Source organism: Falco cherrug, chromosome 9 (assembly GCF_023634085.1).
Source record: "Falco cherrug isolate bFalChe1 chromosome 9, bFalChe1.pri, whole genome shotgun sequence".
NCBI lineage: Eukaryota > Metazoa > Chordata > Aves > Falconiformes > Falconidae > Falco > Falco cherrug.
Genome location: NC_073705.1, coordinates 8,043,834 through 8,184,802, shown reverse-complemented (window position 1 = coordinate 8,184,802; position 140,969 = coordinate 8,043,834). Strand labels below are relative to the sequence as shown.

Here is a 140,969-nt window from a genome sequence, read left to right as displayed (position 1 = left end):
TTAAATCCATGCACTTGTGAGGCTATAAAGCAGGTGTGGTAATCCCATGACTCTCAGGAGCACAAGTTCACCAGAAAATGAATTTTCTGGACTTGCTAAGATCCTTTGAGAGTCTTGAAAACCCCACCAGGCTCCTTCCCTGTGTGAAGCTACAGACCCTTTGTTGCAAACAGACCTTTTTGAAAGCAATTGACTGAGCTACCTAATACAACATTTGCAGAACATGGCTGCATTCCCCCAGCTGCCTCTTGTGAACCTCTAGCAGAGGAAAAGACTGTCCCTTGCAGATGTGTCCAGCACCAAGCACAATGGGAGTGAGTGGGCTTTTAGTGCTACTGCAACCGAAATATCACATGGCAGTGCTAAACCATATGTGCACGCTGTGTGTGAGTTAGGGAGCTCGCGCAAAGCGTATAAACCAGTGCCAGGGATGATAAAGTGGCTTTCATTGCTGATCTATTTCTCCTGTATTTACAGGCATTTGTACACTAGCTATTTTTAGACTAGTTGTTGCTGAAATACAAGGGAAATGGTGTAACGTTCCCCAGATGCATGAGAAAAGGCTTTTTCCAGGGATCCTGTTCTGATACTGGATCAGCTAAGTGAGGTCAGAAATCTGCTGTGACGGCAAAGGTGTGGCGGATGGGAGGAAATTGCTGAGAAACTGCAGGGAAGGAGAGGTTTGTAATCTGTGGCAAAGCTGCTTCCAGACCGCTGAATGCAGAACTCTGTAGAGTGGAAGAAATTGCAGGATTTAAAGATTGCCTTTTGTAGAGCACCTGAAGTTAACATAGTTGGGTGTTTACTTCATCACAAAATGAATGCACACTGTTTCCTTTTATGATGGGATGGCATTTTACAGTCACTTTGCACTGAATAAATAAAGCTGAAGGTGCTGGGTAATTAATTAAAAAAAAAAAAAATCTGGTCCAATATGTTGAACATGGAGAGAACCTGTGCCTGAAGAAAAATCAAAGGACTCAGAGGACTCTGGTTGCCTGCCAACATCTTTTACCCACGAAAGCAAAGAATGGGAAGGAGGTAGCAGGAATGAATCTTGCTCAGTGTAATCCAAGATTACGGCTTTTCTCATTCATAAATTAGCGAAATGCTGTTGCACCCTCATGGGCTAGTTTCATTTGTTTGTCCTGGTGCGCTGTAGGTGTGCTCTGTCACAAAGCGGTGGGGATAGTGAGTCAAAGCTGATGCAGAAGGTCCTTTTTTCTTCCCCAGCTCCAGCACTGTTCCCTGTGTTCAGGTTTAGCCTGTCACAAAGCTGCTTGGCTGGAATACAGATCTGTCTGACAGCTGTGCCCATCAGCAGACAACTTCATTAAACCTCATTAAGATGTCATTTCTCTGCCTTATTTCCCACCTCTTGGCTCTAATTAAAACAGTCTCTCTCTGCATCCCAGGCGGTCCTAATTTTCTCTGGGTACCTTCTGCAAGTTTTCTCCCTTTACGGCCTCAGTGAGGAAAATCCAGCGTCTTAAATACTGTTTATCCAGCCTGTTCGGAGAAGACAACTCTAGACTTGTTCCTGAAGCATTCCCAGAGCATCCTAGGGAGATCATCACCTCCTCCCAGGCCTGCAGGAGACGTGTGTCAAGGCTTTGTTTGCTCTCTCAAACTGTCTCTAAGGACTCAGCTAATGCATTCTTTCCCTTTGGACACAATAATTTTCATGGTTGAACCAGGTGTGTCCAGTGTTTGGAGGGTGCCATGCTCAGACTGGCCGCAGTGATGGGGATGTTTGATCTGTGGGGATACCCTGGCTGGCTGAAAAACAAATGGTGTTGGGTGTATCAAGATCCCTCTGGCCTCTGCTGAGCAGCTTCTGATTTGTACAGCCCCAGATTTGAGCTCTGAATTTGTATTTGAGTGTGTAACAGTGCTGGAAAACCTTCACTGCGAAGGAAGAAGGAAGGCTTGGAAATGGGTCTGTCTGGAAGAGATGGGCACGTTGCAAAGGTGTAAGGAAGTAGAAAACCTTTAAGGATTCCAGGTTTTGTTGCAAGACTTTTTTTTGTGTTTCATCCCCTGGTATTTATGACCCGTTGACACACGTTGTATCAATTTTCTAAAGACGACTGAGACTGCCAGAGGGGTGGGAGACGTGTCTGTGCAGGGAGGTACGGTGAAAGATGGAGGCAGGGATATTTAATTCCTGCATCTGAGGCAGCCCTTCACTGGGAGGGGATGCTGGGCAAATCCATGAATCCTCTCTGCTCTATCTCAGCCGGGGCTGCCCTGTCCCCTCCTCGATGGCTCTGCCCTGTGGATGCCTGCAAACCCCATGCCGGTGCATTTTCAGCCTGCCAGGCCCTGCTTCCTTCCCTACCTTCTGTTCCCCTTTTCATTACACCCCCTTGTACAGTAAAGCCTCCCGTCACGCTGCCATTACTATTATTATTGCAGATTTACTGCACTTGCAGAGTGAAGTGATTGCGGTGACAAGGCCCAGCATTTTTCCCTCCTTCCCCCCGCGACAGCTTGAAATCAAGCCCTTCATTTGCATTTACATGATCTTGCTGTGCAGCTTATGAGATTGGGAGATTTATTTGCTACTTAGCTTGATGTTTGATTACACTCTAAGAAGGCAGTGAGCTACAAAGTGCAGGGATACATCAGAACTGAGCTACTGAAAGCCTCTGGGGGACAGTAACTCAACATCAGGTTTAGGTAGATGAGAAAGGGAATGTTCAGTGTTTTGAGAAAGGCAAATTTGATGAGATTTTTTTTTTAAAGGTGGAGGGAAAAACTTACTTTCCCTCTCACAAAAAAATGATTGGGAAAACAAGAATGTTATGAAAACACACCTGAAAATCTGGATTTGTTAGTGCAGAAGAAATCCTAGCAGGGGCTGGTGGCTGCTGGGCTGCCTGCCACTAACTGCTTGTAACTTCCACTCCCAGGAAGATTATTAATAATAAATTGGCAGTTACCTTTGAAGATTTTCATAAACATTAAAGGTCAAAGTCATGGGAAGTTTTGCTTGATGAAGGACCACAAAATCTGTCACCGATTTAAGCTTCAAGATACGCCACTGAGCATTAATCCTGCTGTAATAGTGGGGAAACTGAGGCAGGGAATCAGTGTGCCCGTGCAGGACAGCAGAGGGGATGGAGGCTGGATTGGGGAGAGAAGCGGACCTGTTCCCAGCACTGTGTGCAGTGTTCAGAGCGGGAGACCAAATTATTATAGTGTCCCACAGCGGTGTGAGAGTCCTCCAGAGAAAAGGGTGATGGCAGGGCAAAGTGCTGCCTTCAGAGTCAGGAACAGTAAAGTTTCAGGATCTTACTGTGAGTTTAACTCCCTTCATTTACAAATACTCCAGGTAGAGATGCTGCTAACCCAGAATATGTCTACACATGCAGTCTGTACTAACCCGTGCTCCTGACTGACATGCACTGGGAGCTTCTTAAATACAAACTTTTGAGTGTCAGGTCTAAACTGGAAAGATTTTTCCTTCTAGAAGCTGCATTTTGTGTGACGCCAGCAGCAGAGGGCTGTGAAGATGGGTGGGACGCTGGGTTTGATATGGCAGTGGGATAAGGCAGGTGGCACTTCCAGCCCAGGGTTCCACCTGCCCAGCCTGGGCACCAGCCTGCCCCTTCCCATCATCGCTGCCCCCAGCGGGGCTGTAGTGCCGACACCTGAGGGCCACGCATGAGGGTCGTTCCCCGCCCCCCCCCCCCCCCGAAACCCACACCTAAGGAAAGACACCCGCTATCTGATACAGTAACTTCGCGTGTGAACTGTTTGTACTTAGCTCTTAGTCTTGAAAATTGCCATGAGATATGCTATTACAATTAATCATTAAAGACTTAAGAAAGAGTATACCCCATTACATAAAAGACTCCAGTGATGATCTTTATCCAACTTGTAAAATGGGAAGACTTGATGCGACTGAATAATTTTCCTCTCATCTGCACAAAATCATGAATGCAAGTCATACTTTGAGCCTGAAGTGAATACTGCGAGACCAGCCTATAATTACCAAAACAGAAAAAAAGAACAGCGTTTTCTAATGAATGACAAGCCACTAGGTGGAAATCTAATTTGGTCTAATTAAGCAGCCTTTGTGAGGATTTGTCTTTAGATGAAAAGAGGGAGCCAAAGAGATCTAAATGCAAATGAACTCTATCATTTTGGTTTTAAAGGGCCAGACAGATATGAAAGTATTTGCGTACACAATACTTTCATTTGTCTTCATGGGTGTATTCGCCTTCTAGTTTTCCATTGAAAAATCCTGTTTGCCCCAAAATTCTGCAACTCTGAATACCAGCCACTCCTTATTGAGTTGGCAGACAATGTGCTGTTAGAGGGACAATTTTAGTAGTAGGGTATGACAACTGTTAAAACTGCCTTTTTCCGTAACAGGACTGCTTCTTTCTGCTGTTGGAAAATGGTTTTGCAAAAAAAAAAACAAAACCAAAAGGAGGCTCTTTGCTAGGGACTTTGATCCCAAGCCTGCTGCTGTCGTTGTGTGGCACCGTATAACTCTTAGGTCTTTAGGGGCACCTGCTGGACCCTGAGCCGCTCCTCAGTGCCTCTGTGTCAGTATGAATTACTTCAGCATTGATAAATCACCAACACCTTGCCCAGTTGTGCTATTTCTGCTGATTCTGCCGACAGTCTCAATGCTGGGAGCAGGCAGCCCAGGTACAACCCCAAAGGCTGAGACTCACGGAGGTGTTTGACTATAATTGAGATGGAAATATTGAAAACTACCTTCTCCTGCTCTATTAGATCTTCTCCTGACTTTAAGATAAATTTGTGTCTGTGTAAGGTTTCATGCCAGCAGTGAAGGTCAAGGAAGCGTATGTGTTTCTGTAGCAGATGTCACAGCTTGTGAAACTCACACAGCCTCCGCTTGCTTGCAAGCCCTGAAGAGGCACCGTGGTCTGTAGTCTTAAGATAAAGCCGCTGGCAGAAGGGTGGGCTCTTCAGAAGACGGGTGCAGTTTAGAGCTATTGCTAGGCTGAGGTCTTACCTGTACCTGATCTTTCTTGAGCTACAACCACCATTAACCATTCCCAGGCAGAATGAGCCTGGGAGAGATTTGAGGACATGTAGGGACAATGGCAGGGAGGTTTGGTACAGTGTGGGGTGGCCTGGAGCAGCTGAATGGAGAGAGGCATCTGAGTCCTTGCTCTCCCCATAGGCAACATCGGGGGAAAATGGAGGTGTGTACGGACAATCAGAGTGGGAAAATCCATGGAATAATTCTGTCTTTGACATGGCGGCAGCTCTGGGAGCTTTGGGGAGAATACGGGCAGAACAGTGTGAAGCACCTTGGCAAAAAAAAGCTATTTTACCATCTTTGCATTTGGCTCCCCAGAGAGATGTGGGGCCTCCAGAGAGTAGCTGGAAAGGGTGTAGTGGGGTTGTCATTTCCCAGAGAAACCACAGCCTTGGGGATACCTGCTGCGCTGCAAACCCTGAAGTCAAATTCTGCCAGGGAACACTTTTGCTCGGTGTGTGTTGGCTTCAGTGGGAGCACTGAGGTTTAGCTGAGAGCAGGGTGTGGGTTATCTGAAGATGAGAGAGAGAACGTTCTTTAAATGTTAGAGAGATGGGACAATTTAAAAAAAAAAAGTTTCCATCCCCTTCTAGCAGTTATGACCTTTTCCCTGTCTTTCATCCTTAGTAATATCTGTTCTATAAACCTCCCCATCTGCTACTTCAAGAAAAATCCCTTTATGTTCTCAAGGCCAGATGTTGTCCCAGATTATGCCCAGCAGAACTCAACTTAGTGAAGCTGCTGTTTACACCGTGTAACTTGCTGCCTTCAGCTCCATACAGGTGGTTTTAATTTCCTCCTCCTGCATTTCTTTGGGTGCTGTGGAATATATTAGACTAAACGTTGCCAGTGTAGCATACATATAAGCCACAATGACATTAAAGGAGTTGAATGCAAGTGAGAATTCAACTGTGGGCCTTTCTGAGCAGATTGAATATGGCAACATTCCCTATATAGCAAAAGAGTTCCCCAGTGGCACAGACCTCTGATTCTTAGGGCCAAATTCAATCCTTGGCTGCAAATGAGATACTGGCTGCCTTGAGAGCTACCTGTTATTTCACAGCAGAATTTGCTTCATGTCAATACTCCTGTGGTACCCCCTAGAACAAAATATTCAAATATTTCAGACTAACAGACAACTTGTTAAATTCAGGCAAACCTCTAGTTCAGGAATCTCTCAGCTTTCACTCAAGGAGAAACTCCAATCTCTGATCACAGATGCAGCAACTTACCAACTTCAGTCACCTCATGTACAGAATAATCTCCATTTTCATTAGAGAATAGATAAAGTTTTTGCTGTTAAAAAAGGATGCTGTTTCTTTAATGTAATAAAACCTCAGCAGGACAGAATGTCTTTACTAGACTATCCCCCACTATTCCCACAAGAAATCAAATATAATCCTATTTAAGAAGCTTTAAATAATTTTGAGCTTTCATATTGACTTATTAAAATGCAGCTTAAAAAACGCCTTCCTTGCAATCCCTTTACAAGGGTCAGGGATATAAAATTTGAAGAAATATGATTAGTAGATCAGTTGGAAAGATATATGCGGCAGCTTCCAATTTTATTATTTAAAATGCCCTTTTAGAAGAAAAGGTGATTCTGTAAAAAGTGGCACCATCTCCCTGAAGGAATCTAGTCCTGGGATTTCGAGTCCTGCCTCTTGCACTCAGCACCCAACACATCTGCAAGGTGTTAGACATGAAGAGCCCTTACAGCTGGGACAGAAGAGTTGGGTTCTGTGTCCTCATACTCCAGCAAGAGGCTTATCAGGCTCTAAGCACAGAAGCAGCCAGTGGCATTTGTGGCCATTCGTTGGGGACTGCAGAAGACAAAGTGATGGTAACAGAGATGCAAATACACCACAGAGGACAGGGCCATTGCATAGCTGTGAGCGTGGGTACCGTTTGGCCCACAGAACTTTTACTGCTTGAAAATTCTGAGGGATGAAGAGCTCCTGTAACCCTTCAGATATTGGTTGGGGTGGGACGAGTCCCTTTTTTACTTTCTAAACACTACATGTTGGAATAAAAAAAATACAGGATGAAACAGGGATCCTGCTGTGCTGACTTGAACTCTCTGCAGGGTGAACTGCATCTTCCCAAGGAATGGCTACAGGCTCCACCAGCGTGTCCTGAGAGGTCCAGGCAGAAATCTCCTCCCAATGGATTTCAGCCCAGTTGCCCATGTTCCATCCTATCAACTGGGGAAGAGCTGGGATTGTAACCAAGACCATTTTGGGGCACATTGCTTGAAAAAATAACTGGAAGGTGCTAAGCAGAGAAAACTGAGTCAGTTACAGGTTGTCCTGAGCTTCCACTCTGCAGTTCTCCCGGGATTAGCAGGGTTGTATGGATGTAAATGTTGAGACAATTTGACCCCTGCTCTTGAAGTATATTAAATACAATGAAGACCCAAATTGTGCTGTCAGTTAGACAGAACTCCCATCAAGCACAGAGGGTCTTGTGCTAATGCAAGAATCTGCCTGAATCATTTGCTCTGTCCTACAGCAAAATGTATTCAACATGCTGAAATTTAACTGCAAAACCTACTGAGCAAAATCACACCCTGCCCATTACACTTACAGCCAGCTACTGTGAAATCCTAATGTGTCAGACTTTCTCTGGGAAATAAGGTAACTAATAACTTTACTCCTGCCTAAGGCTGGACTTTGGTCAAGGCTGTCAAGGCTTCTATGATTTTCATGTGGTTTTGAAAAAATATCCATGATTTTGACACGTTGGGACTTCTGTCTGTGAGCAAGCAGTGAGCTGTAATAGATGAACTTCCCTGGGAGCTGCAGTGCTCAACCTTGGGCTCTCTGCAAGACAAACACCAAAGGGTCCTGAGCCCGCTAGTGCCTCTGTGTCTTCAGCTGCCCAAGAAGTCAGTGGCAGTCATGTGTGATTGACTGCTGGCAGGATCTTGCCCAGAGTTTTCTCCTATGGCAGAAAAAGAAGCGGTGATACCAAAGTAAAGACCAGCAAGCACTGGAGTGAAGCCTTAGTCCCCCAAGGAGTTTTTGGGAGGTTCTTCCCTACCCTGCCTTCCTAATTTTCTGCAGTAATTGTGAAACTGGGCTGAAATAGTGCTGGGAAGTTGCTGCCAATGGTTAAAAACAATTGTTGCCTATGGGTTGACCTTATTAACGGTGCTAAAAATGTGGCAAAACTTATCTGGCTTACAAATTAATGTTTGTTACCCTTGAAAGTTCTATATACTTCTAAAATTCCCCATAATCCTACCTCTGACTCTCTTGTTGCTTTCCCCATGAAATTTTCTCGATACAATTTCAGCTCCACTTTGTTCTATTGTTTTTCTCTCCAGTCCTATATTTTTTGAAAGGATAGAACATAATAGAACATAAGGGGTCAGATACTGCTCAGGTGACGTACATGAGTAGCCCAATTGCTTTCAAAGGGGCTACCTTGTGAGGCAACCAAGAGTTGGCTCAAAAAAGTCACTTCGTAATTGCATCATATTTGCTAAATCAGATGTTTTATGTGCTTAAGAATTCTCTGTGTTCCTTTCGTGCTCAGCCATTACGAAAGGCTCCTGCTCTGCTGGAGTTCTGACCCATATTTTCCCTGCTGCAGTCCAAATTTGGTTGCTAAAAGGCAAAGGGAAAAAATTCTCTGTCTCATCACATCTCTCCGAACCCCTGTTCAGTAGCTGTGGTATTTTCCTTCATTATGCTGCTGCCTCAGACTGTAAACCTCTCTAATTTCCTACATCGCAGCTATTTATTTAAATGCTAACTCGCATTATGAAGTGATAATCCACAAGCGCAGGAGATAATTTATGAAGCATTTAAATTAAGAGGAGCAGCTAATTGGGAGCATGTGTCTTATAAGCCTTGCTAACACCAGAAAACTACAAATTAGGGAGAAAATGGAAGATATTTTTATCTTGCTTTTTTCTTTTGTAATGCACTGAGGAAAAATATTACCATACATCATACAAACACTGCCGTTCACAGAAGTCTTCTGTTGTTCACTTCATAGTTAGTCTAACACACAACACTCTCGTTATTACAAATTCCTCATTATAACACACTGAATAATCTTTGCTCTCAGAGAAGGTGGAATGAGGTGGGGTTTTCTGTCTCCAAATACAGTGGAATAAATTTTCCAGGAAAGGTCCCTTTCTCAGCTATACGCATTAATTTAAAAGCGCAAAGACTCCCTTGTTATATAGGGATGTTAAAGTGCATTTAATTTAGGACTGCATCGTGCTGTAAGAGTTTTATAGGTTTTTGTTGAAATGAGAATGAGCATAAATGGCTGTGAATCAGGGAAAAGCAAGTGCTGTGGCCCCAGGGCTGGACGGAATGCATTTTGGATGCTCTGTTCGATTTTGGTATCAAAGTCACAAACTTTGATTTCAGTGCAGCTTTGTCATAAAGACTAATAGTGACCTGAATCTGAACAGCAATGTGCCCCATGGTGTGTCGTTCCTGGGACACAGCTGTATGACAGAGATGGCTTGCTAAATGTTGTTGGGGTGGGCTGATGGAGAAAGGAGGGGTTTGAAACCCAGCATGGGGGAAGGGGATAACCACCCCCAGCTTGAAGCTCACAATCATGCCCCAGATTACCTGGGTTTGTTCTTAGATGCTGTTGCCTCAACAGGGAAGGTGCAATGCTGGGTGTCCTTGCGAGGCAGCTGCTTTTGCCTGTTGCTTTTTTGCCCCAGTTGCTTTTTTGGATGTTGGTGCTTTGATGAGATGAAATGGCTGGGATGTTCTCCCGCAGGAGCAAGAGGGTTTCTCTGTGCTCCCCAGAGAGCATCCTGGGCATGCAGAGTATTGCATTAACACAGTTCAGAAGGAACTCCTGGGATGTGGAAGGTGAAGCTGACAGTAAGGACCACCTTAATATACAGCCCTCTCCCAGCCTTCAGCAACCACTTTAGAGTAGTTTTCAGTACAGTTGTGTGAGATTTTTAGTTAGGATCCTCCTTTACTAGGCAACCAATTCTTGTGGGTCCCTTGTGTGGTTACTCGAGACAGATTCGCTGTTAGAGTAAAATATTGTGCGCACAACCCTGCCTTGCAGGGTGCTTGAGAACTGCAGTGAGGTCCTTGCACGGAGGATGCTCTGGAAGCGTGTGTGTGAATTCAACACCGACACATGGCTGCATATGTGTGCACTGCGTGTCTTGAAAATACCTCGCTTTAATCTTAGCATTCCTGTTTCTGCTCTTACAAATCTCCCTTTACATATATCCTGTCAAAAGCAGTCAGCAAACAGGCTCTGGCATTATTGGAGTTGCTCCTTGATTCGAAGGAAACCATAAATCTGAAACTTCAATCATATCTTTATGATCATTCAGCAAACAGAGATGGAGGATTTATTCAACATGGGATAGCAAAGGGGAAACTGCAGGGGGTTATTGCAGGAGATATTGGTTTAGCTAAGGCAGAACTGCTCCCTCGGGCCTCTCTACGGCCGAGCCAATGAACAATGGCACCAATGACAATAACAAGGCAATTATGGGGAAGAGGGTGAGGAGGGGGTAATGCTTTGTTAAAGATAGAGGTAAGATTCCAGCATGGTGTCTCTTTTGTGTGCTTTCGAAACTAGAGGATGGTGTGTCTGCCCGGGGTGGTCTTATTAGGAGCTGGTGATCCTAAAAACACAGCATGTGCTTCAAAGAGCCGGTAGCTTGTGTGTGATTGTGCTGCTCTTAGGAGGTTATGAAGATTTCCTCCCTAATTAAATAGGCCTGGCAGTAGGTTCCCCTAATCCATGCTGCATTCCAGGGCAGGAGATAAATACCTAAACCTCTGCTGACAGAGGTTTGTTTCATTGGCCGTATGATGATGTTGGGCTTCCTGCACGTAGGACTTGTTCCCAGGAGGGGAGTTCAGGGGACCTCCCTTTGCTGGGGGGATGCTCAGACCTTCACCCCAGGCTGGCCACAGTGTTGTGCCACAGATGCTACAGCAGCCCTTCCACCAGCTTGACCTGGAGAGGTGGTTTTGGGATTGCTCACTGACCTGGTGCTCAGCTTTGCACTGCTCCCCGTTCATATTTTAGGTTATTTTTTGAATAGCTGTAGCCAACTTTCAAAAGCCTGACTAGAAAAAGAAGCCCAGTCCTTAAGTTTCAAATACAAAAATAATTTTGAATGCCATAAGCAGGTGTGTCTGCATCTGCTCTCATGGGGCGTTAAACTGGGGCAGTGCCAGAGGGGGGTCCTCCTACAGAACCCCCCCTTGGCTTCAACATCCAGTGACGCTGGGGTCAGCCTTGACCATGGGCCTCCAGCAACAGTTTCCTGAGTGCAAAATGGGAACAGAAAGGGGTGGAAATGGTCATGGGTGAGCTGGATCCTGCCACTGCTGCCAATAGATGGGACTTGCATGAAATTTGCATCTTTCCAGGGTGCATTAAGAGACAAATGTCTCTTTTTAAAAAGATGCGATTGTGCAAAAGCAGGAACTAAGTGATCCATCCCCACCTGTCCTGCCTCCCCTCCCCTTCTTCTAGCCATTTTTCCTCCCCCCTTTCCCTTGCGAGCCCCCAAGCAGTTTGTTTTTGCCTGCAGAAGGAAGCTTGAAATATTGCAAAGGGGGTACAGGCAGCGCTCCCTGTGGCCTTGCCCCTGATGGCACGAATGCAGACATAAAATAACCCAGCGCCATCAGTAACCTGTCGCCAAAGCCCCACTACGAGGTGAGAGTTTTCCTCCCTGCCGTGGCTGTTAGCTGCAATGTATTTCTCCCTGCACTAAGCACCGTCTTTCCCAGAGCTGCATTACAATGATTTATAAACCCCATTTCTGGGGAAAACTAATAGATCAAAGTGAGAAGAAGGAAAAGGAGACATGAGCAGCTGGAAGAAGATATTGAAGCATGAAACAAAAACAGAAATGAAAAAGTAGTTTGTGGCACTAGTGAGTTGTTCTGTGCTGTACTTCTATTATTGAAAAATAATAGGGGGAATCTGTATTTTTAATCCATTTCTTAAGAGACATTCAAGTAATCTGAAAAGCTCTTCCTAGAGCCAGCTTGCTTTTCTGTGTTTGTTCATCTCTTACAGAACCGAACATTTTGCTATTTAGCCCTTCCCTGTCTGTTCTCATGTCATTTTTAGACTTCCCATGTTTTAAGCAGCATCTAGATTTTCTAACAGGGTAACAGAAAGCATCGCATGGAGGACTGATGCTCAGCTGGACCTGAGCCTCAGAGGTGCTTGTTCCTGAGCTGACACTTGGTCAGCTTTTACACAGGGACATGGTAGGCTGAGATCAGGAGGGCCAGTGAGGTGCTCTGCCTTTGTTTCTGTTTCCTTTCCTGCACAGTGGGGATGAACAGACAGGTTTCATCATGTAATTCTCAGCATCAGTCAAGTTACCTTCCAACTGAACTAAGCCAGGAGTGCAGACCAATGCCCATCCCTTAGTTTTACAATGATTAATGCATTAGTGTTTGTAAGAGCTTTGCTGATAAGAAGCTAATTGGGCTTTTTGCGTGTGTTCTGCTTGTCTGGTTCAGCCATCAGACATCCCTGACTTCAAACATAGCCAGTGGTGGGGAATTATTATGAAAATCACCATAATCCTTGTGCAGCACTTCATAGATTCAGAGGGTTGCACAAACCTTCTATCTACAATTTCCCCATGTAGTGCATATGTAAGTGCAAACATTACACACAACAGATGAAATACATTGAATAGGACAAACAGCAGATTTGATGGAAAACAGACGTGTGTGACAAGACTGCAGGTGCTTTTCTAAGAGATTGTACACAGCCATGAGATGGAAGCTGATGAATTATCCCTAGGCATGTTCTAAACTTGTCTTGAGGTTTGGAGGTTTCCATTCAAAGTATTTTCTCTACATTCCTGTTGTTTGTCTTGTTTAAATTTTCACTCTCCCTGGCAATTTTCTGTTACCAGTTAATGCTGCAGCGTTGGGTTAACTTTAGGCCGTCTGGCTTACCTTGGCTCCTGATTTCTGTTGCATCCTTTGGTGTTGGTAAAAGCGTTCCTGGGGGAATGCAGGCACAAGGGTATGTTCATGGACATGTATAATTGATACTTTTCACAGATAACACAGGAAGCATGTTGAATGTACTTGTGTGCCTGCTCTGCACAAGCAACATTTGTGCTTTGTTCACACAGAGGAGCAGTGTGGGCAGTGAAGTAGTGTATTTGCCTTTTGGTGACGTGTAATAACATGGCCTAGAGAAGACACATCTAGGATGACATTCAGGAGCCAACAGCTACGACATGATCTGCCTTCAGTTACGTTTCATGACTACCAATAAGAGAGCTAAGCATTGCCATTTGCAAGATCAACACCTGCCTATTCAATCAGTCTGATTATAATCCCTATGGGTCTTTTCTACCTTGATATATTCTATGATCTATGATCCTCACAGCCAAGCCTGACTTTTGGCTCAGGGCTTTGATGAGTAAGAGCGGAGCAAGTTAAAATAAATACCACTTTTTTTTTTTTTTTTACTTTTTTTTTCTTCCCCGCTTGTGCCCTGTGTGACAGTCTCACAACCTGTTCAAAAGTACTTCAGACCACAGGGGTCATCTTGCTAAGATGTTCACCCGCTTCCTTCTTTTGGCTATATAGTCCCAAGCAAACACCACCCACTGAGCCATGAGCCTGGCGCTGGTGTCATAGCTGGTACCTGGCATGCTGGCCCACCAGGCTGCTGCAGAGGCCCTGTTATTTTCACTGCACGGATCACGCTTACTGCTGACCAGAGCCTAACGCAGCTGCCTCTTCCATAGACCTTGCACTGGCAGCTGCTGACTGCATCCCCTATTACAACAGGCAGAAAAAGCTGTCCATGCTCTAATAGCTATTGTAACCCTCCTAAAACTATGACAACATCTCTCTTCTGACTCCCTATGGCCCAACCAGTCTTTACTCTTCTGTTCCCTGTCTGCGGAGAGAGCTCGCAGGATGAAAGACAGCTAGGAAGGCAGGGCGACTGAATGTGGACTAAGAGCTGCAGAGGAATATGAGAGGAGAATTTTGCCCTATAAGCTTTAATAAGGTGGTGGGTTAAGAGAAATGCAGCTAGGGAGAAAAATGGGGAATATTCTCTCTCCAAATGGGCACTGCTTCAGTTTGTAAAAGCACCAGGGATTCCCCATGTGGCTTAATTTATTATTTTCCCACTCGTTAAATGCCAAAACAATAAAGCAAAATCTATTGTTAGCTTTAAAATGCAGGTGATTTGCATATGGCTGTGATAGTCCTACTGCTGCCTTCATTTAAACTCAGTAAGCCGAGGTACCTTTAAAAATTATGACTTGTTTTACATTTAATATACTGAACTATGTTAACATAATATTAAGGGGCTGACTTCACAGCTTAATTGCTGATCACGTAGAAGGCTGCTTTAGCAGAAGCATTAGTCTGGCAGTGCTGTACAGCCTGATATGGGAGCAGCTGGAATAGCAACCTGCACAAAGAGGCTGCGAGCTGCTCCTTCCCTGCCATGATGCTCCCCCTAAGAGCACCCTAGAAACCCAGAGTCATTTTTACTCTACTCTTGGTTTACTCCCTGGTGTTAGAAGGTATTTGGTGCCCTATTGCAGAGTAGTGCCTGCACAATGCAAGCAGGACATAATTGTACCTATACAAAGTAGTATTAGAAGATTAGGTGGGGTTTTTCCCCCATTCCATAAGATTTTGCAGAGGGGAGGGAATGCACCATTTCCTGGCAGAGCTGAGCGTGTGCTGTACTTCCCAGCTCTGGGTCTCCAAGGTTGCAGTAGAGAGACTGTGTAATTCTAGTGTTGTGCTATCTTCTCATTTTCTTCCTTCCTTTTTTGACCCTTACTCGTGTCAGGCTGAATGCGAAGAGGGCAAGTATCAGGAATGGGAACCAGGTCCAAAAAGCCTTTTAACCTCTTCTTAAATTCAGAGACCCTGTGACAGTATTTTAGTTGATACAGTTGGCTAAGCCTGCAAGCTGCTGCTTTGGAAGGGTGAGTTGTCACAGTTGCCTTTACACTTGCAGTATTTTCGGCACTTTGAACCATTGGGCCAGCACTCAATGGCAAGGTATCATCTTTAAGGAGGGAGCTTCTGCAAATGGCTGACTCATCCTTATCCCCAAACTTCCAACAGCAGAGGCGCACATGGTGCTACCCTTCTCGTCCACTGTGTCAAAAATATAATTAAGGTCCAAATACTGCCTCAAGATGTGTCCAAAATAAGAGGCACTCATAGGCTTTTCAGGAGCTGAAGAGGCATCCGAACATTACCAGCTACTCGCATCCATGTGTCTCTGACTTCCACACACAGCTCCAATTTGGGGAGTTCTGGACTCCTTAAAAAATTTGCTTTTCTCCTCAGTTAAAAAAGCATGTAGATTGACAGAGATGTACACCAAGTTCTAGCCTTCTATGATTTAAAAAAGCAAAGTTATAGGGCCCTGAAAATTGAGGTTTATAATAGAAGTGCTGGCAAACCCTTAACTACAGAGAAGCTACCAGGCGTTGCAACAATAATTGGGAAGGGAGGGAAAAAAATCACACTGTGTTTTTCAGTGCTTAGCTAAGAAATACAACAAGAGAGTTTATTGCTTGCAAAACACAGCTGCACTGCCTCAAATTGGATGGAAAAACGAACCCTGATAATTTATTACACCCCTAAAGTCACAAGAATGTACCCATAAATTACTTTTTTGGAGGGGGAGGGAAGTGGTACCACTGTAGTCCATTCTGCACAACCTACTTATTAGTATCATAATTTATTATTATTATGCCCTGCTGCAAATAGAGAGGCAGATAAAACTCAAATCTATTAAAACAACCGCTCCACTTTCTCTGAGCCACTGAGGGACACCATTCCAAAGGAAATGAGATAAATTACCAAGATGAATGTATGAGTCTTGCATTACAGCACACAGCTTGTATATATGCAAGAACAGGAGGATAATTCAAGCAAAAAAGAGTCGTGTTAAGTTTTACCATTCAGGATTCAACACAGAGGGACTGGAATAATACCAAGCGGTCAATTAAATATTTCTAATGTACAGATTTTTTTTTTTTCCCAAAGATCCTATGTGTTAACTCGGAATGAATGTGCCACGCTGAAATAGCTGCCCTGCTTCTATTGCAAATGTACTTAGATCAGTGTTTATTTAAAAATGCACTTTATACAGCTATTGTGAGGAAGTATACACTATACTGATGTCTGAAAATTATATTGATAGAACCTATCCATATATATCCAAGTGGTGCTGATTAATTGCAAAGCTGATGTGACTTTACGGTTGGTGAAAGACATTGCTTTGCAGTCCTAGAAGGACAAAGTGGCAGAGCCAAAGACACAGTTATAAAGTTCACCATGTGCCTCTGCTAATGGGTCTTAGATAAGTTGACAGGAATTTTGTAATATTTTTCCTTCTCTCCATTTCCTTCTGGGGTAGTCAGCTGGGCCAGCAGTTTTTAATGCTGTCTGTCCTCCCCTTCCCTGCCACATGGATGAATTAGCAGAAATGATAATTGTACTGGGAGGTTATTGCTCATTGCCCTTTTCTGGACACAGGTCAAATGCCTGTTGGGTTATTGCAAAGTCAGGACGAGTTTGGTGCTCTTGGCCATAGTCACTGGGGTCTAATGGAGCCCTGATTCTGGAGGCTGCTGGTCCAGAATGGGTTTGGGTACAATAACTGCCAGGTCTAAGGATAAATCTAGCAGCAGTCTTCTTTCTACCCAGCCATTTTTATGGTTTTCAGTTTTATTTAAAAAAAAAAAAAAAAAGACAAATGATGCATATGTGATAAAAGTTCATACTGGACTTTTTCTAAGTGATGTAAGAGTTGTGCAGGTTTAGCTGGCTTTACTTTTATGAATGCTGGGGATTCTCAAAGCAGAGTACATGAGACACAAAGCCAGTGAAACCTCAATGGTCCACAGTGTAAACAAACTTAATGAGAAGAAAAGAGTCAGCAATCATTTCATCTTCCCTACAAAGCCTGCTGCTCTGATCAGGAAAACAACATCCAGGCCACGCAGTAAGACACCGAGACTTTGTGCTCTTGCTACAGAGGGTGGAGGAACAGGAGGGATTGACAAAGGAAGGAAATGAGGCCACGTACTCTGTGATACTGCAGACTTTTGTATTTACAGACTGCTGGTGGCCTGCATCAATCTGTACATCAGATTATTATTTCTACACTCTTGCATACTTGTAGCAACTGGGTGTATGTGTCACGTCTCTCTTGAATGATTCTCTGCACCCTTTCAGATTCCATGCATTAGTGTGGTTTTGTGTGGGGATTACTCTTCACATTGATGGCTCTGGTACTTGGAAGTGAAAAATGGAAAGTAAATAAAAGTATTTACTTTCTGGGCTAAAAGGTATATGAAATACATTCATAAAGCTATATTTAGTGCTGCTCTAGGTTTGGGCTTGGATAGTTGCTCCTGCAACTTCTCTGCAGTTATTTATGTGTGAACGTGAGGGAAGAGAAGGCAGGAACTTGTACCACCTTAGTTTGAATGTGAGTTGCCAAATCCAACAATTTTAGCTTTTTCTTTCTGGGCCTTTGTTCAGCTCCCAGATATCAAGGTTCCTGGGGAAAGCTGAATTTCCCCTCTCCAAATGGCAAGCTGTGCTTTGTAAGGGTATTTCCTTCAGATGTGGCATTTGCCTCCCTGGCAAAGTGCAGGGTTGCTACTTGGGCTCTTTTGGCAGCTTTTCCTCCCATTTCTGCCTTTCCCCCAAGGAAATGCTCCACCTGCACAGCCTGGCAGCTTCTGGTGTTTATAGTTTGGTAGCTGGTTACCTTCCTCCTGAGGTTCTGGCAGTGCTGGTTTACAAGCAGGTAGGCAAAGAGGGGCCAGGAGAGGACACCTCCTTCCAGGCTCAGACACGTGCCTAATATGCGGTGCTTAGTTTCTACTGGATATTGATATTCAGCTTTTTCATAAAAGCAACCTGTGGTTTCCCTGTATTGGAAGCTGTGGGTAAATCCCTACTATTTTACAACATCATAGAGAAGCCCCAGGGCTGGCTGTGCCTCTGTTACATTTTTAAAGCAGCAGTAAACAGTGTGCTTTTCTCTGAGCAACAGCTGCCTCGCTGAGGGCGGGCTGGGGAAGCCGCTGCAGAACCCTGGCTCCGACATTCACTAGCTACTGCCGACCTACAAGTATTGCCTGAAAGCCACGGGGTGATGCCAGCTCTAATGCAACAATGAAATACGGCATCATTATCAAATGAAAAATAAGAACAGTAGTTTTGCATCAATTAGATGGACAATAGAGGCAAATCCCTGTGCAACTGAGAGACATTGGATGGGTAATGTTCCCAGGCCTTCTCCACATATTGTAGGAATCCCTCTACATAAATGAATTCTGGCTGGGCTTTCAAAAATGGTTGGATCTCGAAGATCCAGTGGCATAGCAAGACAGATACTTCATATTGTATAAATTAGTCTGTTGCTGCTGGTCATGGCAATTACATTCTCACTTCCTAATTTTCTGCTTTCTGCACTACAGGTGATGTTGGGGAGCTCTTGTTCAAGCTTGGCTAAGATTTTTGAGGGGTAAAAAGTGCTGCATGTACTGAGAGGTAGGACTAGACTAGACAGGACAGGGACATCTCTGACCCCAGTTTATACATGGAGTGGGCATGTGCCTGAAGAGGTCAGCTAGGAATACAGAAAGCTTGATCTCAGCAAGTCATTTTGTGTGCTCTAGGATACATGTTGCTGTTGAAGCGAAGTTTACAAGCCAGTATTTCCTCTTCAAAAAGGGAAGCAGATGACAGGAGCCTAAGTGGAGCAAGGATAGTGAAATTTTAAAGTATTATGACACACATACATTTAATATTACATCACATGTAAGGGAGCAAGCACATATGATTGCAATATTACAAGATGAATATAGGTCCTACGACATTAAATTTAGTGCCTTGTGATTGATGATCCTTTGTTTGCAGGTTTTCTTTTATGTATGTATTATTTCTGTAGGATAAGCATCTTACCAGCTGGAAGAAACATACAACTTTTTTATTTTCTAGCATGTAATTTCTGTTTGATTCACAGCTAATAAATAGGTCATCTTGTACTTTTGAAATGCCAACATGCAGTAATTCAGTGAAATAGAGACTCTACATTAAAAAGCTGTCAACCTCAGTGCAATTTTCCTGCACCCTATGCTCTGGAAAGATACCTTGTCACTCACGGTTCAGCTCTGTTTTCCTGAAATATCTCTTCTTCTGCATAAATAATGAATATAGTTGCATGAAAATATCTGGCACAATGTCTGTTCTTCCTCCCACTCTAAGGAGCTGCAGAACAGACTCTGTATTTATTGGCTGATCTTCTCGACAAATCTTACTGAAATCACAGGTGTGGTAATAGCATGGCCCCCTCCCAGCTGCAGGCAGGTGTTCTCCACTGTGCTAACCCCATCCTACCCGTCTGGCTGAAGTCAGGGAAATGCTGTCTTAAAAAAAGCCTTTGCTATTTAGTACATCTCAAACTGTAAAGGCTACATGACACAGAATAATTTAAAGCACTTACTTGCTTTCGCTCTCTTTCCATTTCTAATGCATTACGCAGGTCTTGCACAGAAAAGGTACCGGGCTGAAGCAGATCCCAATTAGGAGTTTTTAAAATTAATTCTATTCTTTAGACAAGCTAAATATAAACCCCATCAGATTACTAAGCCTGTCTTCTATTTCACATGGTCTGAAACGGACAATTTACTGTTTTTTAGGGCTTTCTCCTAGTAGCCCACTAGAGGTGACACAAGGACAGCAAAACCTGGTCCTGCACCCCTGATTTGAGCAACACCCCACTGGAGCTGGGCTGCTGTGGCACTGCTGCTACTGACAGGGGAAAGGAGGCAGCCCTGTCTGCTCATAGACATAAGGCCAGAAGGGGCTTGCAATTTTCTAGCCTGATCTGAAAAATCATGATGCATTCAAGGGATATCACTTTCAGAGACAATTTTCAGATGCAATGCAGGGAAATTTCTGCAGTGCTGATTTCAAAATCTCTGAGTGTTTATAACCCACCGTCATAGTACACAGACAAAATTTCAAACCAAAGATTTAATCCTGCAGGTGTTGCTCACAAGGATGGTTTCCTCGGAACCCTAAGTTTGGTAATGCGGTGTGAGGCAGGGGCAATGCTATTTCAATAAAAAACTGGACCAGCCCAAACCATGAAAAATTTGGCCATGCCTTTTGTGGTTTTGAAGCGATAGAAAGCTGAAACTTGCAAGATGTCAACCCCATAAAAATGGGAAAAGTGGGGTGGGCTAGCCCCCTGTGAACCAGGTTTTACAAGGGATAAAGCTGCTGAATCCTCACAGTGAGGTCCAAAAGTAATTTAAATCTCTTCCCCTCTCTCCTTGCTCCCAATTTCCCCATCCCAGTTGTTGCTAGAGGCATCAGCTGAGAAGGAAAGTTAGAGAGTGACACTAATAAGGAGGGCTCAGACGCACTAAGAGTATTAAAAGGTTAGGTCATGGTGTGTTCTATTAAATAGAATATTAATTGAATTCTTGACATCTGAGGTGAACTGTGACATGCTCATGGGATAAATATTGCATTTAACAGAGCATCATGAGCTAAAGCTCTAAATAATATTGAGCATCGGTGCCAATCCTTCACAATAGATCTTAACCTCAGTCCTCAGGGTATGAATGCTCCCTTGGAGTTTTGGAAGCTTGAGCTTAAAAACAGGTTTCACATTTCTTGTTTCTGTTCTCAGTTAAGTCCAAAATTGCTTCTTCCATCTCAATGCTAGATTCTGTCTTAGACTTTTAGTTACAGACTCTCAATATATAGCTAGAAGTGCACATTTCAAATGCCATGCATTACAACCTATTGGGTGCAGTACAAGAAAGGTTGAAAGAAAATTTCTCCTTCTCCACCCCCACACCATAAAGAAGATTAAAACATTAAAAAGACCAATTAAAAATAGGGAATCTCATGGCAACATTTTCATTAACCCTCCCCAGTTCTTCTTTCTGTCTCATTAGTCATCACAGGGAGAGGAAGGATCATTTTAATTAGCAGCATTGTAAAGCTTTATTTAAGGCAACTGCCCCTCCTGCTGCTCTCTGGATTACCCTGCCGGCTTATAAATACAATACCAAATCATTAACAGCCAAAAACAACACTACTGAAGGGTTTGGAAGAAAGAAGATCCACTATGGTCAATGTTTAGGGCTCTTTAACAATGTCCTTTCTCCTTATTCAGGCATAATTCAAGCGTAATATTGGGCTTTACAAAACAACTCAATATCCTCTTACAGCAAAGCCCTTTCTAGTTGAGGATACCATGTGTTCAACTTTCTTCCCCTTTGTTTTCAAGGCAGTGAAAGCACAGAACCACATCTGATAGGATAGACATGGTAGATAGGATCACAGGTTTTCCGACGTCCCACTTTAGAATTACTTGTTAAATTCCCAAATTGAAGGGACTGCTGCCTGCTAACAGCCTTGAAGGAGGGAGGTGAGCAATGAGACCCCAACCAGGGGAGGCTGGTGGAGCATTTTAGAAACAGGTTCTTGAGCGTTTAGGATGAAAACAAAGCGCGCACCCACATTTCACAAAAATGAAATCACTTTTCCCAGTTACCGCTTGCTGAATTTCGTGTTTCTGCAGGAATGAGCCCAATGGGTCTGTTCTTTTAAGAAACCCTCAGCCAATGTTTCCACCCAGCAGTTTCCATACCTGGGAGTTCAGTCCAGAGCGCATGTCCGTGCAGAAGAGCAAATTTGCTCTCCCTTGCTCACCCATGCAACATGTGAATGACCTCCTCCGCAGTGCACAGGCTCATTTTGAAACTAGCTTGGGTCACTGTGTTTCTCAATCAGGAATTAGGTGCAAACCAAGACCTCTCACCCTCTTGCAGGGTCCTGAGGCAGAGACACGCTAATGGGAATAAACAGCACAGTGTGACCCCAGATCCTAAATACCCCAACACTTGCAAAGATCTTCACATTGCCTTCCAGCCCCTGGCTGTTTCATAGCCTGCAAACAAACAGAACATTTTCATTCTGGACCATGCTGCAGCAGCTCCCTCTTTTGCATCCAGAACAGTCATGAAAACATCGTCTTTCTTAAGATGTAAGCTGCACGAAATGTCCTCCTTACCAAGAAACTACAACTTGGACTATTAAGATTCACCATTTCGATCTGTGGCCTACTTTCCCTGACCTGGATACGTAACTATGGACTCTTCAGTACACCTGGGTGCTGCAATCTCTAATTGTTCATCACTGTCCAGCCAAGGCAACCCAGTCGTTCCCTTGGAGCAACCTATCAGCTACACACAGGAGTTTAAGCACTGTGAGTACTCTACCATGGACTTTTCACATTGGGATCACAGTCAGGATTTGATTTTTTCAAAGTTAAAACATCACACAGCTGAAGTTAGCTGAAAGTCTGGGATATCTTCTTTGTTGCTGTGTGCCAAGCTGCATTAAGGTGTATCAGCCACCTAATTCTTCCACTTTATTACTTGACATGACAAAAGGAAAATCAGACCAGAGGCCAAAAACTCTTAACACGGAAGTCTGGAAACACAAAGTGCAGTTCATCTCCCCCTGAAAGTGAGCTTGCTCACTTCACTAAGCAGAATGTGGAAATAATATCAACTTCTTCAAAAAATGTGCCTGTTCCTCAAGCAAGGTTTAGAAATGATTCTGTATGCTTGACTTCACTTACATGAACTACTGTTTAAGTAATAACAAAAAGGAAGACAGCAATGATGTATCGCTGAATGATTAATGTATTGCTTCTTAGAGTTCATTTCATATTAAGTCAACATCTGTATCTGTGGAGGTTGGCAGGGAGAGGTGCTGTCTTTTATGGAAGTAACGGCTACCTGTCAGGCTGTCACAAATTTAAGTGAATTAGAAAGAAGGAAAATATTTGGGCTTATAAAAAAAAAGGGGAGCTGGTGGTGGGGAACCAGCAGAGCTCCAGTTTGGGGCTGAGCAGCCCCACAGCCCTCCTCTGCTCAGACAGACCAAGGGGGGCTGGCAGAGGCCAGCGTGCTGCCAGGGTCCGAGCAGGAGAACCACAGCTGCAAGGGGTGTCACAGATGCTGAACTCACTTACAACCAAACAGTGCCAAACAGTCTGAGCAACACTCATTGTAAAAGTTTATATCGGAGTTGCTTTGTTTTCTATTTATAGCCGCACTGTGTTTTTCTTGTAATACATTTTTAATGACTTTTAAGGCCTAGTTATTTATTCTTCTGAAGCCAAATACTTTCTCACTCTGGTAATGCAAGTGAACGAGCTTTGCATGGAAGAGCTACAGAGGAGATGGCCGGACCTGCTCCCTGCGCTGGCAGCAGACTGGGGGAATGCTGCACTGCTCTTGGGAGCCCCGTGGCACCCAGGGCACTGATGCAGCAGGTGTCCCAGGCATGCAGCTCCCCACTGCTTCTCTGCAGAGGGACTGCCTGTGGAGGGCCCTCCCTGGGCCAGAATACTTCCAAATTACTAATTATTCCATCTGCACACAAGGGACTCTCTTTTTATGCTTATTTGGCTTTACATTTCCTAATCCAAAATTAACCTTAGTTAAAAAACAACCCCTGAACCTGCAGTGTCACACAGACAGTGGCCCCTTCCATCTGTGTGTTGAAAAGTTAAGCAGCATGAACAACAGACCAAACAAAAGCGGAAGATGGGACACTTTGAAATGGTAGGGTTTTGCATGAAATATAATTAATCTGCTAAACCAGCATCCATCCCTAAGCACAAATGCTGATTGCCTCATGATGTCTAACCAGGATAGTATTAACTCTACGCTTTTTTCTAAATTGTTATATATCCAATATTTTCTTTTGACTCTTCTTTATATTTATATTAATAACTATGTAATCACTTCATTAGTTTATTTAGATTATGTTATTTTAGGAAATTATTGTTTAGATAGCCTTGTCCTTCCCATCTAGCTGTGCTTACCCAGAATTAAGTAATATCTGAGGAAACCAATTAATTGCAACTCAACCGCTGTAATGGGGTCTGCTCTACAATGTGGCAATGTCTAATGGAGTTTTAATTTCCCCATGGTGAGTCAACATTTGCTTAAAGAGAGAAGGCTGTTAGAGCAAACCACTGCCTCAGACATGCGCAGCTTCTTCCAGGTCTGTGGGGCTGAACCGGCATCTTGGGGCTGCTGCTTCTTTCTGTTGGCAGTAAAAATCACAGAGGGTGGTAGCTGGGGCATCAGAGAGCACCCAGTTCCCACTACAGGCTGGGATTTCCCACAGACTTGCAGAACATGGAGGACATACAGCCCTACATGGCTCTCAGGTTGCACCTCTCAACCTTGCAGGGCTCCACAGTGCTGAGATGAACTTGTCACCCAGTGAAAGTTTGACAGCCTGTTTTCAATGCATGGTATTTCTTAGAAAATATTTACTTTACTGTCCTGGGTCCTCACTATGCAGTTGCACCAGCAAGTCCTTGTCATGGACCAGAAGCCCATTGTGGTGGTGGGGCGGTCAAAACCAAAAGTCGCATCCCCAAGGAACCTATTGTACCCATATAACTCGTGACACAGCAGAATTTATAACAAGATTTTTTTCCATTAATTGGATTGTGCAGAGTATTTAGTGCTGCCAGAAGTTACATTTGGGATTCTGAAACACCCCTAGTCCCTCCCTCGCTCTGGCCCTGGGTATCTTTGCAAACCTCAGTCTACACACTGTTGACTAATGACTGTTCTGCTTGGTGAACGCTGACAAACTTCTGAAGTTGGTCTGCCTTTCCCAGTCTTCTGACAGCTTAAAAGATTTGAAACAAAGCTACATTATGATGCAACCAAATCCAGCAGCATCTGATTAACAAAAAGGAGGCCACAGCTACCTGACAGGAGCTGGTGGTTATTTTTTATTTCTAAAACAAACTGATGGCCTCAAACATTCATACATGTATTTATTTTTTTGTTTAAATGTCTCATTTCCAGTTGGTTTTTTTTTGGATCATGCAAGGAAATAAAGTTTTGCAATTCTTTTTCTCATAATAAGTCTGTCCAAAAATGATGTTGCTCATTGTGTTGAAAGATGGTTTCATTTTCTACTCAAAATTGGTATGAAAAATTTGCCTTGCCAAATGAACATTGTATACTGAACTTGTCAAATCCTCTCTCCTGACACAAATAAAAGATAACATTGGGTGGCAGCATGTAAAACAGCACTGACAAGACAGCTAGGATGGAAGCAAAGAAATGCATATTTTTCTCTTTCTCTCTTCCTGAGAAGGGTAGGAGAAAAGATCCAGGTGAGTGAATGCTGGCGTGTTACAACCGAAAATACATCATCTAAAGGCTTAACAAGCCATTTCAATGCAGGTTTTAAGACGAACATAAGCGATTCCATTTCTGATTAGCAAAATCATGACAAAAGTCTCAACTTTTTCCAGGCAACCAAGAAAGCTGCGAAGCAGAAAGAGTGGCTGGATGAAAGGGATATTCAGTTAAAAGTTTACAACTCTGCTGTGCAGGCTGGAAGGACTACTCATAGCACTGCTGAAAATTATTCAGAGTGTATTTAAAAATGAATAAAGTAATGATAGCACTTTCATTAGGTCTGCAGTCACACCATGTAAGTGAATTTTTTTTTCCTATTAAAATTGTTGATTGAAGGCTGTTAGCTATTTATCAGCCCAAAATTACATTTCTTCTCTCCTAGGGGTTGCCTCTTAAAAATCACAACAACTGCCTAGTTAGTAACAAGAAAAGACTCCTAAAACTGCAGTTTCAGGTTGGGGGGGGAGGAATATAAGCATGAAACACAGATTGCACCTTCAAATCCCCAATGGCATCACGCTTCTTTGTTCTGCTAAGAAAAATTAACCTCAATCTCGGCTCAAGGTCCCCCGATTGATTATCATAGTCATTTAAATACTGTAATCTCATTTTCAGCATCAGGGAAAGGGAGCGAAAAGAAGAAAAAAAGAAAGAGGTGGGGAAGCGAGGGGGAGAGAAAGAGAAAACAGAATAAATTATCTGACAAAAGGAAAAAGGGCCTTTCTGCTTACGGAGCCTATTTCAGATCCTTCCACTTGATTGGAAAAGTTGATGAAGTTTAAATGAAGCAGAATTAGAGGCTCAGGCCACTGAGTATTGACAGGGGCCCATGGAAGAATGTGCAATTCAATAGGCCTGATTTCTGTGGAAAACAGGGGAAAGGCCTAAATGGTATAATCTTCAATCAAATCTAACATCGACACTGACAAGGCAGGGTAATGAGATAGGCCAGATCAGGCATGTTGGTTAAAGAAATTAATCCCTCTCGCTGCACCAAGAGTTCAGCTTTGATGCCTATTGTACAGACCCCCGTCCCAGCCTATCTAAATGCTAACTAACTGCGAGTGTGATCTGGGACTGTGCTTTTCATTGCTGGGGCTAATCTGATAACAATTTTAGCTCCCTGATTATGGCGGCAGAGGTAGCACAGCAGCCCTTCGCCATGGCACCACGGAGAGGGAGGAGAGGGGCAGAGCACTGCGATGGATGCGGCCGCGCCAGTGCAGGGAAACTTGTGTTTCGGCGTGTATTAGGGCTTTAACACACAGTAATACATGGTAATTAGTGTAGTTACAGTTGCCTCCTGACCAGCTGATTGGTATCTCCAGGGAACCACCGAAGGGGCTGGGCAGCAAGCAGGAGGGTGATGGAGAGAGCAAATGTAAAGGGAATTTGGGAAGTTGAAAAGCGTGCTGCAAACAAAGGGGCTCTTCTACCTGGGTGAGCAGCCTGAAGCTCGTGATTAAAACCATCTTTATTTTTTTCAGGCTAGTTTGCTCTTCACTAAGCAATACAAGGTTCACTGTGTTTGCTTTTCTGATTTTTCCCCCCCTCCCTGGCCTGGGATTTACACTATTATTTTTAATCAGATTTCACTTGTAGCAATTTTAGGCACAAAACCCTTGTTGGTTTGCTTAAAAAAAGTAAAACTAGAGGTATTTCCCCTGATATTGAAGTTTTCTTAAAGGCTGTTGCTGGAAATCTAGTAATAGGATCCCGCTTTCATTTATCTATGTTACTTCAAATGAATGCAAGTAGACAAGTCAATGTAATTTATTTTATAAAGTACAAATGGTTAAAAAAGAAAATATACTCAGAAATGCAGGTTCTGTCTAATCTGTACGATGTGAGCAGCCAAGCAAGAACAAAACAATCCCTGCAAGATGACAAAGGCTTCTCAAATTCAATAATTAAGCATAAGAGCATCTCTAAGAATTTGCATGGAAAGCAATCTGCCCTTGGGGAAAGTGTGGCTAAAAACTCGCAAAAATGTGCAACTGAAAATGCTGGTCCCTGTGATTGCCCTGAACGTGCTTCATTTGCTCTGTATTCTGCTAGGCAGCACTCAAAAAGAGGGGAAATGATTGCAGCAAAGGTTTAAAAATGAAGAGTTTTCCACCTTTTCTTTGGGCAGCTGCCCACCAGTTGCGTGCCCAATGCCCTCCTGTCCAGGACAGTCCTTTCTGAGCCTCTGCCCGCTTCTCTTCTGTGCTCAGGACGTTTTCTTGTGCCTCTTCCAGAGGAGGAGGGATTGTTGGTGGAGTGGGAAGCTGAGAATGGAGAGGAAATAGGGCAGAGATATTCCTGTGCTCTTGCAAGTTTTAGCTGGGTCTGGTGCTGCTCTCAGCCTGCTTGGTTCAGTGTCCCTGGAGAAGGGTTTGTAGGTAAGGGCATGTGATTGGGATTTCAAATATTCCTGACTTTCTGCATGGTGTCTTCGATTTGAATTAGTCTGAAAATCATCTCTTGGCTTAATGTGGTTTGGGGCCAATGCCATAAACCAGAGTTGGCTCTCCCCCAAAGTTTCTTAAATCTTTCAGACAATAAAGCCTGAATTTTAGTTTCATCATAGAAATTTATAGCCTGCTGCAGCTTTGGATGCACTATGAATGCATGGGTGAATGCATGGACCCATTTGTGACATTTTTTCCTTTTATTTTTTTAATGTATTCTGCCTACATTCTCTTGTCCTTTGGCTTAATTTCTGCTTTTACATCACCAACAACCGAGGCAAGAAGCTATACAGATGTTCCCTGCTATGACAATGTTGCTATTAGGGTCATAATGCAACAATTCGATCTAATGGTTATTATTATGCTGGCTGACTTCAATAATGCACTTTTAAATCAAAGGGCCTTTGAAGCTTTATTTCCATTGTATTAGACAAATAAACACAGAAGATTTTCACAAACATAAAAGGCATTCACCTTGTAATGTTTCTGGGCTTATTAGTCTCACCAATTTGCATTGTTTTGTTCACATAAAGGATCAAAATGCCCTTTCGCTTGCTTTTACAAACTGTGTGCCTATCTTGGGGGTGAGCAGCTATGAATGCCTGGTGCTGCTGGTGCTGTCCCTCTGCCCACTTAGGCAGTTTGTAGCCAAAGTCCTGTCTTTAACCAGGAGAAAAACCCACTACTTTCATTCACACCGAATGTTTACTTGCCTCTTGGAAATGCCTTATTTATTTCAGTGGTGTCTGTGCAAAATATGGGAGGGCACTAAAGCTCATAAGGAGTTTAATTTTTAGTGTACCAAATAATTCATTTAAAACCTTAAATGAGTTCATGCTGAGAAGAAAACCCTTAGAAGTCGGAGTATCGGAAAGACAAAGCTCAGAACCAAACGTAATGATTATTTGACTAACCAGCCCTTCATTAGTTTATTTCTCTAATGAATTATTGAGCTGTACTGTGTAGACATTTCCGAATACATTTTTAAAAGCGCTACACTGGCCTTAGATTGCAAAAATATAATAGTACTAGTGATAGAATAATAATAGTAATAAGCACACAAAATGCTGCATAAACACTAATTAATCCTCAGCGTCCCCAAGCAGCAAGCACAGAAGGCAGGATGCTCAGCACGTGTAGTGATTTGAGGTAAATAGTATAATTAACACCAAATAAAAGATGATCTTATTCCAAAATACGGCTCACAGTACTTGTGGCTACAGGGGTTATTCACCTCAGACAGACAAACTAAAATCTGGCCCCTGACCAAGTTTTCTGTAGATGCATTGATTTCAAACAGCTGAGAGCAGGTATTAGGAGAGGGAATGGAGTTATTTAAGTCAACAAAGCTAACACCTGAGGGAAGTTATCCAAATGCCTTGGAAGCTGCATCAGGGGGCTGTGATGCTGTCAGTGGAATTTGCCACACCTGGGGCTCTTGGTCAACATGGAAGCAGCTGTGAGATCTTGGCTGTGGCTGAACCCCCAGATCGCTCGAGGAGAGCAGAACGGGACCTGCGCTGTCTCTGTAAGCTTGAGGCATCGGTGCTCTGTGGAGAGGGAATGATTTTGCTCTCTGTTAGTCCCAGCTGTCACGCAGATGCTGCACCTGCAGTTTCTGGTAGCTCATACAGCCACTCTCTAAGCATCCAGTGATGGGTATGCTTTTAAGGAAGGCTTTATTTTATCTCCTTTCCTTCCTGTGCAGGTTAGCAGTCCTTGCACAAAGGTGGAGCTGGATTACAAAGGTGAGTGGTGCCTCCTGGCTCTGCCCTATGAAAGGGCTTTGCAAGATGAGAGCATGGTTCTAGGTTCACTTTGCCTCCTCCCTATGCTGGTGCCAGAAGTGCTAAAGAAGATGAGTGGATTTGGAGAGAAGATTTAAAAAAAAAAAAAAAAGGGAAAGTGAGGTTAAAGGCTCCAAGGCTGAGCAGAACGCCCCGATGTAAAAGCCCTCTTACAGCCACAATGCAGGTCTGTTAATAAAAGCTTCAACTCCAGAGTGATGGAAAACCTGCCCTTTCAGTAATTACTGTTGCAAGACGTTTGTGATGCATGTAGTTTACAACTCAAAGTTGTAATATTCTTTTTCACACCCTGCATTTGTCTGTATTTGTCTCCTGCATAATCAGAGCTTTTATTTTTTCCCCCAAGGTGTGGCACAATTTGTTTGATAAAATGCTCCCACTTGCTTTTCTTTGCTGTCCTTCCTATGGATTATTCCAGAACCCAAAAAGAGTTTGCAATAACTCTCAGCAGTGCCTTGCTCTGTGACAAGTCAGACAGCTCAGAAATACTTCGTTATAAGGTTCAATAGGCAGGAAAGGAAAAAGAAAACGTGGTGAGTGATTTCTACTTTTACTTGGTACCCACATAGTGAGTGGAGTCCCACGGCTGCCCGGCTGGTGCCCTGCTGTCACCCACTGAGCTGTTCCCTCTGGGCATGGAGCAGGCTCCCGGGGAGCACAGGTTGAGCTTTCCCGTGTGTCCCCTTCCTACACTAAAAAGGGCAAAATCAGTTCCCTGGCCCAGCTAATCCTTCCTCTACTGACACTGCCGAAACCAAGGCTACCAGAGTGCCAATTCCTGTGTTTTTTAAGGGTTTTTTTGATCATATGTTCTTCTCTGGATATTGTAGCTGCTGAAATTTTGTTGCCTAAGTCCTGTAGCTTTTGTTCAATCTTATTTGGAAGAAAGAAGAAAATCCAGCCCTCAGGGCTGCAGAGAAAAGCTTAGGAAAACGAACTGTAAAGGGCCTAGCATCAGTTGTCATGTAAATAATGACGTTTTAAAACAAATATTGTGGCTTCAAGCAGTGCTGAAAACTTCTGTTTGTTAACTCCAGTTCTCCTGCAGTCTGGATGACTGGGATTAAGATCAGCCACCAGCCTTTCCCAGTCAGCAAAACACCATCACTGTCCTCTTCCTCCTCAGAATCGCCCGTTCTGAAAGAACTTTTTAATGTTGAGAGCTGTGGTTGGGGCTCTGAAGGTGAGTTGGGTGCCTCTCAGCTCCAAAGGCTTTTCCTGGAGGGCAGTTCCCCACTTTCTGCATGTCCCATGGCTGCACTTTAACAGGTAAGAGGATGCTTTGGCACATGGGTCTGGCAGCTGGGATTTCCCATTGACCTTCATACACCAGGGATAAGTCCAACTCCAGCCTGGTGACACTTTGGCAGTGATATGTTGAATGTCATTATGGTATATTATCCAAAAGATGTTCATATATATGTAAGCAAACTGGTGTGGGCCACTTTTTCTGGAGTGCATGTCAGGCATGCTGGGGGTTAAGTGTGGTAAAGTGTTGTCTTCTGCCCAGAGCTGCCTTATTTTTGTAACACGGTAGTTTTCAGTAAGTTTGTGCTGAGAAAAGTGCTTGGCTAAGGCTTTCACTGGGAAAACCAAACAAACCAGAAATGCTTTGCTCAGATTTTTACTGGCATCGGTAGATGAAATACTTTCCTCAGTTTTATGCTGCAAGCAAATATATATTGATAAACTAAATTAATTCCTTGATTAATTAAAACAATCCTACTTTCTACCAGAGAAAAATAGAGCATTCATCCCTAGAAATCTTTACACGAAAAGATGATGTTTTTAATCTGTGATAGCCAGCATGTGTGGACACATCCTGGTGGAAGGATGGAGCTGAGCAAAGCTGAGGCAGGAGGGTCAGCCAGAAACATAGACAGTTATGTACAGCGGTCTCCGTTTGGATATGTGATGCCTCATTTAGAAGATATGTGAGAGAGCTTGGAAAGAAAGTAGTGGATCCTGGTGTTAGATGCTGCAAAGTAGGAGGTCAGTCACTCTTGCACTAGGGTTTTGGGGACCGAGTGCTAGTTAGAGGAAGCAGGGACTCAGTGTCCTATCCATCTCTATTGGCCCTCAGGTTCTTGTGCATTTGCTGTCTGGTGAACCTTAATGACAGCTGTTGGAGCTGCACATTCCTCAGTGCCCTCCAACCGCTGCCAGAAGCACTCGTTCAAGCAGCCGTTGTCTCACAACCTTTTGTCCCTTTCTTTTAAACCATCTTTGTGGCCTTGGTTTTCAGGTAGCACGGCACAGCATAAAGGTTGGGACCTGCTGGCCATCCTCTTTGGCAGCTCTCTCCAGAATGTCTGGTCTCCCAAGTGGGGAAGAGATCCCAGACTGTAGTTGGAAGCACGAAGTAGAGAGGGCTGATGCTGTGAGTATGCCACTACCGGTGTGTGTACCAGCAATCAGGACTGGTTATCCAGTAAACTGCCATCCCATCACTGGCAGCAAAGGACACCCTGGTAAATTCAGCATTCAGTGGGGCACGATGGAATGTGGGAAAGCAGTTGGAAGGGGGTTAGCAGTTTGCTGCAGAAGCTTTACAACATAACTTACCATCAGGGGAAATTGCTGCTGGTTCCAAGAGTAAAAGCATCCCTGTTAATAGCCCAGTTACTTCATTCTGAAAGACTGTATCAGGTGAATGCAGATCTCTTTACATCCCTACAGGCTGGCTCACTGTGAAGGACAGCCTCCTGCAAGGAAGCCCTGAGAGAACAGAATTTGCCCAGAATGCTAAAATTTAATGTTACTTTTTCTCAAAACTTGCTCAAACTCTAGTTTCATCTGGCCAGATAGCAGAAATCCAGATGGGGTCTTATTAAAACATCCCACGATTTATAACTGCTCAGAATTCCCACTGCCAGGATGCTCTACAACAGGCTGAGAAAAAAACTCGAGCCCTGAAGCTGGGGCTGAGCAAACTGCTGGACCCGAGGGGAGAAGACATCAACTGAGCTCCAGGGACAGACAGCGCTCGGCCAAATGCTCCTGTCCAAACAGGCAAAACTCCCACATAAATCAACATAATCTTAATGACTGCATATAATCTACCTGCAATGTATACACTACAGGCGAGGAGCTGCCCTTTGTAGGATTATCCCAGTGGTTTATTCCTAGACCCAAGATTTATGGCGTTGATGGGTGCTTTATGCCTATTTCCATTTAAGGAATGGAAATGCATTGTGAAAATAAGTAGGATCAACCCAACCCCTGCAATTATGTCTTAGCATACCTTAAATGCCATATAATTTCAGATTCTTCCGATTCATATTCATGCATCACCTAAAAATGTATTTACTAGCACACTTTTCTAAGAAAGGCAGAAACAGTTTGGAGGGATGAGGGAGATGCGGGGCTGCCTCCATCCCGAGGAGGTTTGCCCTACCTCCCACATCTGTCCGCAGCAGATCTTTCTGGGAGGTGAGGAAATCTCACCCCAGTTCCACTTCCAAGCAAAGATACCGCCAGTTCCTATCAAATTTACAGAAGCCAGAGAAAAAAAAGTAGGTAGTTTTGGATTGGAAAGAGTGAAGCTGCTTTTCAGTTATGATACAAAACATACTTTTTTCTTTCCTTCACCTTCCTAATATAACTTCCAATTACATTTTTAGAGTTTCATGAGAAAGAAAGAGAAGATGTTCAATGTTGCAAGACTGGGATTTCCTATGATATTCAAAATTTTACGGCTGGCTTCCCAGCGTGCCGCTGCCGGGGTGTGATCCCAAGGGAACTGCAGCAGAGGCTGGGATGTCACCGCTGCCTGCCGTGACTGTGACCATGCAGATGAGCAGAAGTGCTATTCTTGCGGAGAGTTTGGACACATTCAGAAAGACTGCACCAAAGTGAAATGCTATAGGTGTGGTGAAACTGGCCATGTAGCCACCAACTGCAGCAAGACCAGTGAAGTCAACTGCTATCGCTGCGGCGAGTCAGGGCACCTTGCACGAGAATGCACAATTGAAGCTACAGCCTAATTATTTTCCTTTGTCGCCCCTCCTTTTTCTGGTTTTTCTGACCCCGAGAGCCGGCGGGTCCCGGTGCCACCCCGGCGGCGTGTCCCTGCCCCGCACTGGGCTTGGGATGGGGATGAGGACGAAGCTATTCTGCGAGTGCCATCCAGGGGACGAGAGCTGTACTTCAGCTGCTGCTCCTGGGGGGCTCCAGGGAAAGAGAAAACGGCCTCGAGCTGTGCCAGGGGAGGTTTAGATGGGATGGCAGGAAAAATTTCTTCGCTGAAAGGGGTGTCAGGCGTTGGAACAGGCTGCCCAGGGAGCGGTGGGATCATTGTCCTGGGAAGTGCTTAAAAAAGAGGGAGATGTGGTGCTGGAGGACATGGGTCGCAGTGGGCTCGGCAGTGCTGGGTTAACGGCTGGCCTCGATGGTTTAAAGGTCTTTTCCAACCGAAATGACGGTGGTTCTCTTTTGATCAGGAGGGGGCAACCGCAGTGCGATGCCTGGAGCTTTCCCAGGCCCACCCAGAGCTCAGCCTGCCCATGGAATGGGAATGCGATGGGAACTGAGAAGTGTCAGGAGCTTGTGACGGGACCGCAACCCCCACAGCTGGTCAATCCCCCAGATTCAGGCGGTTAGAGTTTGTGTGTCCCCAGGCGCCCCTCACTGCAGGGTGGGGGTGCGGGGGCAGGGGGCGGCACGCCCGGTGACACCTCAGTCCCTGTCCCCGATCGCGGCCCAAACCAGGGGGCTGTTGCTTGACAAAGCACTGGAGCCTGGGAGGGCAAACCCCCCCCACGGTGCTGCGGCCACCAGCCGGGGCTACCGGGCATTTAACGGGGCTGCACCGCGAACCTGCTTGAGAAGGAGCACAAGGAAACACATTTTTCCCTCCTTGTCATATACATTAACAGGGGAAAACCCCTGTCTTCAACCGTTGTCACCCTCCGGGTGCTTTAACAGGGTTTTCCCGCTGTGTGCTGTGGTGGCCTGGGGCTGCCCGCGGGGACCGCGACTCCCCCCCCGCCCCGGGGTCCTGTTGGCCGGTACCGGCGCTGGGATGGCTGGGTGGCCGTGCCCGCTGGGCCGCAGGGAGGGACCGGGGACCGCGGGGGCTCACCTTGAGGATGCGCGGGTTGCACAACATGCTGTCTCGGGCCACCCCCAGCCGCTCGTTCTCGCTGCCCGGCTCCACCTCGGCCAGGGTCAGCGGCCGCCGCGGGGATGCCGCTCTGCCGCCCGCCATGTCGCCGCGCTGAGGGGAGCCGGGGCCACGGAGCTGCAGCTCCCACCCGTGAGCGCCGGGGTGGCGGTGCCACGTCTCCTAGCAACCGCCGTCCCACGCCGTTGGTCCGTCGCTTTGATGGGTCCGGCTGGGGCCGCTTCCGCGGGGCGGTCGGAACGGAGAATCCGGGGCCGAGCGCGGAGGGACCGTCTTGTGGGGGGACCGTCCTGCAGGCGTACCGCCCTGCAGGGGCACCGCGCTGCGGGAGGACGCCGGGCGGTGTGGAGGTGAGGCGGGAGGCCGCCGCGGGCGGGAGCGTGGTCGCCGCGGGGTGGGAGGCCGCGTTGCCCCGGCTGGGGAGTGGGACAGGCTGGCGGGGAAGGCGTCGTCGTCCCTGCGGGGTCTGCGGTTTGCCGCCTCGGCCTACGCCGTTCCTACCGAGAGGCCTGTGGTTGCTCCAGGGGCCTCCCTCGCCTTCGGTAGTCCCGGAGTGGGGCGAAGGGTGATGGCGGGCCGGGCGGCGCGGGGGACGTGTGTCCGCAAGGGGGCCCTGGCCCGGGGCAGCGGCATGCGGCCTGGCTTTGTTCGCAGTTCGGCGCAGGGGCGGGCTGGGTGGCGCTGGGTGGCTTGGAGGGTGTGTGTGTCCCCAGAGCTGCGTGGCGCTGGGTGGCTTGGGGGGGTGATCCCCCATAGCTGGGTGGCGCTGGGTGGGTTGGTGTCTGTGTCCCCAGAATTGCACGATGGTGTCTGTGTCCCCAGAGGTGCATGATGGTATGTGGGTTGGTGTCCGTGTCTCCCCAAAGCTGTATGATGATGTGTGTGTCCCCTAGAGCTGCATGGTGGTGTGTGGGTTGGTGTCTGTGTCCCCCCAGAGCTCTGTGGTGGTGGTGGGGTTGGTGTGTGTTCCCCCCCCCCCGAGGTTTCAGGGCAGCTGCTTCCCAATGGAGGTAACGTCTGGTACCTGTCAGCGCTGGAAACTGCGTTGGGGATGTGAAATTCAACATCTTGTGTTTCAGGGATGACAGGATGTTGCTTTGTGAAGTGTTGTTTATGTGCTGGCTGTAGAAAACGTGCTCAAAAATGCTTCCTGTGTGCTCTGTTTAACTGGAGTTTTCAACAACAGGTTTGCTTTGGTTATAGAGTCCATTGGAGCTGGTAGGTCTTGGCTAGGCTTGGGCCTGTTTGAACATGGGCAAAGCTCATTAGAAGCTTCTAATTAGAGAATTTTGTTTTAGTGCTGGTTAGTCTGATATTTCTTTATCGTTTTTAGTCTGTTGCTATCTCAGTGATGAAAGCAGAGTTGAATATAGCAGTCTGTCATTCTTTGGTTATTTAAAACAACTTAAAGCTAATAAACTGTACCCTTTGTTCTTACAGGAAAGCAATTTTAAGGCTGAATACAACTGTGATGCACATTGTTTGATGAAGGCGGCATTGCTTTTTTGTAGTCACTTTGCAGAATTAGTTGGATTGCGAAGTAAGTATCCACATCGTATGTTCCTAAGATCATACTGAGTAGTTCTGCAGTATTTTAATGTTTTAGGTGGGGAGCTGTTTTTGGGGAGTGGGAGTTGGTGTTTTTATTTTTACTGTGTAATGGTACATAAATTATAGCACTTGAGTAAAACTCATCTTTTATTTAAGGTAAGGAAAAGTATGACAGGAAAAGAAAGTGTGAACGATTTTCAAGTTCAGGATTTTCTCAGGAAGAAGAAAAAGAAGAAGAGAAAACACAAAGAATACAATGAGGCATGTGAAAGTGATGGAAAAGAAGATACACAAAATGCAGAGTTTAGTCATGCTTCTCTAGTGCTGTTTGAAGATGAAGCAGCACAGAACGATGAAGGCCGTAAAAAGAAGAAGAAAAAAAAGACCAAGGAGAAGAAAGAAGAGTCTTTGTTAGATAATTCTTGTGTAGAACTGGAAGATGAAATTATTAACGAAATGGCAGCACAGAACGATGAAGGCCGTAAAAAGAAGAAGAAAAAAAAGACCACGGAGGAGAAGCAAGAGTCTTTGTTAGATAATTCTTGTGTAGAACTGGAAGATGAAATTAGTAACGAAATGGCAGCACAGAACGATGAAGGCCGTAAAAAGAAGAAGAAAAAAAAGACCACGGAGGAGAAGCAAGAGTCTTTGTTAGATAATTCTTGTGTAGAACTGGAAGATGAAATTAGTAACGAAATGGCAGCACAGAACGATGAAGGCCGTAAAAAGAAGAAGAAAAAAAAGACCACGGAGGAGAAGCAAGAGTCTTTGTTAGATAATTCTTGTGTAGAACTGGAAGATGAAATTAGTAACGAAATGGCAGCACAGAACGATGAAGGCCGTAAAAAGAAGAAGAAAAAAAAGACCATGGAGGAGAAGCAAGAGTCTTTGTTAGATAATTCTTGTGTAGAACTGGAACATGAAATTAGTAACGAAATGGCAGCACAGAACGATGAAGGCCGTAAAAAGAAGAAGAAAAAAAAGACCACGGAGGAGAAGCAAGAGTCTTTGTTAGATAATTCTTGTGTAGAACTGGAAGATGAAATTAGTAACGAAATGGCAGCACAGATCGATGAAGGCCGTAAAAAGAAGAAGAAAAAAAAGACCACGGAGGAGAAGCAAGAGTCTTTGTTAGATAATTCTTGTGTAGAACTGGAAGATGAAATTAGTAACGAAATGGCAGCACAGAACGATGAAGGCCGTAAAAAGAAGAAGAAAAAAAAGACCACGGAGGAGAAGCAAGAGTCTTTGTTAGATAATTCTTGTGTAGAACTGGAAGATGAAATTAGTAACGAAATGGCAGCACAGAACGATGAAGGCCGTAAAAAGAAGAAGAAAAAAAAGACCACGGAGGAGAAGCAAGAGTCTTTGTTAGATAATTCTTGTGTAGAACTGGAAGATGAAATTAGTAACGAAATGGCAGCACAGAACGGTGAAGGCCGTAAAAAGAAGAAGAAAAAAAAGACCACGGAGGAGAAGCAAGAGTCTTTGTTAGATAATTCTTGTGTAGAACTGGAAGATGAAATTAGTAACGAAATGGCAGCACAGAACGGTGAAGGCTGTAAAAAGAAGAAGAAAAAAAAGACCACGGAGGAGAAGCAAGAGTCTTTGTTAGATAATTCTTGTGTAGAACTGGAACATGAAGTTAGTAACGAAATGGCAGTGGATGCTTTCCAAAAGAAAAAGAAGCAAAAGAAGCGGAAGCATAATGATAGTATAGATGAGCAAAGCAGTGTAGCCTGTGTCACAGTAGATCAGCACACCACTGAAAGTTGTCAGGAGGTCAGTGCTGATGGTGTTCTAAATAAACAATTTGTTAAGAAGAAAAGAAAAGAAAAATTGCCTGAAGAGGATGAGGTCCATGAGCTGCCTACCTCAGAAACACATGATAAAAATGACAATGAAAGACCAAAAAAGAAGAAGAAGGAAAGACGCAGTAGTACCCAAAATATGGAGGAAGACGTAGATGTTGCTGTTGATGAGTCACTGTTGTCACCTCCAGAGCAAAAGAGGCAAAGGAAAGACACAGTGTTGCCATTACCAGTGGAAGAGGGTGATGTGGCAACACCCCAACAACAGCATGAAGGTGGTGACTGTGATGCTTCTCCTGCCATGAGTGAAGATTCTGCAAATGTAGCTGCTGAGTTTTCGAAGCCGACCAAAGCAGCGGATCAGTCGCCTCAAAAAACTCCAGCCCATGCTAGAAAACGAAAAAAAAGTATCACTTCTGTCACAGAAAAAAGCTGTTCAGAATCTGACGTACTGTAAGTTTAACTTTTGTTTGTGCGTTTTGCATGCCCACCAACACCCCCCATCCCCCCACCCCCATGTTTCTATCAGATTATTTGGGTCCCAGATTTTTCTTCAGTCTGTTTTGTATGCATTTTTAAAAACAACTTCAAAAAGCTTTACAGTATGTTGAGCTGTTATAGAGACCTATTTTAAGAGTTTAGTTATCTTGTGAAGATACAGTGAAAATTTGTAGGAGTACAATACCATCGCCTTCAGCATAGAATATTTTCTCCTATTTAAAAACTATAGGTCCAGAGATAATTTTTGTGCAAGCAACTCATATTAGTAAAAATAAAAGGGTGGTGGAGAAAGGGATTTTATTTTTTTAATTTGGTATTTATAGTAAACATATGCATTTTTACCAAGCAACTAGTAAAGTCAGCTAAAGACTTCAATGTTCTGTGCAGATAAATGCTAATGCAGGTGGCTCTTGATGCTTTTACAGTGTCTAGAACCCACAAAAAGAGCACTAGTAAGAGACAGATGGGAAAATTCTGTGTTGCCAGTGGTAGCAAGAGACACTGTTTCTTTGGTATGTCCATGTGTGAGAGTTTTGCGGGAAAGGTGTGGAATTTCAAAACTTCAGCAAGCTCTTTCAATATTTTAAGTATAGAAGTTTTAGAATAAATTACATTGATGTTAAAGGATTGGAAATACAAGGGGGTGGATGTGTGAAGTATTCTTTGTTCTTTAATTAATGAACATGTTGATTCTTTTAATGGTAGAGAAACTAACAATCTTTGTTTTGGATGTATTTTATTTTATGCTTCTTAAAAATTTTTTTTAAGTATCAGGACACCAGAACCCTTGGCATCAAATAGAAAGAAGGGCAAGAATAGTTCCTTAACTGAAAGGTTAGCCCCTGTGGAGGGTAATCTGGATGATGAAGAGTGTCTGGGTGATGAAGAGGACCTGGAATCTAGCACATATTCAATTGTGGATTTGGATACTGCAAAACGAGAACTGGAAGAGTTTATTCCTCATGTGAGGAATATATCAGACAGTTCAATCAGAAAGGCTGGAAGAGACCTAGTGAGGTTTAAAGAGTTTAAAAAACAAGGTGAGCTCTCTAAAATACTGTTGCAGTGAGGAAGGGCTATGCAGCTGTGCTAATAGAGGGTAAATAATTAGGTTTTGTATTGTGTCTGTCACATCCATGGAGTCTGGTTCCCTTCATTCCGATGGAGGTACTTTCTGTTTCTGTGCTTCACAGCATCTCAGCTCTTGGTTTGTCTCTTTCAGTTTTCTTTTTTTAACTTCTGAATTTGTTCCTCTTTCATTATGTGTTTGCTAGAACCTGAAATGTAATGTACAAGAGATGGTACTTGAAGTTTGTTATTCAATTTCCACTCCCCCCATCCCCCCTGCCCCCCCCCAAAAAAAAAATAAAAAAAAAATCTGTACATTTTAGGTATTGCTGTCAAGTTTGGCAGATTTTCACAGAAGGAAAATGATCAAGTCCGGAAAAATGTTGAACAGTTCTTGGCGATTACTGGAATAGACAGTGCTGAAAAACTCCTGTTTACCTCAAGATATCCAGAAGATAAAGAAACTATTAGTCGTCTAAAAGCAGAACATCTGTTTTGTGAAAAAATTTGTAAGTATTTAAGTTCCTTCTTGGATGTCTGAATGTTACATTCCACAGCCTGGTGATATCGTGATGTATTTTTTAAACTAATTTTTTATTGAAAAGCACTAATGTTGCTAAATTTGGCAAAAGAGGGGTATGCTGCTGAGATTATGTAGTTGATAATCTGTACAGTATACTGTTCTTACTTTTTTTTTCTTGGGTATGAAGAGCTAGAGATTAAAATACCCTTATGACCAGCAGCACTTACAGAATTTCAAACTTGCATTTGGGCTTTATGGCTTAAGGTGTATTATTTGCTAGGCTATAAGTAAGCATAATGAGTTATTAATGGGAGATGTGATTATGTCCTGTCTGAAATTGTCAGCTGCTCTTAGCGCATGTAATTAGGTGGCAGGTTTAGGACTGAGTAATGAAAGAAACTGAAAGAATTTAGGTCATTAGCCAATGTAGTTAGTTTTTCAAGACTTGAGGAAAACAAACTTCTTGCAGTCAAGATTCTGTTTGCAGGAGGATCATATCTTCTCTTCCTCCACTCATTTTGTTGGGCTGCTCTTGGCTGGAAAACATTTGTATTTCATATGGCAAACATGCTCATTTTGTTACATCTCTGATGAATCTACTCGGTGCACTTTCTCAGAGGCTTTCCGTTCTGTGTTTGTTCTGTATCATTAGCATAGCAAGACAGTAGATGACAACCTGTGTTGGATTTGGATACTAGCATTTATTTAAGGATCAACAAGGCTGCAGATCTGTTCCTCCTTGATTATTTCATGTACACAATCATTCCCCCTGCATCATCACATTTGCCTGATGTTGACTTCCCTTCCAATTGGGGAGATTGCTCCTGGTCTGGAAAAATTGGGCAGAAAGTCATGTCGGTGTTATACAAGTTGCTTGCAGTTACCTATCCTGGGCATTGCTGACCATGATTGTTACGTGTTCCCAGGTATTGGTCTCTGTGGATCTTCCCCCATTTCAAGGATCTTCCCTTCATCCAAGAACTTCACTTGTGTGAAGAACACTGTACACAAACCCCCAATCCCTGCTTTTCCCAGTCAAGACAGTCTATATGCAGAAGTACAATATCTTACCAGCCTCCTGGCTGGTGGCTGTCTCACGTCGCTCTATTAATGGGAGTATTCAGTATGTTAGTTAAATTTTAATTACATCTGGATCAAATGTACAGCAGGTCCATACAATTTATAGCTAGTGAGTAGCAGGTTTGTGCTTGAGAGTTCAAAAGTTCTTTTTTCAGTATTTACCTGCAGCTATGCAGATGCATACACAATTATTTACTGGCTGTCATCATTCACAATCTTACACAGTCATAACAGTTACACCTTTGAAACTCCTCAAGAGATTCTGTACAGGCTATTTCCCATGCAGTTACTGAAGTGTTGTAGGGTACATTCTCTTCAACAGAGAGAATCTATCATTGACAGCATGATCATGAAAATTTATATTGTTGGTGTTTGGTTTTGTTTTGGCTTTTTTTTTTTTTAAGTGGCCTCACCAGTATGAGAAATGTTTCTTAAAAATAAATCATTTCCCTTCTAGCTGAGGGCATACCACGACCATGGAGGCTAATATATTATCGAGCAAGGAAGATGTTTGACCCAAATAATTATAAAGGGAGGTAAGCGAGTAATTTGAAAGAGTTATGGGTGCTAATATCAGTCTCTGATATTTATTTGTACATTAAAAATGGGTATAAATGAAGATTCTCTTTCCCATTTGTGCCAGTTACTGACTTAATTGACAGTTCATTTTTCTGACTAACCCTTATCAATTACACTGTTCTGAAGCATGACTTGAACTGGTAGTGATGAATGATATTGAAATGTACATAAAGATGACAGCTCTTTTAAGATACTGGAATGGTGTGAATTTACAGTTGAAGCTGTGCCCATTTCCTCAACTAGGTATACTGAGGAGGAAAAAGAAAAATTAAAGAAGTATCATGCTATGCATGGCAATGATTGGAAGAAGATTTCTGAGATGATGTCCCGTTCTAACCTCTCAGTTGCTATGAAATACTCTGAAATCAAGTCGGGTATGTAATTTTAAGGAAAACAATTTGTTCTGTGTATTGCAGTTTGAGAAGTTAATTTAATTGTGTTGTATATGCCCTAAACTTTAGGAAAAAAACCTAGAGTGGATTTTTTTTTTTTAATTCATTTGCGGTGGTTCTTTTTTTCCAAACCACTGATTGCATTTTCATACTGAAGGGATAAGAACAGTCTTTGATAGAAAAGGGAAAAGAAGTGGAACAAATGCAACTTTTTAAGTTGAACAGACATCTGAACAGATGCTTTAAGAGGGAGTATGGGAGGAATTTGACAGCCAGGTTTTAAAAGACAGAAACTAGGAATCAGTGCTATTTTCTAGTGATTAGACTGAAATCTTTCAAATCTGGTATGCAGAAGAGTTTTTAGGAAGTGTGTTTAAGAAGCTGGTCCTTTAAATAAGAATAGTGCAAAATGAAATGTTGGCTCTTTTGCCTTTTTTCCACCTAATAATTTATAGTAAATTATGCCTTAACCTTATTGTTCAATTTCAGATATTAATTATGGTCCTTGGTCAAAGGAAGAGATCCAAAAGTTAATGCATGCAGTGAAGGAAGTGATTAGGAAAAGAGCAGAAATGGAAGATGCAGATTCAGTTTCCTCATTGAAAAAGTCAAACAGAGAGCTCTCGATTGCCCGTGAGAAACTGCACCAAAAATTACCATGGACTGAGATTGAAGCTAAGGTGGGAACTCGATATTGGAGACAATGTAAACAGAAATGGTAAGGTTTTATACTCAGCTGAGGTAGTAAAATGTATTCTGGGAGTATACATTCTGCAAAACTGTTTGTACTATGTTGAGTGTTTGGCAAGGTAGGTGATGGGTTGTAGGCTATGGAAGAGGTGTTGTGGATGTGTCTGAGACAAATAACACTTGGCTAGCTGGGTTTTCTTCTTGCTGTGATAATGAAGCCTGATTTCTGTTTCTTTGTGGCAGCAGTAGCATCTTGGAGACACTTCCTTTTGATGCTTGGAATTTCTTGAAATGATAGAAATCTTTTTTTACATGTTTTCAAAGGTCTACAATTTTAATGAACAAGATGACCAAAGGGCAGCAGTTGTATAGGGGGACCAAAGGATTACAGGCCAGGATCAATCTCATTAAAAGGTATAAAATGTTTTTGTGTCTTACTGTTCTGAGTTGTGTTTATAGAAGCTCGCAGGGTGAGAACGGCATGCCTATGGTTTCAGAAAGGTTTTGCAACCACTCTTTGGACAAAATGTCCTGTGATTTCTGAATGGAAAAGCTGTGAGCGTTATTGAATTACTTCTAAATTCTGCCTACAAACTGCTTCTGTATTACATTTGCAGGTTGCATGAAATGAAAGTGGAGGATTCTAATGAAGTAAACTGGGAAGAACTTGGCAGTGCTATTGGGTAAACCTTTTTTTCCTCTTTTTATGAATACAAAGGATAGTTGAAGCAGACAGCGTTAAAAATTCCACAAAGGAATCAAAGTTCCTAGACCTCTGCAGCTATAGAAAATTGTTATTTAGTCTGGTAACGTGCAGTTATATATCCTTACATAGTATGCAAGGTACTGAGCCATAAACCAGTAAGCTCTGAAACTTGCTTTTAACCACTTCAGGCAACCCATGCTGTATTTCCAGTGCATGCTGCGTACTACAACTGTGTTATGTAGTCTGTGCTAAAGTCTTTCGTCACAGACTTCCCAGGGTTTTAATCAACATACAGGAAAAAGGGATAATTACAGGAACGTGTAATACAATGTAATAGTCGTCTTCCAAACAAAGCAAGTGTTGAATATGAAATTACCAACACTGTGAATGCTATACTTCTTCTAAAGTGCTTCTTTTTCCACATACTTTGTTTCATTTCCTATTTCTTTTTGCTAAACATACAATATGTATGATGGTATGGTTTAGGTTCTTACCTTCAAGGGGAATTGCTGTCTTGAAAAACTGCTTTAATTAGGATTTGAATTCAGTTCTTTCTACCTGAAGCTAAGATATTGTTTGACTGGCATCATTCTCATGAATGGATAACTCGGTAACAACTAAACTTTGTAATAGTTCCTTGCACCACTAATTCTTTGAACTCTTCTCTTTTCAGAGATGTCCCTAGATCCTATGTTCAAGCAAAATTTTACAAGCTAAAAGTCTCCAGTGTCCCCCTCTGGCAAAAAAAGACTTTTTCTGGTCAGTATTCCAGCTGTTTGTATACGTATCTTAAGGTTTTTGCTTGAATCTGAGAGGATATGTATTCTAGTTCAATTCTTTCTTAGTTACTTTCTCCTAAGTAAATTGGCTAAAATCACAGGTCATTTACTTATTTTATTAAATGCTTTTTTTTTTTTTTTAAATAGCAGTATACTTTCAATGTCATCTTCGTGCAGTGCTTATGAACCTCTTCTTTAATACCTGGGCTTTAAAAGTTTTATGGCTATGCTTTTTTTTAGTTTCTCTGCATGTAAGTATATGATCTACCCTGCAGTTACTGTGATTACTACAGAAATAGTGACATTTTTTGCATTTAACACTGACAAAATAATTACTGTCTGTGAGATCCTGTTGCCCTTAGGCATCCAGTTCCCTTACAGATCTAATTAAGACTGCTTTTTTATCTTTTTTTTTTTCCCCCAAAGAAATTATTGATTATCTTTATAAAGAGAAGCTTCCAGAACTTGAAGAAAAGTTAGCAAAAAAGAATGGGAAACATGATATTTCTGAGAATTCAGCACCCAGGAAACTGGAGAAGTTTTTCCGTCTTAGTGACATTTTTGACTCCAGTGAAGAGTGTGAGTAATCGACTGCCTTAAAAGCAATTCCTGCTCTGCGTATTTAACTGCAAAATGGATCTGTTCGAAGGTGGGCATGGATCAACAACTGCAGGTACACAGGCTGTCTAATAATAGAAAAAGTAAAGCTAACGCGTGTATGATTTTCTTGTTTCATAATGACGACTGAGGTAAATACAGGTTTTGTGCCACCTTTTATTACTTTAATGTCGCTCTGGTTTTAGAAGTCTTTATTTAAGCATCCAAGTTGCTTTCTGTATGTCTTAAAAATAACGTTTTTCCCACTGCTTTGTTTTCTGTGGAGTTGAAAGCTGCTGTTTACCCTTTGTGCATGAACTTGGTTTTCAGAACTTGAGTGAAATTTAAATAATTTTAAAAATCCATGGAATTGGGAAAATAATTTCAATTTGCTTTTGAATCTCTGTAATAAACAAATCTTAAGACATCTGTGTTGATGGAAACAGCACAACTTTTGTTTTTTTAACAAGTATTTTGTTCTTAAAGGCAACTGCTTTTTAGTTTTGATGTAGACTTACACTTTTATCAGCCTTCAAGAGAAGAGGGCTTTTTTGTCCGTTACTGTTCATAAATTGTAATGTCATTTCATGCTAGCCAGAACAATGCATTTAAAATGTTTTTGTTAATATTTGGAATACAGAGAGAAAATAAACTGTGTGTGTATGTGTATATATACACACACACACATATATTTTTATTGTGCTAAGGAGAATTTTTATATTTAAGAAAACTGAGGGATAAGATGGAGGTTTTACGCCTGTCTTTGTATGATATTTTTAGCTATCTGCCTAGAGTGATTATTTGTAAACTGACTGAGGAATGTAAAAAACCAAAAAAATTCTACTGTGCGTGTAAAGTATTTGTATGGCCTGTTTCTATTTTGTATATGCCATATTAGAAAGTAATGTGAGAAGACTTGTTCTCGGGCATACTACTTTTTGATGGCCATTTTGATAAGTAAGAATTTTCTTCTTTAATTTAAGAATTGACATTGAAAATGCATAACTTTCAATGGCTTGAAATAAAGGCCTTGCTGGAGGTTCCTCTGGACTGTGACTTACAGCAAAGAATGATAAATGAGAACTTTCCATATTTAACTGTGTCTGGCTTTAGTCTCTCTGAAAATAGAAAACAGTGGGGTTGTGAGACAGGCAGAACACCCCATGAGATAAGCCACCGGTTTCAGGGTAAGTTTTCCAGCAGAGAGATGAAATGGGGCAGGGGAAGAAAACATATACCAAGTCCCTTGCGCTTAGGTCTTGGACTTGCTTCTGTTGCCATACAGGTTTGAAGGATAAAAGCTGAAGAACCTGGATTTTTGAATCTGAGCTGTTTGTGTTTTTCATGTTTTCTTCCTGGAGGGTGAATTTTCTGCAGGTTAGAGCACAAATGATTGTGTGGTTGTAGAGTTTGTAGAGTAGATCTCACAGAAATAAACTTTTATCTTCACAATGAGATTTATCCTTTGCTTTAAAGGGAAACTGTTGTGTATGAGTGGAATGCACCTCACTCAAAAGAGAGGAGTAATAATATGTTTTATCCAGGTAAAATAATAATTGGATAGAGTTCAGTAAATTCGATGGAGTTTAACAAAGTTTAATAGTGGTTTACCAAGGTTCGGTAAGCTTGATGGCCAGGTTTGCCTTATAATTTTTGCATGGAAGAAACATAGAAAAGAAAAATTCAGTTAGAATCAATTTAGACACAGAGACCAGAGACGCAAAGGGTAAGGAGGACTCCCCTGTTGAGTCACAAGGTTCTGAGTGGATCCCCTTGCTTTCCAAATTCCTGATGGAGCCTAGGTGTGGCTAGATCCAATCATAGTCTCAGACTTGGACAACAGTTTATATCTAATGGAATTATATATACACAGTTTATAATTAATATTGAGTAGCTACATGGATTAGTAATGTTTCATTAGTATAATTCAGCATTCATCAGTCAGAGGGGGTCTGTTGCGAATAAGAGATCTCTCCACCTTGGGTAAGGAAGGATCTTTTAGTCTCGGGTAAGGAACGTCAAGCCATGAGAGGTGTCCCTACTCAAGGGAGAGTCACCCAGCAGGCTGTCCGGTCCGGCTGCAGTTCAGAGAGAGCTCAAATCGGGCGCATCCTGATAGTAATAGTGATAGTGTGACGTGGCTGGCTGCTAGTCAGTAGTATAGACAAGATAATGCCTTCGTTCTAGCTGTGGTATCTTGTTCTGTCTTTGGGTTACCTTACATTTTTGGGCTTTGAAACCACCTTTTGTAACACTTTTCTGAGGCACCTTCACTTCCTTGTAGGTGAGCCAGGAGCTCCCCAGCTCAGTGGCTCACACGGGCCTGGGGACTGTTGCTCCTTAGCCAGCCTGGAGCCAAGTACCGCGAGGGGTCAGGTGCATCTGTCACAGAACCTTCCCAAGGAGAGCTCTTGCTGATCCTTGTTAAAAGCAGTGGCTCTACAAGGTAATGTAAGGAACTGTACACCTGGAGCCATCACTGCACCAGCTGCTTTGGGAGAAACAAGGAGCCGAGCCATGCCGCACAGGGCAGGGGGAAGGGAGAGGCTGCGTCCCTGCTCCCTGCACCCCTCCTGTGGGGTGATGGCGTGTTCATAGTCTGTTTGCACACGGGCAAACGCTTGTTTGGAGGAGACAAGAGTCCATGGGCATTTCCCACCAGCTGAATAATGGCATTTAGGGGGTAAGGAGGTGGCTCTTCCCTTTGCCAGCTTACAAAGGGGTGGGGGAAGGGGGGGCAGGTATTTCATGTGGATGTTTCAATATTACTGAAAACAGTAAGCTGCGCAAAAGTGGTTTTGTTTGGTGTTTTTTTTTTTTAAATAAGGCTCCACCGATCCATGGGACAAGTAACATTGGCAAAGCTCTGTGTAGCAGGCTGTGTTGTAAAGAAGAGCATGGCTGATCCCTCAAGCCTGAGAGGTGCTGCAAGTCCCCTAAAAACTGCAGCAATTCAAGGAGATACGCCACTTTGAGCAATTTTCTCAGCATATTAGTGGCCTGAATGGTTGTAGAAAAAAAATTCTGGGCCATGTAGCAACCTCAAGGATGGAGACAAGGTGCGTGGCCAGAGCCATGCACAGCTGAGGAGTGTCCCAGTGGCAGCTGCTGAAGATCAAATGGGGACCTGCCTGCCCCCCAACTCCGGCGGAATTGGAGACAAGGGGCTGCAGAAGGGCAGAGCCTGTGCCACCCCCCGAGTCCTGACGGCTCGGCAGGAGCTGGGGCTTTGCCTGGGTGAGGGCTGCAGGCCTGGGCCATGGCAGCACTGGGGGGGCACGGGGCTGCGCAGCCACTGCCTGGAGCCACTTCCTTTGCATCGGGGCTGCGAGGGAGCGTCCCCCCACGCCGGGTTATTGCTTCAGGCTGTTGGGGAACGCCCCGCGCTTGGGGTTAGGGCAGGATTTTATTATTCCAGTACTAAATCCCACCCTTGAGGCAGTGCCCTGAGCAGTGCTCCCCGGGCCCTGACACCACCTGGGTTGTTGCTAGAGCGCAGCCCCTTTCGCCCCGCCAATGCGTGCCTCAGTTTCCCCGTGCCACCCCCGGCACGGCCCCTTTAAGGCGGCGCCGCCGCCGCGGCGGGGCGGGGCGGGGTTTGGCCGCGGGGGCAGGCGGCCCCGCCCGCGAGTGGCGGGCCGGAGCCACTTCCGGTGGCGGGCCGGAAGCGGGGGTTAGCCCGTGGCCTGAGGGAGGGTGGGCCGCGACGGGCGGTGGGCACGTGGCGGGCGGCAGCGGGGGAGGTGAGCGGGACGGGACTTCCCCCCCCGGGACCGCGCCGCCGCCTGCCGCCTTTGCCGGGGGGCCTAGTGCCGCTGGGGTTTCCCTTTGTTTCGGCGCCGCTCCCCTCACGCCCCTGAGGGGCGGTGCGGACCCGCTGGGCCGGCCCGGGCCTGCTTGGCGGGAAGCAAGCGGTTCAGCTCTGGGCTCCGGTCCCTTTTGGGGTGGCGGGCCCGGGCAGGGCTGCTGGGGAGGGGAGCTGCCGAGGAGCTATTGGCGTCACGGGGAGCGGCTGCGGCGCCTTAAACCGGGAAAACGAAACTGCCTTGGCTCGAGCGGCCCGGCGGCGGGTGCCGGTACCCGTCGGTGCGCGGTCGTTGGGACGCGGCGGCAGCGGAGCGTTACGAGCAAAGGGTTCAGTGCGCGGCCGGGGTTTGTGTGTCCCTGCGCGCTTGTTAACCTGCGTAGATAAGTTTTTACACTTTGTGGTAGAAAAAGGTGCGATAGATACTCTCTTGCCCGCATTTGCGTGACGGGATTCAGGTGTGAGCCATACTTGCCACCTCAGTAGATGTGTGTTTATGTTAGTCTAAATACCAAAGTAATTCTTAGTCTATAACACGTGAACTGAACCGCTTTCCGATGCTTTACCGTTTTGCTCTAGATCTTTGGAACACCGTCATCATCGTCAAGCCTTGGTCACCAGGGGATGGATTATTGAAGATAACAGCTTTGCTGTGCTGTGCTCGAGGGCATGTATGGCTGAGGGTGTCAGCCTCCTTCCTTGGCTGCAGGGCAGCACCCTTCTCTTTCCCACCATGTGACCTGGCACACCTGCACATCAAATAACTTCTTTTCCAAAGGTAAATACTGTATTCCCCCCCCCCCCCCGCCATGTGCATGTATATATGGGGAAACGCATGATCTTGCTTTATCTAGATTTCTCCTGCATTTTTTGTTACGCTGAATAACAGAAGCAGCTACCATCTTTCCTTTTATACAGTTAGTTCAAGTGTTCATGGTTTTCTAGTATTCTGTTGAGTTTTTCAGACTAGTAGGATCCGAGATGACTGTATGGCTGCTTAGTGAAGAACTTTTATTTTTAAAGGAAGCAATCCGTAGTGAGAATTTTATGATGTTTTCTAACTGTAGTAATAACGAAGACAGGAAAGTTCTATATAAATATTCTTTGCTTTTGACAACAGGGATTTGTTAACCTATACATTTTAGCAGTAGATTAAGGAAAAAAGCTAATTAAATTTTGTGCTTTATTAAATCTAGATCCCACAGATGTCAGTAAAGCAATATAATGAACTTTAGCATTGTAGTTCTGGAAAGTATGTGTTAAGTGTGCAAGAGGGTTTTTTTAGCATGTAAAGTGAATTTTCACATGTTGTTTCCTAGGCCTAGGGTGCAAATTATGCAGTTTGACTTCTTGGTGCTTTACTCTTAATGTTTGCCATTCAGCAGGCATTTTTCTGTAATGTTCATTTAATGCTTTAATCTGTGTTTCTTGGTTTTATTGCGTGCACCTGTGTGATACAAGAACATTGTATACTGCTAATGAAACTCATCACACTTGAAAATTAGGTAGTGTTGTGGCTGAAAGGAAGTATTTTTCCACTTTCAGTCTTTGGACTTCTGTTAATTCCTTCTCTTTTCCATCCAAAGAATGAGCACATGTCGATGGTGTACACCTAGTGGTTCTGACACCACTGAGTTCCTGAAGAGCTATGCTTCTAAACAGTTGCCCCTGGAAGATTTTGAAGGATCCAATGATGATCTCTGCTACTGCTTGGAGTGTGTGGTTGAATACCACAAAGCAAGGGAGAAATTGCCAAGGTTGCATGAGGTAATTAATAAAAGACTTCGGCTTTTGCTCATTACTGAGCAGGAGGACTCAGTACTGAAAGAAAACTTCATAAGAGGCTTCTGTGGTCTAGCCTCAGTGTAGGGGGGAGTTTGTGCAGGGGTTGTGGTTTACTGGTTTTTGGGAGTAGGGTACTTTGTTTTTTAACTGCTTTTTTTATATTGAGTTGCAAAGAACTGATGGTAAAACAAGATGACCCTATTGTTTTGCATATCACTAAATTAGCAAGAACTAAAACAGTAGGGGGAAGTTGCCGACTAGACATGGTAGCTTGAACTTTATTCATGCTGTGATGGTTTGATGTCTGAAAAAAAGAACACCTGCCAAACAAATTAACAGCTCTTTTTCTTTAAAGTATTTTCTTCTTCTCTCTCTTCTTGGGTTTGTTTTGTTTTGCTTTCATTTCTCATTCGTAGTTTTCTGTGATGCTCAAATTTTGGAGAGCTGATCTTGTAAGCCTGTGAGATTATGCGATTAAAACCAAAAAAGTTAAAAAGCCTCTTTATTTTGTTATAAGGCTTTTGTAATTCTCCCTCATTAGTGTCCAATTTTCTATTTTGGAAAGCTTATTTTCCCTTATGTGTGTGTATATGTAAAATGGTTATTTGTAGCTAATTGGTCATATTTCAGACGTCTAAAAAGTTGCTCTTTAAATTAGTCAGCTAGATTTCTGTGGAGGGCAATCCCATCTGAGCTTAGATTGGAAATAAGTGGAGTGGCTGGACTGCTGAAAGTTCCTTTCCGTATCTGTTAATTGTAGGAAATAACCTTGGTTTCTAATTGAGGTTTGGAGCAGTTAGTTTAGATGAGTAGTGTTCAGTGAGCTTGTCCTGGTTTCAGCTGGGTTGGAGTTAATAATTTTTTCAGGAGCTAGTACAGTGCTGTGTTTTGGCTCTGATGTGAGACCTTTCAGTTCCTTAGGCCTTGTTAGTGAAAAGGCTGGAGGGGCACCAGGAATTGGGAAGGGGCACAGCCAGGGCAGCTGACCCGGCCTCACGCTTGGTGTATGTACCTGGCGGGGTGGCCAGGATGGGCAGGTCATTACTCAGGGACTGGCAGGGTATGGTCGGTGGGTGGTGAGCAGTTGCATTGGGTACCAGGTGTTTCTTCCTTTCCCTCTGGATTTTCTTTCCCTTCCTCTTTTCATTATAACTGTTATTGTCATTATTGTTATTATTTTTCTTTTATTTTTATTCTGTTTCAATTATTAAACTGTTCTTATCTGAGCCCTTGGGTTGGACATTCCTTTCCAACTCTGCTCCCCATCCCTCAGCGTGAGGGACTGGGGAGTGAGCGAGTGGCTGCGTGGTAGTTATTTACCAGCTGGGGTTAAACCATGACAGAGCTGAATCCCCTACAAAAATTCAGTAAGTCAGTCTGTTTGCATTGTTTATGTTCACTCCCTTCCACTAATACATTGAGAAATACATGAGAAGGCGAGATGCTAAAATTGCTTTTCCCACTTTCCTGGTTGTTTTCGGTATTGTGCAATTCTTTATATTGGTCAGTGGAACGAAGTTTTGTGACTAACCTATGGCCTGAGATAATTATTGAATGGTTTTTGGATATTTAACAGTTTTAAAAATGCTTCTGGTTTGAATGCCACTCTTATAAAAATTACTTCGTAATCTTAACTCTGAAGCGAGAGTTTTGTGATTTGCACAATCTGGATTCCCATGTCAAGACTTCATTACTTCACACCACACCTGGAAAGAAACTTCAAAATGAAATTTTAAGTTTTGGAAGTCTAGTTAAGGTTTCTGCATGTGGTAATAAAGTCCTTAATCACTTTCTTCACAAGTGCAGTTTGATTAGTTTGTTTTCCCTGCTGAATAGGTCCTGTGGAAGTTGGAAACCTCCCGTCTTGTTGCCCACATTGAGAAATCCATGCGAGAAGAAGATGGAGAAGATGATGAGTTGTTTATAGTGGATGAGAATGGAGAGACACCACTGTCTGGTTATGTGGGCCCAGATTTTGAGAATAACCTACGAGTGCCCCTCGTAGAAATACTGAAATATCCATATCTGCTGCTGCATGATAAAGTCAGTATGTATCTTACTGTATACAGTTGGAAGAGAATGGTACTGTTTCTACTGAAGGAGGTGAAAATAACAAATAGTAGTTAAACTGAAACCACTGTGTGTGTGTATATGTATTTTACATTTATTTTGACACTGAATAGTGCGGGGTTTTGTTGTTTTGTGATCATATAAATTATTCCTTACTATAACAGTGTTTTATCCTTTTAGGTGAGCTGTGTGTGGAAGTGCTCTGTAGAATGGAACAAAGTCACAACTCCTTTCAGGTCTTTGAGAAATATCCAGGAATTTATCTCTTTTTGGTGCACCCGAATGAAGTGGTAAGTTACTTTTTCTGTTCCACTAAAACTTTGTTTTAAATAGCATCAGAACAGATTCTTATTTTCAATAGCAAGAATGTGAAAACAGTAGCATTCATAATTTTAAGTGTTTGATTTTCTGTATTTTTTCTTTATATATGAAAATGAGATTTCAGTAGGAATATAGTTACGCTTGCTGAAGCAGAGAAGACTCTTCTAGAATCACTTTACTTTTTGCATTTAGTCAGCCGAAGTTACAAATGTTCAATCAAACTGTAAATTTCCGTCCGTTACTCCAAACAGAATTCTTCTCAAATGGGCCAGAGTTTGTAATTTAGTATATTAATCCTCTTCTCCTTCCCTGTTCTTTCTCCATTCCTAGATGCTTTCATGTTTCAGTAGTACTCAGAACCTTAAAAATTGAAAAAGAGAGAATAGTAGTTACTTGCAAGAAGAGGTGTTCAGCAGTGCACTTCCTCTTAAATTGTCGCTGAATTTTGTCATTACAAGGAGGCAATGTTGATTTTTAATTGATTTGGGTATTATGTGGTGGAACAACTCAAAACTGCAGATTTTTTTTTTTTTTTGGTTTGTGTCTGAATCCATATGGGATATTTTAATATTGAACAGTCAGAGATCAAAAGTTCATTTGAAAGTGTAAACAGGAGAGCTCCCTTCTTTCTGATATTTAGAAGTGTCAGCTGATCTTGTTATCATTTGTGCTAGTGTACATAGCAGAGATTGCTCTCATTTTGAATCCAGTCTCTTAAGAAACTAACAAAAAGAAATTTTGGAATGCTGGTGGTGTCTAGATTGATAGGGTTGAGAGGCTTTGCAATTGCAGTTGTTACCAACACTTCTATTTAAGGTTAAAAGGATTTGAGGGATTACAAAAAGACCTGAGAGTCTCAAAACAGTACAGATGTGTGCCTGTGTTTTTGCATTGTTTTGAAGATGATGTATAATCCAGCAAGAAGACTGTTCCTTCAAACTACATATACACATCCTAGAAGTGAAACTGGTATCAATAATAAGGAAGAGTACTGACAAACAGTGATACACAGAACACTTAGGAACATACAGCCTGCTGCAGTTGGGCAGGCCTGTTGGACCAGTGACTTCTGGTTTCGTGCACCATGTTAATACTGAAGGGAGACTTGAGTGCTTTCTTTTCATGACTTTAGAAAAGGCCCTGTGTGGTATGTTTATCTGTAAATTGAATTCAGATGTGTAACTCAAAGGAGTATTGAATTGTAACTCAGCTGGGCTGCTTGTTTATATTGTGAGAGTGTGTGTTTGTACCATCTTTTTTCCACCTCATTTGATGCAGCTTTGGAAAGTCAGGTTACATTTGCATGGCTGGTGAGCAGGTTGTGGCTTGTGCCATTTCCAAGACTGGCTTAGTGAAACACCAACACGGAGTACAAAATTTCAGGTTGTCCTAAGAAACAGTAGAAGGTTTAATAGTATTGTACTTCACACTTGCTCAAACTCTGAAGCTTTCTCAGTAGGTCAGAGAACGATTTCACCAAGGCAAGAAATGACAAGTGTCCTGTGCTGACAGCACAACTTCACATCTGTTGTTACAGTAGTAGTATACAGTTATCCAAATAGAAAATGTTGGTCAGTGATGCTTAAACAATAAAAAGCAAACACAAACTCAAATACTACCCCCTTGTCACATGAATCCCAAAGAGTTTTATGCGTAACTATTATCCTGAATTTTAATTTTGTTACGTCTTGTAGGTATACAAGCCTTTTTCTAAGGTTATTTTGGAAAAAAACTCTTACTTGCAATTATGAGACCTTACTTTAGAAAAATATACTTCTGTCCAATTTGTAGCAGCAGTGATTCCTCATCTTACAGCATTGTGATTTTAATTTGTTCTATTCATTAATAACTTTTGTTTCAATCCTTTAGATTCGTCGATGGGCCATCCTAACAGCAAGGAATTTAGGGAAGGTTGACAGGGATGATTATTATGACTTACAGGAAGTGCTGACTTGCTTGTTCAAAGTTATTGAGTTGGGGCTCTTTGAGAATCCAGATATTTACGGCTCTTCAATGATTGAAAAGGGTAAACTCATCCTTCTGCCATCTCATTTATATGATACTGCTAACTACAAGAACTATTGGCTAGGTGAGTATAATCAGAAATGAATTTGTATGTATAGTCTTTCCCATCTTGTAAGCACCTTTTTCAAGTTAGAGCTCTGTTACTTCATAGGTGCTGTTTATTTTGGGGGCATGTCAAATGGGAAGATTGAACGTTGCAACTGCAGTAGCAAGATAGTGTTTAATTAGTTTCATGCTGCTGCTAATCTTTGGTCAAGTATTACACTGGTAATGGCATTTGGAAAATGGTCCATGATTTGGTGAAAATTAGAACAGTTTTTTGCAAATATATGGACAGGTTGCTTTTTTTTTTTCTTTTTGTAGGGATTTGTATGTTGCTAACAGTGCTGGAAGAACAAGCTATGGACTCCTTGTTACTGGGCCCAGACAAACAAAATGATTTCATGCAGTCTATACTTCACACCATGGAGGCAGAAGCAGCTGGTAACTAATTTTGATACTGAGATTAAGACAGTTCAGAGCTTGCTTTTCATCTTTATCAAACTTCCTTGTTTAATTGAGTAAATTCTTAGTAGTGTAATGCTAAGGTGATGTTAAGCAAGGCTTATCTTCTGGAAGATGGCCATTACTGCACAATATTTGGGCAATACTGACATGGTATTCAAGCTCACTCTTCAGTGGAGGAGGGATGGTGGTGCTTTGCGTAAGGCTGACTTAGAGGTGTTGAGAGGACAAATCTATGATTTCTACCATATTGTTTTCATTTAATGTACAGGTTTTACGAGAATGCACACTTCAGTGTGGCATGAAGTTTGAGTTTTGAGTCCTAAGATGAAGAAATGCTGCCTTCTGAGTTGCCGCAGCTTGCTTAAAATTTGACTCTTTTTGTCCATCTGTTTGAGGGAAGCCCTTTTGCAGTTGGGAATTTAGACTTCAGAACTTAGACTGGTAGCTCTTGGGCTGTTCTTGTAGACCATGTGCCATGGCATAGCCTGGGAATGACACGTGAGCTCAAGACCAGGGCTGCCTTTTAAATGACTAGATCTTTATAAGCCTAGTACATTTATTGAGGATATAATATTATCTTACGTGTTGGAGGAAGAACATGCTTGAAGGAAAATCAATTGCTTCTAGCTTAGAGTTGAAGTAGAAACTGTCATAGCAGTGTGAGTTGTATCCACTTTTTAGAACAGTAGTGCAAAAATCTGTGTGGAAGAATCAATTTCATAGAGCTGGGAAATGTTAGTAATAGTTATTCAGGTTGCTGTTGATTTAAGACTGTGTACGGAGCAGTGTCCATACAGATAAACAAGTTTGACTTTTTCTATTCTTTTTCTGAGTTCGAAAGTATAGTTGTAACTTACTAGACTGTGTATCTTTTAATGTTAGTATTTAAGAAAAATCAATGAAAACCAACTACTCTCAACTTCAGCTTAGCGTACGAATGTCCAGGACTCTTGCATTTCAACTCTCCCCAATATTACTGTTATGTTTCAGATGATTCTACTGACCCCTTCTGGCCAGCGCTACATTGTTTCATGGTTATTTTGGATCAGCTCGGATCTAAAGTGTGGGGTCAGCTTATTGATCCTGTCCAGGCCTTTCAAACCATTATCAACAGTGAGAGCTACAACAATGAAATAAAAAATATACGCAGTAGCTTTAAGAGGTCAGTTTTATTAAGAGACTAGAACAGTTTTATGATTTTAATACCAGGTAGTGTACTAGCTTGGTCTTGGTTTTCTTGTCAGTGCTGCCTTAATTTGTGTTGGGGGAGGGAGGTGGCAAGTAAAAAAAAAAAATCTTATGTTGCCAACTTCAAGCAATGAAAAGATGAAGTAGGTCCCCCAAGCTTGTGAGGTTCTTCTAAAAAATACATGCTTTTTGGCTACCGTGATGTCGGTTACACTTTTCAGGATATTTTTTTTTTCCCCTGAATCAGGAAGGCTGCTAACTGTTCAGTGTTTGTTTATTGCTATAATCAATTTGCACTTTAATGAAGATTGCCGTGTCTGAGACTCTTGGTAAAGTTATGGGATTTTTGGTGGATAACAGTTTCAGATTTTACTGTAGTTCCAGATGACAACTGATTTGAGTTTACTTTCAGCTTTTGTAAAGACTTAAATGTTTCTCAAGATTAGATTTAATCAATGGTACTGTATGGTCTTAAAAATTTTACTCCTTTTGCAGATATATTCCTTTCAGGGAGGCTAATAAAGTGAGATTCGTGGAACTGTCCTTTAATAGCTTGGATAACAGTGAACTGCTGAAAGGAAGTGCTTTAATACACATAGGTTTTGGAAGGTTTTGTCTTGATATACTTATATCCTGATAAAATGGATTTTGTGGATCACTTCTGAGTGACAATATTGTCCATATTTAACAGAAAGTTAATTATGTGAAGTGTTTATTCAGTGCAGAAGTAGTTGGTTAGTACACTGTTAGGAAGTGTGGAAATCCCTTCTATGGGAACAGAATTTTGTTACGTAAATTTGAACTCCCATATTTTGGCAGATCGTCCCTTTTAAGGATTTCTGTCAGAATCCAGGCCTCAAGACTTCAGGAACACCTTCTGTTTTGGAAAACTGGAATTGTGCCAAATTGTAAAAAGTTGGTGGAAAACAGTACCTGGATAACTATACCAGTTGTTTACTGTTTTCCTGTCATATATTTTGATTCAACTTTGACTGACAATGTCTTAAATGTTCAGTATTTTTATATGTTATGGATAGCTACAGATACATATACATGGAATGCTTTAGATAGCTGAGGAATGCATGTTAAAGGGAGACTTTCTTCAGTTAAATCAGCTATTTGAGTGTTGTGTTCAAATAGTTGCATACAAAGTTTATGAGTATGCAGCCCTGTTGAGCTGCATTTATGCATAGAAAATTCAAAGAAAATGGAGTTCTTCTGGGTCTCTGTTCTAGGTAGTCAAATCCACGGCTCAGTAGAAAGCTTTTTCCTGAGGCCATCTCTTCCCCCCCCCTTCTCTTACAAGCAGGATAGAACAAGCTCTACCATTTTAAATATGATATCTCTTCATCGGTATGTTTCATCACAGACAAGTTCTAATAGTCAGATGGTCAGTATCTGAAAAGTGAAATTCGTGTCTTGGCTGGTTGGCTTTCTTATAGTTTTAGTTAGTTGTGTGGAACCTATAATGATTTGTATTTCTTTTTAGGACAAAATCTGAACCGGAGTGGGACTACGATGATGATACGGTTACTTGCAGTCAGATTGTTTATAATTATAACACAGAAAAGCCTCAAAAGGTATTCAACCAGTATTTTACTGCCCTGTTCTTTGAACTGTGATCACTGAATGGCACTGTCAGTTTAAACCATCTATAAAACATGGAGTGGAAGATAATTCTGTTTCTACTAGTAATGTAGTAAAGAAAAAATATACTAAATAATGCACACAACAGTGACGTATGTTAAACAGCAGCCAGTGTGGTCACTTCTTGTTTAACTGGTACTTTCAGGCTGTAAGAAGAACATGTTTTAGAATTAGGCCGGGATGGTATTAAAGCCCAAGAATTTGTATCAAGATTGAAACAAACATTGTTACCTCAGCGAAAATATGAATTCGGTTTTTAAAAAAGTTGCTGATTGTGTTTATGTATTTTACTTTTTGTTTCTCAGGTTTTTAAACTAATACGTTGAGTATGGAGTAGTGATGTACGCTTTGATGTACTTTCAGATATGGGACTGTTGTCTAAAATGGCACTATTATATATATGTTATAAAGCAGAATAAACATTTGTGAATGTTCTTTGTTTTGTTTATGAAATGCCTTTCAAAGGCTTTGAATATATATTTGATTGAGGTTAAATTACGTCAGCATAACGACATCTTTGGAGAATTTATTTTTAAAGGAAATACTACTTTACACTTCATAAGTTACAATTTAGGAGATTAGTTCCTTATACATACATTAGTTTGATTTTTTTATTTTTTGCATTTAAGTTAAAATCTGAACTACATTAGGATATAAGAGATGTTACTATTTAATGAACATGTATTTGAAAGAAATTAACCTTTACAGCTAGAAAAAAACCCTGGGAGATTAAACTGTGCAGATGTGTGTAATGGGGATGATGTGTGGTGAATTTATTTTTCAGGATACTGGATGGAAGACTGCCATTTGTCCAGACTACTGCCCCAACATGTACGAAGATATGCAAACACTGGCTAATGTGCTTCAGTCTGATATTGGCAGAGATATGCGTGTCCATCACAGCACATTTCTGTGGTTCATCCCTTTTGTCCAGTCACTTATGGATCTCAAGGACTTGGGTGTAGCATATATAGTAGAGGTCATTCACTACCTCTGCTCAGAAATCAAGAATATTCTCAATGAAAGAATCCAGCAGTGTGACAAAATCTCTGAATTTTTTCTCCTGATCTTGGTGTCCATTATTGAGCTACACAGAAATAAAAAGTGCCTGCATTTGCTGTGGATTAGCTCCCAAGAATGGGTGGAAGCCGTGGTGAGATGTGCTAAGCTTCCAGCTATAGCATTTACACGATGCACTGAAAAAGCGTCTGGACATTGTGTGAGAGGTTCATCAGCGGTATCTTTACAAGCTTCTAACTCTGTGCAGCACGCGTGTGTGCAGTTGATACGCAGCCTTCTTAGAGAAGGCTATCAAATTGGGCAGCATGCTCTTTGCAAGCAGTACCTAGACAAACTCAATCTTCTTCTGCGAGGAAATCTATCTTTAGGTTGGCAACTGAACATCCAGGAAACCCAGGAATTACAAATATGTTTAAAGCAAGTTATAAGAAGTATAAAGGGCAGAGCATTGAATACCTCTGTGGCTGCAGGAAACAATGCAAACTCTACAAATTTGCCTACTGTTTCTATAAAGCAAGAGAAGAGTGCAGGTGGTGATAGATGTAGGATGAGTGTACATGGCAGGGGTGACCTTTGTTCACCATTTGCTGTCATGTCAAAGGAAGGTGGAGATGAAGATTGCCAAGAGAACCTGTTCCCTACTGGAAAGAGTACTTGTGAAGAGGAATGTAGAGATGCATCTGAAAGTTCAAGCTCTTGGACATCCACTGAAGGCCTCTTGAATATTAAAAAGGAAGTTAATGACTGGACAACTCAGGAATATATCTGCCCACAGAACGCTTTGGCAGCAAGAGTATGTGGGAACTTTCAGGAAGACGGGAACAATGATCTTGTGGGAGGGAAATGCAATAAGGATAACGAGTGCTTTAATCCAAGTGCCCAGCATTCAGATTTCAGAAGAGGTGGCGAGTTAGAAAACAAAAGTGAAGCAGAACCCACAACACCAACATGCCTGGCTGCTCAAACTCATATTGGTTCTCCAGAACATGTTCACAGCTCAGATCTAAAGGAAAGCAATATGTCTCCCAGTTCCTCTTTGAAGTTTAAAGTAGATGTGCCTAGACTGATGGATTTGAAAAACAAGATACAGAAAACTGAATGCCCTTCAAAAGTATTGCAGCTAGTGAAGCCATACAAATTGAAAAACTGCAGTTTAGCAACAAGTGCTTCAAAAGGAGAGGCAAAACAACCTGTGTTTTGCACTGACTATCAATGTACGAGCAAAGATTGTCATAAACATCAGGGACAGAGTACTGTGTGTGAAAATGAAACCTCTGTCAATACTCCATCTTCGAGGTGTTGTGAAAGTACACAGAAGAAAAGTGTCAACAGTGCGTTTCAATCCAGACTGTTTCCCACTAAACAGATACCAAAAGAAACACCAAAAGATTGTTCTGTCTCCTCTAAAAATGAACCTGGTATGCAGGAAAATGAAGATGGCAATGATTTGCTCTCAGGGATTAATGACACCTTACTGAAAAAAGAATCCACTGATGAAAAACCAAGTTCATTGTTGAAGTCTGTGTTTAAGAAAGACACTGACATGCAAACTTCAGACCGGGAACAGCCTGATTTAAATGACTCTGTTAAATATGACTCTAAAAGTCAAATTTCAAAGATCATTTGTATGGATAAAACTTCAGCAAACAGTCATGTTCCATCTACCTCTGAAAAAAAGAGGGATATGTCCAGTCCTGCTGCTCAGATCAGGCCACTGTCAGTGAAGTGTGAATCAAGTGACAGGTTGTTCAATTTTTCAGAATATTTCAAGAGAGAGAACAATGCAGTGGGGAAGAAAGAGGAGGATTTTATGAAGACGGTTTCTGAAGATAATACTTTAACAGACTCCCAGGTTGATAAAGAACTCAGTAAATTATCTTTAACTGCATATGCCAAAAGTGTCAATTTTCCCTTTGACTCAAGCCAAGAAAGCGCAGTACATCATAATGTATGTGATATTAAAAGGAAAGTGAAAGGTGCTGTAAGATCTTCCAGTGATGGCCAGAATACCAAGTCTCCCTGCGATGTAGATTGCCCTGACAATCAAGTCATCATAATTTCAGACTCTTCGGATGAAGGAGGTGTGCCTAACAAGAAGGAAACAAAGAAAATTGATGAAGATGTGTGTCCTGAAAAGCAGCCTTCAACTTCTAGCTGCATTTCTAATAGTGATAGCAAAATAGAATCAAAGATGCCAGGCGCTCTGATGTCTCTCGAAGAGTGTGAATCTCAGTACTTTGAATTTGAAACAGAATATGATGTCTTTTCTGTTTGGCAAGATACTCAAGCATATAGTATGGAAGAAACTCAGGAGTATAAACAAGGTTGTGTTTCAACAGAGGTTGACAGTACTAGTTCAGATGACTTCCTGAATGATTGCACGAATCAGTGGGGTTATGATGTGGATTACATAAGTGACAATACCACGGAAGAAGCAGCAACAGACTTGGCAGAAAAGCAGATAGAAAATGTGTCTCATCAGATAAAATCTGATAATACAAACGAAGTAACTAATTCAGCACTGCAGGAATCTGTTAGCAAGGGAAATGCAAAAGATGAACTGGAGGGTTTTGCAGACAAGGATACTGTTGCTAAAGACTTCACCCTGGATTCAGAATTGACTCAACCCAGAGCATCTACATCTAGCATCTCATTAGCTTCAAAGTTGGCCCTTAAGAAGAATAGTGCAAGCCCACGGAAGAATATAGCAAAATCTGAAGTAGCAAGAACTGTTCAAAGAAGTCCTAAAGCCTCTCCTGTTTTTAAAACAGCACAAAATAAAAAACTGCTTCAAAGTATTCCAAAAAATTCTCAACCTGCCAGGTCAATGCCTGCTGTGGTTCCTCCAAGGAAGGTTCGGCAGTGTCCTGCGCCAACATCAACTGTGGAAAAACTTGGTCTGAAGAAGGCACCCCGCAAAGCGTTTGATTTATCCCAGCGCTCTTTAGAGAGTCTAGCTCAACTGCGCAGCTATGGCAAAGCTGCAGGGAGAGTTGGAGTTGCACAGAAACAGAAGGTTAAACTAATTGCTCCTCGGAGTTTGTCTATAAAACATAATAAAAAAATGTTAGCCTGCCAAGACCTTCAGTTTTTAAGGCAGACGAGGCCCCCAAAAAGTGCCAGAGTGAAAAATCTTGCAGGAAGTTCTGAAAGTAGAAACAGAAAAGTTAGCAAAGTGGTTGTAAAAACTATGAAGCAAAAGCCTAAAACTTTTGAGTGGGCATCTGTTGAAGGGTCTGTTGAAAACCAGAGAGAGGAAAAAAGGAAGGAGGCTGACTCTTCCTCTGCCAGTGAGAGAATATTTGAAAGCCTGTGTGTGGAGGAGAAGACATGTCTTTCTCAAATGCCTAATTCTTCAGGTTCAAACAGAAAATCAGAGGATAACAGTATGAGGGTTCCTCCTGTACCTATGGATTCGAGTCTCTTTTCTGTTGCACGTGTTGGAGATGATAAAGATGAACCTCCAGGAGGATGTTGCATTGTCCAGCCCAAGTGTGAGAAGACAACTTCAAAAGAAAATGGGTGTAAATTGAATGAAAACAGTGAAGATGATGATGATCTGTTTTTAACTCAGTCAGATCCTGTGGATATGGAATTATGTTCTAAGGAGGAAAGTGTTCAAGTTAACGTTGAAGTTGGTAACAAACCAGAGGAAACTGGTACTGCTGAAAGCCTTCAGCAGAATGAATCCTTGACTATTGTGAAGTGTAAGTACAAAGACTGTGTGGAAAAAGTGGAAAAGCCAGTAGAGTACTGTAGTAAGCATTCAGCCACCAGCTCGGAAGCTGATCACTTGTTTGCCAAACCTTTTTTCATGCCACCTTCTAAAACAAGAAAGCCTTCCACTACCAAAATTTTCAGCTCAGCAAGTTCTTCACGGAATGCAGCCTTCAGCAAGGATCTCGAAGATATTAAAAAGTTACCACCAGCTTCAAAAAGCAAAGTGAATGCAGCAAAACCAGTCGTGGTCAGGCCACCAAATGCAAAGGGTATTCCAGTAGGAAATCAAACCTGCAAGTCTTCAAGTTTCAGTAATGTGTCTCAACCCCGTATTTCTAATGTTCTCCAGTCAGGAAACAGACAGAATGACAATGCTTCAAATATTTCCAGAAGGCCTGCCCAAGAACCATATTATTCTTCCTTTCTTGGCACTCAGCAGCGTGATCATAGTATTTTTGTTAATGAAGTTCTAAAGTGGACTTACGACATGTTTATGAACCTCAGCCAGTTTGGACCTCCAAGTACTCTCTTGCAGTCTGTAGTAGCTTCTGTTCCTGTCCGATTTCAGGGATACAATGACTATTTTAATACATTTTTCCCCTTGATGATGCTAAATGCCTTTGAAACTGTAAGTAGCTATCTGCCTCTTGATTTGTTTTCATCAGTTTATAGTACATTTTACCAAGAGATTAAAAACTGGTTTATGTCCTTTGCCTTCTGAAAATGTTGTGGTACAGATCTGAATAGAGGAATGATTTGGGGGAAATAATCTAAACAGTTATGCTTAAGATTGAGAACCGTCACCACCTCAATGAAATTTTTTTCTTTAATTCACAATAGCATGCAAAAGGAGGAAGAAAGGAAGTGGTTCCCCTTTATAGCGTATAAAGCTTAAAACAGAAATCTTTGAAAACTTTAATAGTGATGAAGTACAGTTCCTTCAATTAAAGCCTGCATGCTTTCACGTTCAGTCATTGCGTCACTTCTCCCATAGAAATAAGGTAGAAAATGAAGTCAGTAACAGGCTAATGCTGGTATTTTAAGGTGAAAATGCAAAAGGGGAAACTCATGTTTACTCCGAAGAGCTGTATAAGAAAGTACACGAAAGGGTGTGTGTGTGGGGAGGAAGCACTTTTGCTTGCCCTGTGTGTTTCTATGTAATGTGTATGCATATATTAAGAAAGAAACGGGTGAGACTTCGATGACTTGTACTTGACAGCTTTCTTTTGGTTTTGCTTAGTGTGTTTACCCTTTAAGTCATACTAAGCTATTCTTTTGATGCACTATACCCTTGGAAGTATTTTTATTCAGCTTTTACTTTCCAACACGTAGCTGGCACAAGAGTGGATAGAAAACCAGAGAGTAAGAGAGGAGAAGAGTTACTACTTCTACTTACAGAACTTCTATGCTGACTTGAATACAGCAGAATTTACGGGTAAGAGTTTTTGGGGTGGTTTTTCTTTTTGGTTTTGTTTTTTTTTTTTTTTTCAATAAAACCCTCTTCTACTTTTCAAGTAGATAATACCTTGTAATGAGCTAGCACTTGCAGGTAGTTTTTTTTTATTTGCTTTAAATACAGAAAGGATCCTGAATTTGCTATTTTACAGAGCACAAGTAACAGAAGTACGTATTTAGCAGGGGATTTGTGTCTTCAGTACAAAAGGTTATTTGATTGCTGTTGGAACACTTTCCACCTCACTTATTTGTTTCACCTTCTTTTGGTAAATAAAAATAGTCTATCACTTGCTCTGCAGTGCCCTGTTCAGGCTTAGGAATGCAGGATGGAGTTATAAGTCTTCATAGACTTCTGCTATAGCTTTTAATAACTTTAAAAGTTACAGATAGGTATTACTGAAGTATATATAATAAATGTTAATTGTAGTACTGGTATGAAAGTATAGTAACCATAGTTATGAAAGTATTGTAACCATAGTCCTTTTAATTTTCTAATTTTAAATGTATTTTTACTAGCTCATTTTCAAGAAAGTGATTTGGCAAGGCAGCTTAATCCAAAGGAGGATGACTTAGTCTTTTTGGTGGTCCAAAAGGAAAAAGACAGCTTTAGGGAAGAAAGTGAAGTGGAGAACCATATGGTGCATCACGTTGGTCTTGTGACACGATTTGGTCGTGCATCTGGCTGTTTAACTAGTAAGTAAATGGGGCTGAAATGAAAGTGGATTGTTCTTATTACTGTAAAATGCATCTTCATAGCTGGCTGTTGCTAGTTGTAATACATCACTTACCTCAGAGGAAATGGACTTGCTTTTCCACTGTAGTATGTATGTTCCATACTAGAGGCTTCATAAAAAGCCAGGAACTGAAGCTGCAGACCTGCTTTCCATGCATTTTTCTAGGGACTTCCTTCAATACAGATGTTAATACTTCGTGTAAGAACAGAAACTAATGACGATTAAGTGCTTTACCATACATCTTTAGGAATGTGTTGCTGTGAGGCAGGAAGGGCCATGAACTTCAGTGTCTCACTAACTAGAACTTCCACTGTCTTCTGGAACTGAAGTTGTGGATTACCAGGATTATCAAGCATCAAGACTAACGCTGCCCGATGAAAACAGTGATCCGAGTTATTTTGCAGAGCACTGTTTTGGTTTTTGGTTTGTTTTGGAGTGTGGGGTTTGGTTGGTTTTGGGTTTTTTTGTGTGTGGGATGATGGTGCTGGTGTTTGGGGTTTTTTGCAAGAATTAGTTTTTTGGCTCCCTAGTAGAAGGCAGCACTTGGTTCTGGTGAATTCTTCTAGTGACCTGTTTGAATATCTTTCAGTTAACAATTTGGATATTCTTTTGAATTCACAACTTGTGAATTGTTTGTTTTTTTCTCCTCTCCATTTTAATAGGACAAAAGGAACAGCATACCATCTGTCATCTTTCTGTGCAAACTCGAGGCAATTTGTCTTTCTTCATAAATAAGCAAGTGAAGTGTGTGGTGGTTGGCTCCCTGGTGACCACACATCGAAAATTCAGAGGTCTACTACTATTGAACAGAAGTCCCCTGCTTAAACCCATCTTAAATCCAAGTTACAGTGACTTCTGTCCCAGAGACTTGCCTGTAGCTTCAGGAAGTGCTGTAAGTGCTGCTGCTAGAAGTGATAGTTAGGGGTGACAAAGTGGACATTTGGACCCCACGAGTTTCTCAAAACTGGTTTTGTGTGCTGTTTTTGAAATGACCAAGCACAAACAGCCAGATTTCAAAAGCATTGGGGTGCTGTGCTTTTCAGAGTTGGTTGATTGGGTGGGGAGAGAGGAGTCTGAATCTGCTCAGGTATTTCTGCTGTATTGATGTCGATACTAGTAGTGGACTTCAAGCAGCTTTCAGGTTTTTTTTTCCCTTGCCGTAGAGGTGTCTGTTCAGGAAATCAGGCGTCATATGGAAAAGGTAATGTGAAATAAAGCGTGTAAGTGAAGCCTTCATTAACAGTTTTTGAATCAGGGTTGGGTGTGCATGTAGAGCAAACCTAGAATCAAAAGCCTTCCATGCCCTTCAGGTTTCTGAGTTGTAGTTAGAGGGGTGGGGGACATTCTGAAAATACACAAAATGAACATGGGAGGTATGATCAACATTAAGTAATATGTTATTTTTCCCTTGTCTGTTACCTTCAGGTATTAGATCTGAATGAATACAATGAAGATCAAAAGAGAGCCATTGAGACAGCTTATGCCATGGTAAAGCAACATCCAGTGCTTCCCAAGATCTGCCTCATCCACGGCCCCCCTGGAACAGGGAAGTCTAAAACTATTGTTGGACTTCTGTCTCTTGTGTTGAGAGAAGTAAGTGAATCCAATGTATGTGATTGTCATGTGCTGGTGTTTGGTTTCCCAGTGGAAGTCAATGATAGCTTGAACTAAATGGAAGTGTAGTGTTGATAATTACTGGGGGTGTTATTCATTAAGCTGATTTAGTTAAATCTGTACAGGGCATAAAGGTGGAATTAATACCTTTTGGGCATCTTGGAAAACTTATTTTACAGAACTTAAAAAGTAAAATCAAGAAAACTGCACAATCAGTAGTATAAACACTTGTTACAAAAAAAAACCTTAATATTTTTATGTATTGAGGAATGTTGTTTGGTCTGTCCCATTTAATGGTTTTAATATTAGCATCCAGTAGATTAATCATGTACATCGTTGTTGAAGGGAATTTATGCGAATAGTATTAATACATTTGACTTCTTACTCAACGTAAGACATAGCTTAAGAGGGGTTCAAGTGCAGTAGTCCCCATACTCTGCATGCTGATTAAGATGAGCCTACAGTCTGACTTCTAAATCACAAATGAAAACAATTTAAAGAGCCTGTCTTGGTTTATTGTTAATTAATCTACAGAACACTAGGAACGAGAAAACAACTAAAAAAACAAATTCCAAGATCAAGCCAAACCGTTTTCTAGTTTGTGCACCATCAAATGCTGCTGTTGATGAACTCATGAAAAAGATCATCATTGCATTTAAGGAAAAATGCCAAAACAGACAGGAGCCTTTGGGTATGGATTATTTCAAAATTCTGTTTATATGTTAAATAGACAAAGCCTGAAGGAGAAACTGGAACAGTTGATTACATATAATGCTTATATGCTACTCTAAGCAGCTTTTGTCTCTTAGAGAACATGACTGGTACATCCTCATACTGTTATTAATTTTAATGTGCTTTTCTAAAAGGTGTGTTACGTTTTTCTTGAAATAAATTGCACTTTGTCTTTTTATAGGCACTGACCCCTTTACTCTTAGTGTTAGTTTCAGTTCACGGAGTACTCTTTTTAAAAATTTGAACACCAGACTATTAACTTGATTTTGAATAAAATTAGACTTTGCTGACCATGCTAAACAGACTGAAAATTTTTACATGTTAGAACCTCTGACTTTTTTTTTTTTTCTCCTCCAAGTTTTTGACTAATACGAAGTAAATGAATTCTGAGCAAGCCATCTAATCTATGATGGGGGAAAAAAAATCTGCATTGTAACTACACATTAATTTGGTGTTCACTTACCGGCTGTGTTACTGATAGTACTCAGTAATTTTCTAACTTAGGAATTCTGTAAGTTCTAGAGAAAGAAACCTGGGAATAAGAGATGGTTTTATTAATTCAAAATAACATTCTTAACTGTTAGCCACCACTAAGACATAGGCAACATCTCTTTTTTTTTTTTTTTTTAAGAGTTTGGAATTATTGATTTATTTATTTTTTTTTTCTGTAGCTGGGTTTAGATCAGTACAGATAAATTGTTGCAAAACCCTGAAAAGCAATAAAGGAAAAGCCTTGTTTGATATCCATGTTTTTTAATTTTTTTTTATCTCATACCAAAGTGCAGAGATGATGGGAGCAATCTAAAAATTTTTTGGCTCTGATTTTGTAAACAGGAAATTGTGGTGATATCAAATTAGTGCGACTTGGTGCTGAAAAAGCAATCAACAATGAAGTCCGGAGATTTAGCCTGGTTAAGCAAGTTGAACATAGAATGAGTAAGTAACATGCAAATCAGACTTTTCTTCTGTTTTCTTCAAGAGCTTGATGTTTTATGCTTGGGACTCTGTCCTTTAAGAAGGAAGATTGTTTCATAAAGCATTGCTTTTCCCAGTCTTAGTGGGAGAGTGTCAGCTTAAGTATGCCTAAGTCTAAGCAAAAGCAAAGAAATGAGTGAGACTATTCTTTGTTCTGTTTAAAAAGAAGTTACAGTAAATGTGTGTTAAAGCCATAATTCTTAAGCAATGTCGCTATGCAGTGTTTGAGAGCTACACTTGGAACCAAGTCTTACTACCTTCGTTTTACAAGATAAGACCTTAGTAAAAAAAAAAAGAAATGCAACAGAAAATGAGTTTGTCCATTTGTTCTTAATAACTTAAGATGGGTGACTGAAAGCAAGTGTTACTGTAGCAGTTTTTCTATTCTACCTGTATGTTCTTCTTGGTTTTATTGTAGAACGACAGCCATTTGACTGTGATCAGGATATACAGAAGAAAAAAGCAGCTCTGGATCAAAAGCTGGACATGCTGTCTCGTCAGCGTGCCATGCACAGATGTGAGAAGAGGGAGGTAGTAAGATACTTGTATTTGTCGTTCCATTTGTATTTTCTTTTCATTAGTGAATCCAAAAAGAACTCTACCTTTAATGCCATCTCTAAGCAGTAACTGTCTCTTAACCTGCTTTTTAATCTAATGGAAATGTTGGTTAGCACTGTGAAAGGGAACAAAGAACTTTAGATCAGGATTTTTTTTTTTTTATTTATAGTAGGACTTTTGACTGGTTGATTATGCCACTTCTTGCTCTAGTGTTGAGTAGTCTTTATTTGGTTCTGTCACCAGTTAAGTTTTTAGTGTAACCATATTTATGAATCTTAATGATTTAATTTGTCTGTATACTTCAAAGCTCTGTTCTTATTTAACTGGGAATAGTAAGTTACCCTGGAATATGAGATATCAGGATGTGTGTTGCACTTGGAAGTGTTCCAGTTGTTTGTCTAAAAATTTAGCATTTGTGCTCAAACTACAGATTTCTGATGGTAAACCATTTTCCCAGTTGCAGAGAAATGTAAGACGTAGTATTGTGTGTTGCGAAGTCTAAATACGTTGACAGCTTTCCAAGAAAGTGGCCAGCTTCTTCAGACACATTTGGTACTAAAAGACAGTCTGAACAAGTCTTAAGTGTGTAGGAAATGTTTTAGGGTATGGGAAGAAAAAAGGTTTATGGGAAATATGTGGTGGTAATTATTTCTGATACGTGGTTTCTCTATCTTTCCCCCCCCATCTAGAGTCAAATATTAGATGATGAAATTGGCAGACTTTCAAAGGAGAGACAACAGCTTGCTTCTCAACTAAAGGAGGTAGGAATTTATCTTTAAGGCAGCTCTTTAATGAACCTCAGCTGATGTATTTATATACTTGATATCCTTTAATTGTGGTGGAGATTTGGTTTTGATGTGGCTGGGAGTATTTATAAAGTAGTAGGTAAATAGTAGTAAGTTATGGTGTGAAATGCAGATGTGCTCTGGCTGCATATTGAAAAAAAACCCCAACATCCACTCACCCCCCCACCCCCGAAAAAACAACAAATGGATGGGAATATTCCTTCTGACAGTTAAGGGTGAATTTTAAACAAAATAGGGAAGTGTTCTGGAGACAGATATGAAATTATGGTTGATGGTGGAAGAATTTTTATTTTTCCAACGAAACGTGGCTGAAAGGAGTTAACTCACTTTCATTTAACAGAAAATCAATGAGGGTTGAAGATACATACTAACCTTTCAGTGTTATTTAATAGAGCACACGCAACAAGAAAGGAGTTATCAATCAGCCAAAGTGCTGACTGAATCAGTTGTGAAGCAGCACTGGCTGAACATTGCATTAAAAGCTGTATAAACCCATATGCTCAGAAAATGGCCTTGTAGAGAGAAATTGGGAAAAACATTCCATAAACCACATTCATCTGGCAACTCTGACATTTGCACAGTGTATGGTTGGATTCAGTGATCTTAAAGGTCTTTTTCCAACTAAACGATTCTGAGATTCTATATTTGGCAAAGAAAGTGATAGAAACAGGCATGTCCTCATGTTCTAGGATGTATCTATCACCACTGCCATGTCCCTTAGTCTTGCTGGAACTGAGATACTGTGAAATGTTTCTAAGTAAAGTAACAGCTGGAGGAATTTTTTTTTTATGAGGTGATAGATCTGAAAGTGGAAATAGGCACTAACAGCAAAACCAGTAATTAAGGCTAAGTAGCATGAATCATGAGATGAATGAAAGTTCACCTTTAATGAATATATGCTGACCCTTAATGGTCATGGAGGCATGTGTGATGGCAAAGTAAACATTGCTCACAGTGTGTCTGGATAGCACGGCTGTAGAGATAAAGGAGTACTTCCATTTTGCCACCTCAGTGGTGGCGGTCTGTAAAGTGAAAGTAACATTTCAGCTAAGTCAACTTGTGACTTTCATTTGTAATAATGGAGATAGTTTGATTGGGATGATGCATTAGGCATGATCTGTTTGGCAGTTTGAATTATCCAGGCAATTAGAAATTGCTCTAAGGTGGTTTAAGAAAGCTAAAAGAGGAGACATGGTGTCCTGTTGTACTTGAAGGTTCGGGGGCACTCTCAGAAAGTACAGGCAGATATCATCTTGGAGGCCGACATCATCTGCTGCACGCTTAGCACAAGTGGAGGAAATCTGCTGGAATCTGCATTTTCACGGCTAGGAGTGGATCCTTTCAGCTGTGTCATTGTGGATGAGGTCAGTAAAATATGTAGAACTACGAAATGTTCCACCTCTAAGGTCTGCCTTGCTCTGCTTTAGGCTACTTGTGATTATTTGGCTACTGGTGTAATATATTGTGGGTCGACTGCCCCATCCCCACCTTTTAACTGATAACCAGCCTGTCGTGCAACGTAGAGCCATGAGAAGTAAGAGTAACTTTTAATTGCTTCTTCTTCGGAGTTGTTTGGTGCTTTAATGGCAGGTGGCTTTTACTTAAAAATCATGGTGGAAGTGTGGCTCTTGTAGAGATTTCCAGATGGTTGGGTTCTATATGCATCTGTTTGGGGAGCTGTGCTTATTTACCTGTAGGTTTTTTATTAAGGGAAAAAGCTGCCACCTTCACCCACCCACCCCCGAAGACTTAAAAAGCATTTGAGTTATTCTGGTTTGCTTAAAGGAAGTTTAATATACTTTCCTCCACTCCTTTGTTTACAACTTCTGCTTTTTGTCCTGTTTGCATATACAAAAGGCAGGGCAGTCCTGTGAGGTTGAAACACTGATTCCGCTGATCCATCGCTGTAATAAACTTGTCCTTGTTGGAGATCCCAGACAGCTCCCTCCTACTGTAAAATCAGTAGTAAGTGTTTGTTATTTTTTTTAATGCTATATAGTGAATGTAGTATAAGAGCAGTATTTGTAGAAAATACGTAAAGGGAAAAAAAAAGACACTTTGAATGTCAATTCAGGATGTTTATCAGATAATAACTTTTGCCCTGCAAGTTTAGTCTCTGTTATGTGAAGACCGTATCAATACTGCCTTCAAATGCACGTGTAAAGCTGATGCAGTTGTGTGAGTGCAACCTTTATAAACTTCCCTGGTGTAGCATGGAACTGATTTCATGCACCATTAAGGATTAGCTATGGCAGTACGGACTTCAGTGCAACTCAGCACTTGGTTTGTTACGGGCGTTGAGTTGCGGCAGGCTCTGTTATTACATGAGCTTGTCACCATCACATTCCTTAAGGAATGGAGAATGAAGGCTACCTGTTTGTATGTGGACTTCCTTGCCCTACAGATGTGTTCTAAGGATGAGCATATAGCAGTGCTTTCTTTATCCAACAGTAAAGAGAACTGTTTTAAACATCTGATAAAGAAATGAGGAAAACCAGACTGACATCTCTAGAAGTGTAAATTTTCTGGAGGCTGTGTACTTGTTTAATGAAATCCCCCCTGGAAGATCTTGCTGTTCATTATTGTTGATGTTTTTAAAATCTTACGATGTTGTGACTCACAAAGGAAAGTTGTCTTGCTAATGACTACACTGACAAAAATTCAGATTTATGCAGGTGATCTTTACTGGAAGAGTAACACAAATAGAAGATTGAAGTGCAAGTAGTTGTCATTTTGCGAGTGATTTAGAAGTTTAAAAGAAAACACCAAACAGTTTTAAGTCCAAAAAGCAAATTCCTGTTGTTAGTTTGGGACCTAATTCCCCAGAAGTCATCACATTTTCCCGCTGGCAGAAAGCTCAGGACTATGGCTACGATCAGTCCTTGATGGCACGCCTGCAGAGACACTTCGAGGAGCAAGTGCGGAAGAATGTTTTGCAAAGCCTGCCAGTTGTGCAGCTGACTGTGCAGTACAGGATGCACCCTGACATCTGCCTCTTCCCATCCAATTATGTTTATGGCAGGGCTCTCAAGACTGACAAGTGAGTAGTTCTCTCGTCTCCTTTCTGAGCAGCTTAGTTGCTGGACGGGGTTAAACCATGACGGTATTTCAAAGAAACCTTTTCGTATCAGGATATCCTTTTGAGTCTAAAAGTTTTGAGATTGTGGGGTGGGGGAAGATGCTTAATGGGAGAAAACTTGCATTCCATTTCTTGTTAGTGCAGGCTGCGATACATAAATTACCTAGATCACTTAAAATTAAACATACTTACTGCTTAGAGTTCATTTTCAGGCCTCAGTATATGCAGGTAGCAGTGAAAATTAAGGACTGTGGGGAAAAAAAGCTGAAAGTTGCTTGTGTTTAATAACCATGGTGTAAATAAATTAAGTATCGGTTCCTAGAATTTCTGTGTGGTTACCTAGTGATAAAAATGTTGTTTACAGAGCAACAGAAGAGAACAGATGTTCTCCAGACTGGCCATTCCAGCCCTACCTTATTTTTGATGTAGGATGTGGTCGTGAGGAGCGAGATAATGAGTAAGTCCTGCATTCTACTCAGCCAAACTTCAGATTTGCTGAGAATTAGTTACCTGCAGAAGAGTTGTCTTCTTGATTGTTCACAATATGCATTTAGTAGCCTGAAGTGCATTTTCAACTTCATTTGATTGAATTTTACAAGAAAGCAGGTGTTAAATATTTGGGTTTGGTTGGTGTTTTTTTGGTTTTGGTTTTTTTTAAAAAATCTGAAACTGGTTTTCATCCTGGTTTGGCTATCTGTCAGATGCCAGTGAATGCCTACAATCTTCCTAACTAAAGTTTCCATGTTCCCTGATATTTTTTTGTTTTAATCAGTGAATTTCCTTCCGCAGCTGCATGCTGAGGGTATGCCAGAAGGTGGCAGGCTCAGTCCTTCACTTTGCCTGTTCGGTGAGGAAAGGAAGGCTATGTAGTCCTAAGGGAATGTCAGGTGCAGCCTTTTCCTGCTGAAACCCCTCCTCAGGGCCTGCTTGCAAAGTTCTTTGAGCCTCTGTGTGAAGGGGGCTGCAAAAGTTCAAGACGGGGGCTTTGACTTGCAGTCCCCCTACAAAATGGGCTGAAGCATTGAATCTGAAAGAGCTGTCAGATGTATTTCTGTAATGTTTCCATTCTGTCTTGTTCAGCTCTTTTAGTAACCCTCAGGAAGTGAAGCTGGTGTTGGAATTAATAAGAACAATTAAAGAAAAAAGGAAGGATCTGGGACTTCGTCGCATTGGAATAATTACCCCTTACAGTGCACAGAAAAAGAGAATTCAAGAACAAATGGACAGAGTGTTTAAGAGTGGCAGGTAAAGAAACTGTGAGTTTCAAAGGTGACTTGGCTTTTGCGTGTTAGTCCTTTGTTTAGCCTTTAAAAATAATGGCTTAAAATAATGACTTTTTTTCTGTGCTACTGAAATCTGTATTTAGTCATGCCTTTAAAGGGGGCATGCAAGCCTTTTGCTTAAACCAGGCATGGCCTCTTTGTACCCTTTCTTAGCTATTACTTGTATGTGTGCTTTAATTATATTGCTGTTCTGAATAAAGCTGATTTAAAAGAAAACCTAAAACTCCAAGCTTACATGGACCTGAATAGCTTTTCAATAATGATGAGAAGTAAATTTAGCTTTAGGTTCATACACTGAAGCAGAAATTTACCCGGGGTTGTTTTGACAGATGGTTAGTAAGGGTAGACTATTTGCATCAGTGTATTGCTTAAAAATTCAACTAGCATAATTTAACAGCTTGTTAATTCTTTCTTCCAACAGCCCAGAAGTGGACACAGTTGATGCGTTCCAGGGGCGAGAGAAAGACTGCATCATAGTGACATGTGTCCGGGCAAACAACGCTAAAGGGTCCATTGGGTATGTGTCTCCTCAGTGATTTGCAGGTCCCATTTCCAATGACCCTCTAGATACGGTCATTGTATTTTTAATAAGACCAGTAAAAAAGTTGTAGGGAACAAAGCACTACGGCCAGCAGATTAAATAAAGGGTATCTTAATGCATGAATTCCTGTTACTGGTTTGAGATCTCTGAACAAAAGGGACTTGGAAATGCCAAGTATTTTGTCCTGCGTTGCATGCTGATGAATTTGCGTGGCTGCCTTAGCCTGTCGCTGTTTCAGTTTGGCAGGATTGGTCTTGGGAACTTGGCTCTTTACATTAGTACTGCAGCAGTTATTTTTGTTGTAGCTTTTGATATATATTGTAACTTTCTGAATGCTGCTCTCTGAAAATGAAATTATTTTCTGTGACTGTTGCTATCCTATTAGTATAGCATTCTGTCGGTAAAAGTATTGTTGAGTAGTTGTATGTGTCATTAGGAATGTGATGCGGAAGAGCTGGATCTTTTGATCTGTAGATGAATGTGCTTGTCTTTTGAGGTAGGAGGAGATTTGCAGGAAGTCTTGAATCAGGATTCCATATTAGATAGTTTTGCATGGATTTTTCCTGTCTGAAACAGAAGGACCCTAGATACTGGGTGTGCTGTTTGCCCCCAGACTGCTACAGCAGTTGTTTTGTTTCTGTAATTTGTAGATCATTTTAGTTTAAAAATGTTAGTGGAAATATGCCGCCTTTATAGTTCATTGGCTTTTGAGTTAAACTACGGGAAGTCTGTTTGCATAAACAAAAATTTTTGCGTCTGTGTTCCAGGTTTCACTAAGCTACTTATCTTTCTCTGATATTAATTTTCTAATTGCTAGATAAGGGGCTTTTAATTGCGCTGATCTGTGATACTTTAGGAAGAGAAAGAATCCAAATCCTATAGTAAACAACAATGATGCTTTTTGGAGATTTCTTAATCTGGTTGATTGAGTTTGGAAACTGAAGGCAGCTAGAACCTGCCAGTTCATTTGCCTGACGGGGGACTTAACCTCTATCTGTTCCTTCGGAAAAAAGATTTTCCGGCTTACCATGTAGAAGGTTTATGTTTTAAAGCTTTGGCAGTGCAGTACCTTAGAAACTGTACATACTGATGACTTGGATTCAGGGTCAGGTGGCATTGGCAAGGTGTGATGGGAAAGTTTGCGTCACCCTTACCTATGATCTTGTAGCTGAGCAAAATATTTCGATCTCCAAGGTTGCCTGCCCAGTGTTAAATTTACTCTGAAAGTAACTTGTAAAGGGAGGAGAAAACTCTGCAGAATTTTCTTTTTCCTTTCATGAGAAAATAATCTTGTCTTTCAGTTTTAAAAGCTGTTAAAAGTATTTAGTAGTCTTTCAAGATTTCCCGTGCCCCCTCCTCTGAGACCTAGAGAACTAATACTTGTGCTACTGGATCTACTCCCCTGGGCTGCTTCCTGCCCCCTCTCCCTTTTTTTCCTGCACTGCTCAAATTTTCTAGAGTGGCTCTGGGGCTTTTCCAGTCTTTACTGCAGGGGTTGTGAATTTGCTGAAGAGCAAGTCTCTGTGCCGTGACCACAGTATCAGGCATTGGTGCTGTACCTGCTCAAACTAAGTGGTACCAGGACTTGAGTTAGTATTGCAGACCTTGTTAGTACAGAATAATCTATGCATTTTGGGAGTTTTTTCATCGGAGAAGAAATAGTTGATACTAGTTTTACAAACCTTTTTTTTTTTTTTTTTTTTTTTGAGTTTTGGTAAATAAACCCTAACAGAAATCAACCTTTAAGTATGCACTAAGCATTTGTTTGTTTAGGTTTCAGTACCTTCGTTTGTGATCCCACAAAAATGGACTAAACAGTTCTTGTAGTGCAAATAGACTACTTTTCTTCTGCAAGAATATACTTTTCACTTTTGAAGCATGACAAAGCAAAAGTCTTCCTTCATGTGCTGCCAGTGCAGGTCACCTTTAAAATAAAATATTCATGACCAGTGTTCAGTATTTCAGTAGAAAAATTTCCCATTAATCATGCCAAATATTACTAATCTATTTCAGTTCCAAGTCAAAAAGAAGCTTAAAGTCTTGATAGGTGAAGTGAGGTTGATGTTCTCTGTACTTTGAGGAACATTTAAGGAAGCAGTGGTTGGTATTAAGAGGGGATTTGCTCTAAGAAAGGAAACATCAACTGCAAGAGCTGGAAAGGACTGGAATTCCCTGCAAGGAATCAGCGTGCTGAAAAAAGAAAACAATTCATGCAAAGGCCTTTGTGTGAGGCAGGGCTGCTGCAGTGGGATCTGGGAACGGGTCATGAACTACTGCCGCCTTTGTAACTGCTGTTATCTTCATTTCACTGAAATGGAATCCCATCTCTCTTTCTCATAACATTTTAACCTTGTGGAAGTAGTAGTTTAGGAGCTTAGTTTTGTCTTGTCACCTAGGTTTCTGGCAAGTCTTCAGCGTCTGAACGTTACAATTACCAGAGCCAGATTCAGCCTCTTCATCATTGGAAGACTGAAAACACTCATGGTAGGTACAGTGTTAATCAAATTATTTTTTGTGATCCACCCTTTTAGGTCAGGTCAAGGTTGGGGAAGTAAAATCCATCCTTAGACTGCTCCAGTCTATGAAGGGGGACCTATTTCTAGTGTGGTGTTAAATTAGTACAATCCAGGCCTCTGAGGGGTTCTCTTGGAATGCTTTGACTGTAACTGGCATAAAGGCTTTAAAGACGATAGTAGTTTTTCCTTGCTTCCAAGAAGGAAAGTTAGAAATTACTCTCACAATATTTTTAGTAACTATATTGTAACACACTCCCTTTACGATTCAGTGTGGGGGTTGTGAAAATCTCTCTACTGGTAAGACAGGACGATGGCAGAGATACTTTCCTGCTTGATCCTTACTGTTCCCCCAGCTCTAGCTATTGCAGTTCTCACTGGATACTTCAGCAAGGAAAGTGATTTTAAAAAACCAAACCGCACCAAAGCATTCCCCTTATCTTCAGATATTTTTTGACACTACCTTGTGCAGTCGTGTGGTTGCTGAGGATACTCTTTGCTTGTACCCTTTGAGGCAGGTGTTTCTGAAACAGGACTACATGTCTGGGGGAGTGTAAAGGCCCACTGGAGGTGTAGGGAGTGTTCTTGCAGTACTTAATATCTTGCAGTATTTGATTTTTATTGTTTTTCCAAGGGTAGGGGGGTGAGCTACACCACTAGAGGGCATGAAAGCCATGTTCCCTTTTCCCTCTCTGAGAGAATTCTTCTGGCCTTCATAAATACAGAAATTGTCACTTTAAGTAGTAGTTCGCTGGTGGTTGAAAGTATCTTCCCTGTCTTAGAGCAGCCAGAATGCCTGTTGCTGTTTTGAAAGTGAAACATAAGGTTCTTCCATTCCAGAAGGAACATATAACGGTGCTTTCCATGGCAGTTGTGTCAGGTACCTCGGTTAAAAGGGTTGTGCATCCTCTGACACCTCTGTCCATTTCTGTTGATTTCTTTCTGATAACTTTTTTCTTTTTGGGGTGTGTGTGGGGGGGTTTTTTTCTTTTTCTCAAGGAAAATAAAGACTGGAATGAGTTGATTCGGGATGCTCAGAAAAGAGGTGCCATTATCAAGACATCAGAAAAAAGCTACAGGAAGGATGCTGTTAAGATTTTGAAGCTCAAGCCAACGGTGCAGCCCCCAGCCAAAGCAGGGACAAAGTCTCCTCTGTTGCAGGGTTGCTCTTCTAGTAGCAAGAGGGGCGAGCCTGCAAATCCAGCGGAGGCTGGCAGCCGATGGGAAGCTGCCGCTGGCCACGCGGTGCCGCGGGGAAGCAGAGGGCCCCAGCAGCCCCAGGGGGCTCAGGCTGCAGACCCCAGGAGAGGCAGTGCCTCTGCACCTGTGGAGCCGCTTCCTGCTGAGCAAGAGAAACCGCGGGACCCGAGGCTGGCGAGTATGATGAGTAGAACTGAAACAAGAGGGACTGAGCAGGCCCCAAAAGCTAGCAGTTGGTCAGCCCAGAGCCATCCAGGATCAACGTCGCAGCAAGGCCTCGAAGTGTCCTCAGCTGCCAGGGATCAGCTTCCCAGAACAGAAACTTTTAACAAGCCCCAGCAAACAATGGGACAATGTGACATGCCTTCCGTGTCCTCTTACGCAGCTTGGCACGACGGTGACTGGAGAGCTCCTGTATCGAAAAGCGGTTCAAAAGCCCACGGTGAAGGAGGTCAAATTAATAGCAGTAAGTGGAGCAAAGACTGTCATGGTTTAACGAAGAGAGCATCAGAGGAGTCACCAGAGAATGCAGAATCAAACGGTGTCAAGCGAAGAAAGACCTCTCACTGACTTGAGTATTGGCTTATTACTGAAAATCTATTCCTAGATTTCTGTCTAGCAAGGACTGTATTTTAAATTATTTAGTACACCTGGAACTCCCCTATATTGATACCCCTACTATCAGTAGATCCATCTTTTTCCCATCTTGTCCCTAACTGTGAAGGGGACTTCATACCTGATAGCTGATAGCTTTGAGCTTTTGAAAGAAAAGTTGGGTAGCTGCATTGCTTGGAAGAGCAGTGGATTTTGTCATCTAGGAAGTTAAGGTTGCAAATGTTTAATGATGTATATTTGTACAGTATAGAGAATTATTTTAAGACTTAATTTGGCAAATATGTGGATTCTTGTTTTCTTGTGCAAATGCTGATTTCTTAGGAATGTAATTTTTTACAAAGAACCCGAGCAAAGCAAAAAAAAAAACCCCCATGACCAACCCTAAACAAAAAACCCACAAAAACAACCCCAGAAACAGCTAGAATACTTTTTGCCATTGCACTATAAGTCTAATTTATTTGATAGCAAAGAATGAATGTTGAAGATGTGGTAGCAGTGATCTTCCTCATGCTCCACTAGTGCCTCAGGAAGGCAGATGTACATTGGTTGAATGGAGAGAATTCTACTTATTTTGTGTATTTTATTGCCTGTTTTTATAGGAACAGAAGAGCTTTCATTTATACAAATGTGCCTTGAGTTTTGTTCTTGCTGCTGCTTCATCACTTGGAATCCTTTTCTTGTTGCAGCGGCAACACAAACTGCCGATTAGAGCCTGCGAGTTCCGTTTGGTCCCCGTGAGTCCATGTGACAGATAATTGACAGCACTGTGGAATTTTGGTCAAAGATCTAGTTAACACCTACTGGTAATGGCATTTGAGTTTCGCTGTATAGAGCTTTTTGGAGATGTACAGACATAAAAAAGGCAAGCAGCTTGTTCTAGGTGGTATTAACTGGATTCTTTCCACTGTGTTGATGAAAAATACAGAACCAATAAAATGGGGTGGGAGGTAAAACCAAACTTTTTAAGAAAGCCGTCCTCTCATCATAACGTTTCACAACAAAGGTGGAATTATTTCCACTAAGAATGCCGTTGGGTCACTGTGAAGTGGTTCAAACTGTAAATACCAGTAAAACTTAACATTGTTAGTGCATCCAGGCCCAAAACAAACATGCTTTACTGGCAACAACTGCATTGTAGGTGTGTTGGGAGGCTTTTAGTAGCTGTCTGTGACTGTCCAGCTCACTGTGCTGTGTCGTGCAGAGCGTTTGAAGATAATGGGGGAGAATCTTTGAGATGCCTGTGAAGTGAGATGGGCATGTGTGCATTGTTTAGCTTCAGTTACTCGTTATGTTGCAGTCTTAATCACTTCAGTGAACCCTGACCTCCTCTTGTCAGCAGTGCACGCTTTTCTAAAACTGCTGTGATTTTTCTTTGATGTTGTGTACCTTATGTGAGAAGGAAGGCTGCTTGAATGGATTTGACTCAGGGGTTGGACATGTCGGTCACTCCTACATCACAGAATCCATGACCTGTGTGTTACCTCCTTTTATGTTAACAGGACTATGTAAAAATACGGTCATCTTTCAAACCTCTTGGCTCTTCTTGGCAGGGCTGTGCTGACCGGCATGCTGTTTCTACTTAGCACGTTAAAAAGGCTGCTACTCTGAACGGCTGTAGGATCCTATAGCTGTGGAAGCCATTTAGACTTGTCTTTATGTAAATAAAGTAAAGCTGGCAAGAGTGTGAATAAGTAAATGCTTTTCTGGCTATTAAACACAATTTTGTCAAAAGAACATTTCTCTGAAACATTTAGTTTTCTTTTTCCTTAACGTGCATTTTGGAACGTGCTCTTCTGAAAGTTACGCTTACCCCATGCTGGAGGGAATTTTGGTTTAACGTTTAATTTTTACTGTATTTTGTACACAGCACGTAGGTAACGTACTCTATAATGCCTCTGTTTTTCCATAAATCATCCTTGAGGTGTGGTCAGTGGCTCAGACTGTTTATCTTACTTAATACTAGATTTACCTGACTGAAGTTATCAGTCTTTCAGCAGTAGCTTATTACCAATTCAAATAAAATCTGCATTGAGGAACAAACAGATTAAGTACCGTTTTCATAACTTCTTTGCTGTTTCCATTGTGTGTTATAAAATACTGAGTAGTGATGGACGGTCGGTGTCAGTAAGCCGTGAGTGTAGCCTTGCTTTATTCATTCGGCATCATCTCAGAACTGGTGACAGCTGGAGGAGGTTGTTTAGTGATTGTTCTGTTCTGCGGAGTGTGAAAGAAAAATCAGTAAAGAAATATACTCAACACAATTTTATGTAAAACGGTTTAATTGGAGGTTGTGCCAAAAAACTCTGGAAGAAGCAGTATTCAGGTTTTTCTACAGAGGCTTGCATGCATCTTCCAAGCTTGGCAGCTTAATTCTCTGTGCGAAATGAGTTCCCTCTGTGGTACTATTAGTCTTTGATATCAGTAAGGAGGGAAAGTGGCTGGTAAGTATTGGACTATATTTTGTTCAGAGTTTGGTTTTGTTTTTTAATACTTTGCGTACAAAATAGGCTTTCCAGTGATGGTAGAATAATACAATTCTGGTTATTCTTTTTTCCTTTAAGGTTTATTGTAATTGTTTTCCGTGTCATTACTCCCAATTATGGCGACATGAGAACAAACCAGATATGCATAATGATGACACGCAAACAGCTACTTGCCTATTAAGTTTTTCTTCTTGCCTGTTTCATTGTACATGTGCTATGCTGTGAAGTGCTGGCTTACCTTAACGGTGGCTTTTACCAGTTTTACCTACGGACGTCTGTGGACTTGCCAGGAGAAAACCAGCAGTTTGTGGGAGTGTTGGCCCACTCCGGGAAGTGTAGGAGGGTGGGTGCTTGCTCCTTGAGGGGGTGGTGGTAGTGGCTGGGCCTGAGGAATGCTGAGAGCTAGTGATGCCTCTGGGTGGTCAGTGGTGGTCTGTGCTGTGCTGCTGGGGGGAGGTGACAAAACCATCAGCCTCTCCTCCCAGTCTTTCATCTACACTCAAGTTTTCAGTGCTGGTGGGGCAATGAGTTTTTACAGTGCTGTCTCCTGGACCAGCTGAGTGCAGTAGCTACTGAGCAGCTGGGTCTGATGGATGGAGGCGCAGGAGCTGGGAGACTGAGCTGTGCAAGGTGTGCAGACTGGCGAGGGAAGCACTTCGCCTTCTTCCTCATGCTAGTCTGTAAAATGGAAGCATTTTACAGCTCTGAACATACATACAGCTCTGTTGTACTGATGCTGGAAACACCGAGCAGCGTGTGCTTCCAGAGCAGGAAAGAACTTGTAGTGACCATATGTATTGATTGAGTGTAAACATTCCCTGTCCCAGGTGACATCTGAAAAATAGTGTGAAACCCCAGGAATTCTGGAGTTGAGACTTAGGGGTTTTTTTGCACTTGCTGAAGTGTGGTGAGATGCTGGGGTTTACTTCTGTGTATAGAGGGCAGAGCCCAGAGCAGCCAACAGCTGGAGCTGGGTGGGCTCTTCATTCACAGCTCGGTGACTGTAGCAATACCAAAGATAAGCAGAACCACGATCCTAAAAATGCAAAATGTTCTCTCTCTTCTGCATGAATAAATGATGGGTGCAATGACTGCTGTATCGTGAATGGAATTTATAATGTTAATGATATAATACAGTCTTTTGCCACACCAGGTCTGTTCCCAAGGCGTGGTAAAGGTCTTGTTGTCTTTTGAAGGTGGTTGGAAAGGAGCCGGTAGTGCAAAGGAGTTAGTGCAAATAAATGTAAGCTAAGCAGCCTTGTACACTACGTATCGCTGACACGAGACCCTCTCGCCATATGTACCTGCTGAAGGCGTCGACTGATTTGCCACCAACTCCCCGGCAAATAGTGATAGAAATGAAAATGAAAGGTATTTCCTTTCCACATTATACATGGTATTGTGCAAACATAACCTTGGTTTATAGACTGATGGGCTGCACTGGTGTGGCTTCCAGTTTTGTCACAGATTTCACTGTTGCATCAAGCAGCAGCTCCCATTGCTACACAGAAATCCCATCAGCTTCCCCTCTTTTTACTTTAATCCCTGAAATAGCCCAGAAGCGGGGTCGGTAAGGAGCTTTTGGAGCCCAGTATTGTTGCTGGCCAGGAAAGAAGGTAGTTACATGGTAGGTTGAGGCTTTCCTCATGCATTTCACCCTGCAGTGAAACTTGTTGTGGCAACTAGAGTATCAAAATGACAAAGGTGCCTTTAGGATAGTCTGAAGCTTTTCTCTGCATCTCGGATCGGTGTGTGATTTTTGAGCCAGTTTTTGCATGATGGTGGCCAAGCTCTCCAACTCCCTGCCAGAAGGGCTGAGGAGATGGTGATACAAAACTCTTCAAAACCCAGCTCTGCTCTTATTTCTGAGCAGGAATGCTGAGCTCCTCCTTTATACTTTGTTTTATTTACATTTGAAAGCCAGTTATAGACCAGAATTGGTCGGTGAGACCATTAATTTTATTACCACTGAAGTGTTGGTTCTCTCACTACTCCAGCCTCCGCAATGCTCCTGACGAATCACTCTTGTAGATGAGGTGTCTGCGTCCTCATCTTTAAAGAAATAACATACCTGGTAAGTGCCAATGGATTTTCCACCCCCTGCCCTCATCTCCAGCTCCTAGGGATGGGAGGCTTAACATTTTATCTGGCGACAGAGCAAATGCACATAAAGCCATGCTGCTGCCGAGTCCTGCGGCCGGGGCTGTGGGCTCAGCCTGCCGTGCTCCATCACAGGCTGATTTTTGGGGCTTTTGGTTACTTAGATTTGTCCGTACTCTAAATAGTTAAAAGAGAGCAGAGTTTGAGGTAAACAAGAAAAATCAGGAGCTCTACTTGTGCTCTTCGAAGAGGTTACTTTTTTTGCAGGTAGAAGTGTAATTTGAAAACTTTGGAAAGAATGAACCCCCGGCTGCGTGCAGGCGACAGGATACATGTGAAAACCTCTTGAAAGCGCGCACGTGGCTGTTCTCGGAAAGAGAAGCCCCTTTTGGTTAACCTCTCCACAAGTAAAGTATCAAGCTCGTTTGACAACTTCTCCCATTTGGAAGCATTACCGGGTGTATAAACGTTTCTGTCTTAAAGATGATGAACCTTTGGATCTGCGGGTACTTGCTGTGATGGTTTCTCTCTGTATTATTTCAGCAATGCCCTGTTCTTTCTGGGTAGACGCCTGACAACAGACATCTGCAGTTAATGGATCTTCAGTGCTGAAGCTTTAAATTATTTTCTTAAATGCAGAGTTTAAACTTTCGTATGAAGGTGTTTTTTCTGGCTTGCAGTGGTTTGTTACGTGATGGCAAAGTCTGTAGCACCACCGGGCAGGTAAAACCCGTCCTGATCTTCGCCGGGCAGGGCTGGCGCCGTGGCTGAGCCCGGTGGGCTGGGCTGCCCCGAGGGAGGTCCGAACCCCCCCTTGGCTCTGCTCTCGCTCACAGCCTAAAGGCCACTTGGTTTCTTCTGCGAGATGAAGCATGTGTGTGTCCGTTGTAGTTAGTATTTCACGGAGGGCTTTGCTTCTGCATGCCTAGGAGGAACCTAGGGATGGTGTGTGTGGTGGGGAGGGGGGTCTTGTGGTCTTGTTCCCCAGCATTTTTCAGGTGTCCTTTGGCATAGCTGCAGGAGGGTCAGCACCACAGCTTTCTGCTTCTGGTTGGAGTTACAGAACTATTCGTTCACCTTTGGTTGAGGTTCAGGATTGACCATTATTGGTGTTCTGGGGTCACAGAGAGGCAGTACCATCTCTGGAGCTAGGAATCCAATGATGTTTTATCTTAAAAACAGGCAAACAAAACCCCCAAACCAACCAACTGACACCTAATCAGCCAAGAGAAAATCCCCCAAACCTAAAAAAGTCTGTCGTGGTGGTCTAGCGCTTTCGGCAGCCTTCGTTCCTGCGCTGTTCTGAGCTTTGTTGTACCCTTCTGAGGTTATTTTCTATGGGAATTCGGTGCTGTTGCTTGGCACGGTCCTGCTGGCGTTGCAATAAAAGTGCGCGTTTGCAGGGAATCTGATTGCTGGGTGCAGAGTTTGGGATACAGCTTTATGAAGTAGTAAATTTTCTGTCACTTTATCTGATATTCTGGAGAAAAACACTAGTGCAGGGAGAGTGTTGATTCACCTTCTGGAAGTGCCATTAGAGATCTTGATCTTGTTACAGTCATTCCTATGCTATTACTTATAAGAACAGTAACGTATGAGGATTTAAAATCTATTGCAGTCAGAAAGTACAAAGAAAAAGCGAGTGTCAATACCAACAGACAGCAACGGCCTGCATTAAAGAAAGGGAGGCAATGCCTGTGCCAGCTCACTCAAAGATCAAATCTCAGCAGGGTGAGTTTAACCCCCATTTATTTTACGGTGGATTAACTAAGCCCTGTGACCTGCCTCTGTGATGTTAAATGCTGCTGGAAATGTGCACCAGGTTTGTGTTGCTGTTTGATGTGACAATATCTGTCCTTTGCCTTTGCTCCTGTTTTCTTCTCCTTTTTCAAAGTACAAGTTTGGTGCCCCCCTCTCCGTGGAGGTGGTGGCACTGGTGGCACTCTGCGGTGTTGATACGGCAGGCTCTTGCACTCTTGAAGCGTGGGCTGCTCCCAGCACCGGCCCCCTGAGCAGGGTGGGCTGGAGGGACAGGACCATGGAGACAGTGTTGAAACAGAACAGATGGTGATAGAGAAGCTGTTGGAGCAGAGCTCCACTCTGGCAAGGACACCAGACCTAGAAATGCCAGTGGAGGCTCGAGCCTGGATTGCGTGGGGCTGCATTGCTGAACTGGTGGCCAGGGGCTGCTCACCTGTCAAGTGAACTAGCCCAGAACTGAAAGAGCTGGAGGTGGAGGCGTCTCCCGTCTTCTAGTGCTCCAGTCAGCTCCTGGCTTGGTAAATCTTTGGATGTGACAAAAATAAAGCTAGCTCTTGTTTGTGATGTTCCCATTGTCCTGATTGAGTTACATCACTTCTTGTCTCTGGCTTCTCCTGCCTTTGTTTCTGTGCTTGACTGCAAATGCTTCCTCAGATAGGGGCATGTTTATGAGCCTTGAGTGAGTTGACCTAGTCCTGATGAGCTTTGTACTGAAGTTCCAGGCTGTGGTTGCTTGATATTACTCAAAATACGCTGCTTTTTCTGCAAAGGTGCGTCATGGCACCAGCTCAGGCGTGCTGCAATGGGGCTGGACCGCTGAGGTCCCCCTGGAGAAGCATCCCTGCACTACCCAGCCTCCTCCTGTTGCAGGCTCATTTGGAAACGGTCTTTCCACACAAGGCCAGTGCTTAATCTATCACTGTAGGCTTTGTTCATTGTCTACCGTTAGCAGTCTAACCTAGGTTCAGCAAAGTAATTAGGAGGCATAATTAACAGCTCTCAGTCATGAGGCAACCTCTCCCTCCCTCCCCTCTCCCTCGCCATGTGGTGCACCTTGGTAGTGACTCAGAAAACACAAGAGGACATTATGAATCAAAAAATAAGTCTTTACCTGTAATTAACTGTGCACACAAAAAGGAAAACGTGGTAATCAAGCAGCCATTAATAGTTGCTTTACTGGAGGAGGATACACTGGAATCAAATGCTCATGGCAAAACGTCCCTTTAAGTTGTGGGTTTTTTATAACATTTAATCCAAACAAAAATAAGTCTCTACCAAAAAAAAAAGTATTTGAACCGTACACTATACGGACAGGTGTGGATAAGACACTGCGCTGCTCATGTACCGTATGCCTAATGGCCCCTGCCTTCTTCATAAGTGCAAGAAAACAAAACCCAGCAATGAAAATACAAAAAAAATCGATGCAGCAACTAGAGTTGTAGGCAACAGTATGTGCGTGGCCAGGCCAATGGTGGGACATGGGACTGTGCGGCAAGGATGGACCAGAGTCCCCCCTTCCCTCCCCCCTCCCCCGCCTGTTGTGTTACGGGGCTCTGGAGGTGGCATGACAGGACACTAAGAAGAGGGAAAATAAAAAGAACACCCCAGCCTATACCAAAGTAAATAAAGTAATAATAAAAAAAATATCCCTTGGATCGCGGCACTATTTTGCCAGGGCCCCGGTGGCCCCGGCCCCAGGTCACCCTGTGCAGAGCAGGGAAGGAGAGTCGCTGTGGGGGGAAGGATGGGGCCGTGTCCCCATGGGCTGCGGGACCAGGACCCTGGCGCAGGATGGTGCAGTCCCCATGCCGCCGCTCAGCGCCGTGGCCATCCCCGCTGCTGTGGGATGGGTTTGTGGGCAGGAGTCAGCACCCAATTTTCTGCATACCTCTCTGCTTGGAAAGGGGACCGAAAGACCTTGTGCAAGTCCTAGCGTGAAGGCAGGCGGAGGAGACAGCGGGGAGAGCCACCTGTTACCTTTAGTCTCCCCAGGTCCCTCGGGTAGCGCCTGGGCTGGGCTCCCTCGTCTGCGGCTTCAGGGGTCCACCCAGCCGCGCAGCTGGAGGGTGAGCACCCCGAGGAGGATGGTGCCAAGGCTGCTGCGCACGCCGGAGGCACTGTCGCAGTCCTTTTTGTCGGCTTCACACCTGGATTGCTGGCACAGGACCCCCTTGAAGCCCACGGGGCAGATGCAGCGCTGGTTCTGGTAGCAGGTGCCGCCGTTCTGGCAGAGCAGGAGCTCATCGTCGCAGACATTGGCTGCAAGGCGGGACGGAGGGAAGGATGTGGGTGTTAATCTGGGGTACGTTAAACCCCTTGACTGCAGCAGAAACTAGGAGCTTTTGGCTTTCTTCTCTAGTTCCTAGGGGTTAAATTATCTAGCGGTTGCAGTGCTAGAGTAGTCCCACGGTTGAAGGAACATAGCAGGGCTACCAACTCCAGGGGCAAAGCCATCAAGTCACTTTGGATTTGGGAGGAATGGCTGGAATCTGCTTGCCCTACACCCTGAGCATCGCTGGGCATGCCAGCAGGCCATGCTGATGCCCGTCTCATCTGGACCCACCTCACACCTCCCCCCGTCACTCTGGCGCGGTACGTACGGAAGCAGCCCTGTCTCCAGTAGTAGTTGGGCAGGCAGTCGTCGCACTTGGGCCCCGTGGCACCTTCTTTGCATTCACAGTAGCCGGTCTCGTTGCAGCGGTCGTGCATGGAGCCGATCTGGTTGCAGTTACATTCTGGCCAAAGACGGGGCTGTTAGTGCCTGTCCTGCCCGGGGACTTTGTGCCCGCTCACACCCTGAGGGGGGCGTTGGGGACTGTGGAAGAGCCTGGCTGGGTGCTGCAGGAGGAACTTTAGAGACCAAGGGGCTGGGAGGGCATGGTTGCATGAGAGACCCTGACAGTGCAAGCAGCCGTGGGTGCAAAGACCCCCACTTTGGAACTGAGCCCCTCCTGGTAGAGCAGTGCATCTGAATCAAGTTGGAAAGATGTTATTTGGGCTTTGTTTTCAGGGAAGAGATGCCCTGGCAGGCAGCAGGGGCAGCAGGGGCCGTAACGGCTGCTGTTCTCGGGGAGCACACGTGTGCGCACACCACCCTCTCTGGAGAGAGGGGCTGAACTGGAGTCCACCCCATAGACCGAGGTCCTGCACGAGCCATCCCTTCCCAGTGCTACTGGCCAAGGCCACCGGAGCACTCACCTATGCATACATTCTCATCATCCAGCTCCGCCGAGCTGTTGCGGTAGAAGCCCAGGCGGCAGTGCTGGCAGTGCTGGCCCCTCGTGTTGTGCTTGCAGCTCACGCAGGTCACCACATTCAAGAAGTCGATGTAGCTGCAGCGGTTGGAGTGGCCGTAGCACTCGCAGTCTGCGGAGAGGAGGAGAGAGCTGGGGAGCTGGGCCGGGAGCATCCTCCCTGGCGCTGGGCAGAGGAGAGGAGCCATGAGGCTTTGGGGAGAGCTCCTGCTCAGGTGAAATGCCACTGCTGCTGCAGGGCTGGGGTGGGCAGGATGAGTGCACACAGCAACAGCTGTTCCACACTGCCGGGGGGAGCAGGCTTGCTTGGTGAACAGAGCCCAGTCAGGGGGCTCTGTCCCCTTGGGGTGAGGCCAGGCAGGAGCCAGTCCCCAGCTGTGCCAGGACACCATCTCTTTAAGGAAATGCATAATCATGGGAGGAGGCACTGGAGAGGAGTCAGGTGTTAATTAAAGAGCTGCGTTGTTAATGAGCAGAGCTCAGCTTGGTGCCTGGGTTTGGCTCTGGTGGGGCTAAGGGAGCTGGGCTGGGGCACAGAGCCCCAGAGAAGGCTCTGCCTGGCTGCAGCGAGGTGGGGACTGGCCCGTGGGATGGAGCTGGCCTGTGCCTGTGGGATGGTGCTGGCCCGTGGGAAGGCCCTGGGCAGGGCTGAAGTGGAGCTGAAGCTGCTGCGCATCCAGGTAAAAAACCTTGCTGCTTCTTTGGGTCTGTGCTCCTCAGTGTGCCCCTTGCTGCTGTACCTCCCCAACCAACACTGGGGGGGCAAGTATGGTGACTCTCAGGTTAAGCGTGGCTTGTGTGGGGTTCTTTGAAAGGTGGTGGACAAGTGCATGAAGGTTTGAACAAGGGCTGACTGGTGCAGCACAGGGATGCCTGCAAAGGCTGCTGGCGGCGTGGGAGATGCCACCGTCACTTGGCCAAGCACTGCTCCTGTCCCCAGGGCTGACCTCTCTCAGCTGTGGGCACGTGTTAGAAAATAATCAGCTAGGTTTAATTTGTAGCAAGAGGAATCTGATTACTTGCTTGTTGTGTTTGCTTTCTATTACCGTGGCTTGGGATGGTGACTGCCTTGCAGCGTTAGATTCAGGGCACTGGATCTTTCTGGGAGTTTGAAAGCCCAACACAGGAGGAGAAGAGGTACCCTAGTTGCCTTGTGGCCGAGCTGTCCTGGCCAGGAGGTGTCCCTGCCAGCACGGGCAGGGGATAACGTGAGCGGAAACCGTGTCAGTCAGGCTTCCCCAACCGTTGGAGAGCCGGAGGAGGCTCAGAGCTGGGGTTTTATTCCAGGCTCTAACAGTAAACATGCAAGGGTGGCAGAGGGATGGGAGGGAAGGCTGTGGGTTGGCATGCACATGCAACTGGAAGGGGAGATTCGTTTCAATGAAATGATGACCAGGGAAGATGGAGCAGGGCAGAGGTTTCCCCATGGTTCACAGCTGCTTGAGGAGGAGCTGAGAGTCTGTTCTTATCTTGACCCTCCGTGAAACAAGTTCTGCCTATTCAACCAATATCCAAAGAACTGCAGCTCAAATACTTCTGGCTGCTGCAGGTCCCAAGCATTTCACCCTAGGGCTGCACTCTTGCACACAGCTAACCACGCCTCCGCTAGGCAAACCCTCCCCATCTTTTCCATGTCTGAGGCTGCTGGACCACATCACCTGGGTGAAGACTAGGAGTCCTGGAGCACTGCGCTCCCTCGCCTTACCTTTGTATGTTTCGATAGGAGCCACTGGGCCAGAGTCTGGTTTGAGCCGGATGAGTTTTGAGCTCTTTGAGGATGCTTCAGAAAAATCAGAGACATGCTTTTTCTCACCGTTTAGTACCGCTCCACGTCCTACCCTGCTGCAAGCAGCTCTGCTACGAGAACAATGCCGAGCCGAGCCAAGAACAGCGCTCTGGCAGCGCTGGCGTCTATTTCTGCACCAGACAGCTGGTAGCTGCTAAATTTCTCTTCTTCTTCTCCCCTCCTCAAAGTTTGATGCATGAAAAACTCGACGCCCAGCGCTATTGCAATGCTCAGAGCCAGGAGCTACTCACACATCCCCCCTTTATGCACGTTCAGTGGCGTGAATCGCGGCGTTCAGGGTAAGGATCTACAAATCTACATAGCTTCAAAAAAATAAAGGAATCTACTGGCCATGGCTTCAGTTTGGTCACGCCAGCTGGCACCTAAAAAGCTGCTAGGAGTGAGCTAGGAGGACGAGTACTATGGAGGTGGTATCTGGCAGGGCTTGCTACAGGGTCCTGCAGAGCCCGTGCTGCTCCAGCACGGCTTGTCCCCACCAGCACGTACCTGGCTTCTTCCCGTGCCTCTTGCCTGCAGAGTGTGCTGTGCGCCCTGCTTTGCTCTTCGGAGCTGCTACACCAGAACATAAAACATATCTGAGTGCTGTGGTGGGGAGAGGGCTCCCAGGGCCAGCCCAGCGCCGTTGGGCTGGGATATGGGCTCAGGGTAAGGGGCTGCCCCGCTGGGACGATGCCTCCTGGGGGCTGTGCTGCCAGCGGGACCCTCGTCCCACAGAGCGCGACCAGGGTGCTGGGGTGAAGTCTCCTGAATCGAGCTGATGGGGTTTGGTGCTTGGGGGATTTTGTGCTGTGGGAGCCCCAGTGAGGGGCAAGGCTGAGCAGCACTGGGATCCCACAGGGCGTTTGGGAACGGGTCCCACTGGTGTCTGTGGCATGCAAGCCCTTGCCCAGCACTGTGGTGCTGAGGGAGGCGCTGGGTGGGCATTGCTAGCTATACCCACCGGTGTCCGTCGCATCCCCACAGTGATAGCAATGGCAGGAGGTGGCCATGCTCCCCACCCCCAGGGCTCAGCCAGGTCTCAGGGGCACCAGGGCCTCCTCTGGTCTCCATGGCTTCCCATGGTGGGCTGGCACAGCATCCAGAACCTCCTCCACCAACACGGCCTCTCCAGCCCCCGTGGCTGTGATGGGCCACTGTGGTGCCCAGGTCCTGCTCTGCCACCATGGCCACCTCCATCCACTGGCACGATGGCTGGGCACGGAACTTGGCAGCCTCCTGGGCGCCCGCAGAGGACCAGCACAGCACAGGGGGTCTGCCGTGGGGAAAGTGGGGCAGCCCAAAGGGGAAGGAGCATTTCAGTGGGTCCCTGGGGAGCTCCAAAGTCCCACGTGGCTGCTGTGGGTGCTGCAGGTGGCCCTGGGGGCCACATCCTGCGTAGAAGCCCTCACGGTTGTACCTATCCCTTAGGAGGAGGGGGCCATGGCTGTGTGAGGAGGCTCCACAGGGTGTTGTGAGCAGGGTGATTGCTGATGAGGCTTGGCTCTGTTGGGCTAGAGCAGCTGATCTGCGCAGTTAATCTTACCTAATTAATCTTGGCCAGGGGACGGTGTGTGCCTCCTGCCCCATGGCAAGAAACCCCTTTCCAAAGCAGCTGGGGTGCCCATGGGCTCCCCTGGCGCCCGGGGAGACCCCTGCAGCCATCCCAGCCCCAAACACATCCCCCAAAAGATCTCCATGGGTCTGGATGAGCAAAACTGAGCTGAGGTGGACCCTCTGAGTAGGAGAGTGGGTTGTACGATGGTGGGTCGTGCTGAGGATGGGTAGGTTGTCCTGGACTACGGGGACTGGGGGAGAAACCTGTCCTGTCCTTGGGGATGGGCATGGCCTTACCTCGAATGTTCTCGGGAGGGTCTGGTGGCTTCAGCTTGGGTCCAAGTGCTGCTGCGTTTGGTGGGCGCTGAACAGCTTACGGTGCATCAGTTAGAGAGAACATCAGATTTACTACAGAGCCCCCTCTTGTTTGTTTACGAAGGTGGCAAAGGGACGCTGGAAGCTCTAGGCAGGTGTCTAGGGTGGGTTGGTGGAGCCGTATCTGGGTGAGGGCATGTTGAAGCAGGGATGAGAGACAAAGTCTCCTGGAAATCAGGGGGTTTGAGTGTGAAGAGAGACAGAAAAAGTACTCCTAAGGGAAGGGCATGGGGCCTGCTGGATGGGCGAGTGTTGGCATGTGGTCATCACGTTGCCCAGGCATGGAGAGAAGCTAAATGTGCAGACCACTGTCAAGACTCGGAAGCTGCCCTTGTTCAGCACAGACCGTCAGCATCACCTGGCATCAATGCCCATGGTGTAGGCCTATCCCTTGTTACCGTAGTGAATACAGTTTTGCCTCTCTGTGAGGCCAGAGACAGGCCCAAAAGCACAAAAAAATTCCAAAGTGCCTCAATTTCAGCTCCTTCTGCCCCCCCAGTTGGGTATTTACAAACACCAGGTGGTGTCCTGGGCCCAGCTTCAGCAGTTATGTTCTGCACAGGAAGGGATGCTCATGTCTACGGCTGGAGCGAGCTACAGGCATCTGGGATGGGCAATGGGAACTGAGCACCCCTGGGCAGCTGCCGGGGCGTGTGCGCTGGTGGGAGCCCTGAGCAGGAGAAGCTCAAGCCTCCCAAGGTTCCCACCAGGAGCAGCTCACTTTAGGCAGTCACGCAGGAGACCTGAAGCAAGGAGATACAGAAGGCGGCATCTATGCTATAAACGACACAGGCCTATCTATTTACAAAGTTATTCTGCTCTACAAACAGACTGCGGTCTCGGGAGATGACAGGATTTCCATGATCCTCTCCGTTCACCCCAGCAGCAAGCCGTGAACAATCTCTCCTACCACTTACCATCCTCATCTTTCATGTATACGACTAAACCCCGAGGCTCAATCCAGCCTCACCAGATTCCCAGCTGCGTGTAGGGCACAGACGAACCCCGAGCGTTTTCCCAGGCGGGAGGAAGAGAGAGATGCATGGAAAACAGAGATGCAGAGCTAGAAACTACGGCATTCGCTGAGCGCCGGCAGCTGGGACTCGCTGGTAGGACCCAGCTCAGCCACGTCTCCTACCTTCTGCTTCTGGGCCAGCCGTGGCCGGGGGGGAGCCCACCTGCAGCGGGGCAGCTGCTGACAAGCTGGTGTAGTCTTGGAGCGATCCAAGGGGAAAGCTGTGTTACTGGGAGTGCTGGGGGAGCTGGTAGCCTCCAGAGCTTTGGAGGACACCACCGCCCCAACCCCGTGCCGTGCAGGTGCAGCTGGTGTGTCCCGGGGCAGGATGGCAGTGATGTGCTGAGCTGCCCGTCCTCAGCCCAGCCGCGCACTGCGTTCTGCTCCGGTGTTGGCACAAGGATCTCGGCAGCTGCTCCGTGCCCCTCCGCTTGGGAATAATGGAGCTGAGCCTTAGGGGGGAGGCACAAAGTCCTGGTTCCTCACCCAAACTTCTAGGCTTTGCTCTTCCCTTGGGAATAACAAAGAATTTGCAAGCCACTGCAGAGAAGCTACACTGGCAAGAGCTGCGTAGATGGCTTGTTTGCTTTCCCTGCTAGCCCTCACCCCTCTGGCTCCGTACCCCTCCCTGTCCCCTCAATGTTGGTAACAATCTTCAGGTTTGCTAGAAAACAAACCAAGGAACAGAATTTGAAAAGCCATATTATTAATTTCAAGCTCCAGTTGGGTAACATAAGGAGGAGGAGGAAAAAAAAAATATCTCTTGATCCTTGCCAAGTTTCAAAGGACAAACCTGAGTAGGAGAGAAATGTGATTTCCCAGCCTCGTCAAGGGGATGATAAACAATGCAGGATAAAAAAGAAAAAAAAATATTTTTTTTTAAAGGAAAGCTCTAAAAGAAGGTGATAGACATTGTCCTTTTCAGCTGGAAAGTGGAAACCAATTGATATTAATATGGTGTTAAAGAGAATATGAAAAAAAGCCCTGTGCAAATTGGCAAGGGTTTAATTAGAGTCACAATAAAAAACAGCCCTGGAGGCATTTTGCTTTTTAGTCATTCACATACACCTCCACTCAATCGCATTTACAGAGCCAGGAAAATTATTAATGCTCATTATCCTGAGAACCTTTCCCTTGTAGCTCTTGGACATTAATGGATAGTTTTACATTTTGGGAGGGGGATAGACATGTTTCACCCCCAGACCCAGCTCACACAAATGGGAAACCCTGGGCAGCTCTTATCACAGAGGGGCTTCTACCAGCCCCGATGAAAACTGCTGCTCTTGGTGGATTTCTGAGGGGAGCAGAATGAATTGAACCAACAAGTCATGCTGCGTAGCAAAACCATGGGGGCAAACGGTGCTGGTATAGTGGGGAAGGATCCCCAAAAAGTCCTTCTCAGAACATAACCACGCGGTCCCCTTTCTGCAGGACCTACAGGGAGCCAGGTGTCTGCGCTGGCTGCTGGAGCTCTGACCCACCAGGCAGGGCACGGGTTGGTTTTGTTTTTCCCAGAGGTGTACTGACACTGCTAAAACTGCCACGAACCAGAGGGGGAAGGAAAAAAAAAAGGAAAAAAAGCGCTTTTTTTTGCTTATTTTGAATGTGGGAAAAATGTAACAAATGGCAAGGAAGAATTTGACAGGCTTCAAGGAGGGTTTTGAAATAACAGAACTGCAGAAGGCAAATGAGAATAGCACTTAATTCATCCTCCTTAGGGTAATGCTGCGATTTCCCTTCTACCCATTTTGGCAGCCTCGCCTGCCTTCAGACCGCAGGCTGTGCCCATCGGCTCCCCCTTCTCCCCCCTCTCACCGCATGACAGGCGACCGGGCACAAAAGCATCCTACGAACATGACCACAGCTCCACCTTGACCACAGAAAACACCAGCAGCAGCCAAAGGAGGCAGATGTCTAGCAGATCCATGCGACCCAGAGACAACCCAAATCTAATCTGCTCCTCTAGCCTACGTGCAGCGTTGCTTTCTGCCTGGCCGCTACCCACTGGTGTGCGGAGGCACGGCGGGGAAAGGAGAAACACGTCGGTCTGGCTTTAAATACCTGGTTTTTTCTGTGTTTCTGTCACGGGCGTGGAGGCAGTGAACTCAGAGGCTGGTCTGGTGATGCTCGCTTATGGTGGGAGGCAGGAATCGAGAGGGCAGAAGACAGTGCGTAAATCAGAGAGTGAAACTGCACAGGGATGGGGCAGGGCTCTAACAGGACTTTTTTTTTTTTTTAATGGCTGGCTGGCTGAGCTGGCATTAAAGCAAGGAGGGATTCATTTAGGCATCTATAATTCAGAAAGGAGGTAATGACAGAGTATCTCGCTTTGGGACTCTGACCCAGCTTGGGGTTAAGGGTGATCCCTTTACCAAGGTGTTGCCCCTGAGGTCCAGGCGAGTCAGGTTCACAGCCCCTTGGGGGTGTCCTGGTATTTCAGTAAGCACTTTACATGGGGCAGGACTGGAGGAGGAGGAACGTCTCTGGCCAAAAGCAGATCAGAGTTAGGCTGTGCCTTGATTCCCTGTTGCTGGTCAAAGGCACACAACGCACTCCTAGCATCAGAGCAGGTCCCTGCGGTCCCCTGGGCGGCCCTGGCTGCCGCCCAAACTGGAGCAGCCCCTCCAGGGACTGTCTCCATCCCCAAGTGCACCATTGTGGCCTGAGACCTGACTCTGCAGACACATGGGTGGGGGTCTGGATGGGGGCAAGGAGCCCAGAGCTCAGGCCTGACCATACTGAGCCAGAGATCTGGCGGCTGGACTGCGATTTACTTTTTATTTTGTCCCTTGCCACCAGTTAATGAAAGCTTTATGAGAACATTTTCCCTGCCCAGGAAGAAGGTTTTGGAGAAGGAATAAACCCTGAGATGCAAGATGTGGACCAGGTCCCTCAGAGCAGTCTGGCAGGAGAGGCAACCCCCAGCACCCCCAAGCCCACCCAGGTACCGTCCTACCTGCCCCAGATGCACGACACAAGCGAGGCAGAGCACTGCAAACCACACACACGTGCACGGCACTTGCAAAACACCAGACCTAAACTACTGCTACAGGTGAGCATGGATAAAAATCGAGTGCCCCCAGGCGCGTGGTGCAGCCGCTGACGTGGCGCCCTGTCCCTGCTGGGGCCATGGGGATGCTGCACGCTCTGGGCAGGGGTGGGGGATGAGCACGTGTGTATGGTGTGGACCTGCGTGAAGAGCATCTTTTCATGCACCAGAGGCTTACTGTCTTCTGCCCAGGGTCATTCCAACTGCATGGAAGTTGGAGCTAAACCCTCGGCTTCCTGATTAACTACTCAAGCAGGGTACTTCCATGAATATATCTATATTTGCATAAACATGCAATCAAGTTTCCTCATCCCTTTGACTGGCTTCTGGCAGCTCCCCCAGACAGACTGTTACTAACATACTGTGGGTGTAAAACGTCCTCCTGGGAAATATCAGGCCCAGAAAGCATGGCAAGGGGAGGAATGCGTGTCTAATTCCCCCATGAGAAGCTTAAAAAAAATGGCCTGCTGTTAAGTTTTATCTGCTCATTTCCAAATGACAAGTGAAAACGCTGTCTCCTTGTTCACGGAGGGAGGGAAGGAGGAACCCCGGGGAAAAGGACAGAAGTTTTCCTCTGTGGGGTGGTTTTAGACATTAGGAAAGGGTGTTTCTGGCACGTGTCGGCACCAGCCCTGCACGCTTCTGGCTGCTTGCACCGCGGCTGCCTGGGGAGTGTTAGAGCGCGGCGCTGCCCTTGACGGCGCGGCCAGCCTTCATGGCGTCCCGGAGTCCTTGAGCCTGGCCACAGGGACTGGCTGCGGCGCTGGGAGAGCCGGCAAGGGTGCAGCCAGCTTCTCCCTCCACCCGAGAGCCCGTCCCTGGTGCGGCTTAGCAAAGCCCGGGGCTGCTCTGTGGGTGGCAAGGGGCAGGGGTGGCAGCTCGCGCGCTGTGCTGGGGAGGGTTCCCATCCCAGCGAGGGGCTGGGGAGGCACAGCAGCACCCAGCCTTCCCCATGCTGCTCTGGGAGCAGCTCTTCTGCCGGCTCAGGTACCGCACCTGGAGGCTGGTGGCAGAGCAGGATGGGGTACAATTTCCCTCCCAGCCTGGCAGGACAGATGCGTGATTTAATTTTCTGGTGGGACAGTAAGCCTGCCTTGCTTTCCTGCCCTGCCTAGTGACGGAGCTGTAAGAGAGCATCTCCTGCAGCCGTGCCAGCCCTGTGTAGGACAGTGCTGCCAAGCGGCTCTAGGAGGGATGAATTCTGAAAACCTTTTCTTTTTAAAAGTACAGAATTGAGAGGAAAAAAAGGAAAAAACATTGCATCCCCCACATCCAATTCCTGGCTTCGCTTCTTGCTGCCCTGATGACAACAGAGCGACAGCAGAGTGAGATCAGCCGGGGGGGAGGATGTCAACCCACGGCGTGGTTGTCTCTTGGCTTTGAGGTGGACCCGTTGTGGCTGGCTCCCTGCTTGCAGGGACCGTAACGCTTGTTCCTAGCTCGTGTCACAAGTGTCCAAGTATCCTTGGACTGAATAGAGAGAACAGAGGGCTGCCCAGAGGCTGGGGGATGTGACCTGAGTCAGGGTGATTTTTATCCATGTCCCTTTATCATCCTACAGAGCAGATAGCCAGGGCCACCGATGCGGCATCCCCACCGCTGCCGGAGAGGCCGGGATGGGAAGCAGGAGAAAGGAGCCCGGCAGCTGAGCCCTGGCCCTCTGAGCGAGGCAGGGAGCATGGAACCCACCTGGCTGGGTGGTGGTGGCAGGTAGGGGGGTGGTGGTGGTGGTGGTGGTGCTGGTGGTGGTGGTGGTGGGCATTGTTGTGGTGGTCGTTTTGGCCGTGGTGGTTTTTGCGGTGGTGACCCGCTGCGGTCGCTCATACGCTAGCAAGCAAAGAGAAGAAGCAGGAGGCACTTACTGGGGGGCAGCGGGGGGTTCCCTTGCCAGCCCACGCACCCGCCAGGCTGCTGCTGCTGGGGCTGAACTGGTGACCAGTTTTTCTCAGCGCGGTTACAACTGGGGCACTGAGAGGATTAGGGCGGCAGCATGATGCTGGATGCAGCGCGTGCGTGCCGGGGCCAGAGCCTGTGGCCGTATCAGCTTACTCTGTTGGTGTAGATATTGGCTTAAATACTTACAGCTCGATCATAAACTAATTACCAATTAAGCTGAAAAGGGGAAATAAAAGCACGCCTGGGTAGGGATGGGGAAGAGCGGGCGGGAGGTGCAGAGGAGCCCCCAGCCCGCCCTGCAGGGGATCTGACGTCCCTGGTGTCTGTGTGCCAGCTGGCAAGAGCCCTGCCTATCCCGGCTCCACGAACTGCTCCATTCCCTTCTGCCACCCTACAGGCAGCAAACTACCTGGCACCATCAAAACCAACCCGTACCCTTGGCACGTACTAATTACCACTGGCACCCTCTGTTCAGCAGGGGAAATTAATTGGTGGTTTAATGTCAGCGAGCCCCCGTGGAGCCGAGCGGGAGCAATCCCGCGTGCGGTGCCCACCCCACCGCGCTGGCCACAACAGCCCCGACTAAAATAATACTCAAACACAAATTCCTACTTAACTTACACCTGCTGCCCTCCTGTCCTTGTTTGTCCCCCTGCTTCATGCAGATTATCATGCTTAATTTCATAATAGCCCTGAGCTAGTTTAAATACTTAATTTAGGTCACTTCTAGTCTCCTATGCAGGCTAAATAATCTCTCCTTAACTGGCCTTGGACACAAATCCCTCCTGTCCACCTCCTGCGTGTTGCTCCCAGCACCCCCCCAGCTTCTCCCTAGCAGAAAATTCTGATGGGAAACATCTTCCAGTGAAACAACGGTAGCACTGAGGATGCCAAGCACTGTTAAAGGGGAAAAAAAGAGTTATCAAAATGGTTTTGACCCGAAAAGCAAAGAATATTTTGGACTGTTAAAACATTATTATTTTTTTTTTAAATCCTAAATTACTTCAGGGAGACTTTTAATTTTTATTTGGTTTTTTTAACCATTTAAATTTAAACTGCTTAAAATCTAAATATGGTTCATTTACCCAGAAAAACCTTCCTCCACTTTTCAATTAGGTGCGTTTTTCTTAATTACATTTGCATTCCTCTGAAACTATTTCTCCTCCGATTCTTTCCACTTGCCTGCAAACCAAAGAATTCATTATTCATTCAGCTCTCTGATTCGCTTCTTCTGGAGGGTAATTCTGAGCCACAAAATTCAAACCCAGGTTTCTGCTTACCCAAAACTCAAGGCTCTTTGATGTCAAACTACCTCCAGCTTTGTTAAATAAGGAGTCCTATCACACCATCACGCTTTCAATAGAAATCCCTGCTGAGCTCTGCCATCTCTGCTGCCAACACTTCATAGACATATGTTTATGTACATACACATGTACATACAGATGTACGCATACTTTCTCCGTGGGTTTGGTTTTTTTTTTTTATCGATACCCCAAAGTGACCCAGACTGGATGCTATGCCAGATAGTTCAAACCCAGCTCCTTCTCAGAGCAGAAGTCTGCAATACTGGGGGCGGGGGGGGGGGGAAGTTCACAGCGAGCACTGGTGGTTTTGAAGAGTCTTTTTTTATTTCCTTTCCGGCTGCCATACTAACGAACCTCATGGGGGGAAACCATGCCAGAGGAAGAGGCAAAATGAGGCTACTGAAGTCAAAGGAAGAAAATATCAGACTCTTTGACAGGACAGAAAATGAGGCACAATTAGGGAAGACTTACTGCCTGGAAAATGATAATGGACAGAAAATAACCATGGGGTGTTTTTTTTTTTTTTTCTAGTGACATCTGCAAGGACCATGCACCGATGTTAAATGCCAGCATTTCAGTTATGTTTTTACTTACTGCCAAAGGCTGAGCCTGCAGCTGCACCTGGAAAAAACAAGAAGAAGCCCGGTCACTGGAAGCAGGACACCATCGGCTCTGGTACCAGCAGAAGATCAAACAGATACACGACGAGGGACCAAACAGCAATTAGTTGGTGGGGGTCTCTGCATATCAGTTTGCTGCAACGTCTTAAGAGCTGCTTTTGTCAAACCAGAGAGGCAGCCAGACAGCGCTGTCTGGGGTCTTGGCATCTCAAGCCTTTCACCTGGGAAAGAAAAACCAGTGTGGTCCTTGCTGATGGGTTTTTCCATTAACCATTTCCCTGACCCACTGTCAAAGGACAAGCATATCTTCCGAGGTTCACTGGGCAAAGCACAAGCTGTAGGGTCTGAGCCAGGTGTTGCATCTGGGACAGTTTTCGGTGAACAGAAGGGCTGAACACCCTTCCTACCGCAGCACTGGCTCAATGGGATGCTGCAAAGCCCCTGGCTTCAAACCCGCCAGCTGAAGATCACCCAAGGACCAGCTTCTGGCACCCAGGAGGCTAACGGCCACGGTCCTCCCTACTGTAACAAGTGGGTGAATGACGGGAAGGCTCAGCTTTGCATGAACATAAAGCACAGGACCAATGATGGTAGAGGCTGGACCACTGAGAGGAGGGGGCTTCAGAGAACTGCCGCTGTTGGACAGGAAGAGGATATCGATGAAGGGGAGGGGGAAGCCACAGAGAGGGGGAGAAGACTGAATGACAGATTGGAAGAGAGATGAATGGGAGAGGAAAAAGCAGAGGAGAAAGAGAAATAGGAAAAGACACAAGGAATAGAGGGGAGGGAAAGAGAGAGAACAGCATGTCTGTGCCTGTCAACACCAGAAACTCTCCCAGGCTCCTTTGAAGCAATGCAGCCACTTGGTGGGAGCTGACAAGCTCGTTCCCTTTCAAAGAACCTGCTCGTCTACCAGCCCTGGCACACACAAAACATTCCCATCACGGCCTTCGGAGCCTGAATTTCAGCTTTGATCATCTTAAAGCACATAAATCTTTCAAAAAACTTTTGGGGAGGGAGGGAAAAGATTCTCTTTGGTAATGCTCAAAGCTGCTGCTTGAAAGGCTGGAGTGGCTACTGTGGCTCTGTGACATTTAAACAAGTCTGCTAATGTGGACTGGACAGAAACCCAGGAGAAACCGGCCCATCTGTGATGTTTCCTGCCCTAATTCCCCTGCTCAAACGATGGTGGTTACGCATCCTTCATCTCATCTGTGCACCTTTGCTTCTGTCAGTGCCTTGCTCCAGCAGGCAATTGGATGAGACTGGAGCTGCGCAGAGGGACCGCAGCTTGCAGCGCTTGCCTGAAATACTGACAGACGCAGAACAGGATCCAGAAAGCCATCCAGAAAGCAACCTGCACTCCTGCAGCTGAGCAGTGCCAGCACTGAGCCCATGGACTACTTGACAGCCCGTGGTCTACCGTGGCTAAATAACATCTTCAAAGGACAGTAATTTGCACTGACACAAAGCCATGGACCTATATCCTGGCCCAAGGCCATCATCACTAGGACCCAGCACTCATCTACCAGTCAAATCGCCTCCGCGTCCACCCAGAGCCTCTCTTATTTCTCTGTGTACCGAGACAGGGGTAAATACCCGCTTCCCTCTCGGGAGCGGAGCATCCTGCACTGCTTCGAGCGGAGACGAACAAGATGAGAATCCGCCCCCATCTGTAGGTGTTGTGCAGCCCAGGGTGGGGGTGCGCCCTGGGCTGGCTCGCTGCAGGTTACTTACATGCGTTGGGGGACCCGTTGGGGAGAGGCAGGTAGGATCCTGCTCGCCAAGACCTGGAGCGAAAGTTCTTCTTGCACTTGCCGCAGTCCTGCCCCGTGGTGTTGTGCTCGCACTCGCACTGGAGGCTGCCCTCTTTGAAGGTGCACAGGTTAGCATGGAGGTTGCATTTACACCTGGAAGAGGAAGACAGGAGAGCTGTCAGGTATTACGGCTGCTCCTCCGTGCCCCTGGTACAGCGCCGTCCATGTGCGTGACGATGTAGCGGCGAGGCTGGGCTGGTTACCCCTTTCCTGGTCCTTCTGCAGGGCTTTTTCACTGAACTCAGCTGTTTTCCCCAAGTATCTGGTGCTGGGGTTATGATTTCCACTTCCTCACCCGAGGTGGATCTGCAGTCTCTATTCCAAGATGAGAGATATTTTACTCCCACCGTCCAACTGTGGTAGCACAGACCGTTTAATGGTAAGTCAGCATTTCCAGCTGAGACTCCAGGAAGGAGCCACGCACGTTTCAGGCGGGTACGGAAATCTGGGTGAGTAGCTCAGAGGGAGGCTTTTACCTGGAGGCAGAGAGGAGAGCTTCGGGCTGTAGCTGGAGGAGCATGGCTAATGCTGGTGGGGCTCAGCCCCTTGACCCTGGGCAGCGTGCTAAAGTCAAGAGCGTTTTCTCCTGTGGTGTGAAGTTGCACAACACAAACCCTTTTCCTTACGCGCAGCGCAGCCCCAGCCTGCTGCCACCAAAATAACACCGCGAACAAGTCACCATCAGAATCTGCCTTTCCATCCCTGCCTCATCAGAGAAGATGACGACGAAAACCACGATTCAGCAATTTGAAAACATTAACAAACTTTTAATGAGCTGTAGTGCAGTACGCAGGGAATAATTATCTCCATGCACAATAATTCCTGTTGCTCAGGCTCTGGAGGTGACTCGCGCAGAGGCTGAGCCCATAACTCAGACGTGGCTCTGGTAACTCCCGGGCCCCAGCTCAGGCCATCAGATGGAGACTTTGGGGACCAAACCCTCTCATTTCATTCCAGACACTGTATCCCAAACACAGCCCACTGGTTTTTCATTGCTTTGTGCAATAATTTACACCCTCAGAAGCAGAGCCATTAGAGAACAGTGAAGTGGCGCCTTATGTGACCCAGTAGAGGTCTGATGGGCAGCGCTTCGTTCTACAGGGCTAATTGTACATGAGATGCAGAGCTGAGGGGAACGAACTGCTTGCAGAGATGAGGAAACGTGGCCCGCTGCTTCTGGTGCTCTATCTGCATGGGGATAAACAACCTGGATTAGGCTGGGAGCTGTGAGCTGGGTCTTTCCTGGCCGCCAGCGCCGTGCATGCCCACCAGCTCTGGGTGCCTCTCCCCCTCTCCCCTGGAGCCCCCAGAGATGCTCCCCAGCCGCCTGCCTGACCCACTGAGGCTGCCGTTGCCTCCTCCTCCTCATGCATGGCTGGATGAGCTGCCTTCATGTATGATTTTGTTTTTCTTTCTCCCCCTCCCCTCCCTGTCCTTAATTCTAGCAAACCTGCTCAGAGGCTAAGCGTAAGCTGGATGAACAGTTTCTCTCCCCATCTTACAACCCTGCCTCTGACCAAGCAGAGGAGGAAATATTGCTGTCTCAAAAACGGAGGAAAGAAGAAAATGTGGTCCACGGAGCAGCAGCAGACACACTCAGCATGCTCCACTTGAATCTGTGTGTTAGCGAGAGCTGGAGATGCCGCGTCACGGCTGAAAGCACTAACAGCCTCTGAGCATTAGTGCTCTGGGAGCAAGCCACGAATCCCAGTGTCCGGGTGAAGGAAGCAGCTTTGGTTGGTACCTACACAGGAGGGATGCTCTATTTCAGCTGCTCCATGTCCCCTCTGCCTCTGATGAGGAAGGATTTTGGCTGAGCCATCCCAGCCCTTTGGCAGAGGCGATGCCCAGCTCTGGGGTGCTGTGGAGCCTGACTCTGAATTATTCAGTGTCCACACAGCACGGCCTCCTTCACTCGCTTCAGAACGAGCAGTTGAGAAGAAAGCGAGCAAGATATCGGGTTAAAGCAGGTCAAAGCCTCACTGCTACTGCCCTGGGTGCAGCCTGAATCAGAGCAACAGCTTCTGGGGGCTGCAGCTCTCCTCCCGCCTCCCACTGGTGGGAACAAGGGGATGGGAGCCAGCTCCAGGGCGCAGCCTTAAAACCCAGCTTGGGGGGAGTTTAGGAGCCTCAGGGGAGGGGTACAAGGAAGGCAGGGCACGGCATCCCCCTTGCTTCCTCTGAAGTCTGGGTTGTCATGGAGGGTAGCGCTTGGCTCCTGGCCTTAAACCTGCTAGTCTTGCAATGGGGACATCAGCCCTGGGTGACCACCTCCTGGTCCCCATCACCCCCTTCTACTTGTAGCACGTCCCTACTCCTGGTATGCCCTGCTGAGGGCCAAGCAGTGTTGCAGAGGGCTTCTGCTGGCTGCTGCCTTGCAGGAGGGGGAACTCATTTGCCATTAATTTGGCTCCAGCTACAAAGCTGCCGCCACCGAGCAGCAAGCCCCAGCCTTCTCGCTGCCAGGAGAGTGAGGCAGGGTGTATGCAGGAGGCAGTCAGGAGTGCTGTCATACACACACGCTGCTCGCTGGCTGCTGAGGGCTGGGAGCTGGGTACCAGCCCGCAGGACAGCCCCCAGCCCCCTCCTGCCCCTGCAAAGGCACCTGCCAGTGGGATGGGGTGGGGGCTCAGGGGCGTCCCCCAGCCACTGAGTGCAGGGGTGATGGAGCACTGCTCTTCCCAGAGAAGACCCTCACTTCCTAATGGGTGTAAACAGGAAAACTGAATAAAGAGAAAGCAGAGGCAGCCAGTCACCCCGCCTGCCTGTGCCCAGGTCACATATTTCTTACTGCTCGGCCCTTGGATGCTGTGCAAAAGTTTTGTTATCCAAAGGATCCATTTTGCCAGGGAATTCCATTCTGAACTCGACCTTTGAGGATCATCAATCTAAGCAGAGAACTGTAACCCCGGCAAGCTGACCCCGCCACGCAGCACTTTCCAGCCCAATCAATCAGGCTGCATTACTTAATGGCGAACAGCTGAGCGCCTTCAGCCAGCCCCATTTTGTGTGAAGGTTTGTGCACCTGGGCTTTCAACTCCTTCTTGAGGCTTCTCTGCCTCCTCCTCTGGGCCTGTAGCCCAAGGACATGCGCTAGAACGTGCACAACGTCTTTCCCCAGCCAAGATCCAGCTGGTGGAGTAAATGGCATTAACCCGGTCCCCTGGGTGGGAGCTGCTAGTCCTGTTTGCCTCTGCTCATCTTCCTCGGGCGGCCAGCCATGGCAGGGAAGGGAGGCTGAAGGGAAAGGTTAGGAGCTACTTAGCAATAAAGCTTAAATAGCAGCATGGGGCAGACACCTGCGCTGTGTCCTGCAGAAGGCAGCAATGGCCCTGCTCCAGTCCCAGGCTGCTCCAGCAAAATGCTCGTTGCAAAATGGTTTCTTTGGCTCTGCAGGAGATCTGAAGAGCTGGGAGTGTTTCTCCTCTGGAGCTCATGGGTCGAAGCTAGCAGTGACGGTGCTGTTTCTCGGTGAGCATTCAGAGCCCACGTCGGATGCAGCCGTGGTGGGGCACAGCCCGGAGGAGAGCAGCCCCAGTGCACACCCAGTGGGAGCTGCAGCACCCACAGGCACCCTCCATGGCCCGGGGACACCCAAGTCCTGTGCTGGGCTGTTAGCAGGTGACACAACTGTATTTTGCATTAAACAGAAACTGGCTGACACTGTTCCCAGCAAAAGTAGCCGGAGTGCTGTGTGGCCCAAGACGTTACAGTTTGCACGACGGGATATTTATGAGTTTATTTTAGTGCAGGTCGTTCAGCTGCTGCCTTTCCTCAGAGTGGTGCAGTGTGGTCTGATGCTGCCAATGTCTCCACCAGGGAACATCATGGAGCTTGGAGCGCCAGGGAAAGTTTACAGGAAAATGTCCTTTTCTTTCTCTGTCTCTCTCTCTCTCTCTCTTTTTTTTTTTTACAGCCATAAAGAACAGTTTGCCATCTCTGCATTTCTCCAAGTCAGCATCCTGGAGGTCACAGCAGCGAGCGGTTGGAGAGGCATCTGGTGCCAAGCTGGCATGTGAGGGAAGGAGATGCCCGTGCACAGGCTTAGGAAGGGGGTGAAGGCAGGGGTGAGTGCCGCAAACCTGCAGAAGCCAGGTTGGGAATGGGAAAGCAGCCCCTGTCTCTGAGCTTTCATTGCTAATGACTTCTGAAATAATTTTAAAAAGCCACCCCCAGCCCTTTACTTTCCTTCCAAGGATTCTTACAGATTTTACAACCTCTTTTCTGTTTGTAACCCCACTTGCAGAGCTGGGAAGTAACGCAGAGAAAAATCAAAGAGCATCTCTTTATCCTTCTCCTTCCCTGTGGGGATGAGCCAGCTTTGGGGCGCTGGCACCACCCCAGGCATCTTGCCAGGACCCTGCTGTGGTGCTGAGTAGGGCTGGAAGAACCACTCGCTGGGTGGAGACCTGGAGAGCTGTTCCATCCCCATGCACCAGTTCCCACTGTGGGCCAATCCTGCCTTGCCCTGAGCTCCTTAAAAAAGCCTGGGCAGGGACGTGGGAGAATAGAAGCCTGCTCCAGTGGGCCACCACCTCCCTGCCCAGTTTCCTTCCAGTCCAGCCTGCGCCCTCACCTCCACCCTGGAGGATGCTACCACACGGCTCCAGGGATGCTGTGGAGACCTGGTGCCCTCCTGCTGGCTCCTGGGCCATCGGGCTCCTGCTTTCCCCCCTCCACCAGCTTGGCTTTGCCCCCCTGCTCCTTTTCTGCTCGCCCGAGCTGGCTTTGGGAGAGGCAGCGCAGCAGAGAGCTGCTAATGACTGCCATCCAAAGTAAGGCTTATGATAGCTTCCCCCTGAATTGTTTGCTCTCACTGTAATTGATGAGCCTTTAATGAGTCTCATGGGACCATGTGTTTGAAGGGAGCTCTTTCCTCTCTGTCCCCGAGGAGAACGATGTTTCAACTGATCTCAGCTCTCGGGGAAACATGAATAACTCTTATCCATCTCTATTGTCATCCCCAGCCGTTGCTCACAGCATGCTCCAGCAGCTGCCTGGCCATGACTTACCCACTTTTTACCTGCTCTTTTGCAACTGTTTTGGCAGCTCAGCAAAAGCAGGGAGCAAATCTTTTGGGCAAAGCATAACGGGTGCTGAGCTTGGATTGTTTCTGGCCCATCTGTGCGTGTGGAAGCAGGTAAAAATAGCTTCTAATGGCTGGGCCATGGGAGAAGCACCATCCCTTTGTGGAGAGCAGTTATATTAGGACTTGCCTTGCTGGGATATCGCTCTGGCAGAGGTTTGCTATTGCCAGTGACCAGGGCAGGGCTGAAAGGGCTGGAGAAGGTGATGGTGGCTCATTCATCCTGGGAGCAGGGCTGGGAGTGTAACTGAGCCAATGGTCCAGGGGCTGAAGGGGGCGGAAAAAACATTTGAACACGTTGTTTGTTTCTGCTTGAACCAGGGGGAGTGGCCTGGAAAAAAAGCCAAAAACTGGAAAAGAAAAAAAAGGCCCTGGGTTAGGTCAGAGGGACATGTTGTGAGTGGTTTTTTTTCCTTGTGGGTTTTCACTTCTGGTTGTGTGGTAGGGATGGATGAGTCCTCCTGGCGGGGAGGAACCCTCCTTGCTGCCCTTCGAAATGATTTGAGGTTTGGGTTACAGCGAGGAGACAATTTAAAAGATGCCAAAGTGGAGAGCATGATAGCTGGCTGTTCCCATTCGAGAGGCTATTTATTTTAAATAAGTTGACACTCACCAGCTGTCAAGATCCTGCTGACTGGTGGAACATTATTTACATTCAAAACTGTCTTAAAAAGCAAACACAAAACCAAACTTCCCCATTAGGGGGTCGGGCAACAGAAGGGAGGAAGGGTGAAGAGGACATCACACAGATATGTGAACATAAATATTTGCAGAGCAGCGTGTATAAATGCTCTTCGTCTTTCTCCTGGAATGCAATAATGCCTGCAATTGAGTTCATTGGCCAAATTGAATTTGGGCTCCTGTAGAAGTCTGTTTATATTAAGTGCTTTAACATACATCACCTTCTCAGTCTATCGATGAAATTCTATTATCTGCTCAGGGCCGGACGCAACTCAGCAACAAAATCGGAGGGGAAATAAAAACCTTCACAAACCAAAGCCAGGAGCAGGTAATAGGACCTTGGGCATCCGTCTCCGGCTATTGACAAAGTGTCAGAGTGTCTGGGGGAAGGAGGAGCTCACTGGGTTTCTCGCTAACTCCCTCCCTCCTGCTCAGCCAGTTTCCCTCCATCTTGCTGCAGTGGGAGTAAAAACCTTTATGAGACTCAAGGAAAGCCAAGCAAACAGTTGCTGTGCATTAACTTAATTTAACTATATGACCAAGAACAAGATTTTGCTTGAACTCAAGCTATAATTCCAGCCTGGAGGAATGCCAGGGAAATTCAGCTCTCAGGGGCCGCCCGGCACAGAGGCGAGGACGGGCTGAGGAGCACAGTGCACTGTTGGCGCAGACCCGGCCGTCCTTGACACGAGGATGCTGTTACCTCCTGGGACCTGGAGTCTGGCTGCCAGGAGCTGTGGGGGGAGGAGGGGGGATGGGCACAGGCAGTGCTCACCCTGGTTTTCCTGGTCATCCCAAAGCTACTGAGCGTGGGCAGAAGCTGACCATGGTCTGCAGGGGTGTTGGGCTAGTTCTTGGGGGAGGTTTGGGTGAGCCTGTGGCTATTTTGGGGGTGATGCTCCAGCACTGGGGCTGGGGAAGCCCAGGCTCCCACAGATCCCACAGACAGGGACTGCCTGTCCCCCTTCTGCAAAGCAGCAGTGGTGCAGCCGGCAGGTCCCACCCTGCTCCTCAGGGGAAGATGCTCAGTGGGGGCACCGGTCATTACACAAAACCGAAGACCCTTAACAAGAGGCTGTTCCATGGACCAAACCTCCTTCTTTCCTCCCTTTTAGAGACAGCTTTCTTGGAGAAGTCAAGACAGGCTGGAGGCTCTCCAACAACTTCAACAACAGAGCCAGAAGGAGGAATATCCAAGCAGGGCAAAGCAGCCTGGGAGCAGCCAGGATGAGCATTGCACTGGCAGCCCTGGTTCGAGCTGAGCTAGAACCACAGGGGAAGTGCTGAGCTGCACTGGCCTGGAGGACAGAAGCAGGAGGCGGACACCAGGCTGAGCAGGAATAGCTTCATCTTTAACACCAATACAGCATTGAGCATCACCGAATCCCAAGACTCACCAAGAATCTCGAAAAATGTATCCCTTGCCTGTGGCTACCATGGAGAATTAACCAGCTCAGTTTATTGGAGAAGGCGCTTTGTGGGATGGTCTTGATCCTCCAGGTCTGGAGTGCCTGATCCTGGCTGTTGGAACCAGGATTATGGCCTGGGCAAATTCATTCTGCTCCACTAGTGTAAACTCTCCACTCCAAGTCATGCTGAGAGCAAAGCCTCCCGGAGAGCATCCATGCGGGGCACCAAGAACCGCCCAAGGGGAAGGCAGGGATCAAAGCAGGGAAGCACGAAGGGCCTCCCTTCAGTTCTTTGGTGTAAGCAAAAGAGAAGCCAAGGAAACCCTCAGAAAAGCAATTGGTGGAGGGAGGAAAGGAAATGCTGTTACAAAATTGGAAACCTTGTCTTCTCGTTGGTGACCCTTTGGGCTGAGCAAAGCCCAGGTGAGGCACTGTTACAGGGAGCGGCTCGGTGATGAGCAACACTCCCTCCTCCTGCATTCCTCCAGGGACTGCTCATCACTGGCAGGACAGACGGACGGACGGACAGACAGCATACGTTGGGGCACGGAGGACGAATGAGAGAAATCTTAATAATCAGCCTAAAATTGATTCACTTCTGCTCAATCTGATTCCTCCTAACTGGATCCACATGTCCTGGCCATGGCACATTAACTTCAATTATGGCTTATTAATGTCTCCATGATGGAGCTTGCCCTGCTGAGCGCTGTGGTGACTGACGTTACGAAGGGGAAAAAATTACTCCGAAGAGACGTGGTGTGTAATGGAAAAAGAACCGGCGGCTTTCCTCGTGCCGGCCGTCAGTCCTGGCAGCCAGGAAAAGCTCATTCACCCATTCCCAAGAAGATGACCGAGCTCATTGCTGCACTGAGGAGAAAATGAAGCAGTGAATAGACATCTGTGGGGAAAAGTCTTTCCGCTTCCCTTCCGCACCTTGCCTGGCACACACACAAGCACACAGGCCAAGGGTTTGCTCGTGTCTATTCCTGTCTTGACTCTTCCGCATCTCCAGTTACTCTGCGGATCAATAGGGACAGGATGGAAGAAGAAAAAAAAAAAGAAAAGAAAAAGACACCAAGAAGAAAGAGTAAAAATAAACTGTCAGCCATAAATGGGGAAACGGACCTGGCTGAGGTTAAGCAAAGAGAGGACGCAGATGGAGTGGGCAGAGGAGGCCCTGGAGCACCAGCCCATTGCACCAACACCCAGGAAGGGAGCAGTGACCCTCAGGATTCACCAGACGCTTTGGAGATCCTTGCAAATTCTTGACTGCCCCCGTTTATCTGGCCTACAGGAGGAGAGAAGGCAGCAGACTCCTTCCCCTTCTCCCCATGTCCTTTGCTCCATCTTTTTCTGCTTTTCCCAAAAGCTCTGGGAGATCACAGTGAGGGGTTTTCCTTGGTGGGAAGCAGAGGGGTGAAGGGTGGGTTATGTTTGGATGGGGGCCCAGGAGCACATGGACTGAGGGCATCAGAGGTACCTCTCTGAGTCCACCAGCCAAGGCTGTGGCACAAGAAACCACCCAGGCTCATGGTCTGCTCTGAGGGCAAAGCCTTTTGCTCTTCCCTTGACCATGACCATCAACTGTAAATGAGCTGCCATGTCTCCCATCGCCCTGTGGGCACTGCCAGCTGCCTGCCAACATCCTGGTGCCACATGGGCACAGGCGATGCCACGCACTCCGACAGCACAACTGCTCCAGCAGTGCCACATGCCACAGCTGAGCCCCTCTCCTCCAGCCTCCTGGGGCTGCTCTCAGCCCTGCTCCCCTGTGCTTTTTGCCTTTGAGCCCTCATTTCTTCATAACCCTCTTCCCTCTCATTTCCATGACCCCTGTAGTGGATCCCTAACACCCCCCACCCATTTTGTCTAGGCACTTTCCTCCTCTTCCTCGAACATGGTTGTTCCCACATCCCGGAAGAGGCAGTGTGCATCCATCCCCAGCCCTGCCTCCCCCTTTCCTGTGCCGCGCTCCTGTCAGGCTCACATTGATTTCTCCTCTCTCTCAATAACCCACCCCTTGTTGAGCCATACACAAGATTTAATTTGGTTTTAGTCCCTGCATCGTAACTGGCTTTGCTTACAGCTGCAATTAGATTGCTTTCCAGTGAAAAAACCCGGTTGCTGGGACTGGAACGATCACAGGAGCAGAGTCGATTCATATGAAGCTTCTCCGCCTTGTACACCACTTATCCGCAGCCCCTCAACCAGTCGTCATTCCCTGCCCTGTGCCCATCGGAGCTGGAAAAATCAGCACAGGACAGGCATCGACTTCTTCCCTGTCCAGGATGAGTTTCCCCCTCTCCTAGGGACCAGCCCAGCAAGCGGGGCTGGTCGGGGAGAGCGGAGCAGCGCACAGCTGGGTCTTGCTGTAGCTTGGGGCTTGGAGTTTGGGCTGGGAAAAGCCCTCTCGGAGGAGGCCCTGCTGCATCAGGCAGCTCATGGCGAACAGAGCCAAGAGGGGAGCAGAGACAGCAGGAGCCGCTGCTCTGCAGCAGCCGTGGGCAGGCGTCCGTGCCGGCAGCACGCCAGCTCTGGGGTGAGCCCGCCAGCAATTAGCCAACAACCCCCAACCAGTCTCATTCTGGCCCCAGCAAAAAAGCAGCATTGCAGCTTCCACCGTCCACAGCCCAGCCCTCCCTCGCCAGCGCTGTCTTTAGGGTGCAGGCAGCTGTGGAGTCTCAGATGTCTCTTAGAGCTTGTGCCATCCCCCTCCCAGGGGTGTTTGAAAAGGTTTTCCTCTCTTGCCCTAGTTGCCTCTTTTCACAAAGTCTGTAGGGATTTTACCTCTTGAAACAATCTCTGCTGCTATTAAATAGTATTACATTTGGCCAGTGAGTTCAAAAGCTGGTGGGGGGAGGAAGAGAGCTGACAGCCAGCAAGGTGCTCGCTTGTGGAGGATCCCACCAGCATAGCCTGAAGTCAAAAGTCCTGAAGCAACATATCCTGCCTAAGGCAGGCAGAAAAGGCAAAGGGCTCTGAGGAGGGAGGCATTCACAACACACCAAGAATATTTTAACACGTATCTTAAAGCATCAGGTATGCTGAAGCTGCTGCAGGTGCAGTAACGAGTCCTCGGTTATCTGCACGGTTACCTCCATGCCTGGGAGCCAAAGGCCATTGCAGAAGCATCGACATCCAACATTTAATCCTAATTTACCACTTTCTGAGCTGAAAACTCTGTGTCCCTGTTACAGAGCCTAAGCAGCCTGGATAAATTCGTACACCAGCTCCAGCCCTTCCTGCCAGTCGCCCCGGTCAGCGGGGGCTCTGGCTGGGAATCGATCCCCGTGGTGTGGCCGCTGCTGTCAGTAACGTCCAGCGTCCCTGCAGGCAGTGGGGCTGCGGCAGACAGAGCAGGGGCAGGACTGCCTGTGGTTGGGGTGGAGGGGAAGGCAATGTGCCTGCCTTTTCCCTCGCCTTTGCCAGCTTTCCCTCCCTTCCACCCTCTTCACTTTGCTATTTCACCCCATCCCGAGCCATTTGAGGACAGTGGGTATTTAGTACCCCGGCAATACTTCTTACGGGCAGATGTAACATGTCTCTCCGCACACATTCATGCAGAAGCACATTGCACCGAGACCTGGGCGCTTGCAGATGGGTGTGGAGGTGCTCTCCCACACCTCTGCCTGTGTGCCCGAGCTCCCCAGGGCTCTTCCCTGAACAGTCCCAATGGTGGGCACCCTGATGTGCTGCCAGCCCAGCTGAGAGCCACGGTGGCTCATGCCCACCCGGTGGGAGAGCCCTAGCCCCTCTGCCTGCTGCTGCCGTCACCGCCGCCTCCTGCCTGCCCCCACGGCTCTCCCACCCCACGCTGCATCTTCCTTCCCCTTGGAGCCCATTCAAAGCCAGCCTCGGTGGCACCTGCAAAACATTTCTGCTTGCAAGTCTCAGAAGCAAACAGTTTGGAACCGATACAAACAGCTCCTCTGTCACTGTGGTGATTCTTGTTAGCACGAGGTGGGTGATGGGAAGATTTTTCCCCTCTTGCCTGTAAGTCTCACACAAGCTGAATCCACGAGCTGGATGGGAAATTAGCCATCTCGGCATTTTTCCACCTTACTTTGCTTTTTCAGCTGATGTCATAACGTAACATATGGCATCGTACAGAGAAATGAAAAACAAAACCCAGGAGAAACAACCCCCCCTCCTGCCTTCCCCTGCCTCAGATCTGTCGGGGGGGTTTACCGTCACCCCAAACTTCATCTGCCAGAGCCAGGGCTGATCTGGGAACGCAGGATTGACTTGGGATGACCTGTCCTGCCGGCACTGGCCGTGAGCCGGAGTTCAGCGGGGCGAGCCTCATCCCTCACCTCCCCCTGGATCCACTAGCATTGCCCCTGCAATTGCTGGGCAGAGGCTGGCCGTGTTTGTGCAGCTGGGGACAGGGTCTCAGAGGGAACGCAGACCCCCACCATCCCCCCAAAGCCGTGTCCCAGCTTCCCCCACGCCGGCTTCGGGGGAACACAGCCCTGCTCTCAGACACGGCCTTGGAGGTGCCCCAGCCATTCCCTGCAAGGACACATCTGATTTATTACCAGCACTAACCTGCCTGGGGAGAAAGGGGATTTCAGAGGGAAACCACGGGTAACCTTATCGGTCGACAGAAGCGCTGACAGCTTAGTTTTCTAGCAGTAACCCTCTTCGCATCCCTCCGAGAAGAGATACCCAAAGAAATACAGTGGCCGTTACCTGCCGGTGACTTCAATGTTGGAGACAGCATAGAAGTACTTGTACAAGTTCTCCCTCTGCACGTAGGTGCCCCCCAGGGCTGGTCTCAGCAGTCTCATCCGCAGGTCGGTGACGGTGAAGAAGTCCTTGAGCCCTTTGGCACTCTCCAGCCGGGTGTACAAGTTGTCCATGTTCTTCAGGTCAGGGCCAGCAAAGATGGCAAAGCGGTCCCTCACCTCAAACCGGACGGTCTTCTCTTTTTTGGAGCCCGCCCAGCGGGAATACTCCTCCGTGCAGAGGACCCTGTTGGCACTGGTGGTGGAGAGGTCCCGGACCCTCCGTGCTGGCATGCTGAAGGCCTCCATGCAGTCATCTGCATAATACTGGTACGGGTGCCAAGTCCTCCCATTGTCCAGTGACTTCTCCAGCATCATGATGGTGGGTCGGCCATACTCGAAGGTTATCACGATGTCGTCCGTCAGCTCGATGCTCTTGTTCCAGGACAGCGTGATGTTGGCCAGCAGCGGCTCTGGGTACCGGCGCCACGTCACGCTCTGCCAGTACGTGGCCAGCCCTTCGTCCTCGCTGTCAAACATGAGTTTTGGTGGGTGGGCCAGGTCCGGGTTGGAGGCGTCGCACTCATCGCTGCACAGGTACGGGTTCTCCTGGAACAACAACAACGGTCACAAGAGAAGAAGGTAACACCTGGGCATCGCATGGGCGTCGCAGGCATGCGGCCAAACTCACACCATTACTGGGTCCTGGGTTTAGCTGCTTGCATCAAACATGAACTGCTGTGCTGAACTGGAGTACGCCAGGGGTCTGGCTCTGGATGGTGCTGTTTCTGAGCATGAATTTCAGACAGAAAGATGTGGCTTTGCCTTTGCTACAAGAACGGCCGTGCTCTTTCCTTTGAAAGGCCCTTTGGGAAAGGGCGTTTCAGTTTGGCATGGGGGCAATTTTCATAGAAAGCGCTTTCCCTGAGACGGTCTTGGAGAACTCCGCTCAAGTTTGGCCACGTTACAAGCCTACGGAAAGCTGCATTCTCCCCTCTCCCTTGCAAGAACCAAATGGCTAAAATCCCCAAAGCACATCCATGCCTCTCGTGGCTCCTGATGCCAAATGGCCTGGGGACACACTGTCTCTCCAGTACCTCTGAGCAGGGCTAGAGGAGGGAAACCCAATTTCCCAGCTCCGAGCAGGGACAGGACTGGCCTGTACCAAAGCGAGCAGAGAGTTGTGCTCCCTGTGTCTCTGCTGTTCCCAGGACAGCATCCTGGCCTTGGGGCCACGCAGAGCGGGTACGCTCAGGATGCACCCGCTCAGTCCGGTGAGATGGCCACTGCTCAGCCTACCCACACTGACGGGGGGCTGAGCTGACAGGGGCTCGGGAAGGGAACGGGGTGTCTCTGTGCTCACCCGCCAGCACCCAGAAGGGATCTGGGACTCCTGCAGCCTAACCACCCCACCACCCCCACCCCCCCTGCCGCTTGCTGCTTGTCCAGGCACCCTTAGCCCGTGGCAAATAGAAGGGAACGTCAGGTAATGTCTTTGCAGAAACTGAATTAGGTAGCTGTGCCTGGCAGCCCTGCTGCCTGCGGGGACAGGTGCTTCCCAAGCCATGCTGCCTTCCCCAGCTTCAGGCAGGAGGTGCACTGGTCCTCATCCACCCATGGGGATGATGGTGGGAAGGATGGCTCATCCCATCCAGGCCACAACATCCAGTGCTATGTCACTTGTCACCTGCAGGCCTAGGCAATGAGGGAAAAGGTCCAGCTGTCCCATTTTGCCCACAAATGACAAAGCATGGCCAAGCCTGCATGTTTTGCAGGGACACAGGCAGGCATCCACCTGTGCTGAACTGCACTAAGGAAATATCATCAAGGTCACACACCAAATGTTGAAGTTTTGGAGGTGGGCATCAGGGTTAGCTGTGCCACATGGGTCTATTGCTCATCCAGATGTGTGTTAAAGCCCATTGTTACTTGCCCTGCAGTCCCTGCCTCCGTGAGCATGTGGGTCAGACCTGCCTTGGGGTTGATGTGGGGCTGGCTGTGTTATAATGGGTACTGTCTGCAAAAAAACCTCTGCAACACACTGCAAATCTGTTTTTGCATATGAAGCATCTCTGCTGTCACTCTGCCTCCCTCTTGGACTCAAAATCCAGAGGATCAGGGAGGGAGAAGGACTGGTAAGACAAGTGGGCTCTGCTGCAGTGGGACCCTCGTAAGGGAGGCAAAGGCACCTGGCAGAGGAGGAGGAGGTGATAAAGCAGCTGGAGCTGCTCAGAGCTGATGGCTGGAGGTGAGGATCCTGCTGGGTGTGAGGTCTGGCCCTCCTGAGCACAGCGGACTTGTAAGGTAAGGCAGAGCCAGGTTTCGTGGTTTGGTTTGCGAATGCTTTGTGTGTGGTGGGGAGCCTGTGGGAAGGTGCTGTGCATGGGGGGGCAGCGCGCTCCTGCCCGGCCCTGGGGACCTCCTGCAGCACCAGGGTGCGGGGGGCTGCTGATCCCCTGTCACAGGGAGCCGATGCTGGTACCTGGGGGCTCAAAACAAGTGAGGTGCAGGGCTGGGGTCTGCACAGCCTGGTTGCATCCCAGGGCTGGGAGAGCCCCACTGCAAGCGCAGGGAAGCGTGGGAAGAGGCTGCTCCTGTGTCCGTGGCACTGGGGACGGATCCTGTGCCATGGGCCTGTTTTGGCCTGGGAAACTGTTGGAGTGTCAGTGCTTGTACCTGCTTTTAGGGTGCCCTGTGTATACCGTGAGCAAAGCAGAGGAGAGGATCTGGCTTGTACAAATGGGTGCTCTTTGGTACAAAGTGGGACTGGGCTTTGAGCACGGAAACTGCTGTGTAACATGAGGCCCTGTGGAAAATCTGGGCTTTGCCATCTTTGGCTGGACAGCGAAAAGCCTTGGGAACTACTTGGAGCTTCTTCACTCTGTGTCTGTAAAATGGGCCGTTGGTGCCTCCCTGCTGCTCCGAGACAGGCACTGAATGTGCACAATTATGCGCCCAGGGAGCAGAGGCCACAGCACCGAGGAGCCTAGAAAAGCTCAGGAGCACATAAATAATTCTGTCTCCTGAGCCGCGTGAGTAGCACGCTGTAAATAAGGCAGGAGGCTGCTCCGCCAGCAGCGGGGATAAAACGAAATAGCGAGCAGCTGATCTGTATGTGAGCATCAGACCCCTTTGCAGGGGATGCAGCAGCATCCTTGGGGAAGAAAAGGGGACTCCTGTAAATAAAGCATGCACTGGGGGTGTGTGTGCGTGCATGTGGCTGCCAGGGAAAGCAGCAGAAGCCAGTTGATAAAACAAGGCAAAACTCATACTATTTTCAGCATTGTCTTGCTCTCGGACACACTGCCTGCCGGTAAAGCCACCAGTGCCGTGCTGGGATTTGCTCCTCTTGTTACAGCCTTAACTTGAGCAACGTGTGGTTTTTGCCATCTCCGTGTGCGCTGGGAGGAAGGGCTGCAACCGGAGCCACTGAGCTCCGGCGCGCTGCCCAGCCCCAAAGCAGGGAGGATGCTGAACGGATGTTTTAAAAGCAAATGGCTGGATAGTTGGGGGTTTTTTCCACTTGTTTGCAGCTGTGCCAGTTGAGCAAGGGAAATAAATGGAGTGCTGAGGCTTGCTCAGGTGGTTGATGTTGAGGGCACCTGCCCAGGTGCACCCTACTGCCCTCCCAAAGGCGGGGAGATGCCTTGAGCAAAGGAAGATGCCAGCTGGGGTGTGCTGGGGCTGAGCCGTGCTTGGGGGGTACTCTCCTGCTGCGGCACGCTGTTCCGGAGCAGGGATTAAAAAACCCCTAAGACATGACATATTTAATATGCTCTCCTGACTCGTCACGTTCAGAGGAATTGTTTACCTCTGCTAATGAGACACAGCTTCCTGCTGGGGGATGTAGCTGCCTCTTAGCACAGCTTTACAGTGGTGGCTGATGGAAAAGGAAGAAAAATCCCCATCAGCTGAAGTGCTGGGGGCTCTGAGTGTGCTTCTTGTGCTGAGGCAACATATTGCGTTGCAGTATGGTCTCACTGCCAATGTGGTCATACAGATGGCTTAATAGGATGCTCCCAAAAAGACCATCCCGGAGGTCCGTTTTCACCTCTTGTCTGAAGAAGGGTGCCGCAGTGCAGCGTTTTGGGGGGCTTAGGTGGGGAGTGGGCTTGAGATGGCAGCAGAAAGCTCCCCAGTAAACCCCTGGGGAGCCCTGCTGCTCGGCATGGCTCTGTGTGAGCAGCAGTCTGCGTGAACAGAGCTGTCCTGGCAAGAGTGCTCTTGCCATGTGGCTTCCTTGCCTGCGTGCGACAGCCATCGAGGCGGCCAAAGCCCTTGAGCTGGTGTGAGATGAATCTCCACTGAGTATTTGTGGGCCACAGTGGCCAGCTTCACCTTTGGGTCTTATGGATGATGCTCCTGTCAAGGCTTTCTTTGGAGACTTCCTTAAGCAGTGGCCAAGTTACACAAGGTTACTCTGTGACCAAACTACAATAAGAAAGCATTTACCCAGAGCAGTGAAGGGTGACCAGGGTGGGCGGTGGGACAGGCTTCCCAGGGGCAGTGAAGGAAGCAACTGGGTCTGACAAACATGATCCGCCCCCCAGTGCCCTGTCTGGAGGGACAGGGCTGGCCAGGCATATCCCTGGCAGGGGCCCTGGTGGGGCAGGAGCACCGGGGAGCGGAGCCAGGACTCTGCCTGTCTGCCATATGCTCTTCCCAGAGATCAGGGAACGGAGATGCACGATCCCTGATGGCTTCTATGCATCCCAACCTGTAAGCGTGCTCAGCTCAGCAGGCAGCAAGCCCAAAGATGTCTTTAACCACCCTGGTGCTCCGGAGCGGCACACACCTCAAGAGCTGCGTGGTTGTAACAGGACAAACACAAAAATAACCTCTAAGTGACAGTGCTGAAGGGTGGGGAAGAGCCTCAAAAGCCACCAAAGTGAGTCACATCACTACGGCTTCCTCTGCTAAAATGAAGTGTTCCTTTTTGGTTTTAGGTTTATTGAATTGTCCTTCCTCCACGGGATGCTCAAGGCATTTTCTGCTGGTGGGGTGGTTTGAAGTCAGCCAGGAGGGCAGGGGGGAGCGGAAACAGATGGCCATACTTTGGCTGCTCCGTTGGTCCTGGTAAGATCAGTTATAGTGCTCTTGGAATAATTCCAGGTATTATTTTTGAATCTGGTTTCCTCCTCCAAGCCGTGCGTCCTCCAAAGAATCTGTCCAAAGTCTCAAGATATTTACGTCTTCAATCTAAAAGTCAGAATGCATTAGCCAGGCAAACTTGGTCTCGGTGAGCTTAAAATAAACCAGTTCACTTTGAGTCTCACGCTATTAAATCAGTCGTGAGTGTCCTCACAGCAACTAGATGTTGCAGGTTTCTGGCTCTCCAGCATGCTCTTCTGGCTGCTCATTTCTTGAGGGTGCACCTAAGAGCACTGTAACCTTGCTTAGCCCCGGCACAGCCCCAAGGGGCAAATCCCCAGGGACAAATCGCCAGAGCCTCGTTAAAGACAACTTGTCCTCACAAATGGCATCGTAGCAAGATTGTGCCTCCACGGGGCAAAACATAGAGTGGTTTGGCTTGGAAGGGACATTTAGAAGTCACCCAGTCCAGTCCCCTGCAGCGAGCAGGGACACCTTCCACTGGATCAGGCTGCTCGGAGCCCCGTCCAGCCTGACCTTGAATGTTTCCAGGGATGGGGCATCTACCACCTCTCTGGGCAACCTGTACCAGGGTTTCACTTCATGGTAAAGATTTTCTTCCTTCTACCAAATCTGAATCTACCCTCTTTTAGTTTAAAACCATTGCCCCTATCGCAACAGGCTGTACTCAACTGTCTGTCCCCATCTTTCCAACAAGCCCCCTTTTAAGTGCTGTAAGGTCGCCCCAGAGCTTTCTCTTCCCCAGGCTGAACAACCCCAACCCTCTCAGTCCCTCCCCACAGCAGGGGGAGGGTGTTCCAGTCCCCCCGCCGCCCCCCCCCCCCCCCCCGATCATTCCTGTGGCCTCCTCTGGATCTGCTCCAACACGCTGGTGTCTACCCTGTGCTGAGGACCCTAAAGCTGGATGCTGCGCTGCAGAGGGGGGTCTCACCAGAGCAGAACAGAGGGGGAGGATCACCCCCCTCGCTCTGCTGGCCACGCTGCTGGTGATGCAGCCCAGGGTACCGTTGGCTTTCTGGGCTGCCAGCACATGTTCCCGGCTGATGTCCAGCTCTTCATCCACCCCCAAGCCCCTCTTCTCAGGGCTGCTCTCGCTCCTTCACCCCCAGGCTGTGTTCATAGCAGGGATTGCCCCAGCTCAGGTGCAGGACCTTGCACTTGGCGTTGTTGAACCTCATGAGGTTCACACGGGTCCATGCTCGAGGTGGACGTATGTCCTGGTCCCGGTGACTGCAGTGCCAGCCCCTGGGTCCTGCCCCCTCGGTGCCTGGGCAGAAATGCTGCAGAAGGGGCTTCCTGAAGGTGACAGCAAGTCCCGCTCGTCAGGAGGATTTCTTAGGAAACAAGATATTGGTCTAGCAAGGTGTGATGATAGAAATCCAGGATGCTGCAGCAAAGCTGTTTCCACGTTGCTGGGGAGGGGGGAAAATGGGGGGAAAACAGCCACAATAAAGGGCCCTGGTTTTACAGAGCCCAGCTGGTTTCTAGGGCTCTTAATGAGTGCACAAAGTTGTTTTGCTTTTTTTTTTCCTGGCAAATGATGCCATTTTTAAGCCTCGTAGCATAAAATTATATATTTTTGTAGGTGAAATTACTTGATTAATCATTAAGCTGTTGAATTTTTTAAACAAACTATACATCTGTTGTGAATGGTGAAAGCTGCGCAAAAACAAAACTGCAGCTTTTAGGAGATGTCCATGCCAAAGGGAAGCTGGAAAGCAAGCGCAGCCACTAGCTGCACAGTGAAGAAAAATAATAAAAATAATGATCATATTAAAGGGGAAAAAAAGCCCTGCAAGATTTCAGCATGGAAAAATCAGCAGGTGATGTGAAGGTTGTACTGCTCAGGCAAGGATGCTCCTCACAGCGCTCATAACCTGGTGTGATTTGTTCAATGGTGCCTTGGCCCAGGGGATGCCCCCGCTGTTGCTTTGCTTTCAGGGGTCTCTCCTGCCTGCTGGAATTGTGTTGTTTAAGCCAAGGTCTCTGCTAACCCTAGGTCACCCTGAGACCAACTAGTTTCTAATTGCAGTCTCCTAATAAGAGTAATGACAAGGTCTCATCAACTTGGACTAGTTTTGGAAATCCAAAATTTGTATTTTTTTAGCTGGGGGTAGTGGGGTACCCCTTGATTTTATTTTTTTTTATGGGAAGATTTTTATCAAAGAGGAAAAAGGTTAATTGCATTTCTTTGGCACAAAGATCTATCCTGTTGGTGGGTTTCTCTTGGGTCTTTCCTTCTGTAGTGTTTCTTTCCCCCTCTCAAACCCAACCAGAGAGCTCTCAGACTTTGGGTATCTCCAGGCTTCCCTGTGCTGATGATGGTTGGGACCAGGAGCTGTTTCATCGCCCCCTCCACGGCCTAAAGCACCTGAAGAGCCAGGTCTGGCTCTCAACATGAGGAGGAGCTTCCTGCAGACTCTGAAATGAGTGATCTGCTTAGTGACCAGGCTCCTGGAGCAGAGAGGAGAAGATCTGGTGCCACTGAAGGCTGTCCCTCGTGGGGCCATTAGCAGCAGCCGGCACCTGCCGCCACGGCGGGGGTGGGGGGGCTGTGGATGAGGAGGGTTTGGATGGTGCTGCCCCTTTCAGCTATAGGTTTTCATCCAGTTTTTCCGAGTGGCACAATAATTCAGGGTTTTGCTGGCCCGCGAGTCGAGCGATGCTGGATTGATTTCAGTGGGGTGGGCGATGGCACAGAAATGTCCTTCCCTCCTTCTCAGGAGGGTTTGTGGCCAGCGAAACCTCAGTCTGAACCTCCACCCCCACACAGGAGGGGACAATCCCCTCCTCAGCACCCACCTCGTCCAGCTGTGATGCTTAAGGTGCTCTTGGGTGCATCCCAAGGCCCTTCTGCTTCTCCCAGGGCACCTATGATGCTGCCTTTGGTTTCCCATGGACAGATTAGCTGATGGGGCTCACAAAGTCCCTGCATTGCCTCACACGGCAGCGAAGTCCTTAAGTTGCCATCAAATTTCTTTCAGATCCTGCAAACAACTGCATCACCAAAATCCTTGTGTGCACCTGAGCCCTCCGGCCCCACCAATGTCCATGTCGGGGACCGGTGCCACCGTGTGTGCCCGGCAGCCTCCCCTTCCCTCAGCAACCTGCCTGCCAGGGAAGGACTGAAGAGAGATCCATTTGCTCACTGGGTTGCAGGATAAAGCTGAAACAACTGTCCCGGTGTGTTTGCTTTCCTGCTGCTTTATGCTCAGCCAAATTCCCTTGATTCACGGTGGGATTGAGTTGCGGGGCTTTGCTTCACCTCCATCCCCTGCTCCAGCTTCCCTGGCTCTGCCGGGGCTTCCCAGGGATCTGTCCCTGTCCTCATCCTGGCCAGGCTGCAGGCTCGCTCCGGTGCCTGTCAGCACCACGATTTAGCACCGGGAAATAATGCGCCAAGTGGGGAAGATGCCGTCCCCGACCCAGGTCTGGTGACAACCACCTTTGTCCTCCCCACTGATACAGAGTTAAATCTATTTTCTACAACACACATTTTTGAGGAGGGCCACCCTGAGCGACAGGTGCCTGGGAAACTTCCTTGGGTTTTCTTCCAGTAATTGTTCTGGGACATGATGCTCTTTCCCAAGCAGAACTGCATTTACCCAGGAGAGGACACAGGCTTGTCCTAACATCAGTATGGGGTATTTTCACTCTTGCTGCTTCTGACCTGAGGGTTCAACTGCTCTATCTGGATTTATGAAAAGACAAGGTGGTTTTATGATCAAAAATAACATTTGTGGGTAATTAAATCTCATGCTTCAGGGCATAAACCATACCCTGCCAGTGGCCAGGATGGGACTCCCAGAGAACTAGAAATACTCTCTGACAATTAATTTTCACTCTATTCATGGGCTGGGAGGGATCAGAGGGGTGAAACAAGCGTAATTAATTTACAGCGATTATTTCCAACAGCTGGCAAGTGGCACAACTCACTGGCAGGGTTGGCTGGGAGCACGGAGGTAATTGAGGAGAAATACAAGGCCCCTCTCAAGCCAAACAGCCCTGCACCAGCCACCCCCCCCAGCCAAGGGGAAGGTTGGTGCCCTCCTTGCCCGATGCCACTGGGGATGTGGGGGGATGCGGGGAGCCGTGGGGGGATGTGTGGGGCTGCCTGCTCAGCATCTGCTCCTCTTGCACTACTGACCCGTCCCCTGGTGCCCAGACAGGGTTTCCCCGCAGCACAGCTGGGGCTCAGACCCAGCAGATGTGTCAGGGGTGGCTCTGTGCTGTTTCGGGATGCCTGTCGGTGTGTGGGGAGGGGTCCCCGACGGGGCCAGCACTGCCGTGTCGGTCGGGTTGTGGAGATGTCAGTGGTGCTCTGATGGCAAAGTGCACCTTTTCATAATGAAATCTTAATGGCTTTCTTCAAGATGCTATGTCTTCTTCTACATTTATTTTTCTTTTTTAATACCACTTTGGTCAAGCTCTATATATTTTTAGATAGTCCAGAAGCTGTCTCATATGGCGGAAGACACAGTTTTCCCAGGGGCTGCCTGTGTGGCTGCTGCCTGAGAGCTGCTCAGGTGCTCGGGATGCTCCAGCAACCCCCTGCCCGCACACCCTGTGGGCACCGCTCTCCTCCTCGTGGTAACCCTCCAAAGAGGGGTTGTAAATGGCCCTGTGTAGGGAGGTTCTGGCAGGGCACCTGGGCTTCAGTGAGGAGTGATTTTGCGGCTTAGTCTCTGCAGGGGAAGGGCAGCTCCGGCTGGGAGGCAGCGGGCTCTGGGTCAGGGAGACTTGCAGGGATGGGGTGGGAAGCTCAGGGTGGGCTGGTGGGGTGGTTTGTTCACTCGTGTGTCCTTCCCTTACTGCCTCCCTCCCCCCAGCCATCTGCAAGGGGCTCTTATTAGGGCAGAGACAGCAAAAGGGGAGAAAACCATCCTCGCTAACAAGCTGTTTGCTGTTTATGAGCAGGTAAAGGCAGAGCTGGGATGAATTATTAATAGGGTGGAAATGGGGTCCCTCCACAGATCTGCTGCTAATTCTGGCTCAGCTGAATGTCACTCCCTCCATCTCCCCCCGGGCTGTGGTTTGGGGGATTGATCGCTCCTCCGCTTCCTTCCCCTTCCTCCGGGATGGAGGTTGTCCGAGCACAAGGTCACCCTTGACACGGGGCACCCTGTGCCTTCGTGCGGGGTTCGGAGAGCGTGAGTCAGCAGAAAGCAGCACCGCAAGCCCCGCAGCACAGCCCTCCACGGGCATGCACCGGGGCGCGCTTGGCGAGACGTTTTGCTTTGCCTTTTGCCTCTTGCCTTTGGCCTGAAGCAGATCCTCGTTTACCGAACAGCGCACCGCTTGTTCGGGGCTCTCGGGCTCCCCTGGGCCTGTCTCTCTGCCAGGGAAGAGATCCAGCCCCTGCTCGTGGCTGCTCTTCCCCTTCCCCCTCCAGCCTGCTTCTGCATTCAAGAAGCATCTCGTTTGTATTTTATCCTACCTCAGCACTGCGCCCCTCTCGCCACCAGCTGTGAGGAGACATCACAGTGCCAGACAGGGTCGTGTGGTGGCAGTGCAATGTCCTCTCTCCTGGTGGGGAAACTGAGGCAGGGAGGGATTTCAAAAGCAGGGTCAGGCTCCACCTTCCTGAAGATTGAGCTCCTCCAGGCACCTGCAGCTGGGCATAGTGGCTCCTTCACCCAAACCTGATGTGAAGTTCAAGGAAATCTCTGCTCTCACCCCACACCGTCTCTGAAAATCTCCCTGTGGTTGCTCAGTACCTCTCAAGAAGGGTCTGAACTGATCTTTGCACCGTAGGTGGTGAGACCCGTGCCGGAGGCTGGCGTCCAGGCAGGAAGCATCCTCTCTGCGGAGGGAGGATGCAGAGCGAGGTGCTGCTTGTCACGCACAAGGACTGACCCAAGTCACCTGTCCACCCTCGCAACACAGCCGGCACCTCTCGTGCAGGGACACAAATCCCTTCACGCCCACTCGGGCTAAGCCAGAAATGGTCAGAAAATCTGGTTACCCGATGAATTCTAACCTCCAGACTGAATCCAGCCCAGTCCACAGGTGACCTCTCCAAGGAGGGCCCTGAGCACACCATTCGCTGGGTGACCTTGGGCACCACTTCCATTCCCAAAGCCCCAGGATGCTGGGCAGCAGCTCAGCTCCCACTGCCACATCCACTGCCAAGCCCCTCGTCCTGAAAGATGCATGTGCGGCTGATCTGTGGGCGACGCAAGGGTTAACGCCGCCCGGAAAATTCCACTCCTAAGCAGATAATCTGGTCTGTGCTGGGCGAGCACACGCATCGCATCGCCCACAGCCTGGCCTCCCATGGAATCATTTTTGAGCAGCTCTTTCTGAACTACTAATCCCGTCGTGAGCTGCTCTAACCCCATCCCTCCTGGCGCCCTGGGCTCACCTCCGCACCCACCTCCCCACCGGGGCTGCACCCCTCAGCTGCTCCTTTTGCAGGTTTGTGGATTACAGAGCGACCTAGGGCCCCAGATCAGAAGCTGATGGACCAGACACCCCTCAGCCAGCAACCACGGGCAGGCGTTCAAAGACGCAGGCATTTAATCCCATTGACTGCTTTTTAGCTCGTCTCCCAACCCAGACTTTCTGTACCCAAGAGTTGCAAGCTTTGCTCTTCCCAGGGTACTTCCCTGAGGCTTGTCTACAAATTAAACTCCTTGGATCCTGCCCCATCCCTTCTCTGCCAGATTATTAAGCCCTTGCATCTTGCTACAGAGATGTATCCCTCTCCTCAGTCCCTATCAGCAGGAGCACAACAGCAGCGACCTGTGTGCTGGGCTTAGAGTGCATTATTGATTCAGGACTAAGAAAATGCTTAGGAAGTAGGAAAAGTGTCCTACTCTCTAAAAGCTTGTGCGCCTTGTAAGCTCAATACATGCAGCCTTTGCAGAGAGGCTCGCTACGCCGCTATTAATATTTTATTCTGTAAGAGAGGCCCTGATAGTTTGAATGGGGGAGGGCAGGACACGGAGGCTGGGAGGGGGAGAGGAGAGGGAGTGGATGCGCTGCTGTGCTCCTCGAATGGAGGTGCAGATTGTCCCCAAAGCCTTTGCAGGGGGAGCACGGTTTGGTGGTGGATGCCCCTGCACCCATCCCTGACCTCTGATCAGGGCTCCTGCTGCATCGAGCGCTCTGGTTTTGCTGTTGCATGCAAAGTATTTGGTTGCTTTATGCTGTGTTTTAGGGGAACAATTCAGCAGGTGCCTGTCGGAGGCTGGGACTGTGCTGTGGTCAGCCCGATATGTGCCCTGGCTGTCCCTGAGGGCAGGATTGTGATCCTCTCCTTTTTTTTTTGGCTCCCCACAAACCCCATTAGAGGCAGCACATGGAGCTGAAGCAGCCGCCTCAGCCAGGGGATGAGGGCTTAAAAACTCTTTGGCTGGGAGTAAAAACCAGTTGAATCTGTGCTAATTCTCCCCTTGAGATATTCCCCCCACAAAGGGATGTGGAGGTGCCAGGGGCAGGACTGGACACAGCAGTGGCAGCATCCACATGATGCTCAGCACTGAGGGAGTGGAGACCCATTGCCCATGCTGGAGCATGCAGCAAAATGGGTGCTGGTCCTGGGCGATGGGCACTTGTGGATGTGTGACCCTGCTGCCCGCTCCGGCACCAGCTCTGCTCACCACGCCGGCACTCGCCTTCTTGTGGGACTCGCCAGAGGCGGAGGCTGGAGCTGCTCTGGGGAGGGCAGGCTGCTGCGTTGGTGGCTTCTGCACAGATGTAAGCAAGCAGGAGAGGTGGGAGCCAGCTGGGATGAGACCCAACCTGGTGGTTCTACATTGCTGCGTGCCTACACGCACTCAGCTTCTAGACAGGCAACCTTGGCCGGTCCCCTTGTGCAGCTGGAGCCTGCTCGGGGACAGCTGACAAACACAGAAACCCCCATGGAGCCAAAAGCCACAGGTTTCCCGAAGCCTGCTTGCTTGTCGCGCACAGCAGCTGTGCAGAGGCACCGGTGCCAAAGGCTGGAGCAAGCGCAGGGCAGTGGAGCAGGGCAGGTGTGGGGCCAGCACTGCGACGTGCAATCCTCCGTGGGTCCCGGGGACCCTGCCTGAAAGAGGGGGGGATGGTGGGAACCTCATGGGATGCGTCTGAGGCTGCAGGGGATGGCTCATCTGCCTAGGGTGAAGGCTGGGAGCCCAAACTACTGTTTGCTGGTGGGTCTTAGCCAGGGCTGTGCCGGCATTGGCTTCTCCCCAGAGACACCTCTGGCCACCAAGCAGTGCTGTGTGGTCTGTGGAGGAAAAAGCCTCTTTGGTGTTTTCCAGCACTGGGACCCTGCCGCGTGGTGTTGAACTGCAGGAGTAACACCCGGGGTGTGTTCAGCACCGCAGGCTGGGTGCCTGGGGAGATGGATGCCTTCAAGAGGGTGGCAGCGGTGGTGCTCACACCATCTCGGTGGAGAACTCCCGCTAAGCAGGTCAGCAACAGCCCACGTGCGTAATAACTCTGGCAAGTCAGAAATTCGGGCTCTGCTAGCCAAGCATTGCCGTGCTGCTGTTGCTCACGCTTGATGGAGCTCACCATCTAGGTCAGAGGAGGAATTCATTAACCTCAGGACCCCCCGGCCGCCCCTGCATTGCTGTAAGCTCTGCAGCCAGCCAAGTGGGGACAGCGCGAGATGGGCATGGAGTGACCACTGGCTCCTCGCCACCCTGTCCCCCTCACAGGTGGGATCCAGTGGTCTGGCTGCTGCTGGTGAGTGGGGCTGAGCCCAGCAGAAAGCAGTGAAGCCGCGGGTGCTGGGGCCCGTGGCTCCGGTGGGGATGGAAGCAGCCGCTCAGCTGTGTTGCAGCCCCTCCGCGCCTTCAGGCTGGGGGGAAGGGGCTGCTGCCAAGGAAGAGGCTTGCACCATGGACAGGCTTTTTGGCACTGCTTGGGTACATTCCCATTTTGCTTTCTCCAAAAGCATGGGGTGAACCAGGTGCTGAGCTTGGAGGGTCCCCACTGAGGGCATCAGGATTGCTTGCTTGTAGCTGCCCCAGAGCGTAACTGCGGGGGAAGAGGCGCCCACCCAGTGCCACACATCATTTTGCAGCCCCGCTGCTGCAGATGACCCAGGCGTTATGGCATGCAGCGCTGCAGCCGGGCGCTCAGCCCCGCAGCTGCTGCGGGAGCAGAAAGCAAAGCAGTCTGGGTCGTTTTGCGGAGGTGATTTTTGGACGGATCAGCAAACTGGTCTGACCGACCGTGGCTCTGGGGTGGTGCTGCCGCGGGGGAACAGCGGGGACACGGGTAGGGTTGTGGGGCTGGGTCAGCCTGAGCCCCATGCCTCAGCATCCTGATAAAAAGGTGGTGTGGGGTCTGAAAGAGTAATTAGGTTCAACTAAGGTTAAAATCGGGCTTTCAATTAAGGAAACCAGAGCGTGGTAGGAGAGTACTCCTTCCCACTCAGGCAGTCTTTCCTGCAGGGAGAATTCCTTTTAAAGTTTAATGGAAAACAATATCTATGCTATAGAATATAATACAGATTTTAAAATAAATTAATAGGAAGGATTTCCCTGAATCCCTTTGGCTTCAAGAGCTGCTTGTGGAAAACTGTGATACCTGGAGCTGGTGTATGAGTGAGTGTAAGAGCTGCTTTCCTGGCTCTGGCCACGCTCCCCAGCAAGTCTCCAAAGCCAGTTCTCTCCAGCTTTTCCCACCTGGACACTGTTCCCCTTCAAGCGCAAAGCTTCTCTTAAAAGCAGTTTATTCTTCCCCATCTTATTCAAGGTGGGGGCAAGCTTTCTGCTCACTGTACCAATTAAATCTGCTTGACAGCTTGATTTTTATCGCTGTGTCTTTTCCGTCAGCAAGTGGAAACGATCCTTGTTAGGGGAGCAGCATCCCACTTTACAACAAGATGAATCTCGAACTGGGCATTTAAAGAAATTGCTACAGACTGTGGGGGGAAATCCCGTTTGCTCAGCACTCTCTAATTTAAAGCTGAATTGTATTCTTTCATTTTCTCTAAAGCCTCTGCTTTTATAGCACCAAGAGCCTGTCGCGCTCCGGAGTAGCCTCTGTGGTAGGAGAGTAGTGGTGTGTAATTTGCTGAGCAGCTAATAACGTGCAATCCAAGGGTCTGGCCCCAAGGGCATGGAGCTGCTGATCTTGACTTCAAATAGTGTTCTCTGCAGCAACCCTGATGCTGAGAAGTGATTAAGGGTGGAAACAAAGCCGAAGGGCCCCAGCCCTTTCGCCCACGCTCCAAAGCAATGCCATGATGGGTGCACAGGGTGGATTGGTTCCAGCCTTCATCCGGATGGATATAGCAGCAGTTGCCTTTTCCAGGCTCTGCTCAAAGGGGAGTTTTTTCCAGGTGTTAATTTAATGTACTGGAGGGTTCAAGGGGGAAGGGGGGCTGTGAGCACTTTACAGATGTGGAAAAAAAAAGATGCAGCTTTCCATCGCCACAACCTTGACCGAGATGTCATGGGCAATTTGACAGTGGACAGTGGATTCAGTGCTGCTGAATTTTGGCATAAACGCAAAGTAATTGTCCCTGATGCCATACAGTTTCCCCAAGGAAGGGCAAAGGGGAGCTCTGGCTCCCAGCCCCCTGCTAAGGCCAACGATGGGTTTGTGGCCAACAGTGGAACGTGCTGATCTAATCAAGGAGGAGGGAGAACATCCACTTTTATTGGAAAGGATTTTCCATTTGACTGGTACATGGGCTCTGTACATGCCCCCCTGGTTCTCCTACCTGAAACGAGGTGTGGGGGCAGCATGGGCTGGGGAAGTGCTGTGGGGTTTGTCTCTGCCGGGGGTACCAGAAGGGGTGAAACCATCCTTTAACCACCAGATCATGCTGCATCTTTAAAAATGCTCTTGGAAGAGCATCTCTGAAGCAACTCCGTTTTCCTTCTTACTTTAAAAACTTTGACTTTAATCATCCTCGAACCCGTAACAATTTGTTTGCACTTAAAACAGGGGTATGAAGCTATGGCTGGGTCTAGCTGTATGAGATGGGCAAAGAACGTAGGGAAAAGGGTTTTTGTGCCCAAAAGTTTGCCTGCTTTTTCCAATTTTAGCACTCGGTCTACTAAGAGAAAGAGTTGTTTAGTACCAGCCTTATAACCACATATCATTCAGAAAAGTTTAGCTAAGAATTAAACTAAACATCAAATTTGGCTGAAAGTGTAATGAATAAATAAAGCCTTTTCCTTTCATGTAGCTGTGCCAAAATCAACAAGCTCTATTAGCTGATGAAACAATGCTGACGCCAAATAAAAATACCCCTGATCCATCAATATGGGCTAAGAGCTCGGCCCTGCATCAAAGAGCATTGGCTGAACAAGAATTACGGTCTTGACACCTTTGAGGGCCAAAAAAAAAAAAGGGGCTCCCATCTTGGTGGCGAGCTGGGGTCTCTGTGCTGCTGGATGGGTGTGTGGGGGCTCTCTCACCAGGGCGTCAGGCAGCAGCAAAACCATTCTGGGATGGCTCTTGGCTCGCAGGCAGCCTGCTATAGCTGCCTCTCCTGGCTTTTGCTAGAATGATTTGGAAAAACGCCTTGAGCTGCAAAGCCATTTGGAGCAGGGGCTGGGGCTTTTGTGCTTGCTTGCTCCCCACTGCCTGCCCCATGAGTAAACTGCCCACAAAACCCGCGTAGCTTTTTTCATCTGTTGTGCCAAACACCGATGCTTGAAAGTTAATTCTCAAAGGTCCCTGCTTGGTATCGAAGAAGAGCTTCAGCATCTCAGCATCTACCTAGGCGCACCCTGCCGGCTGTGCCATCCTCTTCCTCCTCCCCGGGTGGGTGTGATGGTGAAGTAATGCTGCACCTCCCCTCTGCCCCATGCAGACCGTGCGGCTTTGCCGTTCCCCAGCCGTGCCTGCCCTGCAGACCCCTCTTATTTGAATTCTGCATTTAGCCACCCCGGGCCGTGCCCTGGATGTGACCTTTGAAGTCTTGCCCTTCCCTTGACATCCTCGGTTAAAAGATCTGTTCCCTATTAGTCTTCAGTCACACTTTTAGATTCATTCAGGCTTTCATTTACTTATCCATTTGTCTTCCTGCTCCCACCACTCCCCCTACCCTGCCAGGAGGAACAGTACGATTCATTTTTCAGGGGACCCTGCCAGAAAGTCATTGACATGAACAGGAGAAGGTTCAGAAACGGTGGAAAAAGCAAAAGCCCCAAGTTTAATAAGCAACAAAACACTTCCCAATGAGAAGGGAGCAGCCAGATGTGACTAGAATGGCTGTAAAACAGAAAAGACAGTCCTCCAAGTAAATCCTGCCATCTCCCAGATGCCTCCCTTTGCGGAACTCTCTGCGAGCGCTGCCTGAAGTTGTTACAGCCGTAGTGTGCGACCCTGTGAGCTGTGCAAGCCTCCTCAGTACCAGTACAGCCTTGTAGGAACCACTTGCTGCCTTATGTGGTCCTGAGTTCTACCAGGACCCTCCTCCTCTGCCTGCCTGCACTGATGCCCCACATGGGGACATCATCCAGCTCCCTCTTGTCTGGCTCCTTAAGCATGGAGGGATGTTTTTGTGTCTTTAATTTTGATTTCAGTTGTCTGAGCAGTGCAGGTGTCCTGCTGGGCTATGCTTAATTCAGAGTAACGTTTGTTTAACTGCACGGACAGTACCCTGCTGTTTTGAAAGACACCTAAGAAAGCAATACAGTCACCGTAAGAACTTCTCTGCTGGAAAGCCAGGCTCCTATGAGAACCCACCTGTTACATAAAAATAATTAAAACCTGAAGAGAAAGGATAAGAGGACACCAAAAGACACCTGAGCAGGCTGGCAGGCGAGGAGCCGCAGGGCGGGTGCCAGCCCCTCGCCCCCCCGCCCCCTGCTCTGGCGAGGGCCGGGGCTCGGCGGCTGTAACGATCGTGGGCAGCGACATCGATTTTTGCCCAGCACTTCCTTTGCGCTGGGGTAGCAAAGCTCCGCTCGCATCCTCTGCGGCATGGCTCACTGCTCTCTGCATGTCAATAGGTGTCAAGCCACCGCCCAGCACCAGCGATGGAGGGGCCGAGTCTTGCTGGGTCCACTTTCTACTGACCGTAAGGGGATGCTCAGCGGTAAATGGCCACGTGTCGTTCTCTGTGACAGTGGCTGTGACAATGTACCTTGATGGCCTCCCAGCACGTACCACTTGGGTCCTTAGGCTGGACTGGAGCCTGGACCCCTCCTGCAGCCACCTACTACCCTGTGCACTAAGCGCTGAGTAGGCTCCTTGCTCACCTCGGCAGGGCTGCTCTTCAGCTGCTTCATTTTTACAAGTCTAAATCCTCTGGAGAGGCCAGTGCTGGTGTAAGACGGGAGAGTGAAGGGCCGTGAATACAATGGGATTTCATAAACTATCCCCAAAATCTAAAAAAACCAACTTGCAATATATTACTTCTGTTCTTAGTTTCGTTCTTCATCAGGGAATGGCTCGGGGACGTTGCGGTGAGCACTGGGTTTTGTTCTGGGAGCTGAGCTGGGCAGGCAGGCGCCAGGGGTGAGGCAGGGACAGGAAGGCAGAGCCATGTTCCGCATTTGTGTAACTCCCATTCACGGCTGTACGCGCTGTTTGCAAGTGTTACGGCACATGGCAGGCGTACGCTACAAGGAAATACTGCCGGTGCCCAGAATAGAAAGATTTTACCTCGCTATTGACTGATTCAAGACATGTAGAGAGCTGATTGCAGTTTGTGTCTTTGGCTGCTTTGGAGGTCAGTGGAGCTGAAGCCCGGAGCATCCTTAGCCAGAAAGGGTTTACAAACAGCTGCAGTGTGTAGTGGAAAGCAGTCTGGCGTTCACCTTGTGATCCTTCTGCAGCCAGTCAGATACGAGAAATACGGACTGACCCATCAATAGTTAACTGTTTAATTTGCAACCTTGGACTTCATCTTTCTTTTATAACCATCTTTTAAAAGGAGAAGCTGCTACTTAGCTGGAATTGGTGAAAATGTCTTTCCTGGTACTGTAGAGATCCCTTAGGCTGAAGGGAACTTGGCAACTGCTGGCAGCATGTTCTGCTGGTCGTAAATGTTTGGTATCCCTTGGTACCAAAGCAGCACTTTTCTCTTGGATTTCCAAGAGATGCCCTGAGCTCTGGTTGGGCCCAGGGTATTTTCTAGGAGTTTGTGCAATTTCTAGGTGGCAAACTGAGGCATGGGGGGTATACTAGCCTTGATAAAGCTGGCAACAGAAAATGGGAGTCCCTCCACTGGTTTAGAGAGAACCCCCCCTTCTCATTATAGGTAATAAAAGAATAATACACTTTTTTAGAAGACACTCCTTGCCCAGTGCTCACCCCAGTGGAAACCCTGTCAGCATGGGCTGGCTTGGTCCCTGTGCCTTAAATGTGTGCTTGGCCTGCTCCTGGGGGACGTTTGGGAGGGGACGTTACAGCCACACTGTTTTGAAATTTGCTTTGACCCCTGAACTCTTTTTAACAACGTAAAGCCTTGTGAATTATAAATCAAATGTTCCTGCTGAGCTTTGTGGTGCATGGAATGAAATGCAATGATTAATATTTAAGAGAAAATAAGTTAAAGATTTTAACTACAAGGGCAAGTATGTGTCCACAGAGCCTTCCCATGTGGAGTCTTGAAGAGAGGGGCCATTTCCAGGGGTTTCGGCAAAATTTGTGGCTCAGACCAACTCCCTGAGCTGCCGGTGTGTGGGGGCCACGCTGGCCTCCACCACCCTGCCCCTCGCTCGTACTCAGGCTGAAATGATGCACCCACCTCTGATAAAACCCTGGAGCTGGCGTAGCCTTTTGGGATGGGACTGGAAAATGTATCCCCCGTTCCTCAGTAAGCAGACGGATGAGCTTGGAGCAACTCAGGCTGCGTGCTCGCCCGGGGCAGAGTTTTCCCAGACCCCAGGCCTTACTTACCACCCCAGACCTGGGAGCCTCCCTGGCTCCTCCTCGCCCTCCCCTCAGTGTGCCAGCACCATCCCTGCTCTAGGGCTGGCTTCCCACCAGCGCAGCACCGAGATGGGCAGGACTCCATCTCCCCAGTTTGCAGACCAGGAGGCTGAAAGCTCAAGGCAGCAGCTGCTGTTGCCCCCCCCCCCCCCCCCCGCCCCCACCAAAATATCCTTATAACGGCATCTCAGCAGGATGCTGTCTCTGGCCACCAAAGCCTGGTAAAACACGTCAAAGAAGGAGGGAAACACTTACATGGGTGCAGAACCTCTCCGGTGGGTCCCCGCAAGTGATTCCTGCCGGATCCACCCGTACAGTCACATAATCCTTCATCCGCATGGCCTTGGGTTGACAAGCATAAAACTCCCATGACGGGCCATCGTCCGTGGTCACCCAGGACTTGCAAATGTCATACTGTCCCATGGCCAAGGGGAGACAGTGCAAGAGGAGAGCAACCAGGTAGAGCATGGCAGCTGCGGCCAAGTGCTGGATCCCTGGGCAAGGACAGTGCCAAGAGCTCCGAGGAAGGCAGCTACTGGGCTAGGGGTTGCTCTCGGGATCAGCATGGAAACTCCTCATCTAAAAATGATCCGGTCGAAGGAGATCCAGATGATGAGAGGAATGATCCCACTCTGCACGCTGTATTTAGATGTGGAAAGTTTCTCTCGGCACAGAAGCCAACTTTGCAAATCACTTGATTGGGAAAGTTTTGGCCGGAGTTGCTGATCAGTGGTCAAAAGTCTTCCTTAACCTCATTTTTTGCTTTTTATTGTATGAAAGGGCTTCCAAATCAGCATGAAAATATCTAGAGGTGACTCCAGTCAGTCAATAGAAAGATCAGGTTCTGAGTTGCTGATGAAATTTGATAGGAGCAAATGGGAGAGGCCGTGAGATGGTGCTGGATCAGGTTTTCCTCGACCCTCTTGTCTGCCGCAAATGCGTCGCTGTGGAAAGTGCCTTAAACTGTGGTCTGCCGTAAATAATTATCGGGGCTTTTGACATTACTACATAAAATAAACATAGCCTCTGGTCATCAGTACAAGTCTGACAAGAGAGGCTCTTTGGAGCTAAAATCCCTTTCTCCCCAAGGATGGTTGGATGGTTGTGTCAACATAAGCACGTTGGGTGGCAAGATCCGCAGTGGTCCCGGCAGGGTGCTGGGTGGTCGCTGGGTTGGCGGGAGCAGTGCTGGCCTTGCTGCTTCTCCTTCTGTGTCTTGCAGTGGTGGCGAGGCACTCACAGGCGAGGATTTCTGTCTGGCTCTGCCTTTTGGCAACTGAGCAGCAAGTTCCCAAAGCCTTCAGCTGCAAGCCGTGCTGCTACCTGAGGTCTCCTCTCTCTTTCATGGTCAGGACAAAGGGAGAGGTCATTAGCAGGCTGCCCCTGCAACAAATGGGAAGACAAATTAGCTGGGAGCAAGGGGGGCCAGTTGGAGCAACAAGACTTGTAAAAATAGGGCTCCCCTGGGACACAGCTCTCAGCTGGGCTTCCCAAGCCACCAGCCAGGTTTTTGTAAAAGGGAGATATACAACTTTAATAAAAAGAAATCCATAGTAAGATGCTTATGGCTTTTCTGCTGTTTGGGAGGTGGGAAGGAGTGCTGCCCCATTTAAGGTGTCTGGTTTGTAACAGCAGCTGGACAACAAGATCTAATGGGTCTTCAAATAATGGCAAGAAGCAGCTATAGGTCATTAGAAGATGCCGAATATGCAGACACAGAGCAGGGACAGACAGACAAATTGCGTCTTGAAAAGATAAGCGAATACACGAGACGGCTTGGGAGACAGATACATTGTCCAGCATCCCCACATATGATTTATCTGAACAATAACATTTAATAAAAAACAATTTAAAGTCCTAATAACATTTAAGGTTCACCTAATACAAAGAGCAATGACCTTCCCAGTGTTCATTTCAGGTTAGAGCAACATTTCTGCAATTTTGTTGTCTTTCCAGTAGAGCTATAAAAATCTTAAGTAATTACAAAACAAAATGACAAAGAGCTGAGGGGGGAAGGAAAGGAAAAAAAAAGAAAAAAAAAAGTCATACCCTCTCTAAGCATTAGATACAGGAGGGAGATCTCATACAAGAAGGTGGGAGGCATGTATTTAGAATGGAAATTTAGCTCTGGATAATTCCCTTTCTGTTTGATTCCCCAACTTTTCTTCCCCAATTTAGGGATGTCTGCTTCAACAGCATGTTTAGTATTTGCTTTCTCATAAAGCTCAATTACTAAAGCTCAGAAACTCCAGGTTAACAGATGCATTGATCCATGTTCGGGGGCTTCTCATCGCTGTGCTACCATTTCCCTTTCCCCCCTTTTTGGTTGAAAGATTGTTGATTGAGATGAATGAGTTCAGAAAAGAGAAGCTCTCTCTCATGCTTCATCGCTAGCTCTTAAACAAGAGACTATTACAGCTGCGTTGGACCTGAATAAACTCCCAAAGAAAGAATAGACTGGCTGCTATTTTTACATTATGAGTAGATGTAGTAAAAATAATAAACCGGTGTGACACAGTGTTTGTAAGTCCCGCTGACATCAGAGCTGTCTTTTCAGTTATAACATGTCAGTTCCTAATTATTACATCAAACTGGTCACAGCCAAGTGCCTAATAACAGTGGAGACCGTGAGACTCCAGTGTTGTGAAGAGAACAAGCAGGGCAGTTTTAATGATGACTCCAGTGCTGTTAAGTTTATGGATCTATTTTCATAGCCTTAACAATTATATTTTGCACTCGAACAGCTGATAGAGAAAAACCCAGGAAGAAAGGATCTATATATCTATTAGTGTCTTGTTATGCTAGCTAAATGTCATAGATTCCCAGGGAAATAAAAATCTGCCGGAAAACATATTTACTGTCAGTCAATCAGGCAGGCGTGCAGGTTCTCTGCGAAGTCTGTGGTGCAACACTTAGCTGGTACGGTCCCTTTGCAGAAATAGTTACACAGCGCTGCTCTGAAATAAGCCAGCATGCCGCAAACCGGGAAGGGGGGGGGGGGGGGGGGGGGGGGGGGAGACTCCAAATTAAGGATTTTGCCCTGCTTGCTTCGGTTTGACTCTTAGAAAATAAATCTTCACTTGCTATTATTAAGAAACTGCAGTTCATGGGAACAAATAGAGTCAGCGCTCTTTGTTTTCTTTGCGGAGTACTCGGCAGTCGCTGGGGACTGATAGCCAGAGTATTGAAAACACAAAATTAGATTGTGTCTTGACTTAGCTGGTTGCTTATATATATATATATATATAATTGGATTAACACCCCCTGAAATAGAGGGACAATGCTGAGCAACAACTGAGCCGCTCAGGAATTAAGAACAGAAAGTAAACTCAATGAAGGAGTTTTCAATTTTCTTTCAGAAGCGTTGCCTCCAAATCACCCCCCCCCCCCCTTCCCCTCCATCCCCCGCAGGGAGGGTTTTTCCCTCTTCTCCCGGCTGCCCATCCCTTCCCCTCCAGCCTCAGCGGTAAAGTGGGGCGCAGCCTGTGCGGGGGCAGCGCCGAGCCCCCCGGCGGAGGCTGCGGAGCCCCCCGGAACTGCCGGGCTCCCCCCCAGCCGCTCCCCGTAACGTGTTTGTGGCTCCAGGCAAACCGATACCCCCCCACCACCCCCCGCCATCTCCGCCTCGCCGCCCCCGGTTTCTTTTACAGGAAAGGACTTGGGGAGGCTGCAAAGGGCTGCCTTCAAAGTCGGCGGCGCGGAGCTGCCTCCCGAGCATCCCTGCCCGGGCAGACCCCCCCCGAGCATCCCTGTCCGGGCAGACCCCCGGCTGCGAACTCCGGCGGGAGCAGCTAGAGCCCGTCGGGGTGCGGGGAGCGGGGCTGCTCCCGGCGGGGGGGGGGGGCACCCGGCGGGACACCCCGGACAAACTCCGGGAAAAGGGAGGGGGTTGCTGTTTGGGGGCTGGGGGCAGTTGCCGGCACCCGCGCTGGCCTCTGCCCCCGCCTCGCGCCCCCCCCAACACCACCACCCCCACCCCACCCCCCCCCCCGCGCTGGCCGGCGCTCGGCGCTGCAGGTCCTTACCGGGAGGGAGCTTTGCGGCGCGGGGCTCCCAACGGAGCAGCGAACTTCGGGGCCGGGGGGGAACCCCCCAACACCCCCCCCCTCCCCCCCAGCCCGGCGGGCAGCCGCTACGCCGCCGGCCCCCAAGGGCAGATGGCCGGGAAAGCTTTGTGCAATCCCCGGCTCCCCTCGCAAGTTAATGCCGAGGCTGAAATCCCTTTTGCTCTCACTTTCAATCACAATCGGAGCTTTTATCTCCGTGCCTGATCCCGGCTGCGTAACTTCCTCTGTGCAGCTTTAGCACACACCATCCCACTGGCGAGCAATGTGCTTCTTAAAGGTGCAGGGAGGCAAAGCGAGCGGGGAGGGGGAGGAGGGAGGAGGGAGGAAAAGCACCCGAGGAAGAGGAGGCTGCGAGCTCCGAGTCTTCAGCCCCCGAGTACCGCGGCTGCAGCATCCTCGCCATCCTGGCTGCGGGGCAGAGCCCGCTGCCCCCGCTTCGGGAACGGCAGGCTGGGAATGCCGCTCCTCGGTGCTTTCCTTCTTTTTATTGTGGGTTGTTTTTTTTTTTTTCCTTCCCCCTTTAAGAGCTTAAAAAAATTAAAAAAAAATAATCATGAGATCATGTTTGCTCGAGGGGGAAAAAAAAAAAAAAAAGCTCTAGTCACGAGGGGTTCCCCGCACGTGTAAGTTCTCGCTTGGTGTGCCCTGAATATTTCGGGGAGGCTTCTGCTGGTGAAGATGCTGTAAATGAGGCTGTGCGCGAGTGTGTTGGGGGAAGAGGGGGTGGTTGGAATTAATAGGATAAACAAAGCGGGAACTCGGAGATGGGGAAATCAGATGGCTGGGAAATGCTTTGGTAACGGTGGGAATGTGCTTTGGGATTTAACCAAACCCGGGTTTTCTTTGGCAAGGCAGGGGATTAACGTGCAGGGCTGTATGGTGCGATAACACCTTCTGGCACGGGATGCAGAAGCTATAGGTGTTGCTTTGGCCAACTCTTTGGCATCCAGGCAGAGGGGCAGGGGAGGCTCCAGCTGCGGACAGGGTGTACAGAACTGTGGCAGGTAAAGTCCTGCTTTTCCCTGCACCGGGCAGGTGCTGGAGGCAGGATCGTTCCTGGGCAGCAACAGGTTTTTGACATGCACGTGGATAAATGACGGTCCATTTACAGGGAGGAAAACCAAAGAATCCCCACTGCCCCCTATGTACACAGCCCCCAGAAGATGCCTGTTCCTTCCCAGCCGGAATGCAATCATTTCTAAGCCAGAAAGTGCCTTGTCCGACTTGCACGTGGTTTGCAGTCTCATCAGCTCAGTATTGTGCTATATGATTTCCTTTGGCCCATTGATCTGAGGTATGTACGGGGCTTCTCCCACCTGAGCCCCTGGAAAATGCACGATCCATCCTGTGACCAGGCAGAGGTGATTTAGAGCTCTTCTGGGAGACATTTCCCATATACTGGAGCGTAAGTGAGATTTATGAAATGCCAGCATGTATCTAGACTGTGGCCCAGCCTAAATGCTACACTGATGCACAGGGTGGTCTTTACCTGCAAGGCTCTTTGGTCCTGGCTCAGTCTCCACTCCTCTGGTCAGGGCATAGACTGATACCTTCCACAACTAACTTTTTCTGTAAACACTTATTTTACGGCAGCAGTATTACTTAAATGAGGAGCACTGGCTGGGAATTCAAGGCTGGCTAATATTCCTGGATTTTACTTTGTGCCTTTAGGTCTTCTCTGTAGTAATGACTCCCCTGGAAATTCCCCACGTCTCGCTTATTACTCCTTTATTAGTTATTATGGTACAGTAACAGGATAAAAAGGAGTTGGTATTTCATTTTCATTCCCTCTAATAGCCACGGCAAGGACCAAGTGGTGTGCTGATTATTGACATCAGAGTTAAGTGATATGCACGCATCATTAGGTTTCAATTGGAAAGAATAACACCACAGTATGAGTCGTCACACTTCCAAACTACATGGCATTTAAAGAAAAACCAAAGTCGTTTTTCTCAGCCCTGGGAGCTCAAAAGATCAGAAGCTAGCAATACTCCTTGTATAGACACAGGTAAAAGGTGCTAGCTCCAGGCAAATCACCAGAATTAACTAATCAGCGTTATACCCGGAGAGGCTGGCAGCAGCTCTGTGGCTTGTCCGAGGTTATGCAGCGACTCGGGAGATCCAGGGACAGGCTCAGAGGGTGGGAAATCACGCTGCTCCTGGGGTATCCTGATGGGTCTGGCTCCGAGGGTCCTTACGCTGGGGAGGAGAGAGATGGTCTGTGGCACTCGCAGACCAGGGACTGCAGAGCAGCCAGCAGTGCTGCTGTCACAGGCAGGAGGGAACGGGAAAGAGTTGCAGCGAATGTTTAATTTTAGACCATTTGCATTCTTTTACCCAAGCACATTTTGCAAATATTTAATGCTGGGTATCATTTCTTTCTTGGTGAAATTTCTGCGAGGAGCAAAATGGACTTGTTTTTCCTTGAGGGGACAGCTCTGCCCCCTCCCTGGTGCTGAGCGCTACCTTCTCACGCAAGGGGAGTGTGGGTGAAAATCAATGGGTCTGCACTGAGATTTAATTACTACAGCATAGGCAGGGGTGGAGAATAAGGCCCTTAATATTTAATACAGCCTCTGCTCCCAAAGGGATCCCCAGGGCTGAAGGGCCAAATGTAAACCCATTATAAGCAGGTGTAATTCTATTGACATATGCGGGCTCGCACCTGTTTATACTACAGCTATATTTGGCTCCTTAAATCTAAATGGCAAATGGTGCTTTTGACATGCGCGGAAAAAGAGGGAAGTGTTTTCCTGACTTGGGATGATAGAGGATATACTGAAACAACAGAAGGTAAACGTGACACCTCGCAGTCCCGGCTCACGGTGGCAATGCGCTTGCTAACACTTGAGCTGAGTTGAGTCCGTAG

The 140,969-nt window shown here is 46.7% G+C and overlaps 4 protein-coding genes across 9 annotated transcripts in view; 2 read left to right on the top strand and 2 right to left on the bottom strand.

Moving 5' to 3' along the window:
- CFAP77 (cilia and flagella associated protein 77) overlaps positions 1–34,845 on the bottom strand; it is a 61,704-nt gene extending 26,859 nt beyond the window's left edge. Inside the window, exon 1 of the mRNA XM_055720693.1 lies at positions 34,652–34,845. Coding sequence (XP_055576668.1) covers positions 34,652–34,777 — 126 coding nt within the window. The 5' untranslated portion in view covers positions 34,778–34,845. The remainder of the gene's footprint in view (positions 1–34,651) is intronic.
- Positions 34,846–34,959: 114 nt separating this feature from the next.
- On the top strand, positions 34,960–46,013 carry TTF1 (transcription termination factor 1). 2 transcript variants are annotated; one of them, XM_055720829.1, is made up of 12 exons: positions 34,960–35,043; positions 36,134–36,233; positions 36,463–38,508; positions 39,325–39,596; positions 39,948–40,133; positions 41,685–41,763; positions 42,050–42,180; positions 42,688–42,916; positions 43,213–43,302; positions 43,506–43,571; positions 44,268–44,353; positions 44,800–46,013. In XM_055720829.1, exons 3-12 carry the CDS (start codon positions 36,701–36,703, stop codon positions 44,958–44,960), a joined length of 3,108 nt encoding a protein of 1,035 aa, XP_055576804.1. In that variant the 5' UTR covers positions 34,960–35,043; positions 36,134–36,233; positions 36,463–36,700; the 3' UTR covers positions 44,961–46,013. The 2 variants fall into 2 exon arrangements, with proteins under 2 accessions (XP_055576804.1, XP_055576803.1); XM_055720828.1 differs by having other exon boundaries at positions 36,401–38,508.
- A 2,731-nt stretch (positions 46,014–48,744) lies between these two features.
- On the top strand, positions 48,745–80,897 carry SETX (senataxin). 2 transcript variants are annotated; one of them, XM_027809570.2, is made up of 25 exons: positions 48,750–49,553; positions 50,362–50,542; positions 52,397–52,607; positions 52,811–52,920; positions 54,821–55,040; positions 55,340–55,459; positions 56,474–56,645; positions 58,161–58,251; positions 59,103–63,686; positions 64,391–64,493; positions 65,030–65,206; positions 65,910–66,139; positions 66,673–66,840; positions 67,396–67,552; positions 68,428–68,529; positions 68,987–69,099; positions 69,816–69,887; positions 71,147–71,296; positions 71,790–71,897; positions 72,785–72,972; positions 73,376–73,468; positions 74,092–74,256; positions 74,716–74,811; positions 77,232–77,319; positions 78,348–80,897. In XM_027809570.2, the coding sequence occupies exons 2-25, from the start codon at positions 50,363–50,365 to the stop codon at positions 79,116–79,118; spliced, it is 8,469 nt and encodes a 2,822-aa protein (XP_027665371.2). In that variant the 5' UTR covers positions 48,750–49,553; position 50,362; the 3' UTR covers positions 79,119–80,897. The 2 variants fall into 2 exon arrangements, with proteins under 2 accessions (XP_027665373.2, XP_027665371.2); XM_027809572.2 differs by lacking the exons at positions 73,376–73,468; positions 74,092–74,256; positions 74,716–74,811; positions 77,232–77,319; positions 78,348–80,897 and having other exon boundaries at positions 48,745–49,553; positions 72,598–72,927.
- Positions 80,898–86,592: 5,695 nt separating this feature from the next.
- On the bottom strand, positions 86,593–138,411 carry NTNG2 (netrin G2). Of its 4 annotated transcripts, none has more exons than XM_055719663.1 (14): positions 138,059–138,411; positions 134,289–135,416; positions 114,046–114,689; positions 102,098–102,270; positions 100,335–100,361; positions 98,230–98,367; positions 95,553–95,621; positions 93,615–93,689; positions 92,399–92,473; positions 91,055–91,120; positions 90,467–90,541; positions 88,706–88,873; positions 88,108–88,242; positions 86,593–87,766 (listed from the first exon to the last, which is right to left on the bottom strand). In XM_055719663.1, the coding sequence occupies exons 2-14, from the start codon at positions 134,499–134,501 to the stop codon at positions 87,543–87,545; spliced, it is 2,082 nt and encodes a 693-aa protein (XP_055575638.1). In that variant the 5' UTR covers positions 134,502–135,416; positions 138,059–138,411; the 3' UTR covers positions 86,593–87,542. The 4 variants fall into 4 exon arrangements, with proteins under 4 accessions (XP_055575638.1, XP_055575639.1, XP_055575640.1 ...); XM_055719664.1 differs by having other exon boundaries at positions 91,055–91,117; XM_055719665.1 differs by lacking the exon at positions 90,467–90,541.
- Positions 138,412–140,969: the final 2,558 nt, after the last annotated feature.

Bases quoted from the DNA above. Each gene is read 5' to 3' on its own strand.
- TTF1 (XM_055720828.1), top strand. From the start codon at position 36,413: ATGACAGGAAAAGAAAGTGTGAACGATTTTCAAGTTCAGGATTTTCTC. The intron at 38,509-39,324 runs GTAAGTTTAACT...ATTTTTTTTAAG, and splicing joins TGTTCAGAATCTGACGTACT to TATCAGGACACCAGAACCCT. The intron at 44,354-44,799 runs GTCAGTATTCCA...TTTCCCCCAAAG, and splicing joins GCAAAAAAAGACTTTTTCTG to AAATTATTGATTATCTTTAT.
- SETX (XM_027809570.2), top strand. From the start codon at position 50,363: ATGAGCACATGTCGATGGTGTACACCTAGTGGTTCTGACACCACTGAG. The intron at 55,041-55,339 runs GTGAGTATAATC...TTCTTTTTGTAG, and splicing joins CTACAAGAACTATTGGCTAG to GGATTTGTATGTTGCTAACA. The intron at 66,841-67,395 runs GTAAGTGAATCC...ATTAATCTACAG, and splicing joins TGTCTCTTGTGTTGAGAGAA to AACACTAGGAACGAGAAAAC.
- NTNG2 (XM_055719663.1), bottom strand. From the start codon at position 134,501: ATGCTCTACCTGGTTGCTCTCCTCTTGCACTGTCTCCCCTTGGCCATG. The intron at 95,622-98,229 runs GTGGGTTCCATG...TCCCACCATAAG, and splicing joins TGCCACCACCACCCAGCCAG to CGAGCATCACCAGACCAGCC. The intron at 91,121-92,398 runs GTAAGGCCATGC...GTTCTGGTGTAG, and splicing joins CCCTCCCGAGAACATTCGAG to CAGCTCCGAAGAGCAAAGCA.